Source organism: Meles meles, chromosome 8, assembly GCF_922984935.1.
Source record: "Meles meles chromosome 8, mMelMel3.1 paternal haplotype, whole genome shotgun sequence".
Classification (NCBI taxonomy): Eukaryota; Metazoa; Chordata; class Mammalia; order Carnivora; family Mustelidae; genus Meles; species Meles meles.
Window position 1 is genome coordinate 110,958,808 of NC_060073.1, and position 144,179 is coordinate 111,102,986.

General features: G+C 41.6%; 5 protein-coding genes across 8 annotated transcripts; 2 read left to right on the top strand and 3 right to left on the bottom strand.

Annotated features, from left to right (window-relative positions):
* Positions 1-14,744: 14,744 nt before the first annotated feature.
* Positions 14,745-27,193, top strand: PLET1 (placenta expressed transcript 1). The gene is made up of 4 exons (XM_046016325.1): positions 14,745-15,645; positions 21,144-21,345; positions 23,715-23,776; positions 26,023-27,193. The coding sequence occupies exons 1-4, from the start codon at positions 15,465-15,467 to the stop codon at positions 26,313-26,315; spliced, it is 738 nt and encodes a 245-aa protein (XP_045872281.1). The 5' UTR covers positions 14,745-15,464; the 3' UTR covers positions 26,316-27,193.
* PTS (6-pyruvoyltetrahydropterin synthase) lies at positions 27,092-48,828 on the bottom strand. Of its 2 annotated transcripts, none has more exons than XM_046016327.1 (6): positions 46,090-48,828; positions 44,300-44,379; positions 43,008-43,030; positions 42,571-42,627; positions 39,751-39,821; positions 27,092-28,874 (listed from the first exon to the last, which is right to left on the bottom strand). In XM_046016327.1, exons 1-6 carry the CDS (start codon positions 46,176-46,178, stop codon positions 28,694-28,696), a joined length of 501 nt encoding a protein of 166 aa, XP_045872283.1. In that variant the 5' UTR covers positions 46,179-48,828; the 3' UTR covers positions 27,092-28,693. The 2 variants fall into 2 exon arrangements, with proteins under 2 accessions (XP_045872283.1, XP_045872284.1); XM_046016328.1 differs by lacking the exon at positions 27,092-28,874 and adding an exon at positions 38,923-39,569 and having other exon boundaries at positions 46,090-48,824.
* A 7,293-nt stretch (positions 48,829-56,121) lies between these two features.
* Positions 56,122-91,728, bottom strand: BCO2 (beta-carotene oxygenase 2). 2 transcript variants are annotated; one of them, XM_046016324.1, is made up of 12 exons: positions 91,604-91,728; positions 87,125-87,329; positions 74,113-74,324; positions 73,803-73,918; positions 72,020-72,122; positions 67,251-67,379; positions 65,863-66,023; positions 64,777-64,944; positions 59,862-59,999; positions 58,170-58,352; positions 57,392-57,502; positions 56,122-56,341 (listed from the first exon to the last, which is right to left on the bottom strand). In XM_046016324.1, the coding sequence occupies exons 2-12, from the start codon at positions 87,313-87,315 to the stop codon at positions 56,228-56,230; spliced, it is 1,626 nt and encodes a 541-aa protein (XP_045872280.1). In that variant the 5' UTR covers positions 87,316-87,329; positions 91,604-91,728; the 3' UTR covers positions 56,122-56,227. The 2 variants fall into 2 exon arrangements, with proteins under 2 accessions (XP_045872280.1, XP_045872279.1); XM_046016323.1 differs by lacking the exon at positions 91,604-91,728 and adding an exon at positions 91,320-91,467.
* A 2,402-nt stretch (positions 91,729-94,130) lies between these two features.
* On the bottom strand, positions 94,131-98,444 carry TEX12 (testis expressed 12). Of its 2 annotated transcripts, XM_046016329.1 has the most exons (4): positions 96,354-97,439; positions 95,468-95,579; positions 95,328-95,379; positions 94,131-94,531 (listed from the first exon to the last, which is right to left on the bottom strand). In XM_046016329.1, the coding sequence occupies exons 1-4, from the start codon at positions 96,414-96,416 to the stop codon at positions 94,387-94,389; spliced, it is 372 nt and encodes a 123-aa protein (XP_045872285.1). In that variant the 5' UTR covers positions 96,417-97,439; the 3' UTR covers positions 94,131-94,386. The 2 variants fall into 2 exon arrangements, 1 of the variants encoding a protein (XP_045872285.1); XR_006820015.1 differs by lacking the exon at positions 94,131-94,531 and adding an exon at positions 97,991-98,444 and having other exon boundaries at positions 95,106-95,579; positions 96,354-96,432.
* Positions 98,445-100,768: 2,324 nt separating this feature from the next.
* IL18 (interleukin 18) lies at positions 100,769-119,437 on the top strand. The gene is made up of 6 exons (XM_046016326.1): positions 100,769-100,982; positions 110,354-110,440; positions 111,257-111,268; positions 115,490-115,624; positions 116,618-116,751; positions 119,108-119,437. Exons 2-6 carry the CDS (start codon positions 110,362-110,364, stop codon positions 119,327-119,329), a joined length of 582 nt encoding a protein of 193 aa, XP_045872282.1. The 5' UTR covers positions 100,769-100,982; positions 110,354-110,361; the 3' UTR covers positions 119,330-119,437.
* The last annotated feature ends 24,742 nt before the right edge of the window (positions 119,438-144,179 follow it).

The following is a 144,179-nucleotide window of genomic DNA, read 5'->3' on the forward strand; positions in this document are numbered from 1 at the left end:
TGAACGGACTAAGCCACCAGGCACCGCTCCTCCATCCGCGTGTAAGGAGGCTTCGGCAGTAGGGACAGGAGACGCAGACTGTCGGCAAAACAGACTTGAAGGAAGTGAAGGGAGGCCGTCAGCATGGCCTTTCTGTCCATCGTCCACACACCAGACACCAGGCCAGTGCTGACCCTTGGACACGGGGCAGGGCCCTGAGGGAGGGGCTGACAGGAAAGAATAAGAGGTCTGTGGAAGAGGAAAGGAGGAGACCAGGACGAGAAGGGGGGAGTTCCCTGAAGTTTGAAAGCTACTAGAAGGGAAAAGTGAAGCCACATTTACCTCTCGCCCCATGCTTATTGGCATGTGTATCAGCCAATAATAAAACTCTCGGTGCCCACACTCTCTGCCAAGAGGTCACCAAGAGAATCAAGGGGTCACAGTGCGTATAAGATCATTGACCGGACAGGCCCTGTGTTTGATGCCGAATCTGTAAGACATCATTGAGTGCCACCAGGCATTCTGCACCTAAGACCACCAAAACTCCCCACCAGGGGTTTTCAAACTGGAGGGAGCCGCAGAGAAACCATGAGCTGAGTGCAATGGCAGGAACATGCGTTTTTATGAGCGTCCTGCAACAGCTACACTGATGTCCAAGGACCACAGGAGCATATCCAGATGGCGGCACCGGGGAGCTCCAGGCTGGCCCTGGGAGGCTAGTGGCTTCCCTTTGGACACTTGGAGTCACCATCCATCAATGCCTCAGAGCCAGCCGCCCAGTCACTGTCCGCAGTGAAAGCCCTTCCAGTCATCCCTTCTCCTCAGCACCCCTCTGCACTCTACTGTCTCTCTCCCTGCTGTCTCCCTCTCTCAGCAACACTTCCTCTGTGCCATTTCCAAACCTCTACTCTTCTTCTTCCTGTAGAACCTCTTGCCATTTGAGACCCGGCCCCATGGTCATATTAGCCTCCAAACCCATCACTGAAGGCTGATAGCCTCCTTCTGTCCCTTACACCTACCACCTTGCTATGTAACTTGGATGTCCATGACTTGTCCCACACTAGAGTCTCACAGCTCACAAACCTCCTCATTTCTATTCCCCATGGATTCCCCACATCCAGGAACCTTGTCAGAACTGCCCGTCATCAGAAATCTCAAAATCTAGTAGTCCAGCCCCAAACAGCGATCCATTTCCTATGTGGCTCTTGCCTGTTCTCACTCCCACTCCATCTGTTCCTCAGCATCAGGACACCCTGGTCCCCTGAGTCCTTCATTTGCTGCCTGCCAGCTGAGACCTCATAGCTGACCACTTGAACCATACTCTCACAAACATCGACCTTCAATTTCATTTTCCTAGAAAAACCCATCCCTAATGAATCCCACAATCTACTTTCTGTCCTCCTCTGCCCAAGCCAAGTGCTGCTGAAGAAAAGCACACAATTCTACCCCAGCACCATGATCTCCAAACTCAGCTGGCTTCTGAGTGCTGCGGATTGAGGATACTTTAACTCGTGCTTTGTAGGCCATCTCTCCCTCTCTCCTCAGGAACTATTCTGATCTCTAGAGCCCTCTTCAAGTCCCTCCCATCCAACCCCAAAGTCCCTCTGTCGCCAAGACACCATCTCTTCTTATCTTGATGAGAAACTTGAGGTCATAAAATGGAGCTGCCTTAACTCTCCTGTCCCCACTACATTCTTAACAACCTCTGCACTCCTCTTTTCCTCCTCTCCAGTCTCCCAGGATGAAAGTCCTTCCTCCTGCCCCAGGCCAGGCCCTCCATCCGTGTTCCCCACCCTTGGCACCTGTCCCCCTCAGTTTTCACCCCTTAGCTTCCAAACCCTCCTTCTCTTGTGTTTCCTTCCTCTTAGCCTATAAATATGTTCCAGTTTTGCAATATTGAAAAACAAACAGAAACTTTCCTTCCCCTGGGTCTCCCAGCCCCATCTTATCTCCTTCCTGTCTTCTCTACCGAAACCTGTACTTGCTCTCTCCACCACCTCTCCTCCACGCCCCAACTCCTTCCATTGCGGCTTCTGATCCCCTATCTACCACCCTCCAGTAAAAAATCAATACCTTCCCATTGCCAACTCCAGGGGATAATTTCTATATTTTCTCACTGTTGCACTTGAACCTAGTGCTTACTCTTTCTTGAAACTGTCTACTCCCTTGTGACCGTAACACTGCTCTCCGTCAGCGTGGGTCTCCACCTTGGGTTCCTCTTCCACCCACCACTTACTCACTGGGATTCCCTGTCACTCAGTCCTTAAACAACTGCTTTTCGCACTCCACACAGCGCTCCTGAACAAAAGCTTCCCTTGCTGGAGTTTTGCTACCATCAGATATTCCGATAACTTGCAAGTCTCTACCATACGTAGGTTTTCTTCCTGAACGTCAGGAATACAAAGATGCTAAACATCTTCATTGAGATGCTCCAGAGGCATCTCAAATGAGACCTAACTCACCATCTCCGCCCTTGCCCCAAAACTGCTCCTCCCGTGATCCCCATCTTAGTCAACGGGACCGTCATCCTGCCATCCTGTAAAGCCAGACACCTGGAGTCATCCTAACTCCACTCTCTCCTCAGCAACTATCTCTAAATATGCCTTCTGTATTGCCTTAATATTTAAATTCTGTCCGTTCTACATCCTACACCCCATGATTCCTTTGTGATAGCTCATCACCACTCACCAGGGCAATTACAACAGCCTCCTAACTGACCTGATTCCAGATTGTTCAGCCTCATATGTACTCCCCACATACTCAGTGAAGTGACGGAACCAAACTCCGATCCGGTCCTGTCACTCTCCTGCGTTGAAACACTGTTGCCTGTAGGACAGAGTCTTCAATTCTTTTTTTTTTTTTTTAAAGATTTTTTTTTTAATTTATTTATTTTGACAGAGAGAGATCACAAGTAGATAGAGAGGAAGGCAGAGAGAGAGAGAGGGAAGCAGGCTCCCTGCTGAGCAGAGAGCCCGATCATGACCTGAGCCGAAGGCAGCGGCTTAACCCACTGAGCCACCCAGGCGCCCCCAGAGTCTTCAATTCTTGACACGACCTATAAGGCCTTGGTGACTCAGTTCGTGTTCACTCCCCAGCAGCAGCTGCTTGTCCTGAACACTATGTTTTAGTAATGCCCTGCTCCCGCCATGCTGTTTCCTACCTCCACATGCCTCTCAACCAGAAACAGCTGCTCCCAATCAACCCTCATCCTTCAAAACAGTTCATCCCCCATTTACTCCAAACGGCACTCTTGCCTTTCTTTGGTATTCCTAAGGCATACCTGAGTTTACCTCTGTCTTAGCATTTGCGCACTGTTTTAAAATCATCTGTTTATGGGCCTACCTGTCAACACAAAACCAAATTCAAAAACAGGGGTCACGTACTGGGTTGTGGTCTTTGCGCCCCCAATCCCCAGTACTGAGCACATTGCCTGACACATAGTCAGTTCTCAGAAAATAATCACTGAATTGACTGCCGCCATAGGGCACTGAGGCAGGCATTACAAGTGAAAAAACTCAGACGCAGCAAGTTACACAGTAGGAGACGGGGAGCACCAATTTCAAATCAACTCTAAGCACTATGCTCTTTGAAACACAACCTGGAAAACACAAGCTAAGCACAGAAACAGAAATGAGAATGACATGTCAGTGCATCACCCACGGGGGAGGGCGTATGCGAACAATCTCAGGAAATGAAGGCAGGCAGGATTTGGGGGCGCTGAAGAGTATGGACTTAGAGTCCTAGCATTGCTGGTTCTAAGCGGCATCCTGATACCATAAACTGCAGGCAGGGCCAGGCCTGAGCAGCCCACCAGCTAATCCTACATGTTGGGCCTGAGGCAGCTGATGTTTCCACAAATAGTCTCAATGATACTTTGTGACCATTTTCTCAGTCCTCTCTCAGAAATAAGCTCTACTCTTGGAAATGGCCTCCAGGAAGTTCCTAGTATAGATCAAGACATGGGATATCCAAAGGACATTAGAAGACCCATAAATATGGATCTGTGTGCCTCTACTATGAGGTCCCTAGTCCCTAGTCTCACCCACCTACTTTTCCAGCAGCCTTCTCCTTCAACCTGAAACACAGAAGGCAGCCAACAAAAGGAGTCAAGACAGACATGAGACAAACCAAGGAAAGCTCAGGCCCAGGCACCCACAGAATCACTCAACAGCAAAAGAGGGGGTCATTAGATGCAACTAATGGCCCCACACCTGCACACATCAAACAGGGCCGTCCCCACATACCTTCCTCTGGAACTCCTCATCTAGAAGATGATTGCCGGGGACCAGGAAGGCATGAGGACACAGGGTTGCAATGATAGCAGCAAAAGAAAACTAAAAATACCATCCTATGTTGACAAAACACAGGAAAAGGCAGCAAGGGTGTGGATAACAAGGGATAAAGATAGGGTGCCCTTCTCTGGTAAATCCCACGTCAAACCAAGGGGAAGAGCCAGGATGACCTCACTAGTAGAGAACCTGACAGGTGTCTGGGGCAAGAATTCTCCCACTCTCCATCTTCACCCTGATCTCTGGGGGCCAAGCCAAGGCCTCAGCTCTAAATCATAGTTTTCATTCACAAATGGAGACATTCACACACCTGCTCCCTACTCTGCTGCTCCTCTGCGGACTGCGAGACAAAGGCCTTCAGTTTGCAAAGTTTCACAAGAAAAAAGGATCTGTTGTCCTCCTTTCTTGCTTCCCCTTAGCCAACCAAGTCAAGCTCCATATCAGCTCAGAGGTGACGGACAGCTCACTACCAGCTGCATAGGCTTTGTCTGGAAGCCGGAGTGAAGCACTTGCAACCCTGACTCAACTTTCATTGCTCAAGGAGCGGGTAAAGCCCAGAGCCTTGGAATTCCCCTCTGGAGGAGGTGTGGGCAGCTTCAGGCACCACCTCAGTGGAGTTTCTCTAATAGAGAACGAGGACAACAGCAATTTCATGAGGGCTTCCTCTCTGCCAGACATTGTGCTTTACATGTACCATCTCATTAGAAGCTCCCAACCTTATGAATAAGTACTACCATTATCCCCATTTTAGAAACCAAAGAATAGAGCAGTTCAACATATTAGTTTGAGGTCACATGGATAGCCCATGGAGAAGCAGGTACACAACACAGATCTTTCGTCCTGACTTCGGAGATCCTGCTCTTACCCACCCACACAGAAGAGGCCATCTTCCCTGCCGCAGTGCATATCTCCTTCACATTGTATGCACTATGATTTTTCCCTTTAAAAAAAAAATTTTTTTAAAGTAGGCTCCTGCCCAGCGTGGGCTCAAACCCACAACCTTGAGATCAAGACCTAGGCTGAGATCAAGAGTTGGACGCCCAACTGACTGAGCCACCTTGGTGCCCCTGATTTTTCCCTTTTGTTAGAAGCTCAAATTCTCATAACTCTCTTGGTTTTCCATTGGTGTGAAAGTTTCCTGGGGTTGGAAATCATGTTAAATGTTCTTTTAGAAGTGATACCAAAAACATACATCGAAGAGTTCAGAACACATGGATGTTTTAATAAATAGCACTTGTTATTATTAAAACCATTAATATTCCACATTATCAGGTAATTCCTTTCCCCTAGAGCAGGGTTTCATGACCTCAGCACTACTGTATCTGGGGCTGGATGATTCTTTGTTGTGGGGGCTGTCTTGGGAATCACAGCACCCCGGCTTCTACTCACTAGAAGTCAGTAGCAATCCCACCACCACCAATCCTGACAACAAAAATGCCTCAGGGCATTTGGTCCCCCATGGAACTGTTCTGGAGTAATCAAATAAAAATGATAGTACTTACTCTCTCAGAGTAAAAGAGCAGGAAAACTTATTTCTACCTATAATAAGACAGCTCCCTTACTACTCATAGATAACAAATATAAGAGTTCCTGAGAATTACTTATAAAAGAAAAGCACCAGAGCCTCAGTTTTAGCAGATCAAGGTAATGTTCCTGTAACACCAGAACCAAATCACTTTCTGCTTATAGAATCTTTCATAGTGGGACATCATAGCCTGGAGGGAACCCCTAGCCACGAAAAGGCCTGGAGGTTCAAATCCAGGCTCATAGCCCCAAATCATTTTTTTTTGTAACAAGGTGGAGTAGATAAAAATATTTTTATATCTCAGCTGTTTACTTACTAGCTTCTGGTTAATTCTCATAATATTGCCAAATCTTAGTTCCTATAAAATGGAGGTAAAGTTTCCTCTCTCAGGATTGTTGTAAAGAGTAAGGATTCGATGCAACACCTAGAAAGCAACCATCTCACAAAGTCTGGCTCAAGAAGGTTCAATAATAGTCACTTCTGGGGTGCCCGGCTGGCTCCATTATTTAAGTGTCCAACTCCTGATTTCTGCTCAGGTCATGATCTCAGGGTCTTGGGATCAAACTCCCAGTGGGGCTCCACACTCAGCGGGAGTCTGAGTGTCTCTCCCTTTGCCCCTCCCCCTGCTCATATGTGTTTGTGTGGCTTGCATGTGTGCTCGCTCTCTAAAAATTAATAAATAAATCTTCTTAAAAAAAAAAGTCACTTCTTTTCTTGTCCCACTTGTCACCAGGCGCTGACGTCTGATTTACTTTGTTTTCTCCACACCACCCAGCAGAGCACTCTTCAACCCTACAGAGCTTTCAAATTCAGATGTCTGAACCTACTGTACACCAAGTAGATCAAAATCTCTGGCTTGAGAATATATATTGTGGGTATCCAAAAATGTATTCTTAAAAAAGGTAATGTACTACCTTTTATAAAGTTTTATTGATGAATGTAATAATACTTGTATCAGTTCTTAAAATATGATCTTATTAATTAATCAACACATTATAAATAATTTAAATAAATAAGTATATCTCTGAGTGGCATCTATTGTATTCTCAAGATCTACAAGTTCATTAGAATTTTTAGATTTTATGTGTCAATTTCAACGATCACTTAAAAATATTCTTTACATGTTGTTTAGAAAATCTTTGAAGTGTTAATTCTCAACTGAAAGACAGGTTTACTGAATAAGACTTTCATTTCTTAAGTTAGTGTTTCTCAAAGTTTCAAGGAACAAAGCTACAAAGAACTCTGAAATTAATACAAGTGACAAAATTGTGTGTGCCCAAGCCTAGAAATAGAGCCTATTTGTTATCAGGAGAGTCATCTGTTTGGTTTGTAGAAAAGATAAGGTGCCACAGTATACAGTCGTGATATTTAAATGCTAGTACATAGTATCAAATCAATACCAAAAAAATCACCATTCATGGTTAATGGCGGAAGTCAGTAGCATCGATGGGAATTAAATGAATTAAAGGATGTTTCTGTGACTCAACTAATGGGATGGTATTGAAAAGGGAAAGTTACGGGCTGGATTCAGGGCTGGTTAGTAGCCTTGCTGTATGCTGCATCAGGACATCATAAACTCCACAGGAGCGGGAGTTTCTTGTAGTCTCCTCTGCCTACAACAGTATCAAGTCCACAGAGACATGGGCAAACATTTCTGAAATAATGAACCCCACTTCCCTCTTATTATCTTGTTCTTTCTACCCTTATTTTCCCTATATCCTTCATTTCTTACTTTTTAAACCTTGTATTTCTGTAAGTTACCTTAAATCCTACATGAACAAGGTAGGATATTAGAAAATCAATACACTTTAAAAGAACTGGATGTAAGGGATTCCCATAAGTACCAAGTCTCCTTGACTTTGCCCCTGGAGACCTCCCTGTGCTGCATTCTGTCAGCTCACCAGCACACTGGCCCACCGCCCGTCCTGGGAGTTCAGTTCACATCCCACCAGTTAAACTGTCCTGTATGTTTTTACTATTGAATTGTCCAGTTAGACAGTTGAGACAACGCATTTGAATTTCTTGGTGAAACGTCACACCCTCCAAAGACGTGCCAAAGTATAGCTAAAAGGAACTAAGGAGCACCATTTCTCTCCAGAGGTAACTGACCTGGGCGGGGGGGGGGGGGGGGGGGGGGGTGCCACCCTGCAGGGCACTTCCTCTCAGGCACAGAGCTCCTGTCTTTCCAGGCAGGAAATCCCACTGGCTGGCCAGTGAAGGGGGTGTCCAAAACGGCCTCCTCCCTCTGCTGGGGATGCTTTTTCTACTTCCTCTTCTGTGTGGAGACTGGGAAGCTCTGAGCCCTGGCTTCTCTTGTCTCATTTCACTTCCTCACCCACTAACCCACTCTGACCAGATGCTGGGTGCCCTCAACACTAGTCTTTCTGCCAAAAAATGAATGAAACTAATTTCTGATTTGGGGGGGGGTGACTACAAATGCTAATGTGAGAAGGAGGAGCTTAAAAGGTTCAACTCCCCTATGAGCACTCAGTAATATACAGAACTGCTGAATCGTTATATTGTACACCTGAAATTAATATAACACTATGTTAATGGCACTTCAATGCAAGAAAGAAAAAAGAAAATACCTCCTAGTAACATTTAAAAGTGAACGGTGGGATGCCACGGTGGCTCAGCCAGTTAAGTGTCCGACTCTTAATTTCAGTTCAGGTCATGACCTCAGGTTCCTGGGACTAAGCCCCAGTCAGTCTCTGTGCTCAGCACAGAGTCTGCTTGTCCCTCTCCTTCTGCTCCTCCCTTCCCCTGCTCAAATAAATAAATAAAATCTTTTAAAAATAAATAAATAAAAGTTAATGGTAAATTGACACAGCCATTAAGAGAAACAATATGGGGATTTGTCAAAAACATTTAAAAAATATAGCTGTCATATGATCCAGCAATCCCACTTCTGGCTATATATCCCAAGGAAATAAAACCACTTTCTCACAGAGATATCTGCACTCCCATTTTCATTAGTCAGAGTCACCAAGACATGGAAACAACAAAAATGTCTGTTGACATATAAATGGATAAAGAAATTGTGATATACATATATACACACCTATGAATACATGGATTATATCTGTACACAAACGTTGAAATATTATTCAACCTTTAAAAAGGGAAGAAATCCTGCCATTTGTGACATGAATAAAACTGGAGGACATGCTAAAAAAAAAGTCACCCACAGAAAAACAAATACTGCATGATCTCACTTATATGTAGAATCTAAAAATAAAAGTTGAAATAACAGTAGCAGGTATTAGAATGGTGTTTCTCAGGGTCTCAGAGGTAGAGCGAAAAGGAAGATGGTGGTCAAAGGGTACAAACATTAAGGTATATGTAAGTTCTGGAAACTTAATTAGAGAATAGGAAAAAAAAAAGATTCAATCTCACACTTGTTGAGAAAGAGGTCTTTGAATATTTGAATATCCAAATATTCACTTGAATACCAGTAATCCCCACTTCTTGCCACAATAACACACGGCATTTCTGAATGTTACACACAAAGTAAATCTTTGTAGATACCCGGGCTCCAGATTTTGGATTTCAGGGACCTAGATAGGGTACCAATTTCTCATTTTGCCAAATAAGGACATTAAAAAACAAATAGATGAAAGGGGAGGATTTACTACCTACCATCTACAGTGACCATAATTTCACAACAGAAAGGACATTTTAATAATAAAATGTCAAAAGGCTATAATGTTTGAATAAAAAGCATGCCTTAAATTGAATACATTTTTACATACTCTTTCAAAATCTCACCATTTTTGTTCTCATTCCTCTTATTCCACAAAACCAAATGAACTGTCGCCAGCCAGGAGCCTCACAACAACGGCCTGGAAGGCAGGGGTATTTCCCCCTAAAGCTGTGTGACCACGAGCATCTTACTCGGTACAGCTCAACCCTAGTGCCTGACCGAAGAGCAAATGAGGCAACGTGGATAAAGCACTGTGTCAACCCAAATGTGCCACTGACACACAACTTAGGATTAAATGAAGCCAGGAATGTGACCAACAAAAGGTCTCAAGCAAAGATAACAATCTACTATTGCAAGAGTACATTTTTCTCCAAGTTCTGTAAAACGCAAATAGACTAGCAAGAGTCTCAAATGTACCACAAAGTACACACCCATATAAAATAAAATTAATTTAGTATTAAATTAGAATTGTAAAATTAAAATTAGGTAGTGCATTGAATTACTATAATGTATTGAATATTAAAATTGAAATGTATTATACCTTGACTTTGGCCCAGCTGAATCTCAGATGCTGAGGAGCAGACACTTATTTACTGGGTAGTAGAAGTGTACGGTGGAGAAAACATCTGGCTGGATGGAAGGAGGCGGGCAGTGTGGTCCGAGCCCTGACATTACCACTAAGTATGGCTATAGCTGTGTTCAGCTTTCTCAGACATGAATGAGGAAGTTTGATTAAATGATCTCTAAGAGCCAGTTCAACCTGAAAATTCTTAATGTCATCTACGATAGTGTGTTATCTCTCTGAGAATTTGTGAGCCTCAGAGAATGAGAAGAATGAACTCTATCTTCTGAACTTCTGACCACTAGATTATCCTCTAACGCCTAAGGATCCACACAGCGGGATCTTCAAAAACACAACACCCACTCGCCTGATCCAAAAAGCCAAAGGGTACAAGCCAAGTAGTCCCCAGTCAGCATGTAGGTGTAAGCATACACTGTGGGCAAACGAGAGAGAGGGCTGTAAACATTCTCCAGGCCCCTCGCTCTCCCTGGAGGCCCTTCCTCTTAGATTTGCACCCTGCCCTGCCATGGATGGCTAAGAACCACCGTTTACTGACGGAAGACTAAGAAAGGGACGTTCCCTGCATTCTCTCTTAAAACTTGACACAATCCTGCAAGGTTTGTGTTATTAACTCCATTACGTAACTTAAAGAATTCAGGATTCAAACTGGGGCCTCTATGACCCTAAGGCTTGTGCTCTGTTCCATTTGGTGGCGATGCTTCATCCCCCACACCTCTGACAGAAAAGATCAAAAGGAGACAAGATCAAAAAAAGATCAAAAGGAGCCAAGGTGCCTCAGGTTCATGATCCGTGCATTTGCCAGTGGTTGCTCCTGGGAATATCAGGGAACCTCTCTTTAGACTCTGACCTTAGGAAGACCAGCTGCTCTCTGCTGTCTGGAAGCTCTCCCTCCTAGAGAGATGAGGAGGTATGGATTGCCCACCACTTCCTGCAGCATGAAGTCTCAGCATATAAGCTCTAGGCCAACTGGACACTTTGGCGTACCCAGTACAGTCACAGAGCCCAGCTTTTCTGACTTTAACAACTAGTCTGACATTCAGTTCCAACCTGGTTTACTCAGATCAGCTTCTAAACCTTTGCTGTGCAAGGTGAGCTCCAGAGATCAGGAACATCTTAGCACCCTCTGGGAGCCTGTTATAAACAAGGAGTCTGGGGCCCCACACCAGTCCTACTGAATCAGAAACTGCATGTCAGCAAGATCCTCCATGTGACTCGAATGCACATTCGAGATTTAAAAGTACGGTTCTAGAATACCTATGGAGTTTTTAAAAAGCGTGAATTTCTAGGAACTAGAGTCCAAAATTACAGAGAAACGGGCAGAAGAATAGTGGGAAGCCCAAATACATGTATTTATCTTTCTAACTAGTTTTCTTGTGTCTCTTATTCCCAAGAAAACTCAAGTCCTTTCTGGAAGGAATCAAAGATCAACTTTGTTTGGTCAGTAGCTGTACCGGCAACCAACAGACGCTCCCTCCTCCCAGGAGCACTGTGCTGATTTCCTACTGGCCCTCTCTAGGGTGCGGCTCCACAGTGCAGTAAACGAATGGAATAATTCTGCTTATCATTCTTCCCTTCTGCCCCAATCTTCTGCCCCCAATTCACAGGGAGGTCTAGACCAATGTCTCCATACCAACAGCAGAACTCCTATATATTTTATTTTCTTCTGATCCACTGCCTTAATCTAGTATGAAGAAAGGAAGGAGGGAAAGTTGGGAAGGAACAAATCAACATGTCTTATACACCTACTGTATGCCAGACCCATCTCATCCCCCAAAACAGTTAACATATATTTCTCATTTAACATACATAAAAATATGTAAGATTGGTATTAATGTCCCAGTTTTCAGAAGTGGAAACTAAACTTCAGATAAGTTAAAATTCTCCCGAAGCCAGGTTTCTAAATAGGATCTAATATTAGAGTTTTGCTGCATTCTTTCTACTACCCCCAACTTGCTTACACATAATAGTATGTAAATAAACATTTTTACTGAGATACATTCCCATATCATAAAATTCAATTTGGTGGGTTTTAGTATATTCACACAATTACAAAACTGTCACAACCATCTAATTCCCAGGGCACTTCAATCACCCCAAAAAGAAAACCCAAACCAATAAGCAGTCACTTCACATTCTTCCTGTTCCCCCACAAACCCCGTACCCTCCCGCTGTCCCCCCAACCCCTGTCCTCGGAAAATACTTGGGTCTCTATTAGTTTCTCTTCTAGATATTTCATAGAAGTGCTTTCACACATTATGTGGTCTTTTGAGTCTGGCATCTTTCACTTAGCGTAATGTTTTCAAGACTCATCCATGTTGTAGCACTTACCAGTCCTTTTTTATAGCTGAATAGAATTCCAATGTTGGATATACCATACTTGGGTATCCATTCAAGAGTTAACACTTAGGTTGTCTCCATCCTTTGGCTTTAGAATAATGCCCCTATAAACATTCATGTACAAGTTTTTGTGTGGTCAAATGTTTTCAGTTCTCTTGAGTATATACCTAAGAATGGAGTTTCTGGGTCATAAAATAGTAATTGTGTTTAATTTTTTGAAGAATTGTCAAACTGTTTTCCAAATTGGTTACCTCTCCACTGGCAAAACATGAGGGTTACAATTTTTCCAAATCCTTGCCAACACTTGTTATCTGTCATTTAGCCATCCTCCTGGCTATAAAGTGTATCTCTTTGTAGTTTTATTTGCATTTTCCTAATAATAAGGATGAACATCTTTTCATGTGCTCTTTGGCCTTTGTACATCTTCTTTGGACAAAGAACTCATTGCCCATCTTTAAATTAGGATACTTGTCTTTTTATTGTTGAGTTTTAAGTGTTCTTTATATACTAGGCCCTTATTAGATACACACTTTGCAAATATTTTCTCCCATTATTGAGATAGTCTTTTTACTTTCTTGATTTGAATGCACCCACCTTAAGTTAATTTTCTAGACAGTATGAGTTAGGGGTTCAATTTCATTCTTCTGCATGAGAATATCCAGTGTTCCAGCATCATTTGTTGAAAAAATTATTCTTTCCCCATCGAACTGTCTTGGCACCACTGTCAAAAATCAGTTGATTATCAACTGATTTATTTCTGGACTCTCAACTCTATTCCATTGATCTATACATGTCTATCCTTATGCCAGTACAGTGCTATCTTACCATAGCTTAGTAGCAAGTTCTGAAATTGTAGTCAGCATGAGTCTTCCAAGTTTGTTGTTATTGTTTTTTCAAGACCGTTTGGCTATTCCGGGTCTTGTGTTATAGTATTCAATATATAAGTCTTACATTTCTTTTGTTAAATTTATTTGATATTTTTATTGAATATCTTCAAGTTACTGATACTTTCTCTTGCTAGTTAAAATCTGTTGGTAAGCCCTTCTACCAAAATTTTCATTTCAGTTATCATACTTTCCCACAGCAGAATTTCTTTTTTTTCAATCATTTTTATCTCCTTATTCATATTCTTTATTGGGTAAGACATTATTCTCATACTTTCATTTCACTCTTTAGACATGGTTTATTTTATTTCTTTGACTATATTTATAATACTTGAGACAACATCTCTAAGTCTAATATCTAGGCTTCCTCAAGGACAGTTTCTATTGGCTGGGAGGTGTGTTCCCGTGTACTGACCATACTTTCTTGTTCCTTTGCATGTCTTGTAATTTTTTGTTGAAAACTGGACTTTTAAAAAGTACAATGTGATCATTCTGGGTATACGATACCCCTCCCTCTTAGGGTTTGTTGTATTTTCCATGGGTTATTATTGTTCATTGCTGCTGCTGCTGGTGTCTGTTTAGTGACTTTTATAAATTAATTCTGTGAAGTCTATTTCTTTATCATGCGGCCACTGATGTCCCTGCTCAGTTCACTTGGTGGGGAGCTAATAAAATCTGAGAATTCAGATGTATAGGCAATTTCTAGACAAGTCACACAGTAACAGTTCTCTGGAAATGAAGCTTTTGGAAAGCTCTAAGCCTACTCTGTCCCCCTTCATTGGCTACTCTTTGCCAGTCTACATGGCTCCCACATTGGCAAGGCTGTTGATTTCTTTTTTTTTTCCTTCAAAGTTTATTGAGTAATAGTAAATTGATAGTACAAAGCTCCCGAAGAGAAAGGGACCCAAGGGGGTTGCCCAAGGCTGTTGGTTTCTAAGGCTAGTACAGAGGTATGGTGAAAGGGGTGTAAATAAGCCTAGTTAAAATGCCACAATGCTCTTTGTGCTCAAGGAGATCCAGCCATTTTTCTTAAACAAATGCTCCTCATATTTTTTTAAGCCTTTGGTTAATTTCAAGAGTTAAGAAAAAGTTGATTTTGACTGTTTTTTGCTAGTGTTCTCACTGCTTTTCTGGAGGATATTTTTCAGAGGTCCTAGCTCTACCAGTCTGTGAGTACTTCTCTTGAAAAAACATATATAAATATCATCTTGATTCGATTCTACTTTCTGGGGCACCTGGGTGGCTCAGTGGGTTAAGCCTCTGCCTTCAGCTCAGGTCATGATCTCAGGGTCCTGGGATCAAGCCCCACATCGGGCTCTCTGCTCAGCGGGGAGCCTGCTTCCTCCTCTCTCTCTGCCTGCCTCTCTGCTTACTCGCGATCTCTCTGTCAAATAAATAAATCTTTGAAAAAAAAAAAGAAAAAAGAAAAAACATATATAAGTATCATCTTGATTCGATTCTACTTTTTTCTGGTTTCCTTTCTACTTACATAGTATTCCTTCAGTGAATAAATCCTAACAATCATTAGAGAGATATAAGAAAACATTATTTTCTGATTTTTTAGTAGTTTCCTTGTGTTATAACACTATGTAGGAATGTGTCAGGAATAAGGTGGACCAAAGTTATTTCTTTCCAGAAAATAAATATAAATCCAAAAGCACAGTCTTCCTAGTTTTATGCTAATCACAAAAATAACTGGGATTGGAAACATGTTCAATAAAGGAGAGCTAGAAGATGATATGTACTATTCCAAGAAAACAGAGCTTTTATGCCTGAATTCCCTACAGAGAAGTGTGGAGCTCCTAAATGGGGCAGGTACGTCATGATTACTCAACTCTGAATTTTCCTTTGCCAGCGCTAAGCCTTTTCTCAACAGCTTTCTTCAAATAGCAGAGGCTGAGATGAATGAGATGCAAAATAGAACCATGATCAATACCTTCCCCTTCTTGAGCAAAACTGGACTTGGTAAAGGGTCATGCTGACGAGTACTGGGTGAGTCACCCCTACTGATATCCTGGGCCGAATTTCAGACACCAGTTCATGTTAGGGAGGAGTGGGAAGGAGATTTGCATGTGTGACCTCATCCAGGCCTGGAGCATAAAAACAGTTGAGTTGTAGGTATTACCCAGCACCGGGACCAGCAGTTTCCAAACAAGTCAAGACCATGGCAGTCCTCAGCTCCATGTTGCTGCCACTCAGGCTGTTTCTGTGCTTCGGACTGTTGTGTTCTTCGGCCAGCTCTGCAGATGACATTGACAACTGCATCCTCTTCAGTGAGGTCATCACCACTGGCCAAGGCATCATGGCCAATTCAGATGTCTATGAAAGCAACACAAACTACACAGGTGAGGAGAAGCCATTCTTTTTGTTGTCCTTTGTCTTCTGAGGGGAATTAACTAAATTTCAGAGCACACCCCTCCACTCCTGCTCTCAATCACACAAAACATATGTTTTTGACCCAGATGGAAAGTGGGGGTAGAAACAGAAAGAGAGTATGTGTGAGAGAGTTGGTTGGGTGGGACTGTTTCCTCCCTGTCCTTTGTGCAAACCTGAGCCAGGAGTCATTAAATCCTGACACCCAGGTTAACAGCCCCAGCAAGAGCACACCCGTGGCAAGTTCTCAGACTTAAATAAAGTGGGTGTTTTATTGTTTTCAGGGGTAATAAGTGCATCACAATGTGTGGTCTGTTCTCATTCATTTGATAAAACAATGCCACCGTGGATGATAGCATATTGCACAACACCGGGAGGCACTGTTTGCCTTTGGTGTGTGGGTGGAAACCCTAGTGAGCTAGGCAGGGAGAGTGCTACTCTCCCACCTTGTTTATGATAAGCAGCCTGTAGCTGAGAAAAGTTAGGTTACGGCTCAGGGCTCCCCTGCTATTAAGGGGCAGAACCGGCTCCTGAATCTTGGTCTTTCCTTCCCAGTCCAATGCTTTTCTTCAAGGTACATAGGAACATTTAACAAATATTCTGTTTTGGATCAGCCAAACCTATAAGTCAAGACAGGTACTTTCTGATTACTTTCATAAAAACAACATTTAATATGGCGGTTTACATGTATTCGTGCATTTAGATCTCACAACAACAATATGTAGATCATATCTACAACATGGTAGATAACATACCATGACCACTCCCGTTTCACAGATGAGAAAACAGAGGTAGAGGTGTTAGTCACTTCCTCAGGTCAGAGCTACTTACAGGATGGAGCCGGAATATGAATCTGAGCAGTCTAGCTTCAGACACCCAGTCCTTAACCACTGCGCTCTACGATCCTCACTTAAGTAATGAGAGCTAGGACTTCTTACTACATTCTGGGTGCTGTTCTAAGGGTAAATGCTATTATGTTCCCAGATGAGAACCACAGCATCGGGAAGTTAAAGTTTTACCCAAGGCCATAGTGGATAGCATTGCTAATATCTGAACCTAAGTAACAGCCAAGATTTTTCCAGCTCTGTTAAGCCAGGATGTCCAGCTTCAGAGCCTGCCGTCTCATTACTACGTCATCCTGCTCTCCTAGAACTCTAACCAAATTCTGCAGAGAGTACCGAGGTGATGTCCACACCCATGAGCCACAGATTCCAGACTTCAGCAGGAGAATGACGATGATCTGCCTTCACATGCTTGTCCCAGCTTGTCCTTTTCTCTTTTTTTCGTGGGGACTGTCACTAAGGGCCTCAGCTGTGACTCAGATCACTGTATCCCACTCCCTCAGTCCTCGTCCTCCCAAAACAGGGAGGATAATCTTACAATGCGAGATGAGGACAGGAAGGCGTATGTGTGACCCTCCATACGCGGATGGACCTGGGGGGTTGAGGGACTGCTACAAAAGAGATCAAGACTCCACACTTAAGATAACATATCACAAGGTGAGCGATTTTGCTGTTGACATAAAAGAAAAAGAAAACTATCTCATGAGAATGCTGGGTGGAGATATGTAGACTGGGGTTCTTCTGCAAGTAGCAAGGAAGGAGAACAAATAGTCAAGAGAGGATCCATAAGACCCCTTGAAAGGGAGTTTGCTGGGTGAGGGGGAAATCAAACATTTGCAGAGGTGTTGGGTAGCAGAGAGAGAAAGGGGAAGGAGGAGAGGAACTCTGGTTCATTGAACACCTATTTTGTGCCAGGCATTTCTCCAAACTTTACCCCACTTCATCTCAGAGCAGAAATGTGCTAAAATTCCGTGATAAACCAAATCACTATGTGAATTATTTAAGCTGAGGGTCAAAATCCTACGTTCAGGGAGATGTGAAGTGCCAGACTCCACACCCAGGATTACACAACAGGCTCCATGATTTCCTCATGAGAGTGTCTTTGCAGGATTGCACTGGGACTCAGGACTTTTGAGGAGACTCGGTAAAGACCAACAAAGGCCAACCACTTCTCCTTATTTTGATTTTAAAGTTTTTAAATTTCAGGGTTTGTGTCAACATTGGTGAGTCATGTCCAAACGGGTTGGGGTGTCCTACAGCACACATGCGGCTCAGGCAGGTGAACATTAGAAGAGGTTCTCTGGGTCTGTCCTGGCATCAGTGAAAGAAACCCAGGACACAGTGACATTTACCTTAAGACTGTGCTGGGTATGTATCTGCCTCCATGGGCAAGAGGGATAAAAGGCGCTTGCCTTTTTGCCTGAACCTTCATCTTTAAGGGCACTGTCCAGCACTGGGTGCACAACTATTTTTTAATTAACATATAATGTATTCTTTGCTTCAGGGGTACATGTCTGTGAATCCTCAGTCTTACACAATTTACAGCACTCACCATAGCACATGCCCTCTCCAATGTCCATAACCTAGTCCCCCTATCCTTCCCCCACCACCAAGCCCCAGCAACCCTCAGTTTGTTTCCTAAGTTTAAGAGTCTCTTATGCTTTGTCTCCCTCCTCGGTCCCACCTTATTTCATTTTTTCCCTCCCTACCCCACCATGACCCGCTGCCCTGCCTCCCAAATTCCTCATATCAGAGATATCATATGATAATTGTCTTTCTCTGATTGACTTATTTCACTTAGCATAATACCCTCTAGTTCCATCCACTTTGTTACAAATGGCAGGATTTGGGGTTTTGATGGCTGTATAGTATTCCTGTGTGTGTGTGTGTGTATGTGTGTGTGTATGTGTGTGTGTGTGTGTGTATATATATATATATATATATATATATATATATATATATCTCACATCTTCTTTATCCATTCATAAGTTGATGGACGTCTAGGTTCTTTCCATAGTTTGGCTATTGTGGACATTGCTGCTATAAACACTGGGGTACACGTGCTCCTTCAGATCACTACATTTGTATCTTTAAGGTAAATACCCAGTAGTGCAATTGAAGGATCATAGGGTAGCTCTATTTTCAACTTTTTGAGGAACCTCCATGCTGTTTTCCAGAGTGGCTGCACCAGCTTGCATTCCCACCAACAGTGTAGGAGGGGTCCCCTTTCTCCGCATCCTCACCAACATCTGTCATTTCCTGACATTAATTTTAGCCATTCTGACTGCTGTGAGGTGGTATCTCACTGCGGTTTTGATTTGTATTTCCCTGATACCAAGTGATGTGGAGCACTTTTTCATGTGTCTGTTGGCCATCTGGATGTCTTCTTTGCAGAAATGTCTGTTCATGTCCTCTGCCCATTTCTTGATTGGATTATTTGTTCTTTGGGTGTTGAGCTTGCTAAGTTCTTTATAGATTTTGGATACTAGCCCTTTATCCAATATGTCATTTGCAAATATCTTCTCCCATTGTGTCCATTGTCTTTTGGTTTTGTTGACTGTTTCCTTTGCTGCGCAAAAGCTTTTGATCTTAATGAGTCCCAATAGTTCATTTTTGAGTGCACAACTTTTTAAATCAATGAGTAGTTATTTAGGGCCCTCCAAGTCCCCAGCATTGGGCTGGCCAGATACTGACATGGAAAAAACCACAGTACAGAGAACAAGCCAGAATGTAATTAACTACTCAACTCTATAGGAACAAATGTAAATGTTTCAGGAGTGAGAGGAAGAGAGGGCTGGACTGGGCCAGAGGTGGAACATAGGTTAGGTCCTGGAGAGTTAGCAGGGATGGGATGTCTGATGAGAAGGCAGGGTTCCAGACAGGAACAAAGGCCAGGGGCAGGTATGGGCAGTTGCGCCTGCAGAAGCAGAGGCGGGTTGGCTGCGCCTAGAGCAGGAGTGCAAAAGCACAGTGAGCCAGGTTAGGAGGGTCATAAAAGCCATGTGGTGGGTACTGTAATCAACAGAAGTAAAAATGTAAAAGCAGAACTCTTTCGGTCCTCTAGAAAGATGGGCGCTTGAAAGGTTTGGGAGAATACTTTGTCCTCACAGAAGAGCTGTATGTGGAATGTGATCTGCCTGCAGCCTGAAGAGGGAAGGTGGAGGCCAGAAACCCAGGTTACAGATGTCTAGGAGGGAAGGAAGGAGGCGGGAAGCCAGTGTGAGAGAGGGAGAGCAGAAGAAACAGCAGAGACAAGAGCTTGCCCATGGGAGAACTGACAGACTTGGTACGATCTCAGGATACCATCGCTGAGCACCATCCCCCTCACCATTGTGCACACATCTACAAGGGTCAGGTTCTCAGTGCGCAAGTCAGGCCAGTGGGGTTTGGCTCAGCCTACCCTGATAGGCCAAAACAACAGAAACGAAATGTTTTGTGCTAAAAAAAAAAAAAAAATACATAAATAACAAACACAATTCATCCAACACCCATCATGGGTTGAAAGTCTTATACTTTTTGTGCTTTTCCCAAGAACCCTGTAGATAAGGTACCATGATCTCCATATCATGAGGGCTAATGTCCTCATCCTCAGACCCAGGACCAGACCTGGTGCAGAGTGGGCATTCCATGAGTATTTGCGGAGCGAGTGACGGACAGTAAGGAAACCGAGGCGGAGAGAGGAAATGACTCGCTCCTAAATGCGAGAGCTGGAATTCTTATCCAATAGGACTGTCTGATCCTATTGTGCCGCATGCTTGACTTTCTTTGCTTTGTACAGAGAAACCTCTGAAAGGATCTGGGGTGGCTGACAGGACCCTGGAGAATAACACTTTAGCACTTAGAAATTCTCCCAGAAGGGATCTCTTAAGGGAGGAAATGGACAGGCTGAAACGTCCTCTTGAAGTACGCTCCCTGTTACACATCAGAATGCTAGAATCGGCAAGTGTCAGTGCGGTCCCTGTGAGTGTATCCTATGCTAGGTCCACGGGGAAGACTTACCTGACTGGGGAAGGCCGGGAAACCCTAGCATTATTGGACAGGGGCTCAGAGACCACACCGCTTCCCTCACACTCACAACAGAGACCAAGGGCATCAGTGATTCTGGGACCAAGAACGGGCTCTGCTTTCACTTGGCACTAAGGGTGCCTAATGTCCTGACACACTGCCCAGTGGGCCCACTTGACCCCTTCCCCAGCATCAACCCCGCCTCTCCCCACCTTGCTCTCCCCCTGAGAGAAGGGCAGAACAGCCCATCCCCTTTATCTGGTGCACAGGAACATGGCTCTGGAGGTTAAGAGCCAGCCAGGATCTCACCTCTGTTCTACAGCAAAACCAGGGCCAGAGCACATGTCTTCTTTTGTTTACCATTGACTGGAGAACATGTGGAAAACAAAAACGCACGAGGAAGAAAATAAAAATATTGATAATCCCACTACCAAGAAATCACCGTAGTTAAAATCTTGTATTTCCTTCCAGACCTTTGTCTGCAACCTCATTTAAGATGGGATCATACCGTATGTACAACACTATTTGTAACTTCCTTTTTCCTGCTAAAGTTTGATTTCATGACCCTCATCCCCCTTCTGACTGCACAAATGGCTGACTGGTTCCCTACCCTTCCCTCCTAGTATGGGTTCCCGTGAATGCCAGTATTAGCTCTGTGGTCCTGCGAGCCGTGGATGCGAACAACAACTCACTGGGCCTCTGGGAGAAAGCAGACAAGGTTTGCCGCAACAGCGCCCTGTATCGCCTGGATAACCGGAGGGACCAGATCTTCATGGCAAACTGGGTATCTCCTAACTCGACGAACATAACCACAGTCGCGCTACAGTAAGCACCTACCTGTGTGTGATCTGCTTTGGGCTTGTACAAGTGCAGACGGGGTTTACACAGTCTCACACTGACCTTGGACGACTCAAAATGCACTCCAGACATGATGTGCACTCCTTTCTGCCTCACTACTCTGTCCTACCTGCAGGAGTTCCCATGCACCCAAACACACACACACTCCTTCCCTCTCCCCCCCACCCCCAGGCAGGCTCAACAGAGACAAAGATAGCTCTAGTGTTAAAGAAAACCATAGCTGCACAGTGGTTAAAACCAAACAAGCAAACAAATGAAAACACTTTATTCGGGACTGTTGCAGCAGGAGGAAAGAGACCTCAGAATAGAACCAAGTTCAGTTCTGAATACATCACGGGCAAGCGGGAATTTATAGCCAAGGAGCAGGGTGGGGATCACTGAGAGGAAACAATAAGGCCTGTGAGGGGGGCTTCTGGCTAAACTGACCTAATAGGATTCTTGCAGAAGGCAGGCCGGGGCCGTCAGATATTCCCCGGGGGTGGGAGAAGATGAAGAACTAGGTATCGGGGTAAATGATGGGAGGTACTTACTGAACTGACTTAGCAGGGTTCTCACTAAAACCGGATTTTACAAGGAAGTGCACAGACAGGCCTAGAAGAAGGTTCTGGAGCCTGACTAAAGTTGGTCAAACAAAGAATCGTTGTCACTGGGCATGCTGTTTGCTTCAAATTCCAGAGAATCATTTTTTAAAAGACACATTCATTTTGGAAATGCCACATGTGATGACTATGTCATAAAACTGGCTAATGTCACACAAAATGGACACCCTCAGACTGTGAGGTGAGGCCACAGGGGACTTGCATTACACTTTAACAGAAAGGCCTGCCTCTCAGCTAATGATGTTATCCAAGTTACCTCGGGAGCCCATGTTGAGAGACCCTCGCACTTTCAGACTGCCACTTGTATTGAAAAGCCATTCCCACGACCATCAGGCCGTGGACCCTGGTGGTGTCCCCTTGGTAGTGAACAGCCACCAAGTCTCTGTAGACACTGGTGGTTCTGATGCTATCCAGCCATCCTGCCTTCTCCTGCCATCTTGGGGCCTGGTCAGACTTAGCTGGCTCTGCAGAGGTGACTGTGCCCACCACGACTTCCCAGAGTGAAAATCCGAGGGAGCCGCTGCATTCCAGCCTCCCGAAGACAGCAGTCTCTTAGAAGTCGGCCAAAGCTAATCAGGGCAAAGACTTTGCTTTCCTCTCACCTCATTAAAGCCTCCACACTCCATGCAACAACAGATAGAAGGCCCAACAGTAACAACCTGCCACAGAAAAAGCACTTTCCCAAGGACAGTGTGGTCTGCAGACCCCTCCTACCCTGCACTGGCCTCTCTGCTTGTTCAGCCTCGGTACCCACTCCTGACACGGGGAGGGGAGCAGCACGTATGACGGGGGCACGGAGAGCGCTGGCTGGGGCACCGTGAGATGTGAAGAGGCCCCTGTCCACGGGGCTCCACAATGAGTTCTGGGGAGGCAAGGCCCCTACAGAAATAACTGCAGAAGCTGAGTGTCAGTTCCTCGAGAAAGCATTCCCTAAACCCCCAGGTCAGGCTCCAGCTCCCTGTTTGCACTCTCATAACTTCCACTGCTTTGTCACAACACGTCACAACTACGATCAATCATTTAACTTGTTTATTGTTCTGTTGCAAGTCGGTTTCTCTGAAGAGACTGTAAAGTGCCACAAGGGTAAGAACCACACCTGTCTCATTCACCACTGTCCCCTCAGCACCAAGCATGGCGACTGGCATGTGGCGCACGCTCATTAGTTAACTGTTGACCGCATGAACGGGAGACGGGGATAGTAACGGGACCATTGACAGGATAACACACCACGCTGTACAGACCACTTAATAAGCATTAAGCACCTACTACGTGTCAGGCCTTGCTGACGACAGAACCTGCCCTCAAGGAGCCCACTCGTGGCAGGACTGGTTCACAGCAAGGCCACGCAGTCGCGGGGCATGTCTCTCTAACGGGGCTCTGTCTGGGAATGATAACATGGAAAAATGACTTCACAGACGTTACTGTCGGGTATCTGGGCAGATGGGACTGGGATGGAGATCACAGGCAGGACTGGCTTTAACAAGAAGTGCATTCCAGCTTGTGGGGAGTTCAGGGTGCTGAAGTCGGTGGGGTGGGGGATGGACAAGAGCTTCACTGGAGCAAGACCATGGAGAATCTCAGTCAAGACAATATACACCAGATCAGTAATGATCGGCTGATGGTGCTGGAGAGAACACCAAGGTCAGGATCCCCCGGGAAGGCAGAAAAGGGAGCTAGACTTGTGAATTCCACAGCAGAGGGCCTCACCATTATCTCTCATTGATTTGCCCTCCACAGAGCCTTCACTATTAATTTCTATGATGCGGCTACATTTTCTTCTCTGCAACTAGGAAGAAAAGGTAAGTTCCTCTGTGGCCTATTTACACATCTGGCAGTGACTCGGTCAGCCTGGAAAGTTAGTTGGTGGGTGCCTTAGAAGAGTCCTCTAATCATGTGGTATTCAGACGTCAGTTGAGTGCCCCAACACCTGAGACCTACAGAAGACAGTGTGACCCCTTATCCTATGCCTCTGGAAAACAAAAGCCATTCCCAAGATTTTTGCCAACTCCCAGGGGCCTTTAATTCTCACAGCCACCTGTGGCTCCAGACTCCTGCTTCCTTGGAAGCCATTATGTCCAATGTCACACAGATGGATAGGAAAATCAGCTCTTTGTTTAATTTCCACAAAGCATTCCCACTTGCACAATGCCTTCCTAGGTATAGCAAACTCTAACCAAAGGGCTCAAGGAAAGGGGTCAAGATTTGCACAAAGAAGGCTTGAGAGTACAGAAATGCTCATACTGTCCTTAGTTCTTAGAGTGGCCTCTGGCTACCACCAAGGATTTCCGCTGACCTTTAATAGGCTGTTGTCCCCAACTTCTAGCCATCCTGAAGCTCCTCGTCCTTCTCTTGCCTTTTCTGTCCTCTTCCTTCTCTCTTACCTCCTTCTAGGGAGCTAAAACAAATTCAAGAAATTGAAGTGCAGGAAAGATAGGTAACTTGCTGGAAAACACACAGAAAGTAAATGGAGAAATTAGGACTCGTGGTCCACATCTTACACTTTTTCCACTTTTCTTAGAATTACATCAAAACTCTAAAGACAATCTTTCATTCTTAATGAAGTTTTTAAATACATATTTCAACCAAGAACAAGAAACATTAGTCCTTCTCAGTGTTTAGATAACAGGTCTTCCTTGGGGGCCCCACAACACTGTACGCTGCCCATCTTCCTGCTGGCCATACATTGCATATGTGGGCACAAGGGATATCTATTTACAACAACAAATTTTAAAGTGATTCTGTCTAAGGAAACTATTACATGAGTGCCTTCATGGCTTCCTTGGTAGTTCCCCTCTATGAAAAGACTGGGGTGTTATTTTCCTCCTGAAGGACATTTTCAAGATGAACACTCATGTAAATGCTAAGAAAAAAGTGTTTGCTTCTAATCAGGATTCCTTGGCTCCACATTAATAAAAATCCAGCTTAGAAGGAAAGAAGAAAAGAAAGAAAGAGAAGTGGGGAGGGAAGGAGGAAGAGAGGAAGGAAGGAAGCAAGCAAGCAAGCGGTTGTGTTCAGACCTTGTGGTTCAGTGGGATACTGGAAAAACATCTGCCCTGGGAAACACAGAGATAAAACACAGTGCCTTGTAATTGGAGGGCGCCCTCCCACCAGGGGAGAGTGACTGAGCCTGAGCAAATCACGGGACTTTGCCCTTTTTTTTCTTCTTCCACGTAGTCCTCTTTGATCCACAGACCCTTGGAGGCATCATTAAAAAGGCTCCAGTTTTTCCAAGATCAGACTACCCACAGGGCCTGGTTATCTCTGCTTCTCTGGAAGGCAACCTCAGAGAAGCAAAGGGTGGTCAGATCCCTGCACAGAAGAATGAGAAGTGCCTCTGAAATCACAGAAAGAGATTCCAGGGTTTGAACAGGGCTTCTGGGCACTTGCTTTAGAGCGGGGATAGCCCTCCTCAGGTTTCAGTTTGTTTTTTTTTTTAAGATTTTATTTATTCATTTGACAAAGAGAGAGCACAAGAAGGGGGAGTAGCATGTAGAGGGAGAGGGAGAAGCTGGTACCCCACTGAGCAGGGAGCCTGACACAGGGCTCGATCCCAGGACCCTGGGAGCATGACCTGAGTCAAAGGCAGACTCTTAACTAACTGAGTCACCCAGGCCAGGCACCCTGATATCTAATTCTCATAAGCATTACATGCAACCTTTGAAATTAGCAAGAAAAAAATATATAATTTTGCTATTCTGGGTCATTTTTGCACTGACTGATCTAATATAACTTTGAGGACATGAAGACATTTGAGGACAGAGTACCCACCCAACAACAAATTCAGTGGTTGTATAAACTCCTTCCCCTGTAGGATTGTGTAGATCTTAAGGGTAGAGAATGTTTCTTACTTATTTTTTCTTCCTTGACATTCTATATTCCCTGGTTTTCCTACTCCTCTACATACACTTAGCCACTAAAAAGTGTTGACAGAAGTTTGCTCATGAACTCTGTGTTCATGAGCTCTAGTGTTCCATCAGACTGGCCTCCTTTCTCCGGTGCCCCCCCAAAACCAGTTCTGATGCCATTGTTTTGTTTTGTTTTCCAGACACAACCACTTTGCACATCTCTACAACCAGGACAAACCCACACCCTACCTCAACAACAGGACACATCTCCACAACGAAAACAACTCCACACTCAACTGCAACAAGAAAACACCTCTCCACAACCACAACAACCCCACACCCAACCCCAATGACAAGACATTTCTTCACAACCAGGACAACCCCATACCCAAACCCAAGAACAACCAGCTTGGCCAACAGAACCTTCCTCTGCCCCATCACAAGTGCCATTCAGATCCTGCTAGTGTTTCTCACCAGCAAACTCCTCTCCTAGAAGGAAGCTGAAAAACAGTTGCTCCTGCCTCTACCATTTCCTCCTACGTTCAGTTCTAAGCCAGTGCTCTGACGGGCATGTGAATGAAGACTTTACATTCTCAAATGGGCAACTCTACGACCATTGCTTTGGACCAAAACAGAGACCTGGGTGTCACTTGGTGAAGGGTAGCTAGTCCATTCACTGGTGGACTTGGGGCACACAGATGTTCAACTGGTGAACATCAACAGATGTTCAATTGTGTCTCTCACGACACAAATTAGACTTTTTGTTGACTTAGACCTACTCTGGGTGTAACCTGGAATTCTGGCTCTCGGTTTCACATGCTGACAGCCAATTCCACAGCCAATGTAAACTTCTGTTCACTGCCAAATGATTCCTCCATACCTGAGTCTCTGTGGGAACAACCTTTCTTCACTTTCAAGATGACCTCAGAGCTCTGACCAAACCCACTCAGCTTACACAAGAGCTTCTGTGCCTCATGTCACCCAACAAGGAAAGGAAAAAGGAATAGCCCTGATATTACTGGTCACACCAGTAGCACGTGAAGGGCTAGAAAACAAGAATGTACCATGTCTGAGCAAACAACCGTAGGTAAATATGATGGTATAAAGACATTATTTCCTATGTCATACCAAATAAACTACACTTCAAACAAAAATAATGTGTTAAATTCAAATGTAAGTCTTCAATGAGTGATTGAAGTACAACATGCTAATTTTATTCATGTATATGAACATTAAAAAATTAATAGAATGGTGAGAGTGTGTATGCTTTCAAAGCCAGATCTAAAGGTAAAGTTTTCCCAATTTTACTTCTCAAGTACAAACTGGTCATTTCTTTCCTTAATGATAATTTCCATTAAGAAATGGGAAAAATATTTATAGCATTCATAATACAATGTAAAACCAACAGAAAGCATGGGATTTCCAGTAATACCCTGGTAATAAGCAGCAAAGGTCTAATAATTACCTAAATTCCAAGATGCCAATATCTAGTAACTAGCCTTCCTCTGGGACGGTTTCTGTCAATTTCTTCTTCCCTGTGAATAGGACACACTTTTCCTACTTGTAGGTCTTTGATTATTGTTGAAGGCTAAAACGTGGTGACTCTGGAAATCAGCCTCTGCCTCCCCTCCAGGGCAGGCTGCTGCTTGTTGAGGGCCACCGTCCATTTGCTTAGGGACTTTTCCCAACTATCATGTGCAGACCGCATTCCTTACTGAGTGTGGTCACTGACTGCTCTCTCCTGTTATCTCAGAGCTCAATCAGCGACCTGAGAGATTTTCTTAAATGTCGAAATTTAGCAGCCGCTTTCCTCATTAAGCATTCCTCTAATAGCTGGAAGGTGTTTTTTGTTTTTTTGTTTTTTTAGATCCTAGAGTATGAGAAAGTTCACTCTGACAGTCTTTGCCAGTTTAATGGTTGCTGCAGTGAACAGACGGATTCCTGGAGCTCCTCATCCTGCCATTTTCTGTGCCATGGCTCGGTAGCCACCACTAGTAACTGCCGGGTGCCGGGCTAAGCGCTTTAAGTGCGTCTTCCCATTTAATTGTCACAACACTAGGAGATACAGCTGTTATATAGACACGGACACTAAGGCAGAGAGAGAGAAATCATTTGCCCAGAGTCGTTCAGTAAGTCGTGAGGCTGGGTTTCGGCTACTACAGAACCTGCCCCATTAACCAGGACACCGTAAGAGCCCCCTGCGTGGCTCCTGCATCCCCTGGCATCCCCCAGGACAGCGGGCTCCCCAGGGCCCAATGACAAGAAGGTATGGGGGTCTCTCACAGGCTGCGTGCTCCAGCAGCGCTCCTCCACGCCCCACTCGGCTGCCACCTCTGAGAAAAACTGCAGTGAGCCCTGACCCCAAAGCTAAGAACAGGCTCGTATTTATCCGTCATGGCCCAGCCTGGCCGCATCTCAGGCTCCGTATAGAAGGGGGGACAACTGTTGGAGCCTCAGTAAAAGCACTCTCTCAAGCTGGAAAAGTTTTAGACTCGGAGAAGTCTCGGGGGCTGAATTCAGACACGCAGCCCAGAGGCAGCTCGACAAGGGCACTGGATTGGGAGGCAGGGAACCTGTTAAATTCCAGTTCTGCTATGAAGAAAGGAGGTGAACTTCTGCCTTGATTTTCATCTGTTCCATTCAGGCTTGGTTGGCCCAGGTATCTGAGCACTCTTGCAGGTGGGTCTCCATTTTGACTTCCCCGTCATATCCACACCTTCGTTCTCAGGGTCTAGTCAGAAATGGGAAGTCAGCGTTGCTCTGTGCTCTGATCAGGAGCACTGTGGAGGATTCAGAAGCAAAAGCCAGGTTCAGACACAGAGTGTCCTATTCGACAAGGGTCACCTTCCCTGGGCTCAGGAGGCTTCCGGGTTATCTGCCATGCATGGTCTCTCCAGCGAGTCCAGTGAGCCCCCAGCAGAGCAAGAGTAAAGAGATAAACAAGTATGCTTGTTCACAGTCTAGGAAAAAGCTAATCCTGATGGGAGGGTGACCAACCACGAGGAAAACAAAGGCATTCAGGACCTTCGGGGAAGCCCCCAGGCTGCACCTCCTGCACAGAAAAGAGGTGAACAAAAGATGGACTGTTTCCACTCCCACGCTCCCTTGCCCAACCTCATTCTTCCACTTCCAGGTTTTCTTCTTTGTGACTTCCTGTTTTGTGAATTCGATGCATACTTACCCTCTGTTAGAAACAGCAACTGCCCACCCCTTTATGACGGGAAGGGAGTGCGGAGGGAGTAGGAGAGAAAACTGCAGGCTTCCGAATCCCATCACCTCAAAGATCCTCACACCAGAAAGATTACCAAGCCTGGTCAGTGGTCACTATCCCACTGACTGTTCAGAGCAGCAAAACATTCAGAACAGGCAGAACATGCAGACATTATCGTATGATCTATCAACCTCCACATTACCTTTGAAAATAAACATTGAAAAATACTAATAATTAAGTAAAAAAAACTTTATTATTTCACCCGAGAGGTAGTTTGGCAATTGTCTTAAGGCATAAACTCTGAGGTCAGACTACATGCGTTCAATCTTGTTTGATTTTACCCCTCGATAGTTGTGGGACCCTGTACGAGTTACTTAGCATCTGTGTGACTCGATTTCTTCATCTGTAGAAGAGGGAGAAATATAGTAGCTACCCATAGGCCGTTGTGGAGATTAAACCAGTTAATATATAAAGCATGTGGAATAGTAACTGGCACAAAATAAGTACTGTATAATTATTTAATGGCTAAAAAAGGCATCACGACTGATATATTGATATACAAGAAAGCCAAGTATTGTACCCATAGAAATATGTGCAGATAAAATGGTGCCCATAACAAGGACTTAAAGTACTAACTTGTAACTCTTTTTTTTTTTTTTAAGATTTTATTTATTTCACAGAGAGAGATCACAAGTGGGCAGAGAGGCAGGCAGAGAGAGAGCGGGAAGCAGGCTCCCCGCTGAGCAGAAAGCCTGATGCAGGGCTGGATCCAAGGACCCTGGGATCATGAACTGAGCTAAAGGCAGAGGCTCAACCCACTGAGCCACCCAGGTGCCCCCTAACTTGTAACTCTTATGAGAAATGGTGAGTGTCTGACTTTCCACAGCCTTTCTCCCCCTTAGTCCCACCTTCACCACCCTTCGAGCTTCTAAGTAAAAGGTCTCCTTGCATGCTGGGTCAGCCCCTCTTACAGAGAAGCTAAACTGTGGGTGAGAGGTTGACAGTCCACATAACAAAGAGTTACTGGGGAAGGTGGAGAAGAAAGAGCAAGCAAAGTCTGGGATTGGTATTGTGGGGCCTGAGAAAAGAGGAGCCTCTGTGGAGTGTGTGGAGAGGCTAAGAAATTTCCTAAGAGCTGCCCTCAGTTACTAACTGGTTGTCTCTTAATGTCCTTCAAGACATACAAGTGAAAATAAGAATTATTTTCCTTCTGATCGCTGGACTGTATTTCTTTGACTATGGTTCAGCAGCGAAACTGGGACATATGGACCACCCCTACCCTGCTTTTATGTAAGTTATGCCCATGCATATAGATAGAACGAAGTTAAATATATATACCTGATAGAAGTGGGAAATTATTTAACATACGCAAAAAAACTACACATTCATCTATGCATATGCATATAACCTGTATGTAAAAATAACTTTAGACTCAGACACTTGAGTCTAACAAACTCAAAAAGCCTTTGGGTAAACGAACAAAATATGTAGACAGCATATTCAAAGAGCTTGGGAAAACTGTTGAATAGTTATTTTAACTGAGTCTGTTTTCCTTCCTTCCTTCCTTCCTTTCACCTTTCCACCCTCCCTCCCTTTCTTTTATTTTTTTGTTTTTAAGGTTTTATTTTTAAGTAATTTCTACACCCAGTGAGGGGCTCAAACTCACCACCCCGAGATCAAGAGTCCCAGGCCCCTCCGACAGAGCCAGCAGAGCGGCCCCCCTCCCTTTCTTTTAAAGCCAAACAAACTTAGGTTCAAATCCCAGCTTTTCCACATAACGAATGACTTTGAATAAGACCCTTCATTTCCTCCGACCCCAGATTTCCTACAGTGAACTGGAGCTGACTGACTCCACCTCAAGGAGCCACAGTGACTGAGATGCTGGACACACAGTGGAGAGCGTAATGTTAATTCGCAACAAGCCAACCAATGCCAACAACTTTGCTCAGTTAACTACACAATCTCAAATAAGAGTGGAAAACATACCCCACAGTCTGGTTAGGCTGCATTTTCCCCCCTTTTCTAAATACAGTTTCCTCCTCCAAGAATGGAGCCTCAACATTCCCCCTAATACTTTGGGAGTTACTGAAAGTTATTATGGCAACAAAACTAGGCGTGTTTGCTGAAAAACATGTTATTGCCTCAGTGTTGCCACAGATCTATTCAGTTCATGCTCTATGAAAAATCCTGCTCTTGGGGGCCAAACAGATGGAATGATAAAAGGCATTCTTTGCAATACCAGCTGAGGCTCTCTCTGCCTTCGCCATACCTCCTCTCCACAAGCTGGTGGTGGGTTATCAAGGAGGGAACATATTGCGTGGAGCACTGGGTGTGGTACATAAACAATGAATCTCGGAACACTGAAAAAATAAAAAATAAAAAAAAAAAGAACTACCCACCAATCTCGACTGTTTATCCTGTTATTAAGGGAGTACCTTGTCAGTGAACACGTGTAAGGGTGGCTACCAATGATGGTGTGGCCATGAGGACAGCAATTTCCCAAAAGATCCTTGACGCAGAATCCTTGATTCTGACTTATTTTTCGATAAAGTAGTAGTTGAAAATTTAAAAAAATTTTATTCACAAGCAGGAATGGAAAATTTCCAGGAAGATAAAATTAGCCATATAACCAGGTTTGGAGATGTACTTAGAGGATTTTATTTTACTTTGTGGTGGTTGTTCCCTAAGTGGAAACACATAAAGAATAACACCTACGTGAAGCATACTTGAAAAATTTGGTATTAAATCTCAAAATTTTTACCAAACCAGGATCAACCAGTTCTTTAGAGATGGCAGGCACTTTCATTCAATCAATAACTAATTATTCAGCACCTGCTGGGTAGTGGGCCCTAGGCGAGGTCCTGGTGAAAGAAAAGTAAAAAGACAACAGGGCTCTGGCCTGTATGTGATCAGGAAAGACAGTCAACTAGCAAGCAAATAAATAAGACAAAAGGAAATGTAGATAAAAGTTTTGAGACTTGAGAAAGTGGAGTGTATGGGTATTATAACGGAAAATAACGGGATTTCTACCTACACAGGTGAGCAAGGAGGGCTTCGGCTAGAGGGGAACCTTTAGGCTGGGATCTACAGAATGACCGGTTTTACGAAGAAGTGAGAGGTGGGGGTAGAGGGTATTCCAGGCACAAACGCAGAAAATACAAAGATCTTGAGGCAGGAATGAGAGTGGTGTGCTTTAGGACCCGAGAAAGGCCAATGTGACCAGCTCCCCAGCTCGACGCTAGGAAAAGGCAGTGACTGGGTCATATGGATCATAAAGTTTGGTTTCTATTTTAAAATCAAGAGGAAGCTTTCAAGGAGTAACAGGGGAGAGGAGAGAACTAAAGAAGTATGGAAGAGAACCAAACTGCAAGCAGGAGACCAGCAAGAAGGCCATGTCAATAATCCAGGCAAGAAATGGTGGCAGTTTGGCCTGGGGCAGTGGCCTTGGAAATGGAGAGAGAGATAAAGATCACTGCGTAGTTCAGAGGTAGAACTGGCAAAACTTTCTGAGATTAGCAGTGGTAGGAATCCAGGACAAGTCCCAGATTTCTGGCTTGGAAAAATGAATGGATGGTTGCAGCATTTGGGGGGAAGCTGGTGGAAGAATGAAGTCTGAAGGAGGACTTGGAAATTCACTTTCGGTGATGTTAATTTTGACGCCCGTGCCACACCTCGCTACCCATCTATGGTTCTTCCTGCAGGCAAATTAAACCTTTAACACTAGCCCTTCTATTTCTTCAGGTTGTCACCAGCCACAGTGTTTGTATTTATTAAGATACTTGTGAAAAGTGAAAAAGGTCTTAAAACTGAGTTCATACTTTTACTAATATTGGGACTTTTCACTGATAAACTGGCTGCCTGACGGTGAACTTGGGCTGATGTACTGAGGACTTGTTTCTTGGGCATCTTGAAGAATATAACCTTGGGATGTTGTTTCTTTAACCAAGAAGGAAGGTAGGTAGGTAGGTATGAAGGAAGGAAGGAAAGAAGGAAGGAAGGGAGGGAGGGAGGGAAGGGGAGGGTAAGGGAAGGGACAGAAGGGGAGGGTAAAGAGGGAGGGGAGGAAGGTAGGAATAGAGAGAGAGAGGGAGAAGAAGGAGAGGAGAGGAAAGGAGAGAAGAGGAGAGGAAGAAGAAAGAGAGGGAGGAAAGGAGAGAGAGAGAAGGAAAGGAAAGGGAAGGGAAGGGAGAGGAGGAAGGAAGGAGAGAGAGTAAGGAAGAGAGCGGGAGAGGAAAGGGAAGGGGAGGGAATGGAAGGAATGGGAAGGAAGGAGGGAGCACAGGAGGGAGGAAAGAAGGAAGGACGGTGGAAGGGAGGGAGGAGGAAAGGCCAGTGCTTTAATTCTTCTTTTTAATGATTAACACTCTTGTCTCAATGGTGATAAAATACCAGTGGGACTGGGTGGATGGATTCTGAAGGAAGCAAACCGACTGATGAGCTACTTGAAAGCCTAACTGCAGCTTTGAAAATCCTTCCAGCGCACAAACCACCCTCCCTGACTTTTCTTTTGTTGTGACAGCAGTTCTCTCTGCAGCTATGCGAAGAGAGTGTTTATCTGGGACAGTTTCCAAACGTGTCTTGCAACAGAATCTTGCTATAAAGTTAAATTGTGTGAAACTAACAATGATTTTTCTACATGCAAGGGAGGCTAGAAATATCCCAGACAAAACAGAAGTGAAATGAGCACAATCTGTTTCCCATCTTTAAAATAATTCTATTTCCAAGAGGAAAGTAAAAGTTTAGAGTTTAAAAAAAAAAAAAAAAAGGGACACTGACCATAGATCTAGGCTGAGTGGCTGTATGTACTCAACTGATCATATTCTGGCCATTTTTATAACCCACTGGCAATACTACATCAATTCAGGCTATATAATGACCGCTGAGTTCTGGTCATTCTGTTCATAGTGATACAGTCAGTATAATTTTTCTCAACTTCTTAGAGTTGGTGTGGACTTCAAGAATCATGCTTTAAAGACCTGCGTACGTCTACCCACAAAACCCACCACGCCCACTGGAAACAACCACTGCTGCTTAAATATTTCACTCCTGCAGGGGCACCTGGGTGGCTCAGCGGGTTAAGCCTCTGCCTTCGGCTCAGGTCATGATCCCAGGGTCCTGGGATCGAGCCCCACATCGGGCTCTCTGCTCTGCAGGGAGCCTGCTTCCTCCTCTCTCTCTGTCTGCCTCTCTGCCTAGTTGTGATCTCTCTCTGTCAAATAAATAAAATATTAAAAAAAAAAATTTCACTCCTGCAAAAGGAAATGCATTTTATTCTGAGCATCAAAAAGGGGATGACGGGCCTCCCCTACCCCCGTTGACCTCCGCAGCCTCCTTTCCTGCTGTTCACCTCGTCACACTTTGCACACTAGAAAATATGTGCAATCCCCTCCCTCGAGTGTGGGTGGCTTTTAGTGACTTGCTTCTAAGGAACAAAATCTAGAAATGTGGTCAGGTCCTAAGACAGACCTCCACCGTGCTGGGGCGCATGCTCACTTGCTGGCACTCCCTCGCCCTGCCCTCTCTCCTGCCCATGCTGAGGAAGCAAGCTCCCCTGTCTGAAGCTGCTCTACACAGGGGACCCCATGGCAAGAAAGGGAGGGACAAACTGAGGACTCAAACCAATAACCCCATGAGTGAGCCGGAAGCTGACCCTTTCTAATCTAGCCTTGAGATGACTGCAACCTGTCAGTGACCCTGGGCCAGGGGTCCCAGCAAAGATACATCCAGACTTCCTGCACATCCAAGCTGTGACAATGATGATAAACGTGCAGTCCTGAGCCACTATTTTGGGATAATTTGTTATAAAGCAGTAGATAACCAGCCCACTCCCCTTACAGGGTGGTCGCAGGGATAACATGAGGTAACATAAAAAGTCCTGAGCAAAACGCCTGAGGCCACAGCAGCCACACCATGTTAGCCCTGCCCTCCTCCCCGCTGCTCCACCGCCCTGCTCCACCAGCTCCTGGCCACCATCACCTCACATCTGGATCCCCACAATGGCTTTGCAACCGGTCTCCTTCCTTCCCTGCATCCGGCTGGTGATCCTCCTCAAAAAGCAAACATAAAAACTTCAACAGCTCCCTATTTCTCAAAGGATAAAAACCAAACTCATATTCCAGGCCCCCAGGCTGTGCCCATCCTATTTCCAAGCTAGCTCCCCATTCCACACTCACATCTCAGCACCATTCTATCAAGATTAATCTATTCGCTCTATCCCAGATACACTTGGTCCATTCCCACCAGCATCCTCACTAAAGGACGCATACCTATTCAGTACATATTCCTCCTTTCTCCTGAATTCCAAATGCCACCCTATCAGGTCACTTCAAGGACCATTCAGGACCAACTTCCTCTGCTAAGCTTTTCCAAACCCTACCACCCCATGATAATCTTCTCCCTTGCCTAATTTAATATGTACTACTTTGATATTTAAAATCAGACATGGGGGGCACCTGGGTGGCTCAGTGGGTTAAAGCCTCTGCCTTCGGCTCAGGTCATGATCCTAGGGTCCTGGGATGGAGCCCCGCATCGGGCTCTCTGCTCGGCAAGGAGCCTGCTTCCTCCTCTCTCTCTGCCTGCCTCTCTGCCTACTTGTGATCTGTCTGTCAAGTAAATAAATTAAAAAAAAATAATAAATTAAATAAAATAAAATCAGACATGGGGGGCCTGTGTGGCTCAGTTGGTTAAGTGTCTGCCTTCGGCCCTGGTCACAGTCCCAGGGTCCTGGGATCGAGCCCCACATTGGGCTCTCTGCTCAGCGGGGAGTCTGCTTCTCCCTCTGCCTGCCACTCCCCCTGCTCATGCATGTGTCCTGTCAAATAAATAAAAATCTTTTTTTTTTTTTAAAGATTTTATTTATTTGACAGAGATCACAAGTCGGCAGAGAGAGAAAGAGAAGGAAGCAGGCTCCCTGACGAGCAGAGAGCCCGATGCGGGTCTCAATCCTAGGACCCTGAGATCATGACCTGAGCCGAAGGCAGAGGCTTTAATCCACTGAGCCACCCAGGCATCCCAATAAAAATCTTTTTTAAAATAATAAAATAAAATCATAGAGATATATAATCTGAAAATAGGCAGAAGCAACTTCAGAAAGCATTCATTTTATGGGTAAAGAAACCCAGGCTCTGAGAGGAGAGGGACACCTGAATAATAACAGGACGAGGACCGGAGAGGGACACCTGAATAACAGGATGAGGACCGGAATTCAAGCTTTGAAACTCTCACCGTTATTTGATTCTAGAAACATTCACCAAGTGACCATTATGTATAGGGCACTACAAAATTTCAAGTTTCTACCAATATGTCATTCATACATTAAATCAGTAAAAAAAAAAAAAAAAAAAATGACTGAATGCTATTTACCAGATACTCTGCTTAGAATGAAGACGTTGCCCACAAGGAATTCAGGGTAGTAAGAACACAAAAGGCTAAAGCAACAATTACAATACAGCTCAACAGGGTGTCTGACCGCAGGTTCTGGGAAGACATAAGAAAATCACCTACATACTCTCTTTGGTCCTGCCCTCCTTTACTCACCCATTCAGTTTTATAGACAGAGAGACAGACTTCTCACTTTTCTAAGGAGAGCAAGTTAAAAAAAAAAAAAGTTCTCTCAAAGTAACTCACAGCGAACACCCGGAGTACCCATGCTACCATGAAAAACAACATTTTTCTAATGTGGTATCAGATCTGCAAGATTAGATCTATTTTAAAAAATCCTCAAATATACATAATCTCATTACCCTTTTTTTAGAGTCGGTGTTTAGAAGTCAGACAGATCCTGAGAGTCAAACCCTCAGTTTTCTGTTTATTTGCTGAGTGCTCGAATTTTAATTTTCTCATCTGCAAAATGGGAGAAATACCCACCTTGCATGGTATCTGTGGGAATTAAAAATCCTGTCTTTCCTCTTAACGTCACAAAACAAACTGAGGGTGGCCGGGGGGAGGGGGGTAGGGAGAGGGTGGTGGGATTATGGACATTGGGGAGGGTATGTGCTATGGTGAGTGCTGTGAAGTGTGTAATACCTGGAGATTCACAGACCTGTACCCCTGGGGCTAATAATACATTATATGTTTTTTTTTTAAATTATTAAAAAAAAAATCCTGTCTTTGACTTTTCCAATGAAGACAAATGGCTAACAGACACATGAAAAAATGTTCATCATCACTAGCCATCAGGGAGATTCAAATTAAAACCACATTGAGATACCACCTTAATTAAACCAGTTAGAATAGCCAAAATTAGCAAGACAGGAAACAATGTGTGTTGGAGAGAATGTGGAGAAAGGGGAACCCTCTTACACTGTTGGTGGAGCCACTTTGGAGAACAGTGTGGAGATTCCTGAAGAAATTAAAATTAGAGCTTCCCTATGACCCTGCAATTGCACTACTGGGTATTTACCCCAAAGATACAGATGTAGTGCAAAGAAGGGCCATCTGTACTCCAATGTTTATAGCAGCAATGGCCACGGTCGCCAAATTGTGCAAAGAACCAAGATGCCCCTCAACGGACGAATGGATAAGGAAGATGTGGTCCATATACACTATGGAGTATTATGCCTCCACCAAAAGGATGAATACCCAACTTTTATATCAACATGGACGGGACTGGAAGAGATTATGCTGAGCGAAATAAGTCAAGCAGAGAGAGTCAATTATCATATGGTTTCACTTATTTGTGAAGCATAAGAATAATATGGAGGACATGGGGAGATGGAGAGGAGAAGGGAGTTGAGGGAAATTGGAAGGGGAGATGAACCATGAGAGACTATGGACTCTGAAAAACAACCTGAGGGTTTTGAAGGGGCGGGGATGGGAGGTTGGGGGAGCCAGGTGGTGGGTATTAAGGAGGGCACATATTGCATGGAGCACTGGGTGTGGTGCAAAAACAATGAATTCTGTTATACTGAAAAGAAATTTTTTAAAAATCCTGTCTTTCAAGTAATCAATACAGAATACACCGCATACATAACAAAAATTGTTTCTGATAACTAAAACACATTCAAATTTAATTAAGTGGGCACTGATTATCAAAATTTATCATAAAATCCCTGTGGTTACTAACTCTCCAGAATAAAAGTGTACTTTCAAAAATTTTTCTAGTATTGTAATCACTGCACAATCTTTTTACTATTTTTGGCATCAACATTCTGAGGATCCGTTGTGTACTAGCTGCTACGTGGAGAGAAAAATGAAAAATAAAATCCTACATTTAGGAAGTTTAGGATACAAATGAGAAAACGAGAGAACAGGTCTTTGTTCAAAGCAAGCAAATACCTTCTTGCAGATTTAGTCATGAAGATACCAGATGCCAGAATATAGTTCAGCTTAAGGAGGTGTAAGCTTAATGATCAGAACAAAATGGGATCGATTAGGAAAAACTGTATATAACAGACACATTACAGTATAATATATTCCTTTTCAGGTTAATTTAACAGGACTTCATATTATGTGATTATTCTTCAGTTTTCTGAATTAAAACTGTTCAGGTGGCCATAAGGTCTGGAAACACAGACAAATGTACATAATAAATAGTTTAATGATACTCCAACAAATGCTCAAAGAACACGCTGTTCCTCACTAGCAATTCCTGGTTCAACAAGACGTGCCAAACTGCACTGAACAACGTGCACTAAAGCGGTATTTTCACCAATCCTGGTACATCCACCAACAATGCATCACCAAGGTGATTTGTTGTCTCATTTTCACTGAATAAATTTGTGTCCCTACGTACCCAAGAAGCAATCAAGGAAGAAGTATATGTTCTTGGTTTCTGGACTCTGTGGTCACCTATATTTCTTTTTTAAGTTTCACCTCCTAGAAGTCTTGCAAACATTTTTGCCATTCATATTATACCAAGAAAAAAATGAATACTAAAAATGAGATAACGGAAAAATAAAATTGATTTATTTTACTTTTAAACTTCACACAGCATTTTACTGAAAATGAAGTGCTTTTTAATCTATGAATAAAAGACTCTCTAAATGACACTCAGGATGTTTTACAAGTTTGGGTTTTGTTTTTTTTTTAAGATTTTTTATTTATTTGACAGAGATCACAAGTAGGCAGAGAGACAGGCAGAGAGGCAGGCAGAGAGAGAGGAGGAAGCAGGCTTCCTGCCGAGCAGAGAGCCCGATGCGGGGCTCGATCCCAGGACCCTGGGATCATGACCTGAGCTGAAGGCAGAGGTTTTAACCCACTGAGCCACCCAGGTGCCCCTACAAGTTTGGTTTTAAGATAGATTTGAATTCACAACAGGTCTTATGCACAATGATTTCAATCAGTCAGGCACTCCAAACACAATGTGGAGGTGTAACAAGCATGTGATGAGTTCGTAATAGTCCAAGGGTATATAAAGACCTTTTTCAAATATGGAAAGAAATTAGTCTTTCTATAGTATTAACCCCTAAAAGCTATTCTCCTTTATAGACAACAATATTATTGTCAGTTTCATACACTTTTACTTTATAAAGAACTCCCAGAGGAAGAAATTTCTGGAGGTTTTCCCAGATATATACAGCCACATTTTCTGTCGTGCTGTAGAAAAAAAAAGGAAAGAAGATCAAAGGCAAATAAATAAAATTTCATTTTTGATATTTATAGAGAACAGAAATTCTAGATTTAAAAGATAATATTAAACAAAACTTCAGAAATCACACAGCATTTGACAGCAATTATTCTTTCTTACTATCTACTAAGGAAAGCTGGTCACACTCACCTTACAACATCTGCAAAGTATGGCACATCCAGATCCAGATTCTTATGATCGAGGGGCTTCATAATTGCCTCCTACATACAAGACGAAGGAAAAACATCACTCGTTCCATTTAGGGCTCAAATTCTGAAGTGTTCTATCTTTGCCCCTAAACCTTACCTCATCAGTGAGCCACTAACTCAGTACTTCTAAGTACTCTGTCTGTGTCTCACTAAGCAACACTTAAAGTTGAAAAATAAAGCAAGGCCCGGATCTCCATAAGGACTGGTTCTCCTCATTACTAAATGCAAAGATGTAAGAAATCAAAAAGTACAGGAGAATTCACTGGAGCTTTCTTGTAACCAGCCATTGCGGTTCAGAACTGAGTTAAACGCTTCTTGAATTCTGTCCAAAAACTTACCAAAAATACTAACTGCTAAAAATACTTCACCACACAGTCTTCTCTTCAGCCCAATGCCACAACGTCATTAGGACAAGGATCCAGTGAGTACCACTTTACAAAGCAGACTAAGAGTTAAACTATGTAAGTAGTTCTAAATTTCCACTATGAGGAGTAATTTAAGAAAGATCTTGGACTCTTAGGAGAAAAAAATATAAAAGTATGTGAAGACTGTTGCTTCCTAATACGTGTATATATTAACATAATGTTTTCCTTTGTCAGTGGCAAGAACAGTAATTGCCTTATTTTTCTCACTTTTTACTTTCAGCTATTGTACAAAATCTAAGCATTTGTGAAACAATCTAATTTCCCAATGGTGTGTTTCTCAGAAGGGTACATTAATAATAATAGTAATCATTTTTTGAGTAAAGCCAGAACCATATGAAAAGAGTCAAGCCTCAAACCAAATAGCCTTTAAAACAGATCAGATGAAGGGCAGTTCCAACATGGATACCAAGAAAATACCTGTTTTCCTCTTTGATTCCAATTCATGTCCCAACTTTTCTTTCTTTTTTTTTTTTTTTTTTAAAGATTATTTATTTATTTGATAGAGAGAGATCACAAGTAGATAGAGAGGCAGGCAGAGAGAGGAGGAAGCAGGCTCCCCACCGAGCAGAGAGCCCGATGTGGGGCTCGATCCCAGGACCCCGAGATCATGACCCGAGCCGAAGGCAGCGGCTTAACCCACTGAGCCACCCAGGCGCCCCCCAACTTTTCTTTTGAAGCTTCTTCCAAAGGCCCCTTCTGAATTTATAAGCCACGATGAGCCACTCTTACTGATGGGATTGCATGGTATCCCTCAGGTACAAAAAGTGGGGAAGAGCTCTCTACAAAGAACCTCTCCTCCAGCACGCGGTCATATGTTTGCATGGGACGCCTCATATTTCCTACACTATTGTCGTGTATTGCACAGCACTCTGTGCATATATATTTAATGTCCCCAGTAAATGCAAAAACTCTGTCTTTATAGCTTTCCTAAAGTACCTGAAAAACACTGCTGTCTGTTCATTCACAGATTATTCTTTTTTTTTTTTCTGAAGATTTATTTATTTATGAGAGACAGGGAGCATGCACGCACATGTATGGTCGGAAAGGCAGAGGGAGAAAGAGAATTCTGAAGCAGACTCCCCCCTAAGTGCAGAGTCTGATTTGGGGCTGATCCCAGGACCCCAAGACCATGAACTGAGCTGAAATCAAAAGTTGGTTGCCCAAGTGACTGAGCAACCCAGGCGCCCCTCTGATTTATTTATTCGACTAAAACTTACCGAGCGCTTATTATTGTTTGCCTCCTACAAAGGTAACATGAGCACTCTGTGGACAAGGGCTATGTCACAGTCACCTCTGTACTTGGTACTTAGCTCAAAAACACGCAGAGCAGGCAAAGTTGCTGAATATATGGATGATAAGTACCATAGAAGCAGTAATGATCATTAACAGCCTTTTTATGAGACAAATGTCAGATTTTAGAACAAGAGTAAGGAGCAAAGTGGGCACATGGGTGGCTCAGTCAGTTAAGCATCTGCCTTCGGCTAAGGTCATGATCCTAGGGTCCTGGGATCGAGTCCCGAGTCAGACTCCCTGCTCTGCGGGGAGCCTGCTTCTTCCTCTCTCTCTGCCTGCCTCACCCCCTGCTTGTGCTCTCTCTTTTAAATAAAATAAAATCTTTAAAAAAAAAAAAGAGTAAGGAGCAGAGTTTAAGAGAAGAACCAAACAAAGAGGTAAAATGATGGAACAATAAGAATAAAGCTGGATAGGAGGAAGTCCGTTCCCAACTTTGTAAAAGACTAACCCCACGACCTAAGGCATGTCAGTGAACTGTTTGGCATTCTCAATCTTAATCTATGGAATGAAGAAGTTGGTTTGGATAATCTCTAAAGTCTCTGACAATGCAGGATTTCTAAAATGATATGGTCAACAAGTCACTAATTGAACTCCTTCTTCTGTGTTACCCCTATGGTAAACTGCCTCAGTGAGTTTATCATAAAACTAGAGTGAGTAACACAGGGTAGTGTTAAAAGCTATGATCAAAAGCGTAAGGAAAATCCAGAGAAGGAAAGGAAAGCTTCAAGGAAAAAGCCTTATCTTGAAGGAAAGGCAGAATTTGTTAAACGGAGGGAATGAGGATACACCAGCAAGACATACAAGATGAGCCTGTCACTGTTATTCCCATCATTGCAATATAACTGTAACTTATTTCCTTTAAATCACCCAAGCAACTTTAGAAAAACATGAGAGTAATTCCTCCAACTACTTCCCTACTCCCACACCCAAATCCATTCACAAGGTCATGGAACCTCTGGAGATACTTGGTTGGGGAGGTAATGGGGGGGGGTATCAAATATACCTAGAGGACAGTACATAATAAGCAACCAATATGTCATTACCTCCATATACTCTTTGAGGTCGGTCAAATTCATAACCATTCCTGTAACAGGATCAATCTAAAGAGTAAACAAAGGTGAATGTTAGTATAATACGCTCTTCGTATTTAAACCTCTGTGAAATTATTAAAGGCTGTACAATGTGCAAAACTTGTCCCCACATCTGCCTTCATCCCCAGGACATTCATCGATCTCAGTAAGGAAACACCAGGTGCTCCAGGAACCCCTTTCATAGTCCTGCTCTTCTACCTGTCCACATAGAGCAGATTAAAGATAACCCTTTGGGAGAGGAAAGGCCTAGAACAGTAGCAGCTCACCATACACAAAGGACAACAATGAAGCAATACTGATTTGAACAGAATTTTTCAACACAGAATCCATCACGGTGGCTGAGAGGGCCCACAATCTGCACAAATCACACAGATCTTTTCAGCACGTACCTCTCCATGCACTGTCACCACAACTATGGGAAAGAAAACAGAATACCAAAAAACCACATGACTTTCAACAGGTAACACCCAAGCGCAAGTTAACAGTATAACTTAAGTGTTAGATTTCTGCCCTGCAAAGCTCTATTTATATTTTTCCCTCAAACAGCTGTTCTGTTAGTTAAGATCTTTTTATCAACCAAAGCAAGATCAGCCAAGACAGAGAAGCTCAGCAGGAGCTTTGGCTAAGCAGAACAGCCCAGCCAAGGCCAGAAAGGGTGTACATTCGGCTTATGATGTCAATGCACTAGGTAGGAATGTCCACTAGGTAGGATTGAGATGCTGCTCGATCACTGCCTGCAAAAGTAGAAAATGTACAGAAAGACATCCAGCTACCCACCAAGCTGGACCAACACTGGGCAGGACCTTTCTCAGCAAGCAAAACCACTACTGGGCCTAACATTCTGATCCCTTCACTCACACAAACATATATAGTTTATGGTAATGTTCTGTAAGTTAACAAAGTGCTTGTATGAACCATTTGAAAAATGATGATCAGAGTGTTTTACAAACTAGTGACCTGTATATGTATTTTTCAGCTCCACATAAACACCATTAGGTATTACGTGATAAGTGAGCAAACTAAAAATGACAAATATCATAGATCAACTATGATATTTATATCATAGTTGTAGCAGTAACTAAACTAGAAATTCTGATCTTCTGACATCTTTTGGATCTTTTTACTCTACCGAACTATATGCTGCTGATACTCCATCGCTTACAGAACTGTTTTTTGAGATACCAGCTTTATCTCAAAGAATTAAGTCTTGAACACTCACATAAATGATTTTCTTGGAACACTGCAGGCAGTTTTAGACTCAACATGTTTTTCTGCCATACAGCATATTCGTAGCCAATATCTCCCTTTTGTCAATCATTATTTACTCAAGGAATACAATCTAATGTTTTTAATACAATCTAATTTTAACATTAGCCTGAGCAATACCTAATGAGAAGGAAGTAGGTGCCAAAAGAATCCATTATGCACACAAACACCAAGGGGGGGGGGCAGATTGTTTAAACCATTCATTATCTCTAACAGAGCAGATACTTGCAAGGTAAAACTTAAGACACATCCAACCAAGGCAACAGATTTTTTTCATTCTGAGCTTCCATGTAACTTCTCATTCAAGGCTCAAAGATGCTTTGTCCATAACGTTTCTTACTCAGTAAGACTCTATTTGCTGATCACACTTTCATCCTTATTGAAAGGGCCAAAATTTCATCAGTTTCTCTCTCACCTTTATAATTGTGCCCATGGCCATTTGGATTGTTGCATTTCCCAAACAGCTTCAAATTTTCTTCATTACTCAGAGATTTGCTGACCCAAAAAAAAAAAAAAATTTTTAACATGACACAAGTTCAGACACTTTCCCTGTTCCCTACATTTACTATTTGCTCTAGCCTTTGAAAAGCTTCACAGTTTATTACTTTAGCTCACCAAATGGAGAGTCATAAATCAACTTGATTTCCTTAGTCCACTTTCTGGCAGGAACCAGTGTATGTCCCCTCATTGGGCTACCGTAATACAAATGAGTGTAAACGAAGTCCACAGCCTTGTTCCACAGCAAGATTCCGACTGATCTGCTCAAGGCCTTAAATTTTTCAACTCAACAAACATTTACTGGGTACCCATTACGTAGTAGACATGGACTGAACAAAGCAAGGACACACAATGATAAAAGATGCTTGTCTTCAAGTGGCTTAGAGTGAAGGAGAGGGGAAGTGAGTTGGGGAAAATGGGAGGCAGAGACCAACCATGAGACTGTGGACTCTGAGAAACAAACTGAGGGTGATGGAAGGGAGGGGCGTGGGGGGTTGGGTGAGCCTGGTGGTGGGTACTAAGGAGGGCACGTATTGCATGGAGCACTGGATGTGATCCATAAACAATGAATCTTGGAACACTGAAAAAATAATTTAAAAAATAAATCCCATTTCTTCTTAAAAATGATTACATGATCTACTACATCTCCTCTTTAACAATCTTGCATTATTATGCCTGAATTACTGCCCACTGACTTCATCAATCCATAGAGCAGTATTCAAATTAGGTAAAAACTTAAAATTACAATACTCAACTCTAGTTCTGTCCAGAAAAAAAAATTTTAATTTTTATGTCTATAACTGTCCAGTCAACCCTGCATCTTCAATGAGTCCTTCTATGTGTGAACGTACTATTACCCCACCCCTTCCTTTCTGAGTCTCCCCCCCTCCTTTCTCCTGCCCATCCACTTACACTTAGAATGCTACGGTTCACAAAGCCATAGCACAAAATTATCTCACTGCGCCCTCAACAAAACTGGGCAGATGGTGCACTCCGCACAGAAGGCGGGGTCAGGTGCTCCTTGATCGCTGCTGCATCCCTGTCACCTAGCACAGGACCTGACACGCTCGCCACAAACACCTGCCCAGTGAATGAATGGATGGCCCTTGTTAGAAATTACTGTCCTCGTTCTACAGACAGACGTATGCTGAGGGCGGAGCTTGCTAACGAGAGGCACAACTCCCCCACATCGACTCCTCAGTGCAGTCAAGCAGTCCACGCTCCGGGTCCAAACCCCGGCAGTGCTCCTTGCTCTCCGGGCTGCCTTCGGGAAGGGGACGCCTGGGTTCATGACACCTGTGGTAAGAAGGGTATACACCTGGGTTGCTGTAGTGGTACTGGTGACGATGACTGGCGCTCCTGGCACCTCACACTTGCCGAAATGTTCCCTGACACTGTGTCACCCGGGCTAGGCGAACTGCTCTGGGAGCTACTGCAACCCTTCGCGATCCACTAGGGAACGTGAGCGACTCCGGAGCTGCTCCAGGGCACCGAGCCAGCGGGGGAGCCTTCGGGTTCCGCACGCAGGGCCGTACCCTCGGCGGTCCGCTCTGTTTGCCACCGCACCCCCACGGCCTCCTCTGGTCGACTCCGGCTGTCACCGTCACGGTGGCGCCAGGGCGGCCGGGGGCGCGCGTCGGTTCTCACACCTGCGCTCCCGCACCCGGGCCCCGCCCTCCACCGTGGGCATTGTGGGCGCACCCCCACCTGTGGAGTCGGTGGGTCGCGCTGAAGGTAACGAGGCGAGACACTCGCGCCCGGGGGTGCCCTCCCTCGCCGGCGCCCGCCATGCTCATCGCCTTGTCGCCTCCTTCGGCTGGCGGCGGGGCTCAACGGCAGCGCGGCCGGCGGCTGCGCAGTGCGGCCGGCGTCCTGGGACGCACTCTCGACTCCGCGCTGCGACTGGCTCCCTCTGCTGGTCTGGAGGCAGTAAAGCGTCCGGTACTGTGAGCCTCTTGGATAGGCGGAGTTGGGATAAGGCAAGCCTCCCAGCGGCCGGTCGGAAAAGGTGGGTGGGACCTTAGTGTCTTTCATTATACTGACTGCTGAGCCTTAGGCCACGTAGGCCTGAGCACACTTTGGGTATTGATTGCTCCTGCCACTCCCTTCCAGAAAGCCCTAGTTACAATAACCAACACTGACTGAGCCCAGGGCCAATCTACTTATAACCTAAAGGGAGCGGGAATTTCAGAGCACGGGTGGGAGCACTTGGCTACAATACTACTTTTGCACGGTTGTAAAGATTCTTCCTACTGAGGAAAATTCTCAAGCTTTATCATCCACATACGTGAAGCCATTTATCACAGGGTGAACACATGCAGTCGTGAACACACACACATTAGCGATTCTCTGTCCTATGTTGACACCTCTGGAGTGAACCAATCCTGTCTCCTCACACCTATTTGTAAGGACTATCCAAACTACTTGTAGTTCCAGTATTATGCACCTCTTTTCTCCCTTTACTAGCTCACTAAATACTTAATAGCTAACCATGAGGCTGGCGGTGTTCCAGATACTGGGAAGGATAGATTTAATCATGAGAGTGGCAGGCATATGGTCCCCAAATGGTGATTTCTCTCAAATGTCTCCTGTCTCCAGCTACATACTCTGTTCTGCATGAAATTATGGTCATGAAGCAAACATTCTTAACACATTTTCAAATATTTTTATTCTCTCCCCCGTTGGGCTGTGAAGAACTTCAAAGAAGATAAACTTGGGAGATACCTGAGATAGACACTATCTAGTTCAGTCCTCTCACAGACAGGAAAACATGGGCCCAGATAAGTGAATTATTCATCCAAGATAACTTACAATAAAACAGTATTTCCGGAGCACTGACCACATCAGGGATAAAATACTTGACTCATTCCAAATGAAGGCTTAAGAATCAAAATACAAACCAAAGGAATTTCTGAGAAATTGCTATAGTTATTTCAGTAAAATATGGCATGACATTTGCAGAGCTCTCTAAATGTTTTTATTAAGGATATTTACCTAATTTACCCTCAGTGATCCTTTATGGATTCAACCATGTCCCCCAAAATCAATGTGTTGAGCCACCCAGTACCTCAAAATATGACTCTATTTGGAATAGGGTTTTTGCAGATGTAATTAGTTAAGAGAAAGTCACAAGAAGCCCTAGTCCCTTTCCCCTTTCCTTATGCACCACATACTCCCTTTCCTTAAGTCTCTGGACACTGATGAGTTACCAGTTGGGCTTAGGGACAGGAAGAGGCCCTGCCTAGGGTTTGAAACTTAGTCATATGCTCACTCAATTTTACCAGAACTCTCTGCACTGGATTACCAGGCACAGGCCTACTACAAAATACCATGGATTCTTTTTTGTCTTCTCCTTCAAGAACCTCAGCAGAATTTGGGCATCCTTGGGCCAAAATTTTTAATTATACCGCTTACCTTTATATGTTTGAACTTCACTCCCCGTGATTAGGATGGAATTTATAGAGGAAAGACGTTATCAGCTCTGCATACTTCACAGAAGTCAGCTAGAATCTCCTCCACCCTTTAGATCCAGATAAGATCTTAAACAATCTTCCATGTCTGGTCTGGGGGAGTACAATGCCTTTTTGAGGATTTCTGTGAGATATATTTACGTTCTCTTACAATGACTTCAGCCTCGAAGCTCCCACATCTGGTGTATTAGCTGTATTTAGGCATCTTCCCGCCATTCTGGTACCTGCTGCTTTTGCTCTCTGTTTCATCAAGCCAGACACAAAACTTAGAACTTTCACTTTATTGCCACAATATAAGCCATTACCTGTGGCATTTTTGTACCTGTGGGAACACTTCACTGGAAAGGACAGGGTTTATGATGTCTGTAATAACTCTGAAGATACTGGGAAGAAACTGGCTATGCTGGTCTGGGGCTGTGCACAAGCCTAACCGTGAGTTCACAGATGCCCCAAACTAGGCATCTAGGAGGCTTAACTGGCCCCAGGCTGGAGTTAAGCAGAGGGAGGAAGTATAACTGAAGGAAAAGGGAACACGAGATCTTGAAGTTGTTGGCAAGAGTGTGGTTTAAGTGACAGATGTAGGGGGATTTGGGCTGTTGGTACAACTGGGCATGGGGCGGTTAGAAATGGGGAGATTATATGGCCTCTGGTGCCACCTGTTGCCCAACTGAATGAAGAACTACTACTTACCAGTTTCTGGAGAACTATATATGGAGATTAGAAGAAATGCCTGATTTTAGTGACGTTCCACAAAACACCTTCCTAAGGCTTAGCTAGGGGCAGGGCAAAAGGTGGCAGTCGGTGGTTCAACTACTGCGGTGTCTGTGGACAGCAGAAAACCAGTTTGGAAGAAAGCCTCTGTTAGGGCCAATTTAATGTTAAAACCTGTTTAACTACTAGGGCCTGCTTAGCCAGAGCGACTCCATATTGCCTAGGTAGCCATATTGTCGTTTACATCCACGGACTTCATTCTGGGAATAAACGCCCCAGTAGTTCCTGGTATGATTCCGGGTATCGATTCCGGGAGTAAATGCCTTAACAATAGAAGTCACCTACCTTGGGTCTGCGGTTACGCCCTATACAACCAGCCTGTGAGATCGGGAGGGGGTCGCTCTCTTCGGAGGGGGCCCTGGCCGGTCAGTCTGATTTCCAATGCTTGGCATAGAATAAAGCTTCACATAACTTTCACTTTGTCTCCGTCTCGTTCCCCTGGCCGGCCAGTCTAACGTCTAATGCTTGGCATAGGATAAGGCTTTGCATAACTTTCACTTTGTCTCAGTCTCATTCCTTTGATAATGGACCCCAACATTCTGGGGGCTCGTCCGCGATTAAAGGACGAGAACTGAATCAGCATCAGAATTTCTGTGAAAAGCCTCCGGAGGTAAGATCTTGAGATTTTATCCTGCAGGATCTGGTCTGTCTGGTTGTGGAGCTCCAGGGTATAGCCACTGGGGAGAAGCTGGATGCAGCATTGCTCCCCAGGGCTGGAGTGGACGTGGGGACGCCCCATCCCTCCACTGGGAGATTGCCAGGGGGTTCGAGTCCCCCAGGCTGTCAGGGGACCTGTCAGGGGGTTCAAGTCCCCCTTAGGCAGTCAGCGGACCTGCCAGGGCGTTCACGTCACTCTAGGTGGTCAGGGGGTTTGAGTCCCCCAGGTGGTCAGGGGACCAAAAGAAAAAAAAAATCCCCACCAGTGGCAGGTTATGTTTTTGAGTTGGGATTATATCTTGCACACCCTTAGACTTGATATCTGGTTGAGGAAGGGCTGCTGGGTCTGTTCTGCAGTTGTCCTTGTTTTGTCTTTTGTTGTCTGTTGTGTTGTTTGTTATGGTTAAAAAAATGGGACAAGTGGAGAGTAAGGGACCTATGACATCCCTAAATCTTGTTCTCCAGCATTTCAAGGATTTTCAAGGTAAAACCACCCAGTTGGGTGACAAGGTTTACCCAGGAAAACTCTCTAAAACTGGGAATCCTTTCTCTGCCTTCTGGCAGCACTCCCCCTTCTGTTTCTGCACCAACTTGGGTGTGGCCTGCATAACTGGCCTCTAGACCATCCTCGGTGCTTCCTGCACCATGGATCCTTCCCTCTTCACTGTCAAGGAGCAAGAAGAGCAGCCCCTGGAGCTAACACCTCCCACTCCAGATCTTCCCACCCGTGTCTCAGGTAAACATTAAAAGTGGAGTGGGTCCAGGTGAAACGTAAATCAATATTTGAACTAAGTTAAGTTTGTTGGTTTAATTAAGATAGACATGTCTTTAAAGTTAACAGCAATAAACGTGAAACTTCAATCAAAGTTTACTGAAGGTCAAATAAGCTCATGCTATTTCTTAAAATCTGTTAACAAAGAAATAACTGAACTCTGATGGTTAATTGTCTGTCTCAAAGTTTTAATGGGTAATTGTCAAAGTAACTTTCAAAGTCTTTGGTAACCTGAAACTTTAAAGTTTTGGTTGGATGACAAATGGAATTAAATTATGGACATCTAGGTCTTAACCAAATGGGATAAAATGCTAAAGCATTGGTTGCTGGAACTAGGTTTGTGCTTTTGGAATCTGTTGTTAAACATGTTTTGTGCTTAACTGATTCATAAATTTGCCTTCTAAGAATTCTGCTGTAACTATTCACAATTGGTTAATACTTAACCATCACTAGAAACTGAAATGTTTCTAAGAATAGAAAATTCTGCTAACTGTAACTAAGACTGATGAAAGTAAGGGAAATAACCCTATATGTAAAAAAGTAGGAGATACATAAGGAAGATAAGGAATGGGAATACATTTTGTTAAAGAAAAAGGTAATTTTGTCCTAAATGAGATGGTTGTTTAAAAGAAAATGGCTTTAATTTGACCATATTAGATCAGTTTTGATGGATTTGTTCACAAGAAGGAAAAAAAAAAGGCTAATAAATCTTTTCCTGTAAAATGTTTCTGTTCAAATGAGGCATAGTATTTAAGGAGGAAAGACTAAAGCCCTGTGTCAGGGCAAATCTATATTGGTGATCCATTCACGTAAATGTTAAAATCAGAGGGAGTAAATCTTGCCTTGCCAGTCAGTCAGCCCCAGATATAAGGAAGAAACTTCAGAAGATTTAAGGATTTGAAGGGAAGAATCTGACTGAGTTAGTGGGAATAGCAGAAAAGGTGTTTAACAACACAAATACACAAGAAGATGAAAAACAGACCAAAAAAAAATAGTTAAAGTTTTGGGCATTACATGAGGTGGGAAGGAGACCAAAAAAAAAAAAAAAAAAAAAAGGGTCAATGAAAAAGAAAAAGGCAGGTAGGAGATGGTCAATGGAAAGAAAAGCCTAAACATAGAGAAAGCAGGTGGGAAGGCTTAGATTCAGATCAGTGTGCTTACTGCAAGGAAAAAGGACCCTGAGCTGGAGAGTGCCCTAAGAAGAAAACGGCAATGCTGGCCCCCAAAGACTGAAGGGGCCATGGTTCGGAGCCCCTCCCCGAACCTCGGGTTAAAATTGAGGTGGAGGGGAAATCAGTTGATTTTTTGGTGGACACGGGAGCCCAATTTTCATCATTACTAAAGCCTCTGGGAAAACTATCTGGAGAGAAAGTCTGGGTACAAGGGGCAAATGGCACAGAAAGACAGAAATGGACAACAGAAAGGACTTTAAATTTGGCCTCGGGAGTAGTCAAACAACAATTCTTGGTCCTCCCTAATGCCCCGTATAACTTGATGGGACGAGATCTCCTCCACAATCTACAGGCTGGCATTCAGTTCTCAGAAGGGGACATGACTGTGACTTTGGGACAACCCACTGTGCAGGTGCTTGTGGCAGCAGTAGATGAACATCTCCTTTCGGAGCCAGTCTCAAAACCAGAGGAGATAAGGGAGGGAAGCCTTCTCCAAACCCTACAGGTCAAGTTTCCTGAAGTCTGGGCAGAAGGGAGGCCTCCTGGCCCGGCCAAGGGACAGCCTCCAGTAGTGGTACAGTTAAAAGCAACAGCTATGGCTGTTCGAGTCTGGCAGTACTGCCTCACCTGGGAAGCAAAGGAAGGGATCAGAAAACACATTAACTGCCTCTGAGGAGACAGGATCCTAGTTCCTTGCAAGTCTCCATGGAACACACCTTCGCTGCCGGTCAAAAAGGCTGAAACTGGGGAGTACCAACCCGTTCAGGACTTGTGGGAAGTTAACAAATGGGTTGAAGATATCCACCCGACGGTGCCCAACCCCTATATCCTACTCTCCCTCCTAGGCCCCAAAAGGACTGTGTATACCGTCTTAGATCTCAAGGATGCATTTTTCTGCATACCTTTGGTAAGGGAGTCTCAATGTCTCTTTGCTTTTGAGTGGTCTGACCCACAGGAAGGGTTCCAGGGCCAGATCACCTGGACAAGACTTCCCCAAGGATTCAAAAATTCACCCACCATCTTCGACGAGACCCTATACGAGGATTTGCGCGAGTACAGAACCTCCAACCCAGGAGTCACTCTGTTACAGTATGTTGATGACTTGCTAATAGCCGCTGAGGACTATAAGTCATGCTTGCGGCGGAGGGGGGGGGGGCGGGGGATGAAAACTCAAGAGAGGGAGTTTCTTGGGACAGTGGGCTACTGCAGACTGTGGATGCCGCGGTTCACGGACACTGCCCAACCCCTCTACGAACTGATTAAGGGAGGACTCACTACGGTAGAGTGGACAGCTGAGGCAGAAGGAGATTTTGAAAATTACAAACAGCCTTACTGCGTGCCCCAGCACTGGCCATCCCAGATGTTACCAAGCCCTTCCACTTGTATGTGGATGGGAAGGCAGGGGTGGCCAAAGGGGTTCTGACTCAGACTCTGGGGCCTTAGCAAAGGCCAGTAGCCTATCTTAGCAAAAAACTAGATCCAGTAGCAGCTGGGTCCCCCCCTTGCCTCCGCATAATTGCTGCCATGGCCCACATGGTGAAGGATGCAGTAAATTAACTTTGGGTCAAAATCTCACCTTGACCACTACTCACGCTATCGAAGGCCTCCTCCGGACCCCACCAGACAGGTGGATGACAAATGCCCGAGTGACAGGGTATCAAGCCCTCCTCCTCAATGAACTGAAAGTGATTTTCAGGCCCCCAGCAGTGCTAAATCCAGTCACGTTGCTGCCAGAAAAGTTGGCTAACCACCCACACGACTGCGGGGAGGTCCTAACCCAGATCACGGGAATAAGGCCTGACCTCAGAGACACTCCCCTCCCAGATGCGGAGATGACTCTGTTCACAGATGGGAGTAGCTACATGATCGGTGGAAAGAGGTAAGAGGGGGCTGCGGTGGTTCCTCCTGAACAGGAGCTGTGGAAGACGGCCCTGCCACAGGGAACCTGGGTGCAAAAAGTGGAGGTGATTGCACTTACTAAGGCACTGCAGATGGCCAAGGGTAAGACCGCCAACATCAATATGGACAGCAGGTGCGCCTTTGCTACTCTCCATATATGTGGGGCTATTTATAAAGAAAGGGGCCTATTAATAGCAGAAGGAAAAGAAATTAAAAACAGAAAAGAAATATTGGCTCTCCTCCAGGCTATTTGGGACCCAAAAGAGGTGGTCATTATGCATTGCCCAGGACACCGAAAGGGGACTGATCTGGTTTCAAAAGGAAACCAATTAGCAGATTGAACAGCAAAGCAAGCAGCCAGGGAAACAGCTCAAGAACTCCTGGCTCCAGCCCTACCAGAAAAACCAGATTATTCAGAGAAAGGTTTAAAACATTTATAAAAATGGACTAAATTAGACTATAAAGGGGATTGGGCTAAGGGTAAAGCAGGAGAGTTAATTCTTCCTCCAAGACTAGGGGAAAAAAAAAATCAGTAAGCCAAATACATCAGGGCACTCATGTAGGGACATACAAGCTTAAGGAGCTCATGGGTAAACAGTTCCAGGTTTCTAAATTAGGGCGTATGGCTCAGGATATGGTTGATAGATGTGCTCAATGTCAGGCGGTAAATGCAGGAGGAACTAGGATGGGAAGAGAAAAAAGAGAAAGAGAAACCAGGAATTTATTGGGAAGTAGATTTTACAGAGATGAAACAGGGAAAGTATGGACACAACTATATGTTAGTTTTTGTGGATACCTTTTCAGGCTGGGTAGAGGCTTTTTCTGACAAACATGAAACGGCAGGAATGGTAGCCAAAAAGCTACTAGAGGAAATAATCCTAGGTTTGGGCTGCCTCTCGCAATTGGGTCAAACAACGGCCCTGCATTTGTGAATTCAGTCTCACAGGCATTGGTCAAGGCCATGGGCGCTAATTGGAAACTACATTGTGCCTACAGGCCCCAGAGCTCCGGACAAATAGAAAGAATGAACCGGACTCTTAAAGAGACCTTGACAAAGTTAATTCTGGAAACTGGTGGTGGATGGGTGGATCTCCTTCCCTTAGCCCTCCTTAGGGCACAATGCACACCCTACTTAAACAAGGTAAATAATGTTCAGAAGACCCCACTCCACTCTGCCCACGGCTATAAGAGGTTGCCCTAACAGAAATGACTGATCAGTCTGTACTCCAGTCACTGCAGGCGCTACAGTCTGTCTTAAAAAGAACCCACACAGGGATCTGAGCTGCCTGCACTGAGACGGAGATGGAAATAAGACCGCATCCTTACCAACTCGGAGACTTGGTTTGGATACATTGCCACTGAATGAAAAACTTTGAACCTCGCTGAAAGGGACCATTCACTGTCATCCTGACCACCCCCACGGCAGTAAAAGTAGAAGGCGTCAGGGCCTGGATTCATGCATGTCATGTCAAACGAGCCAAAAACAAGGACACCCCCCAGAAATGGGAGTCACTGCTGGAGGACCCCCACTAACTGTGGACTAAAGCTAAGACTCAAAAGGGTTTTATAACTTGGTCACTTTTAACCCTGTTCCTACCTAGCAGCAGCCAGGGGACACCTCATTGGCCCAAAACAGTCCAATAGAAAATCAGAAAAACAGCGGATGAAACAACACTCAAGGTTAACGACACCTCAGGTCAGCCTGTTTTCATCCTCAAGAACTGGCTGAAGAGTCAAAGAATTGACTAATCTCCGAAGAAAAGGGGGGAATGTTAGGGCCAATTTAATGTTAAAACCTGTTTAACTACTAGGGCCTGCTTAGCCAGAGCGACTCCGTATTGCCTAGGTAGCTATATTGTTGTTTACACCCATGGACTTCATTCCGGGAATAAACGCCCCAGTAGTTCCTGGTATGGTTCCGGGTATCGATTCCGGGAGTAAATGCCTTAACAATAGAAGTCACCTACCTTGGGTCTGCGGTTACGCCCTATACAACCAGCCTGTGAGATCGGGAGGGGGTCGCTCTCTTCGGAGGGGGCCCTGGCCTGTCAGTCTGACTTCCAATGCTTGGCATAGAATAAAGCTTCACACAACTTTCACTTTGTCTCCGTCTCGTTCCCCTGGCCGGCCAGTCTAACGTCTAATGCTTGGCATAGGATAAGGCTTTGCATAACTTTCACTTTGTCTCAGTCTCATTCCTTTGATAATGGACCCCAACAGCCTCTAAGCCTGACACAGCTGGCTTCCCCTCCTCTGTGAGCCCTAGAACCCGTGCTAACAGGCAGGCTGTGACACACAAAATGAGGTGCTTTTTAGAGCTCATATTTTATTATCTATGATTATTTGTATTTTTTCCTCTCAAGTGTGAGGACCTCTGTCACCCACGCTATCTGGTGGTAGTAAGGACAAAGCTCTACTTTTCCTTTCATGTACTCTTATTATCTAGTGGAAGAGATATCTAGTAAATACAAATTTAAAACTCTCTTCAAAAGGTTGTATCAACACTTGCTTAAATGTTTTTAAGAAAGAGCTCTAAGAAACTATAAAATCATTATTATCTCGATAATTCTGTTTTTGATTTGTTTTTAAAGATTTTTATTTATTTGACACAGAGAGAGAGATCACAAGTAGGCAGAAAGGCAGGCAGAGAGAGAGGGGGAAGCAGGCTCCCTGCTGAGCAGAGAGCCTGACTCGGGGCTCCATCCCAGGACCTTGAGATCATGACCCGAGCCGAAGGTAGAGGCTCGACCCACTGAGCCACCCAGGCGCCCCACAAGAATTCTGTTTTTTGTTTTGTTTTGTTTTTTGTTTTTTTTTTTAAGATTTTATTTATTTATTTGACAGAGAGAGAGATCACAAGTAGGCAGAGAGGCAGGCAGAGAGAGAGGAGGAAGCAGGCCCCCTGCGGAGCAGAGAGCTGGATGCGGGGCTTGATCCCAGGACCCTGAGATCATGACCTGAGCTGAAGGCAGCGGCTTAATCCACTGAGCCACCCAGGCGCCCCAAGAATTCTGTTTTTAATAGAAATTTTAAAACCAGGTGTCTATGGTTTGGAAGGGAAGGTGCCCTTTAAAGCTAGTTTCCAGGTGTTTCGAGTTGTTCCATCAGTCTGTTACAAAGGTACCATGGAACCCATAAGGCATTTGCACAGGAACTTCTGCTCGGCCCAGTTCTTCAAAGTTCTTGGCATCCAAGACTAGGAGAAAATTGTTTTCATTCTAGAACAGAAAGACAATACTGAAAATTCTTTTGATCGTGTCTTATGCCTTTTCCTCTGTATCCTCAGCACCTAACACTGTGACTTGACTATCCATTCATTCACTAAATGTTTGCTGAATGGCCAGACAAGCCTGAGAAGGACATTATGGCTGAAGAAGTTCATACTTAGAGTGAAGAAATTAAGTTGTTTATATTAATTACCTTCCTAGAATCTCTTGGAGTTTAAGGATCTTGTTACCTGCCCCTTTTCAATCTCCTAAGAGACACAGAAATTTTTTCTTCCAAATTAGAAATGCTACCATTTTGTGTTACTTTGGAGCTGTACAAAGGGTAGCATTACAAGGCAGACTGATATTTGCCCTGGTGTAATTATAGGAGTGGCAAGTACATTGTATGAGGACAAAGTCCTCCTAAGCCCATGACAGATACTAGTAATCAATCATGGCACTTTTCTCATCAAACCCTTAAAAAGCCTCAGAATCCTACACCCCAGGCAGCTGCTAATAACTGGTACTCAACCAGCCACAAAGCTGGTACTCAACCTATTTGCCACAAGACTGCTTTGGACAAGAAGTTAAGACATCAACGACTGAGACACCAGGGCTCACCACATAGACTTTCGGGGCACTCGGATGAAACTGGCAGCACAGACGGTGGCATGAACATCAGACTAGATGGCAGAAGACTGAGATTTCAACACAGGCTTTACCATTGTGAGATCTGACACCAGCTCTCCCAACTTCTCTAAGTTACAATTCCACATCCATAAAATGGTATCTAACAAAGCTGTTCTGATGAGTAAATAAGGTGATGTGTGTGAAAGTCGTCTGTAAATGAAATTCTATGCAAATGTATATTATGAGGATGATTCTATAAATAGAACCTTAAATAATAAGGCACAGATTATAATAAAAGAGCATGTATATATGAGGAGAGGAAGAAAAGGGAAAACGTGCTGCATTGGAATCAAAAACTGACAGCATCACTGAATAAAATCCTCAGAAGGCTCATTGCTACCTCTTTGACTAGTGATGGGGAAACACATCTACCTGGCCGGGGGTGATCACCACAGAGAGAATAACCCCACCATCTTCTTCACTGGTTCCTGGTGCAGGAACAAACACGGGTTCCGACGGGTAAAAGCCATCTTCTCTCCAAATCTAGAAGTCCCCCCAAAAAAGTATTTGATAGAAAGCTAGTTATGAGCAGGAAGTTTTCTAGGCTTTCGTCACTTCCAGCATGAATATGGGTCAGTATAATATTCTAACACTTAGAGAATCAGGCTCACTGAGTTGGGGTGGGGGTGCTTTTGCAGCTGCAGACTCCATCACCACCAAACACAACTTGTGCGATTATAATTTCCCATAGACCTGAAATATAAGTGTCCCAATAACCTGAACCCCATGATTTCTCTAAAAATAACACCAAGCATAGACTTGTTTTTCTGGGCTTGTGATTCATTTAAGATTCCCAAGACAGCATATACCCCTTGCCTAGGTGATTCCATGGTTCTCAAACTTAGTAAAAGTAAATGGCTGAGCTGCCTAAATATTAAAGAATCTCAAGAGCTACTTTAACAAAACAGAAACTAATTCAAAGGCAGAACAGGTCTTTTAAAAATTCAGAAAGGAAGGGGTACCTGGGGGGCTCAGTTGGTTAAGCATCTACCTTTAGCTCAGGTCATGATCTCAGGGTCCTGGGTAGGACTCTCTGCTCAGCAGGAGTCTGCTTCTCCCTCTCCCTCTCCCCCTCCCCAGCCCACTCATGCTCTCTCAAATAAGTATTTTTTTTTTTAAGAGTTCAGAAAGGGAAAAAGATTTTCATTACCATCAGTGTCTTATTCACCACATCAAGCTTGATCAGAGAATCCCCCACTAAATGCTGAAAGCCGCAGCCATAGAAGAAACGATACTTTTTGCCACTGAATTGGCCATAGTTGATCTGGGGAAATTCAACACCTCCTTCCTCCTCTAGATCCTCAGGATGTAGATTTTCATAAGAGCACCAAATCTAAAAGGGGACCCAAAAAGATTTGGAGTACTTGCTTACTTTCTCACTTATTTTATGCAGGGTAGGTCAGTGAAGGTGCTGAGAGTTTGTGACAGGACTTGGGAACTCAGACTTTAAGTCATTTTTTTCCCACTATTCCTCTTTCCATCATATGTATGAATGCATAAAAGATTATCAGGTTTTGGGGCACCTGGGTAGCTCAGTCAGTTAAGCACCCAAATCTTGATTTTGTCTCAGGTCATGATCTCAGGGTTGTGAGATCGAGCAACACGTCAGGTTCCACAATGAGTGTGGAGCCTGCTTAAGATTCTCTCCAAGGGGAACCCTCTTACACTGTTGGTGGAATGCAACCTGCTGCAACCACTCTAAGAAACAGTATGGCGGTTCCTCAAAAAGTTAAAAATAGAGCTTACACTATAACCCAGCAACTGTACTACTACGTATTTATCCAAAGGATACAAACATAGTGATTCAAAGGGGCACATGCACTGCAATGTTTATAGCAACAATGTCCACAAGAGCCAAACTATGGAAAGAGCCAAGATTTCCCTCAACAGGTGAATGGATAAAGAAGATAAAGAAGAATGTGGTAACTATGTGTGTGTGTGTACACACACACACACACACATAAACACACATGGTGGAATATTACTTAACCATCAAAAAGAATGAAATCTTGCCATTTACAATGATGCGGATGGAACTAGAGGGTATTAGGCTAAATGAAATAAGTCAGTCAGGGAAAAACAAATACTATATGATTTCACTCATATGTGAAATTTAAGAAACAAAATAGAGAATCATAGGGGAAGGGAAGGAAAAATAAGATAAGATTAAATCAGAGAGGTAGACCAGCCATATGAGACTCTTAACTCTAGGGAACAAACTAAGGGTTGCTGGTGGGGAGGTGAGTTGGAGGGATAGAGTAACTGGGAGATGGACATGAAGCGGGGCACATGATGTAATGAGCACTGGGTGTTACATGCAATTGATAAACCACTTACCTTTATCTTTGAAACTAATATAGTATGTGTTAACTAAAAAAAAAAAAAAAGATTTCTATCCCTCTGCATCCCCCATTTGCCCACATGCACTCTCTTTCTCAAAAAAAAAAAAAAGATCATCAGGTTTTGTGACTAAGCTGTCAGATGGCATACAAGGGGGACGTGGACTTTTTATTCTAATAAAGCTGAAACACTGAGAGCCACACAGTAACATGTGTATGGTAAGTGCAAATTACCTAAAAGGTGAAGATAATCAATATACTTCGACATGCCACAACATTAGAAAACTGCACCTATCTGTTTGAAAACACAAGAAGGAAAGGTAAACACAGTGCTCCCTCCCACTGTGACCTTAGCCCGTTCTTACCCTGCAGTTCTTGTGACCTTACCCTGCTCAGCTGAATGTTTTCAGATTTACTGGGCACTAAACATTGTGGAGAACAGCCAAGGAGTGAAGTAACATGACTAAAATTCAAAGTCCATCTAATGTCCTGTCAAAGCATACCTTTCCGTCAGCTTGCTTCACAGCACTAGCTGAAGAATAGGACAATGGGCTGAGGTTCTCTCCTTCAGGGTCACTCAAACTGACATGTAAGGGCAAAACAAACCGCCGAGGGAAAGATCTGCCTACTGAATTATAGACCTGTTCAGGAGAGACAAAGAAATAGATAAGAAAATGTCATTCATGGGATAACAGCATGTCCCAATAATTTATACCCAGTCAACTTTATTGGCATTCCTAAGTAATTGCATAAGTGATAATTTTCATTTATTCATTTATTCCACAAATATCTGTTGAGTACCTACAATAGGCAAAGCACCATTTTAGACTCTGGGAATGCAACAGTGAACAAAGTCTTTGGCTTCATGGAACTCACATTCTAGTGGAGAACGGATGATAATAAATAAGAATTAAAACACATATTATTAAATTAGTGTCAAATAAACAAATGATTACATAGCCCGAGGTCTGATAGTAATAAGTACCGGTAAGAAACATACTGCAGGGTGAGAGCCTACAGAGTAACAGAGTGCTTCCCTCTTCATGTTTAGTCATAATATATCTCTGCATGGAAAAGCATTACCTTAGTAGGACTGGGTTGCTAAAATGTGGCACGTTCTCAAGAAAGGTCTGTTTTCACGATTGATCCTTGGCTGGCACCTGAGAACTGAGCCCTTGGAATGCTCTGTCTCCCAAGAGTGGTTTTGCATGCCTGAGATCTTGAGTCATACTGTACTAGTTTGTCCAGACAGTTTACAATAATAGTGTGATTTATAAGGAACACTGCTGCCCTGTGGGCGTATGGAGCTTTGCTAACTGAGGGTGTGTAGAGGCTTTGTGCCCATACGCTGATCCCCAACAAAACCCTGGACAATCAGCTTCCCTGGCACGCAATATTTCACACAGGTTATCACAAGTAGGTAGAGAAATTAGGCGTGTCCTCTGTGACTCCACTGGAAAGGACTTGGAAGGGTGTAATAGGCGGTTTTCTCTAGACTTCATCCAGTGCACATTTTCATTTGCTGATTTTTCTAAGTCTGTGAACCAACCTAGTGAATCCCCAAACCAAAGGTGGCTCTGAGGACCCCCAACACAACCTCCCTGCAGAGGTCATGTTTAAGCAGGAGACTCTAACAAAATAAGTGTATTTTTTTTTCTGACAATAAGAATGCTTTACACATGTTTTCCTCTCTTGAAATACTTTAAGATGAGGGCAAACAATGCCATTTCCTATCATGCACCTGGTCCATATCATCTCCATCTCACACAGAAGTATTACTACTGAGTAAAGATTTTGTGCTATTTTTAAGCTTCACAAAGAGTTAGAGTTTTTAAAATTAATTTTAAATTTATTTAAAAAATTTTTCCTTTTGTACAACCATAGCTGAACAAAAAGAGACGGCCAGTAATGGTGAGTTAGGTAATGTGGATCAACTATCCCACTGAGAATAGCTAAAGAAGCTGAACAAATGTTTAGAACAGCTGTGCAAAGGCACTAGTGAGCTAAAAAAGGCAGTGAAGATCATCAGTAGAGCAGAGATTTGGAGGGAGAAGGAAACCCACAGGTAAACAAGATACTGGGGGAAATTTGTTCCCTCAGGATATCGGCTGCTTCCAGGAAAAGGCAGCTGAAAGGTTGAGAAAATGAAAGAATTTTTTAATTAAACTTTTTAATCTTCAGATCACTGCAGATTGGCATGAAATAATACAGAAAAATAAACAATTGATTAAAAAATGGGCAAGAAACTAGAAGAAACATTTCACCAAAAATATACAAATGGCCAATAGGTACATGAAAAGAGGCTAAACATCATTAGTCCTTAAAGAAATACAAATCAAAACTACAACGAGGGCACCTGGGTGGCTTAGTTGGTTAAGTGACTGCCTTTGGCTCAGGTCATGATCCTGGAGTCCTGGGATCGAGTCCCGCATCGGGCTCCCTGCTCGGCAGGGAGTCTGCTTCTCCCACTGACCTTTCTCCACTCATGCTCTCTTTCTCTCTCAAATAAATAAATAAATAAATAATCTTAAATAAATAAATAAATAAATAACCACAAGATACTACTTCACACTCACTAGGGCGGCTATTGTCAAAAACAAAACAAAAACAGAATCAAAAACAAAAATGACAAGTGCTGGTAAGACTGTGAAGAAACTGGACCCCGGTTCAAGGCATAGCTGCTGTGGACAATAGTCTGCAGTTCCTCAAAACAGTTAGATATAGAATTATCATAGAATCCAGCAACTCTACTTCAGGTATACAAAAATAATTCAAAACAGGGACTCGAATAGATATTTGTATGCCAACGTTCGTAACAGCACTATTCACAATAGTCAAAAGGTAAAAAACACCCAAATGTCGACTTACAGATGAATAAATAAAGAAAATGTAATACAGATATACAAGGAAATACTTAACTTTTAACAGGAATGAGATTCTGATACATATAACAACATGGATGACCCTCGAAAGGATTACACTAAATAAAATAAGCCAACACACAAAAAATAAATCTTGTCTGATTCCATTCATATTAGGTACCCAGAATAGGCAAATGCATAGAAACAGAAAGTAGAATAGAGGTTCCCAAAGTCTGGAGAGAGGAAGGAATAGGGACTTGTTATTTAATGGGTAGAGTTTCTGTTAGGGATGATGAAAAAGTCTGGAAATGGACAGTGGGTACGGGTGCACAATACTGTTCATGTACAAATGCCACTGAACACCTAAAAATGGTTGAAATGGTATTTTTTATGTTATGTATATTTTGTCACATAAAAAAGAAATAATGGGACGCCTGGGTGGCTCAGTGGGTTAAAGCCTCTGCTTTCGGCTCGGGTCATGATCTCAGGGTCCTGGGATTGAGCCCCGCATCGGGCTCTCTGCTCACGGGGAGCCTGCTTCCCCCCCTCTCTCTGCCTGCCTCTCTGCCTACTTGTGATCTCTGTCTGTCAAATAAATAAATAAATAAAATAAAAAAAAAAAAGAAAACAGAAATAATGCAGAGGGATCACATGTATCCTTCATCCAGATTCACCAATGATAATATCTTGCATAACTACAGTGCAATATCACAACTGGAAAATTTACATTGATATAATCCACCAATTTTATTCAGATTTCACCAGTTCAACACACACTCATGTGTGTGTGTGTATTTAGTTCCATGCAATTTTATCATGTAAATGCACGTGATCGCCACCACACTCAAGATATAAAATCACCACCAAGATCCTTCATGCTAACCTATTTTTAAAGATTATTTTTAAAGATAACTCCCCCACCACTTGACCCCAGCGGGTAGAGATTTTGACACTTTTGGTGAACTAGAGGGACAAAAGGAGGAGTTCAATGACTGCCAAAAAGGAGAAGCCCTGATAAACCCCTAGTTCTTTGGGTCAGGACCCCTTAAGTCAGCACCTAAGAGTAAGAATAAACAAGGAATAGTCTATCTCTTTCAGGGACTATACCCTGCTTCAAAATATTTCAATCCCTACATTGAAGACTATCTGGAACTGATCATATACTCTAGCAATCTGCCAGAAGCAAATAAAATTTTCTCTGGAGGAACATAATATCATCCTGGATCTCAAAATATCTCTACAATTTTTCAAACACAATATTCTGTATGCAATAAAAATAAGCGAGCACATGAAAAGACGAGAGAGCATGATAAAAAACAAAACAAAACAAGATAACAAACAACAGAAACAAAGCCACAAAGGATCCAGATAAAAGAAGCTATCAGACTTTAAGTATTCTGAATATGTTGGAGGAAATCCTCTTAAACTGAGCATGTAGCAGAGAACTGAAATTATAAAAGAGAACCAAATTAAAATTCTAGAACTGAAAAATGCAAAGTGTTTAAGAACTTAGTAGCAGGATTTAGTAGCAGGAAAAACAAAGCTGAAGAAAGAATGAACTGTAAGATAGATAAGAAAATATCCAAAACGAGATGCCTAGAGAGACACGAGGATGGTAAATACTAACCAGAACATAAGCAACAGATGGACAGAGTGAAAAGGAGTGACATATGTATACTGCAGTCCCAGGCAGAAGAGAAAGGATTTCCCAAATTTAATATTTAAAGAAGTAATAGGTGACATTTTTTCAAAACGAATGAAGGACATCAAACCATTGATTCAAGTATTCCTAAAAACACCCACATAAAATAAGCAAAAAGAAAGCCATATTGAGAGATACCATAGCACTAACAACAGAAAATCAAAGAGAAGATTTTAAAATCAGAGGAGGAAAAATGATCAACTTCAAAGGAGCAAGGCTTAGACTGACTACTAATTTCTCAACAGGAATCAGAATATAATCAAATATCTTTAAGTGCCAAAAGAAAATAACAACTTAAAATTCTTTATCCAATGAAAACATCCTTCAAGAAAGAAGGTAAAATAAAGACATTTTTTTAACAGGCAAAAATATAGATTTCATCAGCAGCATATCTGAACTAAAGGAAATACTAAAAAATATTCTTCTGTCAGGAAGAAAAGGATTCCACATGGAAGCTCACAAGACAGGGAAGAATTAAGAGCAATTGAAAGGTACAGATGTGGGTAAATGGGTAGTATGGGGAACCATGATCACATAAAGCAATACTGCCTTGTAGGGTTTAATAGAGAGAAAATTAAAATATACAAGAACAGTAGTGTATAAATTGGGAATATGGTAGAGGTACAGGGTCCAGAGTTCTTGGATTGTCTGCAATCCATCTCTTGGTTTTCTTTACTATAATTTTTTATTTATTAGGTATTAAGTAAGTACTTCAAATTATTTTTAAATATTAAATAAGTAAACGACAAAGCTGTGTCTTCAATGCTTCAAAACTATTCTCCTTATCTGCCAAAGAAGGAAGAGAAACAGCTAATTCCAAAGCCAACCAGAACCTGACAAATCAGAGATGTTTACCTGATCAAGCCCTGCCCCAGCTTTCCTGAGATTCTGAAGTTGGTAAGCTTCCAGGCTTCTTCCATCATCTTGACAGCACAAATCAAGTACCACACAGCCCTGGTCCTCAAAGGCATTGATTTGATGAAAAGTAACAAAAGGTTTACTGTAGTACATTCCTGGAAGAAGCTGCAGGGGGAAATACAAACAGTGAAAAAGATATATTTTGTTTTTTCTTTCCCTTTTTTTTTTTTTTTAGGGGACAGATCCACAAAGTTTAAATTAAAAAGGTTCCCTCCCCTTTAAATGACAGGCCTAGTAAGTGTAAAAAGTAGAATTTGGAATGTAGAAAGACATTTTGATTTAAGCATCCTTGTTTAGCTGTCACGTCGCATATTAAACAATGAACTGGGCTATCTGATACAAACCAATCAACGGTTACAACAAACTTAAAAGTCCTGATAAAGTATGGCCCAATGTTTTGAGGGATAAATAAATCCTGGAGTCTATCTTATATGATTAAATAGAAAATACTGCTACTAATTAGCTTATGATGAACGCTTTGAAAAAATGCACTCATTACCAAAAATAGGACTGTTGTAAAGAAATTAGGGTATAGTAAATTTAGGATATCATCTCTTTAAAGAGACTAAAAGAAGACAAATACAATAGAACTACTAACCAGGAGTATAGAAAGGCGTCTTGGACTTTGGTAGGATTATCACATTTACATATCAAGAAGCCACAGAAGTAAGCAATTAAAGTAACAGTGCAAAAGTTACAGGACCTCTGCATGAACAACATTCTCCTTAGCAAATACTACGATATGGAAAAATCCATACTAAAATGCGAAGGTTTCCTACATGCCACTTTAGTTAAGGCAGATAATTAAAAGTGTAAAACCATTTCTTACAACTTTCTAATATGCAGAACTCACTGTACTAACTAATAAGTGAGCCAGCCATATTGACTCTACAGAAAAAGGTAATATCCTTGATTAAGAGAGTCTTGAGCAAGCAATGCCCAGGGAAGGTAAAAAATCAACCACAGGAAAATGTGTCTTTATGTCCAATCATTTTCATGATGAATATACTCGAAATACTCCACCTGTCCAGTGTTCTTATCCACCACATGAAACCGTGTGTTATATTGGGGTTCCCAGCTTATTCCATCTGAAAAGGCCTTTCCCCGAATTCTAGAAGTGATCATTTTCCACAGATTCATCTTTAGAGGTTGTTCAATGAAGATTATATAGTTCCTTGTCATCCCTAAAAGGTTCCAGCAAATAATAAAACGTTATCCGGCAAATAAGAGTTCTCTGAAATGTGACAGTTACGGGGACTTACCTGAATGTCTGGACATAGTACTGCTGACCTAAGCAAAAGCCAGCCAGAAATAATCCTTCACTATTTCCCAGCTTTGCTTTACATATTTCCTGTTCCTACCTAAAAAAGGGAACTGCTTAGAACAGCTTGGGGTGAATGCCCTCAGCTTTTTATCTTTCTTAATTTTCTTTTCAAATTATTTTGGAACAAAGTAAAGAAGCATAATATTAAAGCGTCATTTGTGATTGAGGTGTTTATTCTGTATTCCATTTGCTATTTATACTGAAGGTAAGGATTCAGGAGGAGATTGGCTATAAAAGTTTAGAATGTAGAAAATAAATATTCCAAGAAAGAGCTGAAGCAATGAAACAGAATAAAAATTTCTCCCAAGAAATATAATCAAGACTTTTTCATGTATGATTCTTACCTGTGGCTTAAAGTTACCTAAAATTTTGAATTCTGTCAAATTTTTCACAAATGATTTTTTTAAATTAAGACTTTACTTTTTTTAGAGCAGTTTTAGTTTTGTAACAAAATTAAAGGGAAGGTACAGAGGCTTGTTATATACCCTCTGTCCCTAGACATGCAGGGCCTCCCTACTATCGACAGCCCCACCAGAGTGGTTGGTACATTTGCTACACCTGATGAACCTGTAAGGCTACATCAGAAGCACTCAAAGTCCATAATTTACATTACGGTTCACTCTTTTTTTTTTTTTTAAATATTTTATTTATTTGACAGAGAGAAATCACAACTAGGCAGAGAGGCAGGCAGAGAGAGAGGAGGAAGCAGGCACCCCGCGGAGCAGAGAGCCCGATGTGGGGCTCGATCCCAGGACCCTGAGATCATGACCTGAGCCAAAGGCAGAGGCTTTAACCCACTGAGCCACCCAGGCACCCCATTATGGTTCACTCTTGACGTTGTCAATTTTTAAATAACTGCTAGTACTAAAATAAATATGTCTTTTTAAGCAGTCGTTTGCCCAGGATAAGAAGTATGCGAGTATGCAACTAAGCAGAATAAACTTCACTGGTATTAAAATGCAGCCTTGGTCTCATTATCAGCATACTTTGAGGAGCTGTATAGACAGAGTATTTGCCCCAAACAGTTCTTCTGCTACACCGACATTAAGGCAGATGCCACTGTAATTTACCTTATCTCTGGCCTTACCGAAGCTATGATAGTAAGAAGGTTTCATCCTCTCTGCAGAGGCTATAGAGCATATCACCTGGGCTCCGTGGATTGTCTCCCCAAGATCCACCTTCTCTGGAGGAACCCGAATAACATTATAGCACGAACCTGGAAAACAGAGTCCTGTCTTGTTTTACACACATTCTAGAATAAAAGACAACCCTCGCGCTCATGGACTACACAAAAGCAGTTAAGAGATTTATACAATATATGCCTGATAGCCATATTTCATAAAAGGTTATTTCAAACAAAGTCTTGGATAAAAAAATACTAATTTTATGAAAGTCACATCAGGGAATGTTTTAAACCAATACACACAAAGTAATCAACCAACAGTTCATTGCATTTTTTTCATGATTAGTAGGTATGTTTATTGCATTTTAATGCTCTCAAAAGGTTATTACCCTCTCACTCCCTGAAGATGAGCTCATTCTCTACAGGAAAAGATTAGGTACCAGCCAGGAATATCCTCAAATTCTACTTGTCCCCTCCCCATTCCCCTATCTCTATAACTACAGTCTCCATTCGCCCCCACACCCCCTTCTTCTCTCCAGTCCTCTGGATCCCTGGGGTCTCTCTGAGTCCTGTCTCATCTTTTCTTATCAATGCATTCATGCAATCACCTTCATTCATGTAATCGTTCATCTTACTGCTTCATCAAGAATCAGCTCAGGCAACCACTCCTCAACCAGCACTCCCTGAGTCTTCCCCACCCCAAAGTTATTTGGTGCCCCTCCTCTATGCCCTGATTATATCCTATACAGTTACAATACTTATCTTACTGAACTATAATTTTGTGCTTGTTTATCTCCTTTCCAGTACACTGGTGAGTTCTTCAAGGGCAGAAACTGATTCCTCTTTGCAACCTCAGTACCAAGCAAGGACTTAGCATTCAATAGGCACAGTACAAATAGCTATTGACAGGTTAACTAACAACATTTTTTAAAGTAATTCAATGAATAAACAAATATTGAGATCACCTCAAATTATATTTCTGGTATTAAAATTGCCAATGCTGGTCCTGAAAAACTGGATCAATAGCCTACAGAATTTTGCAATCACTGAGCTTCTTTTGGAACAAAATAATCATATAGTTCTCTACTCATTTGTTCAGCAACAACTTATTGAGTGCCAACTATATTCCAGGCACTCTTCTGAGTGTCCTAAGTTTATCTTCCAGACAGTTCTATATAGCAGTGTGCAAATATACAAAAGGATCTTCTCTGATAAAGCCCAAATAAAGCATTCATAAGTAAAAATATAAAGTATGAGATGATGATAAGAACTACAAAGAAAAATAAAACAGGGAACTGGAATCAGGAGTAAGATGGAGGCCACTCTTTGCAATTTTCGATATGGTGATCTGAGAAGGTTTCACTAAGAAGGTGACATTTGAGGAAAGACCAGGAGGAGGTGACAAAGAGAGCCTTGAGAACACCTGGAGAATCACATTCCAGGCAGAGAGAAGAGTAAATGCAAAGATTCTTAGCCAAGAGTACGTCTGGAGAGTTCAAATTAACAGTCAGGAGGCCAGTGTGGCCCTGTTAAAGTAAACAAGGAGAATCCAAGGAGACAAGGTGGGTGGGTTAAAAGGGTAACTAGCTGATATGCTGAGCGTGAGCTGACATGGGACAGAAGCACGGAGACCCGTTAAGAAGCTATTACAACAATTCACATGAGAGAGGATGGTGGGCTCACACCAGAGTGCCAGCAGCAGAGGTCATATGAAGTGGCTGGATTTTTTATTTATTTTGAAGGCACTGCTGCAATTGCTTTTTGACCAACTAGATACGGATGTGCGAGCGACAGGTGGGAAGGATGATTCCAAAATTATCCTGAGCAACTGGAAGGATGAAGAATCAACTGAGATGGGGAGTACTTTAAGCAGAAAAAATCTAGGGAACAATTTCGAAGTTTGGTTTTTAGGTAAATTAATTTTGTAATGTCTATTAGACATCTTGTTAAAAACACCGAGTAAGCAACTGGCTATAAAATACTGGAGAGGTGTGAGTTGGGGATATAGATGTGTTCTGAGCGCTCATGATATATAAACAATGATGAGTTATAAAAGTGATAAAAGACAGGCTCTACAGTTCAAGAGTATCATATTACCATCTAACTGATTACATATATTTAATTAGTACTAAAAACTAGCTGGATTGATTAATGTTTAGAGGATTTTTGTTCATTTTTAAAAGTCTTTTTAAAATATATGGAAAGGCTAAAACAATTAAAAGCTTTTAACTTCTTAACCATAGAAATTACTGGCAAGCACTTTACTATGAGAATAACTACATTTCCTCCAAATACAACTTAGGTATTCAAGTTCCCTGCAGGTACATGTACATTTGAGTTCCAGTTCAAAAACTCCTCACTGGACTAAATCATCAAGTAAAAAAGAGGAGGAGGAGAGGGAAGAGGAAAGAAAATTCAGGTTCAGTTGAGGTTAGGAGATGATAAAGAGAAGAGCTGCCCATCTCAGAAGCTGGATTAAGTGACAAGACACAATTCACTAAATTTAACCACTCTTAGTTAATGAACTGTTCTAACCACAAGTTGTGAAGCCCTAAGCAAGGCAGACACATACCTAGGAAACACCCCGCAGAGGAAAGCCCAGAAGAATAACCTCCCCAATACCGTGAGTCTAATTCTGGAAGACTCTTCAGGACTTTGTGTAATAGCAAATTGAGGCAAAGTAACAAGACAGTCTCTGATGACTGGGGGCAGGGTTTCTCAAAGATCCAGGAGTCACTTACACCAAAATCACCAGAGACCTTGTTCACAGGCGCCAAGATTAGGCATAAGGGGGTGGTTAAAATGCAGATTCTTGGCCACATTTCAGATCTACTGAACCAAAATCTCTGAAGATAAAGCCCAGTAATCTATATTGCTAGAAGTGTTCCAGAACATTCTTAGCCCCACTAAAGGCTAAGAACCACTGGTCTCATGACTACTTTAGAATATGTAATTCAGAATGGCCAGTTTTTATCATATTAAGAACTAGTTACAAAGTTATCTACTTGATTAATACAGTCAATTTATTATGAAATATATTTTTTTGTCAATCATATTAACAAGTAAATAGTTTTTAAAAAGATAGGTACACCTACTTAGGAGAATTCTATGCAGCCGGTTCGGCAAAATGTTTCTTGACACAAGAAATAATTAAATATAATTTCTTAATATGTTGCTAAAGGAAGAAAAAAAAACAGACCAAAAAAGTATATAGAGCAGAAACCATTTTAAAAAGGAATCTTTTTTTAATGATCAAAATAGATTGAGGGACCAAAAATTACTGCTGAGTCAGTTTACCCATTTGCTGAAATATTTTGCCTAAAAGGGTGTTTGCTGTGTTCTATAACAGCTTTGAAGGATAAAACCCTATCCTAGATCAGGTAAGAAAGATGAGAGAGAAACCTTAGTGATGAAGTTTCAGGGTAGCTTGAGCCAGTAAAAAACAAACCTGCAGTATTCATTATAACATTCGTCACGTGTGTAAATATGAGAGGTAGAGACCAACAACCTGCAGAAAGCCAATACTCACTCACCAAAACTATAAAGTAACCTACACAAAAGTTAAACTCTATGGAGGTTTCACAGGTTATAGATGATAGATTGACAGCTAAGATAGATAGAAATATCTAACACCTACCCGTTTCTTTTTTGTTTTTTCAAGATTTTATTTATTTATTTGAGAGAGAGAGTGAGAGCGAGCATAGGAGGGGAGAGGGTCAGAGGGAGAAGCAGACTTCTCACTGAGCAGGGAGCTTGATGCAGGACTCAATCCTAAGACTCCGGGATCATGATCTCTGAGCCGAAGGTGATTGCTCAGCCAACTGAGCCACCCAGGCACCTGTCCCATGTCTTTTCAAACAGAGAGACATGTACTCAGGTTACAGGAACATGAATTCGCATGCTCTGAGAGTCTAACGTACTCATTAATGAATAATTACTAAGATGGTCTATCAAAGTGACTTTGGGTGTGATTCAGGCTCAAGACTCATCTTACACACTTAGAAGCTTGCCTAAGCAAGTATCCTAAAACTTCTCAAGGTTTACTGCCATTGTCTATACAATGGGGGCGATAATAGTACCTTTCTCAGAGAGCTGTTTTAAGGATTAAATGACAAGATATACGGAAAAACGCTTAACACCAACATACACTAGATATTCACACTCTGTAATAAATTTTAGCTATCATTATTAGCTATTAGAACTTTCTGGGGCAGATTGATAGGCAGCTGGAAAATATGTGGATGATGAGGAAAGAGATGTGATATAAACAGTTGGAAATGCAACCACACTATAACCTTAACCTACTCCATAGTGTGTTACTCTCATGATAAAAATTCCTTCCCATGTAATAAACAATGTACCTTCCCCATATCTCTTTGCTGCAGCATTCTATATTTTTTTGTACTTACAATATGATTCTTTTAAGAAATTCAAGTTTGAGAAATACATACTGAAAATTCCTACAATGCCTGTGAGATGAAAAGCAAAATAGAACATATAAAAGTAAGTCATGCTGAAAAGGTCAAACAGCAAATCAGTTGCTAAGCTTATGTGCACAAGGACCACAGAACACAGTAAATTATAGACTTTAAGCTTAGTTATACCAGTTTGGAGATTTCTTTCTGAACCTTTCAAACTAAGTTCCAATAGGCTTACAAATTTAACTATAATGAAACCCTGGAAAGATAGTTGACTTCTAATTATTTTTAAAAAGGCCTTTGTTCCAACTTTACCATGTAGCCCATACGAGTTCCCCATGTTGTATGTTGTTCCATCTGGGTCATAATGAGGATGTGCAGTTGCTCCATTCACAGCAATAAATTTGCTCCAGTCTACCTGCAAATTTAAGACCATCAGGACTTTTAAATGTTACATAAGCAAGCTCTACTTAGACCCATAGGCAATAGGAATGTGCCAAATATTTTAAAAATGGAATAAGAAAACTATAATATAATCCCTAATATCTCACCTCTACGAAATCAAAATTATTTTTCCTACTAAAGAAACTAATAAACAAAAAAACTCCACCACCAACAACAAATGGACAAAAATGATTATCCAATATGGATTTTTTTCCCCAAGATCATAGGAAAGTATAAAAAATAAGAATTAGGGGCACCTGGGTGGCTCAGTGGGTTAAAGCCTCTGCTTTCGGCTCAGGTCATGATCCCAGAGTCCTGGGATGGAGGCCCGCATCAGGCTCTCTGCTCCGTGGAGAGCCTGCTTCCTCCTCTCTCTCCCTGCCTGCCTCTCTTGCCTACTTGTAATCTGTGTTTGTCAAATAAATAAATAAAATCTTAAAAAAAATAAAAAAATAAGAACTAACACAGACCTGTACCCCTGGGGCTAATAATACATTATATGTTTATAAACAAAAATAAAAAATATATATACAAAATGAAAAAAATGAAGATCTTTATGAACCAGGAAAAAAAAAGAATTAACATTAAAATTCTGGTCCAAAATTTTATTTGCCTTTTTTTTTTTTTTTAAAGATTTTATTTGACAGACAGAAATCACAAGTAGGCAGAGAGAGAGGAGGAAGCAGGCTTCCTGCCAAGCAAAAGCCCAATGTGGGGCCCGATCCCAGGACCCTGGACCCTGGACCCATGGACCCTGGGACCATGATCTGAGCCAAAGGCAGAGGCTTTAACCCACTGAGCCACCCAGGCGCCCCTTACCTTTTTTTTTTTTTAAAGATTTTATTTATTTATTTGTCAGAGAGCAAGAGAGAGAGAGCACAAGCAGGCAGAGTGGCAGGCAGAGACAGAGAGAGAAGCAGGCTTCCCGCTGAGCAAGGAACCCGATTCAGGACTTGATCCCAGGATCCTGGGACCATGATCTGAGCCGCCAGGACCCTGGGACCATGATCTGAGCCGAAGGCAGCGGCTTAATCAACTGAGCCACCCAGGTGTCCCCGAAATTTTATTTACTTTTAATTAAAGTGTTAAGTGAACGCAGCATGGGTCTAGACAATCTCTAGTCCACTTCTACCTATAGCTAGCAAGAACATGAAATGGCCAGAGTAAATATATACTATTCTATCTCTCCTTTACCATAGCCTTCAGATATTAGGACTAAGGAAGTAGTAGTCTAGAATTCTCTCTTTTTTTTTTTAAAGATTTTATTTATTTATTTGACAGAGAGAGATCACAAGTAGACAGAGAGGCAGGCAGAGAGAGAGAGAGAGGGAAGCAGGCTCCCCGCCGAGCGGAGAGCCCGATGCGGGACTCGATCCCAGGACCCCGAGATCACGACCCGAGCCGAAGGCAGCGGCCCAACCCAAGAATTTATTTATTTTGGGGGGAGGCAGAGGGAGAAAAAGAGAATCCTGAAGCAGACTCCCTACTAAGCAGGAAGGCATGACACAGGGCACGAAGAGCCAGCCACTTAACTGCCTGAGCCACCCAGGCACCCCTTCAATTTCTTCTTCAGATATATACTATTCTAAAAAGTGTTCTGAAAGAAAAAAAATTTTAGGGTCTATTTTATTCATTTTTTTAGCCTTTATTTTACCTTTTCTGTTTTTTCCAGAGTTTTAATGTCCACTTTATTCATAAAGTTGGTCTCAGTGCTAACATAGTAGTCACCCTTGTACCGCACATAGTTGACACTGGTATTGTCAGTTAACTCTGAAACCAAACCCCAGAGTTAAACACCACAAGGCACTGTGGCACACAATCAGAGCAACAACACAGTTTAAACATCCTCTTGTACAAAAAAAAAAATCTATTTCAATGTATGTATTTATATAGATTGACGCATGTCATAACTAAATAATCATCACTATCACCCACGAATTCTGGGTATAGTAAAGACTGCTTACCAGGCAGCTCAAACTTTGACAGGAAACGTTCAAAAATATTCTTGCACGGATCAGGGAGAGCCAACGTGCCAAATTCTGAGATCACAATTCGGTCATGAACACTATTGGTCTTATATGTATCACTCTGCAGGAACTTGCTTCTGTAGGTTACCATGCCCTTCTCCATCTTGAACTGGTGAAGCAAAGCCATTCCATCAAACCAGTGATTGTACCTTCAAACAGGAGCAAAAAGAGAAAAACAAATATCAGTAAGAAAAACACAGGGAGGGGCGCCTCGATGTCTCAGTGGGTTAAAGCCTCTGCCTTCGGCTCAGGTCATGATCCCAGGGTCCTGGGATCGAGCCCCGCATCGGGCTCTCTGCTCAGCGGGGAGCCTGCATCCCCCTCTCTCTGCCTGCCTCTCTATCTACTTGTGATCTCTATCTCTGTGTCCAATAAATAAATAAAATCTTTTTTTAAAAAAACCCTCCAAATTGGTGATACTTAAGATAATTCTGATTTTTTTTAAAGATTTTATTTATTTATTTGACAGAGAGAGAGATCACAAGTAGGCAGAGAGGCAGGCAGAGAGAGAGGAGGAAGCAGGCTCCCCGCAGAGCAGAGAGCCCGATGCTGGGCTCGATCCCAGGACCCTGAGATCATGACCTGAGCCGAAGGCAGTGGCTTAATCCACTGAGCCACCCAGGCGCCCCAAGATAATTCTGATTTTTACCCTATAGCCAAGAGAATAATGTGCAAGGATATGGAATATTTGACATTTTCTCAATTCAAATGGGTCCTAAGCTTTTAGAAATAGTTATCTTCATATCTTATATTTTCCCTTTAAAATTTTTCAATTTATCAGAATTATGCTAAAGTAAACAAGATGACTGTCCTTATAGGATAATCATTTTTATACATAGGATTACAGTAAAAATGATCTACTTAAACCCAGAATATCAAAAACTACAAGGAAAAGTTGGTGGCTTTGCTTTTTAAAGGGTTTCACATCATACAGTCTTTTCATTCATGTGCCTGACACACTTCAGCACAGATAAACAGGGCTAACAACACTGCCTCAAGGCAATGGTCCCGAAAGCAGGGAATCAGAGAAATTCATATACACCCTGTTTATAGCACCATTATTTACAATAACCAAAAAATAAGCAATCCAGTGTCCATTAAAAAAGGAGGGAAATTCTGTCACATGTTACAACAGAAAAATTTTGAGGACGTTTTTATAAATGAAATAATCTAGTCTCTGTGTATCTGTGTGTGTGTGTGTCTCTCTCACACACACACACACACACAAACACACAGGTACAGTTTTGGTTTTGCAGGAAGAAAAAGTTCTGAAGATCTTTTTCACAATGTGAATAAACTTAACACTAATCTTTACCCCTAAAAATGGCTAAGATGGTAAATTTTGTGTTATATGGTTTTTTAAAAAGATTTTATTTATGTATTTGAGAGAGAGAGAGGGACAGCATGAGTGGTGTGACGAGCAGAGGGAGAGAAAGAAGCAGGCTGCACTGAACACAGAGCCCAAAGCAGGGCTCGGGACCAGAGCCCTGAGATCATGACCTGAACCAAAACCAGATGCTTAACTGACTGAAAAAAACTGTTATGTTTTTTGGTTTTTTTTTTCCATTTTATTTATTTTTTCAGCGTAACAGTATTCATTGTTTTTGCACAACACCCAGTGCTCCATGCAAAACGTGCCCTCCCCATTACCCACCACCTGTTCCCCCAACCTCCCACCCCTGACCCTTCAAAACCCTCAGGTTGTTTTTCAGAGTCCATAGTCTCTTATGGTTCGCCTCCCCTTCCAAATTTTTTTTTTTAATAAACATATAATGTAAACCTGGCGATTCACAGACCTGTACCCCTGGGGAAAACTGTTATGTTTTTATCACAATTAAAAAAAATGCAGGAAATAAAGTATATTTTTTAAAAAAGACTTCTTATCCAGTGATTTGAGATGCCATCTTTATTACTGACCTAATTTCCATTCGTTCTTGGGTTTCTTCCATGGCTTTCTATTCTATTTCACTTATTTACTCATGCACTGAATAATGTGTTAATCATCTTTTTAAGATTTATGTATTTATTTGAGAGAGAGAAAGAGAGAGAGCATGAACAGGAGGGGCAGAGGGAGAGTGAGATCTCAAGCAGGATCCGTGGTGGGAATGGAGCCTAATGCAAGGCTTGATCTCATTACCCTGAGATCATGACCTGAGCCGAAATCAAGAGTCAGGTACGTAACTGACTGTGCCACCCAGGCACTATAGTACATTTTAATGTCTGGAAGGGCTAGTCCTGTCCAGAAAAATCTTTTTTAGTGTTTTCTTGACTATTCTTGCGTATTTATGTAAACGCATGTAAACTTTATATTGATTTGTCTAACTTCCTGTAAAAACTTGTTAGAATTATTATTAAGATCATATCAAATTTTAAAATTACTTAGGGAGTACTGATTTCTTTCTGTTGTTGAATTATCCTACCCAAGAACAGAGGATGACTTTTCATTTGTTTAATCATGTCTTTCAGGAGTGTTTTAAAGTTTGCACATTTCTTGTTTAGTTCCTAAATATTTAACTTCTTTGTTGCTACTGTAAAGGGTTTTTTCCACCATTATGTTCCCTAACTGGCTATTGTTGGTGTATATGAAGGCTATTGATTTCGGTAGGTTAATTTTACACCCTATTACCTTAACTTTTATTGTCTGAGTTAGTCATGTCATCGATTCTGTGTGGTTTTCCAGGTTTACTAAGATACCATCTGCAAACCGAGATAGTTTTACTCTACTAATCCTTGTGCCTCTAATCAATCCCTTTAGTCTAACTGTATGGTTACATCAGTGGGTTAAGCTTCTGCCTTCGGCTCAGGTCATGATCTCAGGGTCCTGGGATCGAGACCCGCACTGGGCTCTCTGCTTGGCAGGGAGCCTGCTTCCTCCTCTCTCTCTGCCTGCCTCTCTGCCTACTTGTGATCTCACTCTCTGTCAAATAAATAAATAAAATCTTTAAAAAAAATAAAGAAAGAAAATACTTGTAGTCTTTCCCAATATTACTGGTTTTAAGACTAAGATGAAAATACATTACGTGTATAGCTATACATAAAAACACATGTATATATATATACATATATATACATGTACACACATATTTTATATACATACATCGTATATACATATGTTATATATACATATATTTATGTGTATATATATAAATAAAATCATGTTAAGAAAGTATCCATCAAGTCCTATTTTCTTGAATATTGTCACAAAGACTGGATGTTGAATTCTGACAAAAGTTTTGTCAGCATTTATGGAGATAATCCTATGATTATTTATTCTAAACTCTACTAATATGGTATATGATATTAATGGATTTCCAAATAATGCACTTACTTTGACTTATCATATGAATTATATTTTTACATAGTGTTGGATTCTATTTGTTAATAAAATATTTATTTGTCTTATATTAGCACTATATATTTTATATTTTTTCATGGATATTTATAAACATTATGAATAAGTAATAGTTTTCTGTACTGTATCATGTGGAGATAGTCAATATTATACCTGTTTCATAAAAAGAAGTGGAAAGTTTCCCTTCATTTTCAACTCTCTTTAATAATATATAGAGCACTGGGACTATTTGATATTGGAAGGCTTGGTAGCATTTCTCTGTGAAGAAATCTGGGCCTGATGCTTTTTTTGAGAGATGGATACTTACTAAGTATCTCCTTTTCCTCTACGGAAATTGTTCTGTTCACACCTGCTATCTCTATCAATTGTGGTTATCTTTGTTTTCCCAGGAAACCATGCATTTCACAAAGCTCTCAAATGTATTTGCTGGAAGGAAGGCCTAAAGTGTCCTGTACATTTTTGTCTGTTTCGATGATTTCCTTTCCCCTGCCATTTCTTATTTTGTATTTTTGTGCTTCTTCCCTTTTTCTTCTTGATTGTGTTAGCCAGTGGTTTCTCTATTTGGGTATTTTTTTTTTTCAAAAAACACTAAAAAAAATAATTTCAATAATTGTTGCTATTCTAATATAAATACCTCTAAAACCACAAAACACAGTCACAAACATGATACTCCAGGTGTAACAGCGGACACTCAGTTTCTTCATTTAAGAAACTTCATATTCTTTTCTTTCCATTTTTTTTTTTTTTTTTTTGGTTACCACCTAATATTGTTGGCTCAGAGTTGTCAACCAAAACCCCTAAGTGATTTTAACACATTTTGCTGTTAAACCACATTACTTTCATCCTTGTGCGTGTAGAATTTCTCTACCTCTACATGTACCTTTAATGATCTTCAACTTGTTAGATTCCATCTCATAAGATCCTTCTAGACCCTAAAATTTCAGGCATTCATTGACTCAAACCTATCAACTTTTCTTGAGCCCCTATTATTCTCCTGGCTTGTGCCAAGACCAGTGCTTACAGGCACATAACTATGTCATAAAGTTGTTCTCTGAGACAACAGGCAAACATTAAAAAATACTATCTGTGCACAGAAGGAGCAACATGATGGAAGGATGTGGGGATCAGGGAAGGGTCTAGAGGAAGGGAGACATTTGTCTGGTTCCCTAAGGATGTCTGCCAGTTGGAGAAGGGGAAAAAGGCATCCTAGGGAGAGGTGGTGAAGAAAGAACGAAGAGAAAGAAAGAAAGAGGGAAAGGAGAGAAAGAAAGGCAAACAGAGAAAGAAGTAAACAGAGAAAGGGAGGGAGGGAGAGAGAAGTGAGGGAGGGAGGGAAGGAAGGCAATGAAGGAAGGGAGGGAGGGAAAGAAAAGAAAAAAATGAAACAAAACAAAACAAAGAAGGAGGAAGGGAGGAAGGCAAGGAGGGAGGAAGGGAGGGAGAGAAGAGTGAGCAGTGAAGGCATATGGTATCCTGGAGGAACAGCCAGCTACAAATTCGTGTGTGGGCTGAGCTTTCAGTTGCCGGTGATGATGGTGGAGAAATAGGTCAGCACAAGACCTACCCATACCTAGACTTAAAGCTCAAAGACCTTCAGTGGCAATGTGTGGCCTTTTGAAACAGGAGGGTACAACAGTGAGACCTGCATCCTAGAAAGGTCACTCTGGACACACAGTAGAACACGGGATAGAATGAGGAGCATTCAGATTCAGAGAACCAATGAGGAGACCAGGCAATAATTCAAGTGAGAGATTATAAGGACCTGAACTGAAGCAGTATAATCAGAAAAGGACAAATTCCAGAAACAAGTCAGGTGGCTGATGGGATAAAAGCAGTGACAAAAAGAGAAGAAACAAAAAGTTGTATGAGGGAAAAACTTGCTTTCACTGAGATAGAGAATATGTGACGAGCACATAGTTCAGTTTTTTTTTCAAATATTTTATTTATTTATTTGAGAAGCAAAGAGAGACAATGAAAGAGAGAGAGCATGAGAGGAGAGAAGTCAGCGGGAGAAGCAGACTTCCTGCTGAGCAGGGAGTCTGATGTGGGACTCCAGGATCATGACCTGAGCCAAGGCAGTCGCTTAACCAACTGAGCCACAGGCGCTCCCCGCATACTTCAGTTTTGAACAAGAGTCTGAGCTATCAGACTCTTTACTCTTTACACCAGAGTGAAGATGTTCTACAGCCATTTGGCAAAATACAGGGGCTAGAGCGCAAGAGATGGGGGCTGGGTGGGAGATGCCTGTTTGAGGGTACCTGTGGGTGACAGGCGTAGGTCAGCTGCAAATAAGACAGGAACTACTATCTACTGAGGCTTACTACCTGCCAGGACTGTGCTAAACACTTCACCATATCCTTTCCTAGGTATAAAAAATATATATAATGATATTTTAATTTATATATATGCAATATATTTTTAATATTTACTTATTTATACCCCCCCTCAATGCACACACACACTGATCCTGTAAGGAACTACTATTCCCATTTTATAGATGTGAAAACCAAGTTTTGAGAGCAACAACATGCCCAGGGTCACGGGGCTGGTAAAGAGGTAGGAAAGGGATTTGAATTCAGTGCTGAGTCCCAAATCCTGGGATCTTACAACACCCCAAAAAGTAAGGTGAACTAAAAAAGTAATTTGGCAGAAAAGGGAGTTGGGAGAGAGGTCACTGAAGGAAAAGAAGAAAATGAAAATGTCCAGACTACTAATTCTTTTTTTTTAAGATTTTATTTATTTATTTGACAGAGAGAGATCACAAGCAGGCAGAGAGGCAGGCAGAGAGATAGGGAGAAGCAGGCCCCCCACTGAGCAGAACCCCCCCCCCGCCCCGCAATGCAGGGCTCGATCACAGGACCCTGACATCATGACCTGAGCTGAAGGCAGAGGCTTTAACCCACTGAGCCACCGAGGTGCTCCTCGATTGCTATTTTTGTCAGCCATTGAATGAGGCAGTTTTAATGCATTATCTGCTTTAATTCTCATACCCAATCATTAAATCTGTATTATTAGCCGCATTTCTTATGGAAAAATTGCTGAAGGCCACAGCATTGATAAATGGCAAAAAAAGGGACTCGAAACCATTCCATCTTAGTCTAAATATAGTGAGATCAGCAAAAAATAAACTTATTGGGGCATCTGGCCAGCTCAGTCAGAAGAGCATGCAACTCTTGATCTCGGGGACGTGAGCTTAAGCCCCACACTGGGCACAGAGATTCCTTAGAAAGTAAATAAATAATTTAAAAATAATTAGAATGGGCAATTGGATGGATAGAAAAAGAATCAGGAGAAAGTGTGGGAATCCAAGGATGACAGAATTTTAGACGAGTGGTCAGTAAAGTCAAACACTGTCAAAAAGTCAGGCTAAGTACTGGAAAGCCCATTTCATTTAATAATTAACAGGTTTTGGTGACCATTTTGAGAACAGATACTGTAGAGTGATGAATTAAAAGTCAGAGGGCAGCTAACCCAGAAGACACCAGGAAGCAGGTAAACAGAGGCCGTGAGAGGAGAATGGATATTAGCTGGAGAGCAAGGTGAAATAGGGAGCCAGGTTTTCTAGGAAGAGAGGACATCTGAGGCCGAGCTGAGGGGCAGGTGAAGGAGAAACAGACACAAGGGGAGGGTGTGAATGATGTGGCAAGTTTCAGAGGGGAGGAAAAGGGCCACTTCCTCCTCTGATCATGAGGAGGCAGGAGAAGGCAATTTTTTTTTTTTTTAAAGATTTCATTTATTTATTTGACGGAGAGATGGCGAGAGAGGAGCGGGAAAAGGAAAAGCAGGCTTCCTGCTGAGCAGGGAGCCCAACCAGGCGCCAGAGAAGGTCCATTTGTGGAGAAGTTTGGAGGTGGGGAAAAGGTGCAAGTGAACTAACATCATTTGCTCCTTGGTGAGTCACATACAGAAACTACACCAGGTCGAACTGTCATACAAAGAAAACTTTATTTGTAGCAGACAAGGAGATCACAGGGAGCAATTTCCAAAGCAGGATGTGTTCTTTTTATTTAGGGTTAGGATGAGTAGTCAGAAACAGGAGTCCAGGGCGCCTGGGTGGCTCAGTCATTAAGGGTCTGCCTTCAGCTCGGGTCACGATCATGGGTCTCAGGTGGAGCCCCGCATCAAGCTCCCTGCGCAGTGGGAAACCTACTTCTCCCTCTGCCACCCCCCACTGCTTGTGTTCCCTGTCTGGCTGTCTCTCTGTCAAATAAATGAATAAAAATCTTAAAAAAAAAAGAAAGAAAGAAAGAAAAGAAAGAGGAGCCCTGCCATGGTGTGTGTGTTGGGGGGCATAAGTTCACACATGCACCTTAAGGTAATGTGCCTAGGCGTGTGTTGTGCTCTTCCCTGGGCAGAGATTTTAGCACTATAATGCGGTGAAGGTGACTTTCAGTCGTTCCACGGGTCACTCCATGGTCCATCTGTGCAGGAAGGAGTCAGGGGTTAAACTCAAACTGGCCTGGGCAGTCTGGGCAGTTATTGCTCCAGGGGTAGAGTTTCGGTTTATACCCACAGGGTCTTGTCTGAGTTAAGAGACAAACTGGAAAGAAGAGTTCCAGGAACAATGGAGAACAAACTGTTCTGCTTATACCCACAAAAATCAGTGGATATAAGCAGAACAGTAAAGGTCAGGTCCTGGGATCTAGCTGCTAACCAGGGCAGTGGCAAGGAGCCCACATCCAATCCCCCCTCTTCACTACTGAAGTCGTCCAGCTTGCCTGTTGACAATGAGAGGGACAGACAGAATGATGGAGGCTTCGGGAAGGGACACTGCAGGATGCTGGAAGCACAGGGAATGCGAAATAAATATGCCCTGGTGACATCAAGGACTCAGCCAGGGCTGCAAACCATGATTTGTCTCTGAATCCACGAGCGAGGCTGCGGGTCTCCTCTGGAACTGCGGGGCAGGGAAGCAGGGATGGACTCGTGCAGGACCGGCAGCGGTCAGAGGGGGCCAGCGATCCACTGGGCACAGGAGGCGGGGAAGGCGGTGAGAGTGTGTTTGAAGTGACTGACGGTGGAATCTGCACCCGCGACAAGAAGTCAAAGGAGCGCTGATAAGCTGAGAGGACAGAGAAGACAGAGGAGGGGAGAGCCTGAGGAGGTTCGTAAGTTTGATGGGAATGGAGGAGTGTGGACATGGGGGTTTTGAGCAGAGAGCAGAGTCTCAGAGTTCAAGATGTCAAGGGCAGGATGATTCTGTGGCATAAGTTCCAGAATGTGGCCTTGCTGTAGAGGGGATAGGAGGGGATGGGAGGCTAGACCACCTCCCTCATGGATCCTGAAGTCAGTCTGGTAGGTATTAAAATGGTGAGGACAGGGGCGCCTTGGTGGCTCAGTTGTTAAGTGTCTGCCTTTGGCTCAGGTCATGATCTCAGGGTCGTGGGATTGAGCCCCGCATCAGGCTCCCTGCTCAGCAGGAGGCCTGCTTCTTCCTCTCCCACTCCCCTGCTTGTGTTCTCCCTCTCATTATGTCTCCCTGTCAAATAAATAAAATCTTTAAAATAAAGTAAAATAAAATAAAACAAAATAAAATGCTGAGGACAGCCCCTATTCTACCCAGATTTATGTCATTTAAAAAAACCGATAAACACGCAATCACTGATATCATGGATGAAATCACTGATAAAATATTTTTGATTGAAGAAGGGCCTTTGTCATGTTGCTGCTATGTCTGCAGGAGACAGAGACTCCTGAATGGCATCTCACTAAGGGACCAGAGACTCAGGACTGAGGGGGGCTACTCTCATTCGCAGGTTGGGGTGCCCTGGCTTTAGGACCCCACCCACCCAAGAAGTCTGATCTGGGGAGCCCAGCACTAAACCAGACCCCCTCTCTGACCTGAAGGCCCCTGTACCTCACACCCAAGGGAATGGCCAGACCCTGTTCCTGCTGTAAATGCCTACTGCTGGCTCAGAAGAAATGGATTTAAAGTACAAAACAGACATTCACAGGGACCAGCCACATCACCACTTCTCCCACGAAGATGTTTATCTTTTTTTTTTTTTTTTTTATTTGACAGAGAGAGATCATGAGTAGGCAGAGGGGCAGGCAGAGAGAGAGGAAGGGAAGCAGGCTCCCCACTGAGCAGAGAGCCCGATGTGGGGCTCGATCCAAGGACCCTGAGATCATGACCTGGGCTGAAGGCAGAGGCTTAACCCACTGAGCCACCCAGGCACCCCGAAGATGTTTATCTTTAAAGAGGCCTATAGTGCAAGCCTAGGCCCTGAGTAGCTCTGCTGCTTGGTTTAAAATTTACTAGAGCTACTTCAGCAGCAGATGAAAGACCATATGCTTTTGCAAGAGGCTATTACTCTCTCAGGGCTGGATGGGTAGTTTCATTTTTCTCTTCCTCCTCCCCCATCTTTTTGCCTTAGAATCTTTTTTCAAATTTTAACTTGCATCGAATACAGATACCTAAGTAGAAAAAAGCACAACTCTGCTGATTAGGGCCAGGGGGATCTATAGGCCAGCTCATTCACCTTCTTTTTCTCTGCCTTCAAACCACCTTCCCATTCAGTCATTAAAAATTAAAAATGATGGTCATTCAGATTTCATAGCAACATGGATTAAAAGGCTTTTGATAGTGTGAAAGTTTAAAAATCAGAGCAAAAAGAAAATCAGTTAATATCCAAAACATAAAGAAAGTGTACAATTCAACAGCAAAAACAAACCCAAAAAACAGTCTGGGTCACCTGGGTGGCTCAGTCAGTTAAGCTTCTGCCTTTGGCTCAGGTCATGATACCAGGGTCCTGGGATCAAATCCCACATCTGGTTCCTTGCTCAGCGGAGAGTCTGCTCTCCCTCTGCACGCCATTCCCCCTGCTATGCACGCCATTCTCCCTGCTGTGCTCTCGTTCCCTATCCCCCTCTCTATCAAATAAATAAATAAATAAAATCTTTTAAAAATAAAAAATAAAATAAACACTCTAATTGAAAAATGGGCAGAAGATGTGAATAGACATTTTCCCAAAGAAGACCTCCAGATGTCTAAGAGGCACATGTAAAGATATTCAACGTCACTAATCACGATGGAAATGCAAATCAAAACCACAATGAGATAGCACCTCACAGTTAGATAGGATGAGTGGTATCAAAGAAATGAAAAATAACAAAAGGTGGTGAGGATGTTGAGAAAAGGGAACTCTCATGCACTGTCAGTGGGAATGCAACGTGGTGCAGCCACATGGAAAACAGTATTGGAGGTTCCTCAAAAAATTAAAAACAGAATTATCACATGATCCAGTAATTCTACTTCTGGGTATTGATCTGAAGAAAATAGAAACATCAACTCCAAAAGCATGTCATCTCATTTAGATACAGAATCTTCAAAAAACAAAACAAAACCAAACAAAAAACAAAAAAGCCCAAGCTCACAGATACACAGAACAGATTGGTGGTTGCAAATGGGAGGAGGGGAAGGTAAGGGTAGCTGAAATGAGTGAAAGACATCAAAAGGTACAAATATAAATATAAGTAATGGGAATGTAATATACAGCATGGTGACTATAGTCAATAATACTATATTGCATATTTGAAAGTTATTTAGAGAATAAATCTTAAAAGTCCTCATCACAAGAAAAATTTTTTTGTAACTATCTGTGGTGACAGGTGTTAACTAGACTTACTGTGGTAACCTTTTCACAACACATACAAACATCAAATCAGTATGTTGTACACCTGAAACTAATATAATGTTATGTCAATTATACTTGAATTTAAAATCTCTACATACAATATGATTGCAATTATTTAAAACCAATCTATAAAATGGGGCAAAGACTGGCAGGAAATACACCAAAGTGCTAACAGAGGATGTGGTCCACATTTCCCTCCGCTCCGTTCTGTATATCAGAAAGTTTTATACAAGAAAAAAAACTTCTAAAATGAGAAAAAGTTTTAATATTCAAAAATGTTTAAAACAAAGATGATTCCTTCCCTACCATAGGGGTTTCTTTACATCACTTCATGTCCCTAACTAAATGTACAGAGAAATAATATACTTAAGAGTTATTGGTGTTGGGGCGCCTGGGTGGCTCAGTGGATTAAGCCTCTGCATTCGGCTCGGGTCATGATCTCAGGGTTCTGGGATCGAGCCCCACATTGGGCTCTCTGCTCCGCAGGGAGCCTGCTTCCTCCTCTCTCTCTGCCTGCCTCTCTGCCTACTTGTGATCTCTCTCTGTCAAATAAATAAATAAAACCTTAAAAAAAAAAAAGAGTTATTGGTGTTTTCATTTATTTACATGTATTTATTGAGAGCTATTTAAGAGTAGGTCACACCCTGGATATTAGGGATTTAGGGTGAACAAGAAAAATTCTCTGCTTACATGGAACTTATATTCTACTGGAGGAACACGGTCAATAAACAAACAAACAAACAAATAGTAGGCATTTGATAGTGCTAAGCAGAGAATTAAAATAGGTAATACCATTTTTTAAAAAGATTTTATTTATTTATTTGAGAGAGATAGCACACGAGCAAGGGGAGGAGCAGAGGGAGAGGGACAAACAGGCTCTGAGCTGAGTGCCAAGCCCATCAATGGGTTCAGTCTCAGGATCCTGAAATCATGGCCTGAGCCGAAACCAAGAAACCAGGAGTCAGATGCTCAACTGACTGAGCCATTATATACTATATATAATGTATATATATAATTATATATATATATATGTATATGTATATATGTATATATGTATAATTATATACATTATATATACTATATATAATATATATATTATATTATATATATATTATATAATATTATATATATATATATTATATTGGCCTGAGCCGAAACCAAGAAACCAGGAGTCAGATGCTCAACTGACTGAGCCATTATATACTATATATAATGTATATATATAATTATATATATATATATGTATATGTACATATGTATATATGTATAATTATATACATTATATATACTATATATAATATATATAGTATATTATATATATTATATAATATTATATATATAATATATATATAATATATATATTATATATACTATATATATACTATAGTTAATAATATATACTATATATATATAGTGCCCCAATATATACTATAGTTAATAATAGCATTTTTAGATTTGAGGATCAGGGACGGCTCAAAGGACGTGAGACTTGAGCTGATATCTGAATGACAAAAATCAGACTTGGGAAGATAGAGGAGAGCCGATGCCAAGATCCTGAGCGAAAACAAATGTGTCCAGTTTGAGGAACTGAAAGAGCCACTGTGTCTGGGGAGCACTGGGTAGGGGAGGTGTATGAGGTGAAGACATTGCTTCTTCCTTCAGGAACTTGTGGTGAAACAGAGCTTGGTAGTCATACGGACAGTTCCTGACACTTCTCTTTTGGCATAAGCCCTCAGAGGATGACAAATTCATAATATTCTGCAAAGCAGAAAAGTCAGGACTTTTTTTCCCTCAGAATTAAGTCTCTCTCTTTTTTTTTTTCCTATAAACTATAATTTTTTCACCTGTAATCAAAGGGACCGCATAACAATGTTAGCCTTAGAGAAAACAGATTTAATGCCTATTCCATAGAACCAGCCATGCCAAAAAATCCAAATCGTTCTCCAAAATCAAGACTTACTTGTCCTTCCCAAACTCGAATTTCCCAGGCCCAATTCGAAGTAGACAGCCGTTGAGCCACTTGGGAAAATGTCCTCGGACTTGAGCAGATACCACCTGTGGCGTCTCTTCCACCGTGGTTAGCAGCGGTGTAATACACGGAAGCCCCTGGCGCTTACCGACCTCTGCCTTCTTCTGATCAGTACCCTCCATGTATTTTTTCAAAACTGTGAAGAGGAAATCAAGAGCACAAAAAAAATTGTATAAGATATCTGTTTCTCCATACACAATACTCTTACCTACTGGTAAGGGAAAAGTAAACCCAACACCAAATATAGTCTCCAAATTTCTCTCCTTCCTCATTCTCAAACTGTCACCTCTCTGGTTCTCCATTTTTGAACTACAACAATCCCATTTTTTGTATTCTTGCTGTTCAAATCTGCCTAAGAACTAACTCAGGCATGTATTATTATCATTTCTCCTGGTTGAACAATGCTCCTCTTTTCAAAAGACTGAATCTGCGTATTAACCTTAGCTGTGCTAAAAGCAACCTCATTATAATGATAAAAAATGACCACTATTCATCACTATCCTAATTATATTAACCAGAATGGGATGCCAAAGATTTCACAGCAACTTATATGAGAATTTAGTAGGATGTAATTCAATTTCTTTCATTTTAATAACATATGCATGAACTTGCATGGCATTTTTAGAAGGGTGTCATGAACTGAATTATGCAGTGATACCTGATCTGAAATTACCTGAAGTTCAAAAAGCCACAGGAAGAAAAAAATCATTATTATATAAGAAGATGAAAATTAACCTTTTTATTTCATATTTATTTGGTGTTTACAAGGCATGTTGCCTAACACAGAGGGGTGGTCAGATATGAAGTTAATTAGACAGTGCTTTATTTTATTTCATAAAATTTTAACAGTAATATAGAGTCTAAACTAGAAAAACTAACACACAGAGAGATACTTCCTCTGAAGAAGTGAGATTTGCAATATTTTAGCAAAATATTTTACAATGTTATATCTATTATCTCATTTCTTTCAAATCTTTATAAAATTTAGTTTAGAGTACATGATTCCTTCTACTTTCCTATACGTAACAATTCAGTCAAACCCAACTATTTCCTGCTTTCCCAAATAAAATTGACTAATCTATCCCTAAGGAATGCTACTATTGTTCAAATTCTATCTTAAATGCTACCTCCTTTATGAGGAAATGTAGTGTAATATTTAATAAGAGTACTGTCCCTGGTTCTGCCGGAGGCCAAACTGCTTGGTTTCAAATCCTGATATGCCATTTTTCAAATAAATAGCCTTGAACAAGGCAACCTCTCTGTGCTCTGTTTCCTCCTTTCTAAGGTGAGGATAATAATAATTCTTATTACTTCTAAGGTTACAAATAACAAATAAGTTAGGTTATGTAAGGTTTTTAGAACATAGTAAATGCTCAAAATGTTAGTTATCATTATTTACATAGCTTTTAATGACCAACAAGATGTAGTATCATCTTCCTTCAAATTACTTATTCAGGGATAAAAAGTATTCAAACCTGACGTAAATGAACAAACAGACCATTTATAACTGTAATCAATGTCTTGTTTGAGCAATGTTTCTCTAAGTACGGTCTGAGGACTACTTGGAACAAAAATACGTAGCATTACTGTTAAAATGCAGATTTATGGACTTCACCTTGGACCTAATCAGAATTTTTGGGATAAAGCAAGCAAGTATTCTTAGGCATATGAAAATTTGAGAACCACAATATTAGAGGTATAAAGAGGATGCTTTGAAACCCTTATCTTACTACTTTTATTTATATTATGCATATTCATCTCACTCTCCTTTTACATTAAAATAAACGTCCTGAGGTCAGTTATTCTAGTCCTCTCACTTTAGTAGAATTAAATTGAATACCCTGATTGGACATTTGTCTGAATGGAGATTCATGAATTTAAAACACTTAACATTTTAGAAAAAAACTTACATGTCTATATGTACTGTACTTCATAGCATGTTATTGGCAGTTTTTCATATATTCTTCAAAATTTCCACAGTACTTGATATTGTGATCTATACCTCCTTAAACCCCTTTCTATTCTTGGTTCCTGAAAACACTGCACTTGTCTAACTTCCTTGCTCCCACTTTCTTTGCTTCACTTATTAGCTGACAACCTTGGTAAGTTACTAATCACTCTGAGCCTCGAGTTTTTCCATGATAATGGGGGTAATGGGGATGAAAGAAGGATATTTCCCATTTATGTTTGTTGTCATAACTAAATATGGTAGCAGATAATTTCTAAATGTTAACTCCCTTAATTGGCTCCTCTTCCCCTTATCACCTCCTGAGTCTGACCTTGAACCTGGACTCTTTATAATCTCAGCACACCCTCCTTGGTAGTCTCATCTAGTCCCTTAATTTCACCAAGTACTTCTTGCAAGTGACTCTCAACATGTCAAATGAGAATTGTTCATTTTCACCTATCCAAATCCATTTTTCCCACCAGCTAAATCACCTAGCTTCAAAATCTCTGTGGGCCTTGAATTCCTCCTCTTCACTATCCCCTCACATTCACTAAGTGGTTAAATTCTGACTCTATCTAGACAGGGCCAGGAAGAGTATATGTGCTGCCGAAGCGAGCACTACACAGGGCCAGGAAGAGAATGCTAAAGGGATGATATAGGGGGGCCAGTATAAATTACTAAGGCTCAGAAGTTTACAAGAGTGCCTTGGGCAAATCCTTTGTAAAGATTTGTGCTAGTCCACACCACCTGGGCAGCTCCCCCAATTTTTCTTCCAGCCCGAACCTGTCCTCCTCAACATCGGGGCTTCAAATTCTCTTACCCATCAGTCATGCCCTTTCTACTGACCTAATTAAGGCCCGCACAACCTCTTAGATGATATTATCAAAATCTCTTAATTGGAAGGAGAAAACAGGGAAGTTATCTACTATGGGAGCCTCCAAATGGTTAGGCCTCTTGATTCCTTTATCCCTTGAGATGGCTAGAGGCCACAAGCCAATTGCTTCCAGCCCTAAACAGCACATGGGGCTCCAGATCCCATGGAGGTAAAAATATTATCATTTTCTATGTGTGCTATGATGTGAAAAAAGTTGGGAAGCACTGCGACTAAATTAATCTTCCTAAGTACAGATCTGATTGTATCAAATAATCCTCCAAAAGCCTTCACAAATGACTTCTCATTGTCTACCAGGTAAAGTCTAAACTGCTTAGCCAGGCACTCAAGACACTGTACAATCTCACGCCAGCTTACCTGTCCAGGTCTCCCCTCACTAAGGCCTTCCACTCCAGCCAAACTAAACCACTCCCCATTCTTTCCTCTTCATCATAATTATATCCTTCTCTTCATCTGAGATATTTCCCATCTCCTCCAGGTGAAATTCACTTACCCTACTCATCCTTCAAGATCACTCAAGATCCAGTGCCCCATATCACCCACTTCTTAAACACAACACTCCCATTTCCTATAGCAAGAACTGATTCTCCTTAGTCTGAACTCACACATCACCTATTTCAGCTCTGTTATGGCACTCATCTTACTCTCTCTTGTGCAATAAAGATGAATACAATTTATAACCTCTACTACTGGTATTCCTTGAGTAAAGGGTCACTTGTTTCTATTCCCATTCCAGTACCTAAAACACTGCCTTGCATACTGCAAGCACTACATTATTGAATTATAGAATTTTAAAGTTTATAGTGCATATTAGTAGGATTTTTGATAGCTCAACATCAGCCAATTTCAAGAAATAAAATCATGTAACAATAGTAGCTGTAATAGAAAGCTATAAAACCCCAAAACCCCAGAATTTAAGAATTTAAGGCAGTCCCCCAGAATGCAAACAGAAGAACCAAACATTTACATTAGGACATGTAGCAGTGATTTTCAATTGAGAAGGATCTAAATGGTGACTATTCTTCCTATTGCAGATTCTAGAGAATCCCTACACCCTGAATCCTGCCCCATATGTTATACAAAATATATAAATACAAGACTGCTTCCCTGACAGGTAAACAAATCTTGACTCATTCTTCCTTAACTCCCAGCTCTGTGGTGTTGCTGCCTGTATCTGCTGTGGTGAAAAGCTTAGAAGCCCCCAGTACTCTTCAGAAAGAGGCACAGAATTAAAAGCCTGAGCTGCTAAGAGGAGGAAGGTGAGGGGGAGGGGGCAAATCCCCTACCTGGGATCCAGTGTACTACCACAGAAAGCAAGCCCACTGCAATGGTAGAAAGGTTGCTGACAAAATGGAGAAAGGTCTGAAAAAACATTCTGGTATTGAATTAAGTAGCAGCAGATCCTGTGATTTCCAATACCTCCCACTTACTTCCTGGGCTGTCCTTGGCTCACTGACAGAATAGGAGGGAATGGGGGAGGAAGCCAGGGAGGGCAGACAAGGGACAGGGCTTCCAGAACTTGCAATCTCTCCTGGTTGGTCGCATTTCCAGAAGTATCCCAATTACCCACCTATGATAAGTAGCTGCTTGAAATTCTGAAATTGGACCACCAATAGTGGCCTCCCTTCCTAAGCTTTCTTCTTTCAGACCTCTTCTCACATTACAGTTAAGCACCTTGATCCATGGCTCAGTTTCATTATGCCACCTCTCGCCTCTGAAAGATTCACATCTCTTTTCTTACAGAATAAAGTCCAGCTGTAGTCTATCAACAAAGGACTCTACAATCTGGCCACACCTACCTTTCCATATTTTGCCCCTCTGCTTTCTAGCATTTCATCCCTCCTTTTCTTTTCCATTTATATAATTTACAAAACAGTTTCTGACAATCTAGTATGAATAAGGCTCTGTGAAGGTATGCCCTGAATAAACATATAATCATGTATATTTTTATTCATTTAACGAACACTTTTGAGCACCAATACATCAAATACTGTGCTACAAATTAAGAATTTAAGGAAACAAGATTCAGTCCCTGCTCTCCAGCAGTTTAGATGATGCACTATGGCCCTTTGTGAATTCTCAGCTCAGGAAAAAGCTTAGCTAACATACCACGTATTTTTGTTCTTCAGTGCCATTTTAATTAACTTTCTCCTGTCTGAAATATCCTCCCTCTTTCCTTATCAAAAACCCATTTCACTACCTCTCTGACCCCTTTGCAAACATCTTCTAGTAACTTCCACCAAAAGGAGTTAACTAACACTGCCCAGACACACTTTTAATGCTTACCTATCATGTATTCCTATCAAAGACATGTAAGTATATTTTGAGAAAGGAGTGTTGACAAAGGGAGAACAAAGAGTACCTTAAACTATTCTGTATTCCCCATAGTGCCTAGCAGCTATTGATGTACGAAGACATTCAATATCCATTTTTATTGGTAAACAGTGAGAAATAATTTATAAACTTGTGAAATTTTATTGAAATGAGTATTAGAAGTGTAAATTAAAGGGCAATAGCGTATCTGCAGTTGTTAATTATTCAGAGATAATTATTGTTTATGTGGATGGTACCAGAGACATCAAAATTTGATAAAAAATCAGTCTTATCGGCTTTCAATAACTTTTATCCTAGGATGTAGCTGTTCTGACCAGTAAACATATTGTGACTAAAAATCAGTTCCCTAGTCTTAATCATACCAAATGAAATGATCAAACCAATTCTCTGAACCAGCATAGGAAAGAACATATTGAACAATGGTGACACCATCAAGATATAACAAGCACATTATGAAAAGCACTCTGAAATAATGTTAGCCTTGTCTTTCTCATTAGTAAGTGTTTAGAAAAAAATAACTCAGGAACATTTAATTATGATGTGTCAGTAGAGACATCTTTGTATTTAGAACACTAAAAAATTCTGTAAGTTAACAGAATAACTCAAACTCCAGGTGACATGTCATATCAACGCAAATATAGTCTTCTGTTTACATTTAGTATTTTAAAATTCCAATACTAATAGTTAGTTACTTCATTGACCTCCAACCTACCCTGCACCATTAGCATATCCCTCTACAAACCTAATTTTTTCCACTTAACCAGTATTTTTAGTTAATATTTTATTTTAATGTTTTCAGTCTTTTCTTGTATGAGTATTTATGTAATGTGGTATATATGCTTTAAAATAGTAATCTGATTGCTGTTTTATTTATCAAATGAGATTTTAACATTTAGAAGGTAGCAAGGCAAATATGCTATACACCAAAGGAATACCAAATTCCCTGTGGTGCCATTTGTAAATATGTATAAATTTGTGATTGTTATATTGGTAAAATATACATAAAATAGATTGAATTATCTATATGATTGAAAAATGTGTGCTGTGATTTTTAAAAACCTAATTAATATAGTTATCACATCTAATAGTTATCATATAGAATTATATAACATATTTAAAGTCTTCAATAAAATCATAGCAGTACCTTCCAACTTTTTTAGAGGATTTTTTTTTTTAAGCTAGATGAGTTTTAGAGATCCTCTAATTGAAATTCAATTTATTCAATTTAGAATAGGTTTGAAATGACTCACCAAGGTTACCTTGTTGTTAAGGCAATCTTTTTACTTCTGGATCACTAATTTTTGTCCCATGCCACACAGATGCTAAGGCTCTAAATATAATTTATTAATTGCATCACTGATACGGTTGATACGTAAAAAAGCCAACTCATGTAAGGTTCTGGTTAGTAATTTCTCATTTTTATTTTATCACTTTTACCACAAGAAAATAATTTTAAACCAAGAATTTTTATTAGTCATGTATAATAACTAATAGTGAAAATAATCAAATGGTAACATTAAATAGCAATACCTTAGTCATATTTTATTACATATTGTGAAACTGGACAAATTACCTTGAGGTTTTAGGTTTTTTATAATACTGACATGAAAAACATTTTAAAACTATCTCCATAGCTATCTGCTATTTAGACAGAGTATTCTAAAAGAAAAAGTGCAATACTGTTAAATATTATCAAATTAACTCACTGAGTCTTCTTTTAGGATTTTAAGAAAGGCTAGGAAGTTTAAGGAAAAAAAAGAATCTATATGTAATTAAAATACTTTACACTTTTATGAAATAGGCCAAATATTTAACCCTCAAAAAAAAAAGTGACATACTTCATATTAATGTCCAGTCTAAAGCCCCTTTTAAATCTAGAAAAGATATTCAAGGACTCTCCCCTTCTATGTTTAAGGCACACATTTTCTTTAACAACTAGAGAGCTTTCAGAGCATAAATGTCATTCTTTTAATACAACAACAATGGGCTTAATTCTCGGCTTATTTTAAGTATACAATTTTATCTGTGCAGTGTGTTTGCAATCACTGTAAACCTCTGTCTCAGGAGCTCTCTTTTTTGTATTAGAAAGTTTTCAATAGTATTGGCTTCTTTGAAGAGTCCATCTAGCTCGTCAATATAAGATGCATCTACTGCTGCTCTCTCACTAATGAGGAAAAAAAAGTTTTACATTAAACTAAATAGTTAGAATGTCTAGTGATACTATCACAGCGATTTTCTTTATTATGTTACACTTGTTAGCTACTTCATTTAAATAGCTTTGCACATCAAAAAGCTTCATTAATTAAGAAAGTCTTCAGTAAAAGTTAAATTAGTCATGTAAATATTTTTTGACTATTCAGTCTCCTGACACTACAGACTATGTATAATACATTATAATTCTAATATTAAACTATATACATTATTTTAACAACCACATAAACCATCATCCAAACACAATGATTGTCCAGTAGTTTAAAAAAAAAAACTTTAAAAAACAAAACAACAACAAAAAAAGAACATCTTATAAACATGATAATCTCAGGCCAATAAAATATTAAATTCAGCCTTCAAATATAGACATAATATTTAAACATTTCATAAATATATTTATCTTTAATATCACTCTTATTAGCATTAACTTCAATAAATGGCATTTTTCTCAAATAAGTTTTTTCATAAAATGTTAAATGCTATATCATCTAATTAGAGACCAAAATATATGCAGCCTAGTCTTTAGCTCTGGTAATAACAAAACAAAGGATGTTTCGTGTAAAAGTTGGGGTTATTCTTTGAAAATAACCAACTAATTTATTATAAAAAACTAAGGTAGAATAAAAAACTCTGAAATTACAATTACTGGGTAGGTTTGCAGCCACTGAACTAAACTTCTCATTATGGAGTTTCCAGAAAAAAATTATTTCTAAGAGAAAGACTCAAGAGTATATGCTATAAGTACTTGCCTTAAGATCTTTGCATATGTAGACAACATTAGATTAATTTCCTTGCTCATATCTGTTCAAAAAAAATTACTAAGTTATGAACTATAAACTTTCTGTATTATAAAATCAATATTTAGAAATGTATGCATTTTATATATCACCATTCAAATCTTTCTCCAGGGATTCATCTTTATAAAATAGTCCAGAGCTTTCCAAGAAAGAGGAATCTGATTTTCCAAGAGAAGACAGTTGTGGACTACGTGGCATTTGAGGCTAATAGAAGAAAGTAAAGAAAACAGATAAATAGTCAACAAGGCCCTTAGGAAATATGTATTCTGTCCCCCAAAAAGACAAATAAAACGTCTTTCAGGAAAAAAGCAAACATGCTAAAATTTATATGCATTCATGTCCTAATGAGTCATTTGAAATCTTATTATCAAGAAAACTCTTAGGCCTAACAAGCACCTTGTTGAACATACTAAATTTTGCTTCAGTTTTACATTAGACTTCGAATATATTAATTCTTGATGAAAAAGTTTGCTGTATCTTGAACCAGTAGACGTTTCCACAGCAATATAGTAAACCTTTCATTTAGACAATAGCCAAATGCTTGCAAAACTTTGCAAGATAACATAATCTTTAAAAGGAAGCAAATAATGTCCCAAATACAAACAGATGGAGTAGTGAAGAAGGGCAGAATACAGCGCTCTTAATTTTAAAATATCAGCACTATAGTACGTAGGTATCCTACTTTTTAGAGCAAAACAATTACTTAAAATCCTATGTTTCATATAGGCATGAAGCCATTTCTGTTTCTCCAACATGAATTACAACAAAGAAATTTCATCTCCCAATAGTTTCTTGAAGGCCTATACTATTTAGTGAAAAAACAGATGGAGTCAACATAGTTCCTATAGGGACAATCCCACTTCGGGAATATGAAAACATTAAATTTCATTCATCAACAGAATTTTCTTAAGTAGAAAAAAATTTGAGAAGTATAAAAAATAAAACCAAAGATTAAGGCTCCAGGAGCATATGGATTACCTCCAGTTCTCTTTGTCTCTTGCAATTTCTAGTATCAGGTTTTAAAATGTGACTTGTCATCATATTCTGGAGGCAAGAGCTGCAAGGTTTAGAGGAATGCCAAATATAAGTACAAACTCCATGCTACAGCTTTTTTGAGTCTTTCCCGTTCTTTCCAGTCCCACCAATTTATTTCAGGCTCTCATTGTTCTTTTAGGCTCTCATTATCTGTCACTTATCTGAACTACTCACTTTCTCCCTGCCTTATTCCATCCTATCAACTGCTGTTTAGGCAATCTTTCAAAATTGATTACCATATTCCCTTAACTTTCCACTATTCATTACTCCACAAAGAGTTCAATATCCATGGTATGGCCACCCAAAGTCCTACATCACCTGGGGCCAACCTACTGTTCCTATCATTTTCATCTACTCCCTCAGCCAAACTAGTCTCTTGGGCACTTGTGCCTGTTTCAGAATTTAAGATTCCTCTACTTTCAAAAAATATAATGTTAAAATATATCTTATAGTTTATCTAATTCAATGTCATTTTTCACAGATGTGAAAACAGAGGTAGAGATCGTTGATCAGGTTCAAACAAGTAAAACTGAGCCAGACTAGAACCAAGATTTCATGTCTGAGTTTCCACTGCCCTATCTTACCTTAATATAGCATCGAATTTTGCTCTTAAATTACTCTCCCATCAACTCTGAAAATCATTTCCCTAGGAATCTGAAAGATTACGTTTAAACAAAGAAAAAACGTAGAAACCTACAAGGGGCTAGTCCTTATGTCTTAAACGACGAGGAGCCCAATCTATACTCAATTATTAATTTACTTTGTTTTTTGGTTTTGTTTTGTTTGTTTGTTTTGCAGAAACTCTGACGACCTGGATAACTGTAGTGAATCTGATTAGTCATACGTTCATATAAATAAGACAGAAAGATAGCAACAACAAATCGCAAATGAGAAATTCCCCGTAGTGCTCCTACATTGCTGTCAGTACGTTTCCAGCACGTAAGTGCTGTAATAGCAGCATGCAGAAAAACACTATACACACACCGTCTGCTCACTTGGCCTTGGGAAGTTCCAAAAGAGAAGCAAGCCAACGTGAGGGCTGTTCTCTCCTCCCTTCCCCTTTTTCTCTTCCGTTTTCCTTCTACACCTCTTCTCTCTTCTCTCAGAGTAACAGAATGTGCGTGTATAGCAAATGAAAACTTCTACTACAGTTAGGGAACTCTTTCTGCAAAAATAAACTCATTTTTTTCCTGTCATAAAATAAGGCCCCCCGCTGAACCCAGGCTCGGTCAAGAGGCTGGGGCTCCTCCTGGGACACCCCATTCGCAGACGCTGACCTCGGCCATGCAATCCAATGCTCTGGTGACCTAGACTTTACAAAGCAATGACCCTGCACCTTACGCAACTTCTTTCGCCTAGTCTTCTCTTTCTTCTCAACGCCTAGTGGGCCCCTGGGGCCATCTCACCTACCTTTTTTCTCACTTCCCTTCCCGCTGTCTTTTCCTCCCTACTTGTATTTCATCCCCCACTAACATCCCTGAGAGGAAGCGTCCATCCTCTCACTGCCCGGTTTCTCACTCCAAAGTGCGCGTATCCCTCCAGCCCCACCCCAAGCCCAGTCTACTACATGGCGTCGTGACCTTCCTCCTCAGCGAAAGCGCGGGAATGAAGATACCGCGTTCCCGCACTCGAGTGCGCAGTCTCCACGGACTCCCAGCAGTCAGCGCGTGAGTCACGTGAATCACGTGAGGGGCTGCGCAGGCTCCCCGGCGCCCGGCCAAGAGCCCTCTGGCGTTTCACAGAGGGGTGGCATTCTTCCTTTCGTCTCCCGCTGTTCCCCTGGACTTGTTACCTCTGACACAAACATCTTTCCTTGCCTCCAAGTGTGTGGAGAAGAGGGGAAAAATCTGAGACTAGTCTCTCAGGAAAAAATAAGAATTGCCTCAACGAGGCTGGGTGGGGTGAGTCCCACCCGCTTGCAACGTCAGTAAAGGAACACAAAACGGGACACCCGACACTACGACTCAAATAAAACTTTAAATATTCCAGATGGCTTGTTTGATGGCTTGTTTGAAGGAAGTTTGAAGGAAGCCAGAGTTCTCCTGGCTCACAACTTCCAGACCCAGACCTCCATTCCTTCGCCTCTTTCTTCACTGATGCAATCACACTTTAAGAATCACACCCTTCTGGAAGGTTCCTTTCCTGATGCCAATAGGTTTAGTCACCTTAATTGGCAGCTTTTAAAAAATACTTTCTAACATACATGGCTCACATACTTCGCAGTGCTTTCATGTGGCGACTTTGACCTGCAATTTCAGATATTCTAAGGTTATGCACAGTTAGTTGATGTGGAAGGAAAAAAATATCACCTCATAAAACAAAGGTCAATAACCTCGTCCATAAATTTCAGGTACACACTCTTGCACCTTAGCAAACTACAGTCAACAAGGTTTTTTCCCTTTGGTTTATCTCAATGTTAGTTGACATAAAGACTTCTGGGTGTATGTTTATTTTTTGGCTCCTTGTGAGGAAGTCACTCGTTTTAAGTAAGTTCCCAGAAAATAGGTACTCAGTTTAACTTGATTTGCTAATATTGTGATATATAAATCACTTAATAAGACTAGACTAAATAATTAGGGAATGATTATTGACAGTCTTTATAGGATCCCAGTCACTACTTGAGGACTGATAACAATCTGTGTTGAAATTTTTATGATGTATGTAAAATGAGGGGGAAAAGTAATGAGTTTTTCATAAAGCCATACCATCTGCTTGAAAGAATTGTCCTTTACTCTGGTATTATGCACTTCTTGATTTTTTTTTTTTTTTGGTATTAAAGTGGTCATTCATGAAATAAAAATATAAGTATTTTTAAGATATTTAATGCTCTTACTTGGCAAAATATAAAGTTGCCCACTCCGTGTTTATCTCTTCTGCACTATTACTCTTTATAGTCCATTAAACCCAAAAGTCTGGGAAATACTGATCTATTCCTCTTCTATTCACATTGTATGATATCTAATGAGATAGTTATCTAGTTAGTAAAATATTTCAAGGAAAAATGATTCCCCCTAATACATAAATGTTTACACCAGATTAAGAGAACACCAGAGACATTTTATTTTATTTTTAAAATGTCATCTCCATTGCATAAGCTAAATGAGTAAGAATAAGTGAGAGTGTGTGGAGAATTATAGTTGTCTAGTACTTTAAAATATTCAAAGGGTTATCTTCATCTCATTTAATCTTCACAAATAATCCTGTGAAGTAGGCAGGACATGAAGTCATCTGAGTTGCTCTGTATCAAAAAAAATGCTCATCCCCAAACTAAGAAATGGGTAACTTGTGCACTCTACATCTTTACAGTTGGGGAGAAATAAAGGGGAAGGGGCCATTTAAAGTTAATTTGTCTGGTGCTCTGCTTCTGATCACTGTTGGACTCCCATCTCATGCTTTCATACGCTATAGTTGGAGGATGGAAATCTGTTAGTTCAGTTTCAATCGTGTGTATTCTTATCATATACTTCTTAAATGTGTGATTTTTCTTCTTCCGGTAGTCTCTGCACCAAGCACCTCTGACCATCCCACAACAGGCTTCCTTTGTAATCACTGCTGCGGATGTGATGTATTTATGACCTTTTAAAATGAAAACCCTATTTTGTTAAAAAAACAAAACACCCAACTAGCTACTTATGGAAGCATTTTGCTTCCTAATTCTGGAACCCCTCTGTTTCTATACAGGCTCTATACTGGCCAAAAAAAAAAAAAAAAAAAAAGAGGCAAAAACATAAAGTCATGTTGCTAATTTCCTTGCTAGCAAGGTAATACAATTTAATACATGTTCAAGAAAAAATTGTCCAAGGAACTTTGTTTCTGCTAATTATTTTCAAGGCTGTAATATTTTACTCTGCTTTTTTGAAGTTACATTTTAAGTGCTATTATTACATTATAAGGGTCATTCTAAAAGGGCTGATTATTCAGCACTGCAAGATAAGGAAGAACTTTTGTGCTGAAGTATAAATATAAAGTCTCAAAACAGGGTGCCTCCACCCCTGTTGGGCTCCCTGCTCAGTGGGGAGTTTGCTTGAGATTCTCTCCCTCTATTCCACCCATGCTCTCTCTCTCTAAAATGAGTAATTCTAAACAACAACAACACGCACAAAACTTTAAAAAAGGAGGAAGCTTGGAAGTGCAGTACTTCTGAAAGAGGCACAAGCTTTGGGGGGGCCAGAACTCTAACTTTCACAGAAAAAATTATTTCATTAAAATAGTGATTTTACATTAAAAGAAGTACCCATATTCTCTGACATTACTGCAAGCTCTATTGCCCTAGGCAAGAGCCCACATTTGAAGGCGGGTTCAAGGCGTGCCAGAACAGTCTCCTCCCTCCACCTTCTTCCTCCTTTCTCTCAGTCGTTTGGTCTCCTCCCCCAGAGGCTTGGTCTCCTCCTAGATGGCTATTAGAAGTGACAACCAGCTCGCTCTGCTTTCCAAAGCAGATTTCTGCATTCCCAGCTGCCAGCTTCAGCTGCTGAAGGGACTGCCACCTTTCCCATCTCCACAGCCTCAAGAAAAGAAAGAGACCTCAAACTTTCCAGATCCCTTCCTCTCGTAGGAAACTGTCAAGCACAGGTAAGAAATATCATTCCTCTTTATTTGGAAATGAGGCATGGTTTAGAAGTAAGTAAGCTTAGAAAAGCGTTTAAGAGCAGGGCAGGGAGTAACAATGTAGGGAACATACCCAAGTCAGAGTGGAAACTTTTTCTCTTTTAACCAACATTGGAGTGTATCATTTTTGAGCAAGTGTTCTCAAACTGGTCTTGTGACCTCTTTCCACTCCTAAAAATTACTCAAGACCCTGAAAAAGTTTTGTTTCTCTAGGTTATTTAGTGTATTACTGTCATTTACTGTATTAGAAATTAAAAATAAAAAAATTTTAAATAGCGACCTTTTCATTTATTTTAAAATAACAGTAAGCACATCATGGGTTAGCATAAATAGCATGTTAAATTATAGATAACTATATATTTTTAAAAATCTACTCTGAAGAGTGACATTGTTTTTCATTTTCATGAATCGCTTTATTATCTAGCTTAATAGAAGACAGCTGCATTTCTATCTGCTTTTGCATTCAATCTATGCGATATCATACAGAATGTAGCCTCTGGTAAACTGTACTGTACACTCCTAAGACAATGAAGTGAAAAAGAAAAATTATATCTTGGAATTATTATGAAAATAGTTTTGACTTCATGAGCCCCTTACGAATCACTGCTTTAAAAAAGTAGGGGTGCCTCGGTGGCTCTGTAAAGCATCTGCCTTCAGCTCAGCTCATGATCTCAGGGTTCTAGAATCCAGTCCTGCATCAGGCTCCCTGCCCAGTGCGGGGGCTCCCTGCTCAACTGGGAGTCTGCTTTTCCATCTCCCTCTGCCCCTTCCCCTTGAGGGGAATATAAATAAATAAAATATAAAATATAAATAAATAAAATCATAAACTAAAATAAAACAAAACAATAAAATAAGCAAGCTCCTCTTCAAAGGGAGTCTTCACTCTGAATCCATGATTCTAAAAGCAAACAAAAAATCCTGCCAGAGATTGATAATCTTAATGGAATCTGCATCAACACCCTTAGCCGGGCTATAGTTGTACAAAATTAGAGCATTCCCCAGGAGAATTTTATTTCATAAGAAGGAAAGGGTTAGGGGGCACCTGGGTGGCTCAGTGGGTTAAAGCCTCTGCCTTCGGCTCAGGTCATGATCCCAGGGTCCTGGGATCGAGCCCCACATCGGGCTCTCTGCTCCACAGGGAGCCTGCTTCCTCCTCTCTCTCTGCCTGCCTCTCTGCCTAGTTGTGATTTCTCTCTGTCAAATAAATAAAAAAAAAAAAAAGAAGGAAAGGGTTGAATAAATATCTCTATTTTGAAGTACAAATAACAAAAATTAGGACCTCCTTAAACTCCTCTTTTCTTTTTGCCTACATCCAGCTTTTTCAAGTTCTATTAAATCTTCCTCCACAATATCTTTTTTAACCTGGCTTATTCATAATATCCCTACACGAATATTAGGAATTCTTATGTGAATTCCTACATGAATTCTTACAGTAGTGTCATAGCCTGTCTCTATCTTTTTCATAATGCACTTGCCCACTCAGTAATCTGTGTTCCTATTGTCTGCGAGATTAAATTCACATTCTTCAGGGATGCCTGGCTGGCTCAGTCAGAAAAACATGCAACTCTTGGTCTGGGGGTCCTGAGTTTGAGCCCCATATTGGGTGTAGAGATTTCTAAGAAAAATAAATGTGCTTTAAATAGATAGATAAATAAATAAATTCACATTCTTCTAGTGCCTTCCTAAGCCCTCTTTAACCCCACCCTACACTGAGTTCACTGCAGTCCAAAAAATAGCTCCACTCAGTCCATCCTTCACCACAACATTGTTTTAATGGTCACATAAATGTTCTTCCATCTCCTTTTCTTAAACATTCTTTGAGGTTAAATTCAATTCTCATTTTCACACAAGGCCATTCCACCTACATCAGTTCCCTTTTGGCTGTTGGCTCTGAGTCTGTATTTAGCCATTGATTATGTATACACCTTTTATCGTTAACTGCCTAAATTTTTTTTAAGATTGTATTTATTTATTTGATAGACAGAGATTGCAAGTAGGCAGAGAGGCAGGCAGAGAGGGAGAGAGAGGCAGAAGTAGGCTCCCTGCTGAGCAGAGAGCCCAATGCAGGGCTCGATCCCAGGACCCTAGGATCATGACCTGAGCAGAAGGCAGAGGCTTTAACCCACTGAGCCATCCAGGCGCCCCTATTAACTGCCTGAATTTTTGCCTAGGTCTTCTTCCATCCTACCTCTGCCACACGCACATGCATATATTCATAAAATGGCAACATTTTCTCTCTTTTTTTAAATGACAACATTTTCAAGAATAAAATGATTTCTAGAACTGAATAGTTAGGTTTTGCTCTTACTGCTATCAAGATGACTATGGGAGTGCCTGGGTGGTTTAGTTGGGTAAGCATCTGCCTTCAGCTCAGGTCATGATGCCGGAGTCCTGGAGCCCTGCATCCAGCCAGTGCTACTCGGGCTCCTTGCTCAGCAAGGAGTCTGCTTCTCCCTCTGCCTCTCACCCTGCTCGTGCTCCCTCTCTCTCTCAAAATAAATAAATTAAACCTTTAAAAAAAAAAAAAGATGACTACATACCTGATTTTAGGGAATTAGGTAATATGCTTTCTCATTACATCCCATGCCTATGCCACAGAATTGTAATTCCACAGCAAGGATAAACATGATTGCTTTTCAAATTTAAGACAATTTTACTTTCAATCTAATTGTATGGTTTTTAACTCCTACAACTTAACAATGCTGGCTATATAATAAATATTCAATCAATATATGTTGTGTTAGAATTAGGAGGGGGGCACCTGGGTGGCTCAGTGGGTTAAAGCCTCTGCCTTCAGCTCAGGTCATGATCTCAGGGTCCTGGGATCAAGCCCCACGTCGGGCTCTCTGTTCCGTAGAGAGCCGCTTCCTCCTCTCTCTCTGCCTGCCTCTCCGCCTACTTTTCATCTCTGTCAAATTAAAAAAAAAAAAAAAAAAAAAGAATTAGGAGGAAGTGGTTACGAGGTTATTTGCCACATATAAATGGTTCTATCCCTGCAGCCTTATCTAGAATCTAGAATTACAGAATGCTGGAGCTGGTTAAGACCTGAAAAATTAACCATCCAACTTCTTCTGTTGAAATGAGGAAACTGAGATCCTCAAAATTAAGTAACTTGCCCCAGGCAAGATTGCAAACCCTGTGTCCTAATTTCCATCGTGATTTTCTATCATTCACTAGCCTTTGGCTAGTTTTCCAGGTCTTGTATAACTAAAATGGTTTTTGTTTCAAAGAACCAATTGCCACTGCATATTCCTGGGAGGATGGTTCTGAGGTGGTTTGTAACTTTAAAAGAAGAAAAACTCAATAATCTGAGAATTTTAGATGAACTATTCAAAGCATCCTTATCTAATAAGATGAGAACTATAATTTTCATCTACCAGAGTTAAGAAAGCAAAGGAACATGGATGATAAAACAAGAGGAAAATTAAGGGGAGGAATGAAAAGAGGCACAACCCTTGTAATCATAGAGTATTGAGATCTAACAAAAAGCGTGGTAAGAAAATAAACACATGAAATAAGAAAGCACTAGAGGAAAAAAAAAAGAGGGAGCTTATTGGAGAAGTTACTCTATTTTTTTAAATATTGGAGAAGTTACTCTAATTTTAAAATATGTTTCAGGGGCACCTGGGTGGCTCAGTGGGTTAAGCATCTGACTCTTCTTTTTGGTTCAGGTCATGATCTCAAGGTTGTGAGATCCAGCCCCGTATGTGGTTCCTCCCTCAGCTTGAGGTCTGCTTGGGATTCTCTCCCTTTCCCTCTCCCTCCTCCTCTGCCCCTCTCCCCACGCCCTCTCTGTCCCTATCTTTTTGTCTCTCTCTCCAATAAATAAATAAAATCTTTTAAAAAATAAAATATGTTTCAGAGTTTCCTCATTTTCCTTCTCCTACTCATTGGCTTTCAGATGGAGTGCAGGTTTTTTGTTTTTTTTTAAGATTTTATTTATTTATTTGACAGAGAGAGAGATCACAAGTAGGCAGAGAGGCAGGCAGAGAGAGAGGAAGGGAAGCGGGCTCCCCGCTGAGCAGAGAGCCCGATGTGGGGCTCGATCCCAGGACCCTGAGATCATGACCTGAGCCGAAGGCAGCGGCTTAATCCACTGAGCCACCCAGGCGCCCCTGGAGTGAAGGTTTTAAGACAGAAAAAATTCTACCAGTCCCTTTACACACTGTTGTCATGGCAACAGAGTTTATCATAGCAAACATTTATTCATTTAACATTTATTGAGCTTTTCATGTGCATAAACTTCTTCCGGGTGTTGAAGATTTAAGGGAAAAAGGACAGTTCATCATAAAGAAACTCAGATGGAAGCTGGGCAGACTTATTTGTAATCAAAATAATCTTATTCAGCATAGTAAAAGCTATTTGAGAAGAGGTAGGTGGGGGGGGGCACTGAGGAGAGAATGATTAGGTAGAAATAGAGGAGTCAGGGAGGCTTCCCTAGAGAAAATGTTGAGTGGGGACTTAAAAGATGAAGAATGAAGGGTTTGGCAGGCAGCAAAAGCAGAAAAGTTATGGTCTGGCAGGAGAAATGACACTGACAACAGTATGTAGTCCGGAAGAGTCTGGAAGCAAGAAAACCAAGTCAAGGAGTATTAAAATAGAAGATACTGGAAGTGATGAGGACTGGATTTAAAACAGTGCTGGTGGGCAGTCAGAATGGCTAAAATTAACAAGTCAGGAAACAACAGATGTTCTGCAAGGATGCAGAAAAAAAGGGAACCCTTTCATACAGCTGGTGGGAATGCAAGCTGCTACGGTCATTCTGGAAACAGTATGGAGGTTCCTCAAGTTAAAAATAGAGCTACCGTAGGACCCAGCAATTGTAGTACTGGTTATTTACCCCAAAGATACAAATGTAGTGATCCAAAGGGGCACCTGCACCCCAATGTTTATAGCAGCAATGACCACAATAGCCAAAGTATGGAAAGGGCTGAGATGTCCATTGACAGATGAATGGATAAAGAAGATGTGGTTCATATATACAATGGAATATTACTCAGCCATCAAAAAAGAAAGAAATTTTACCATTTGTAATGACACAGATGGAACTAGAGGGTATTATACTAAGTGAAATAAATTAATCAAAGAAAGACAATTATCATACGATTTCATTCATATGCAAAATTTAAGAAACAAAACAGGATCACAGGGGAAGGAAGGAAAAATAAAATAAGACGAAATCAGAGAGAGAAAAACCACAAGAGACTTATCTCTAGGAAACAACTGAGGGATGCTGGAGGGGAGGTGGTTGGGGGGATGGGGTAACTGGGTGATGGGCTTTAAGGACAGCACATGAGTAAGGAGCACTGGGTGTCTTGTGCAACTGATGAGTCACTAAACTCAACCTCTGAAACTAATACTATATGTTAATTAATTGAATTTAAATTTTAAAAAACTTGATTAGTTAGTAAAACTAATTAATTTTTTTAAAAAAACAGTGCTGGTGGAGGAGAGAAGATATCAAATTCTAAGGATATTTCTGAGTTATAATCTATAATATTTATGAGGTAGTTTAGACAAAGGAATGGAGGATTCGTGGGTTTCCATTTGGGACAGGTTACTTGGGCATGTTTTGGAAAGTAATTCATTAATATATCCTGCACTTGGACTGTGGGTCTGGAGCCAGAAACTGAAATTTGCAAGTTATATACACCTCCCCCCCAACTAGCTACCTCCCTCTCTGTATGCTTCAGAGCCAGACTCCCTAAAAGAATACTTTGTATTTGCTGTCTTACCTCACACCCCATCCTGCCCCACCCCTTCTGCCCTAGATCTTTGTCAGCGGCCTCTGCTCCCTCCACATTCCCCACTTCTACTCCTTAACTTCTTAACAGCCAAATTCAGTGAGCAAGTTTGAGCCCATCAGCTTCTGATCTCAAGCAGTTCTTCTTTAAAGCTCCTTTCTCCCTTGCCTTCTATGACACTTCTCTCCGATATTTGCAAAACTGAACACATTTTCTACTCAAGCCTGTCAGTCTCTTTTTTCTTAGTTATAATGAGGTAACCACTCAACAAACTACCCAAGCCAACAACTTTGAAGTCATCCGCAGTTCCTCCTTCCATCTGACCTACAACCAATCAGCTAAAAAATCCTGAGGGTAAATATCCTTTCATCTCCACAGAAACTACCTTAGTTTACAGCTTCATCAACTGGTAATTTAACTGTCAAAATTACTTCTGAGGTGGTTTTCTGGCTTCTGTCCAGTCTTGCCCATAATATCGATCCTCTACACTGCTGCCAAGGAGAGCTTTTTAAAACATAAATCTGACCATGTCTTTCTCCTACTTAAAGAAAGTCAGTATTTTTTTTTTCCAGAAAAGCACTTCAAATTCTTTAGCTTACTTAAGCAAGGCCTTTATTTTTTTTTTAAGATTATTTATTTATTTATTTACTTATTTGACAGACAGAGATCATAAGTAGGCAGAGAGGCAGGCAGAGAGAGAGGAAGGGAAGCAGGCTCCCTGCCAAGCAGAGAGCCTGATACAGGGCCCTGGGATTATGACCTGAGCAGAAAGCAGAGGCTTTAACCCACTGAGCTACCCAGGCGCTCCAAGCAAGGCCTTTATAATCTGACTCTTCTTTGGGAGCTTTTGTCAAACTGAACTACACAGCAAGTTGCATTTTATTTTATTTTTAAAGATTTTATTTATTTATTTGAGAGAGAGAGAGACAGAGTGAGAGAGCATGAGAGGGGAGGTCAGAGGGAGAAGCAGACTCCCCATGGAGCTGGGAGCCTGACGTGGGGCTCGATCCCAGGACTCCGGGATCATGACCTGAGCAGAAGGCAGTCGCTTAACCAACTGAGCCACTCAAGTGCCCGCAAGTTGCATTTTAATGTGAATTGAACTAGGCGTAATCAACTCATACAATATAAAAATAATACTCTTACTTTACAGGCAAAATGAAAATATGTCAAGTCCTCCAAATTAGTTTATCTAGAATGACAGGATTTCAGAGCTGGTCGCTTCTCGGCCTTTTGGCTAAGATCAAGTGTGGTAGGTTGAGTTGTGAACTGTTAACACTCTTGACACACCTAAGTGTCTCTTATACCAGACAGAATTAGCTACTTCCATGTCAATATTATGTAAGCTAGGCTATTCTTTAAATATCTCAGAAGTTCTTGAGACGTACTGGTTACTGTGACACTTTTTTTAAATGTTCGCCATTCCTGGGGTGCCTGGGTGGCTCAGTCGGTTAAGTGTCTGCCTGTGGCTCGGGTCATGGTCCCATGGACCTGGGATGGATCCCCACGTCAGCCTCCCTGCTCAGCCGGGAGCCTGCTGCTCTCTCTGCCCCTCTTCCCAACTTGTGCTTTCCTTCTCTCTCTCTCTCTCTCAAATAAATAAATAAAATCTTTAAAAAAAAATGTTCACTACTCTCATAATTTTAAATATTTTTATATCTGATAGTAATGCTATCAAAGTGCTGAGGGGCATTGTTACTGCTTGTGCTGAGAAGCACCTCCAGATAAGTAAGTTGGAAAAAAACAGGTGCAAGAAAACAATGGTAAAAGGCCAAAGTACAATCATGATAGAATGTGTGGAGAAAGCACTATGCAAAGCATTATTTATAATGCTGAGAAAGTTGAAACAAAGAAAGAAAGCAAGAATACACCTTGGTTGTTGTAGATTTGTGTACTCCAAGGATATCCTTTACATATATTTCTTTTTTTTTTAGGTTTTTTTTTTTTTTTTAATTTATTTGACAGAGATCACAAGTAGGCGGAGAGGCAGGCAGAGAGAGAGGAGGAAGCAGGCTCCCCGCTGAGCAGAGAGCCCGATGCGGGGCTCGATCCCAGGACCCTGGGATCATGACCTGAGCCTGAGGCAGAGGCTTTCACCCACTGAGCCACCCAGGTGCCCCTCTTTACATATATTTCTATTTATTCCCAGGGAAAAGTTCATCTTGAACTTTGTGAGATCTTCAGAAATGCTTTTCTTCCTGTAAAATGGGGCTGCATTTGCATTAACTACAGTAAAAGGCTCCAAATAAGCTATGTTCTCTCAGAATTCCCTGTTTGCTGGCTTTTGCTTACATCGTTCCTTCTTTGTGAAAGCTCTTCCCCTGGCCTTGAAAATGCCTGTCTCTCTTATGAGCCAGCACAATTATCACGTCCCCTAAGAAGTCTTCCTCAACATTGCCAGGCAGACAGAGGATCTCTTATAAATCCAGCTCTTATAGCATTCATACTGTTTTGCAGTTGTTTATATATTTGTCTTTCACCAGACTCTGCGTAACTGGAGGGTAGGTATTATGTTTTGGCAGCTTTCTAGCCCCATTACTGCCACACAGTGCATGCTCGATAATTATCTGATGATTTCAAATATTGTGTAATATTATTTTTAAGGTAACAGTGTCCTTTAAATCTATTCACTCTTTGACTGAATACTGCCTGTAGTAAACATAAGTAATTTCATCCAATTCCTGCATGTACTACTTAGTAGTTCTCAGGTAAATCATTTTCCAAAAATATGAGGGCATTGCATAATATTAAAGTTTGCAGAGAAGATCACCTAGCCATTATTTCATATGCTTGTATATTATATATCTGTATAACCCAAACTCCAGGTCGAAAGCTACCGCTGCATAGGGAAAAAGAGGGCCACCAGATGCCAAGCCCTTCAGCCTCCTCCCACCACGACCCCCACCACCCTGCCCTCACTGCCAGGAGAAAACACCATTTTTATCATTGTCTCACCTTTAGCACTTTGACAGTGAAGTCACAAACCTTCAATCTCCCATGCATATGAACCCATTGGTCGAAAGACTGAGATAGAGCCAATCCACAGTTAAATGATAGGCATCCTGTGTTTATATTGATAATATATCCCCCCAAGATACTAGGACAGTTTTTCAGTTCAGTAGTGGACCACTTATCTACCCTTTATAACTCTGTCTTTATAAGAAGATGCTTTCTGGATTCCAAATATCCTGATGGTTTGCAAGAGAACATCTGAACATGTGGGGGCTCCTGGGAGGCTCAGTCGGTTGAGCCTCTGCCTTCCGCTCAGGTCATGATCTCAGGATCTCTGCTCAGCAGGGAGCCTGCCCCCCCCCCCCGCCCCACTGCCTGCCTCTCTGCCTACTTGAGATCTCTCTCTGTCAAATAAATAAATTTTTTTTAAAAATCTTAAAAAAAAAAGAACATCTGAACATGTGTATTCATAAGCCAAAGACCCAAGCATTTATTAAATGTCCAAAGTGTTCATCGGCATACTAGGTGATACACTGATTTTGAGTTTGGAGTAGTACGAGGCAGTAAGTAGTAAAGGGTTCTTTTTGTGTAAATGGAACAACCACTACCTTTTCACAGATGATGCTTTGCTTTCATTAGGAATAAAGATGGCTACTAACCCAGTAGAAGACAACTGCATCAACTTTGTGGGAATGAAATTCATTGACAATACACTTTACTTTGTAGGTAAGCCTAAAGCCATAGGCCAAATAAGGGTTCAGATAAATGTATGCAGCTAAAAAAGGTGTGTGAGGTGAACTATTAAGTGCTTCTTTTTCTGTCACCAAATTCCATTGTAATACTAATGACACTCTTCTCTGGAAAGAAAAAAAATGGGCTTCTAGAAATTAGCCACAATATGTCCCACATTCTAGCACCTCATCCTACCACATGTCCTGACTCTTTAGTTAATAGTAGCCAACTCATAAGGTGGCTTCAGGAGCACATCATGAAAATCCCACAAAATTGGGCACATTCAGGGAATATAATTTCCCAAAACAAACTGGCAAATCATATAAGACATACCTTACATCTAGAGTTCTGTGAGTGAGTTATACCATTTTATGTAAATATATTTGAAATATAAAAACAGATTCTAATGATTAATCTTTGATGGGCAGTTTGGCTTCACTTGAAAGGCTGGCTTCATTTGAAAGCTTCATAGAAAGTTCCTAGGTGACTTTCCACTTAAACAATAAACTTAAGAGTAAATCTATCATTTTATAAAACTTCCTTTTAACTGAAAATTTGAATTTATAAACCCGGGATATAGGTCTTATATCTAATTTACCTGAGAACACATTAAGTCTAATGAGCTTCATTTTACTGGACCTTTGGGATGATTGTATAATATTACTTGTGGAGGCCTACAAAAGCCATCACTGGTAAAATAGTGGTTAAATATTGGGGAGCGACAGGAGAGTAATGAAATGGTAGGGTAAGAGATATTCTGAATTGAAATATAGAATTTAATATATTTTGTTTCTCTTTTTTCCCCTTTAGCTGAAAATGATGGTAAAGTATAAATTTGTTTCTCTATCTTTGTAAAATAAGTACCTACTTTAGAAAGCATCTCTCAGACACATTCATATCATCACTCTCAGCTGAGAGAAACTGGTACAGTTTCAGTATATTTGAGAAGCGAATCTTCCCACAGAGGAATGGGGGCTCCATAGCATTGCCTTGGAATAAAGATGACCATCAGGGATACTAAGAACCTCCACCAAAATATTCTTCTTTCTACATCTTGGGAAATTCTCTAGCTCTTAGAATCTACAAAGTAGACTTCACCTGTTACACAGATCCTGAGATTAGTAGCAGGAAGTTATGAATTTTCTGGAGGAAAAGGGGATTGAAGAGAATTGTCCAAAATCATGAGAATCCTCCTTCTTCAACCCTCTTTCTCAGAAATGCTTTGGGAAGAAATCTTGGAGGCTCCCAGGGGGCAGAGAATTCTGGAAATAGAGGAGATGGGGAAGGGTAGAGCAAGCAGAGCTGTGAGGCTGGGTCATTGAGTCTTAGTAAGATGTGGATGCACCCACTCCTTGTCCTGGCATTCAGGTAAGATCATACCCATGTCTGGCTTGTGATCCTCTAACATACTCCCAGATTATTAAAGCCCTTTAGTTTCTCATGCTTTTCCTTAAAAATATCACTTTTCCCATTCTTAAGGTGACCCTTACTGGACAAGAAATAGAAGACAGCTTCTTTTTTGCAAAAAAAAAAAAAAAAAGCAAGCTATTTTTTTCATGTTTCTTTTATTCCCCCAGCTTTATTGAGATATAATTGACATATAACTCGTCGTGTTTCTTAAAGACTCCCCTACTCTCCTTTTATTTAATTCAATACATATTAGCATCTGTATCCCAGACACTAGGTTAAGCAGTAGGATACAATGGTGAACAAAACATGGTTCCTATGGAAAGAAGCAGGCACATCACAAAGGCAATTGGAATATGGTATATCATATCAAGTTTACAAAGGCATAGGATGCTATGGGAACACATAGAAGGGGCACCTAATTCAGTCCAATAGATTCTGGGAGGGACATTTTGAAGGAGGGGCAGATTTGAAGAGTGAGTCGGAGTTAGCCAGAGAAAGTATCTGAGACAGGAAGAAGACCACATGCAAAGGCCAAGATATGGAAGGAAGCATGGCACCTATGGGGAATAAAAGCAACTTAGAATGGGAGTAGGGGAATGGAGTAAGAAGAATGATAAATAGGGTGCAGATAAAGAAGATTCTCTCATTCCAAGATAGGGAATCTGGATCTTATCTTTGGGATAATGGGGACTCATTAAGCACAATTTATATGATCTGGAATACAGAGTAGTTTGCCATTAAAAAAGATCCAAAAATACAGTAACTGAATAAGATAGAAAATGCTTCTGTCAAACACAAGTCCAAGTAGGTAGTTCAGGATTAGTATGGCTAGATAACATCTGATGATGTTGAGATCTCAAGTTTCTTCTCTCGTTATTCCGGCATCCCTAAGCTGTTGAACTCACTCACATACTTGAAAGGCATTATCACACTTCCTGGGTCCATATCCCAGCTGGCAAGAAAAGGTTCAAAGTAGGAGGAAGACAGCCCCATTTCCTTGAAAGGCTCTACTTGGAAGTCATACACTCAATTGTACTCATTCCATCCATTAGAATCTAGTCGTGTGGCCACACCAACTTCGAGGAAATCTGAAAATATGATCTTTATTCTGGAAACGGCTATGTGCCTCATTAAAATTCAGAGGTATCGGGATCATCTCTCTGAATTTTAACTCTATTTAAAAGTGAATTATAATTGCCTCTGGCTTCAGTATAAAGAACTGAGGTGTGGACCGAAAGGGGGGATGCCAATTACGAGGCTCCTGTTGCAGTCTCTGTAAAGAAATGATGGTGACATGAATTAAGGTCGGCACAGTGGGTCAGTGAAGAGCTGTGGAGAGATTTTAGAAATACCTGGAAGAATCGACAGGACATGATTAGGGCTAGATTTAGGAGATGGAGAGAAAGACAGAAGAAATGCTGGCTCCATTTTCTCACTTAGGCAATTTGTACCATTCCACTAAATAGGAAACACAAAAGGAAGAGCAGGGTACAGAGGTATATGGAGCAAAGAGGAAGATATAAATTTAGTTTTGGATCTTATCTGCGGGACATCCTAGTGGAAATGTCCAGGAGACCCTTGGACATATGGTTCAGAGCTCAGAATGAAAATCTGGGCTGGTTATATAGAGGTAGGAGGCTTATGCATAGAAATGGCATCTGGAGCTACAGGAATAAAAAGACAAATCAGAGGAAATGTGTAGAGGGAAAAAGTAAAAGCCAAGGACTAGACTCTGAGGAAATACCTAAACTTAAAAGATGCGGTAGAAAAAAAAAAAATAGTAATAATCTGGGAGTATGTTAGAGGATCACAGGCCAGACATAGGTATGATCCTACCTGAATGCCAGGTAAAGTAAAGAACAGAACAGAGTAACCAAAGAGGAAGGAAAAAAAACAAGAGAATGCCACAGAATCCCAGGAGAGCCTTCAAGCTAGAGGTCATGGGCACCCTGCTGGATTTTGTAGCCTTGAAAACCAATGGCTGGAAAGTATTACATTCAGCAATAGGGAATTAGGCGACCTCCTCGAAAGCAGTTTGATGGAGAAATGGAGGCAGAGGGGAGAAATGGGTGGCTCAGTGGGTTAAGTGTCGGACTTCGGCTCAGGTCATGATCCCAGAGTCCTGGGATGGAGCCCCATGTGGGGCTCCCTGCTCAGTCACGAGTCTACCTCTCCCTCTCCATCTGCCTCTCACCCAGCTCATGTTCTCTCTTGCTCTATCTCAAATAAATAAATAAAATCTTAAAAAAAAAAAAAGAAAAAGAAATGGAAGCAGACTGCAATTAGAGGAAGAGCAAATGGCAAGGAAGTGATACAGACAACTCTTGCCGGAAGCATGACTATTAAAAGGAGAGAGATGCGTGGCCAGCTACAGAGGGAATATTGTTGATAGAGAAATTTTAAATCCCAAAGTGAAAAGAGCTTTATGCTTTTCTTATTATAAAAATAATATACTTATTACAAATAATTTTTAGGCAATGAAGCAAAGAATAAGAAAAATAAAAATATGAAAATAACCCAGAAATAATCATTGCTACCATTCTGATCCAATAGTCTCATACAGTTTTCAGTACATGTTATACTATACCTAAGCTGCTTTTTCTAATTTAAACAGACACGCACATCTTTCCATGGCAATGAATAATTACAGTTAGATTCAATTCGTGATCTTCCATAGTAAGTGCCTCTCAAAATGTTTTTGATTAATCCCCAACTGGCGGCAATTAAATTGTTTCCAGTTTGTTGCTATTATTAACAATGCTTCTACAAGCATTTGGGTACTGAAATATTAACGCATTTGCCTGATTGTTTCTTTAGAATAAGATCCAGGAAGTCAAATGGCTAGAAGAGAGAGGATGATTGGTAAATCAAGGTTTCAGTAGAAGACACGTACGGAGCACAGAAGGGGCACTTTTTCCGTATTTTCTCTTGGGACAAGAAGGGTAGTGGAAATAACTGGGGGTCCACAGTTACACTTGTAAGTGGAGTGGCGGGAAATCATCTGCTGAAGTGAAAGCAGAGGTGACAGTGTAGAGTCGTAGGAGACAGGAGAAGATTTGGAATGGCAGGTCCGCACTACAGAAGGGTACTGAACTGGAACAGAAAGGAAGTATTGACAACCGGTGAATTTGTGACGACACCAATCTGTACATGTGTATAATTGCTCACTGCCAAAACTTGGCAGCCAGGTTTGGGGTTTTGTAGTTGGAGGACAAATAAATTCTGGATTTAAGATACTGGCAAAAGGGTTGATAAAATGATGAGCCATGAGGTCCAGGCTGCATAGAGAAGAAAGGGAAGTCAGGAAGAGGTTAGACAAGGAGAAAATGTTAGAGGCAGGGGGACTCTGAAGTAGAGGAAAAGCTTAAGAAAGCTAAAAGGATGGGAGATTGTGGTTAGAAAATAGGATTTTTGACTATAAGACTGTAGAGGAAGAGTAGTTTTGGGTGATAACAAGAAGTGGGGTGTGCTCTTGGAAGTGGGTTAGAAAACACCGGGCAACGTTGCCCTAGCTGCTTCCGTACCAGAAGGTTACGATTAGTAGCTATTGAAAACTGAAACATATAGTATGCTTATTTGTAAATTTAGAGGGGAAAAAACATATTTTTAAATGAAATTTAATGTGCATTGTAGACAACCTGGAATCAGATTACTTTGGCAAGCTTGAACCTAGACTCTCTATCATACGAAATTTGAACGACCAAGTTCTCTTCGTTAACGAGGGCAATCAACCAGTGTTTGAGGATATGCCTGATTCTGACTGTACAGGTATTATTTTTTTAATACATATTTGTAACATAAAAGTGATAAGCTACTTCTTCCCATTCCATTTAACTACCTCTGTTTTTCTATGATAGTCCTAATCCTCAGATGAAAAGTCCTAGGAGCAGTAACAATTTCATTCACAGGAAACTTAATAGGGTATTCCACATTTTTCTTGGCTGGGGTGAAAAACTGATCCAATAAAGATATTGTTAAGGTCATGCTGTGAGCCTACATGTGGATCACCAATCCCGTCACTGTAATTGCATTAACTATATAGGATCTCTACATGGACCCTTGGTACCTGCTGCTTATAGCTGAAATTGCTAAGGGCATTTTCAAAACTCAAAATTAAAAATAAATACACAAGGGGCGCCTGGGTGGCTCAGTGGGTTAAAGCCTCTGCCTTAGGCTCAGGTCATGATCTCAGGGTCCTGGGATCGAGCCCCGCATCGGGCTCTCTACTCCGCGGGGAGCCTGCTTCCTCCTCTCTCTCTCTGCCTGCCTCTCTGCCTACTTGTGATTTCTCTCTGTCAAATTAATAAAATATTAATAAATAAATAAATAAATAAATAAATACACAAGCGTTTCAAGTTCAGTCTGTCTTACACCAGAAATTCAGAGTGCTTACAAAGGGAATCAGTTCACTGGGCCTTCCAAGGTCTGAATTCCAAATATCAGAGTTGAGGCAGAGTTGAAACAGTGGAGGTGTACTTTTGAAAAAAACTAAATTTTTACCTTAACGTATTTTTTTAAATGTTCTATTTAGCATTTGAAAGTTAAAAACAATCTTTTAATGAACTCAAAGTATCTGTACGACCCTCCAAAAGTTGCATTTTTGTTATAATACATACTGTGAATGTGTTTTAAAGTTAACTGGCTGAATCTCAGAGTAATGATAAAGGGTCTGTTAAGGTTTTGCCTTAGGCTAACTTCCATAAATACTGATTTGCAAAACTTCTTCTAACTAGTGTTCTCATTTATTAATGTTTGTTTCAGAAAACGCATCCCATACCATGTTTATCATATGTATGTATAAAGATAGCCTCACCCGAGGTCTGGCGGTAACCATCTCTGTGAAGTGTGAGAGAATGTCTACTCTGTCCTGTAAGAACAAAACTATTTCCTTTAAGGTAAGACTGACTTGTTTGAGTCATATTTGTGTGCAAAATTTAAAAACCCCAATACCCTCAGTCCAAACTTTTATCTAGAACAAGAATAGCAAGAAGCAGAGAAGCCTTAAAATGGATAGTTACTAATAACTGTCAGACTCTCTAACTTACTGCAATTACATCATGGTTTTTCTGAGCCTGCTGTATGGAAGAACGGGCACAAGACTTGTTTCAGAACACAGGTCTTCTGAAAAATCAACCTATAGATAAAGTAAGAATATAGAGTACAAACACAAATTATCAATGTATATTAAAGAATGGCTTGGGGCACCTGGGTGGCTCAGTGGGTTAAGCCTCTGCCTTTGGCTCAGGTCATGATCTCAGGGTTCTGGGATCGAGCCCCACACTGGGCTCTCTGCTCAGCGGGGAGCCTGCTTCCCCCTCTCTCTCTGCCTGCCTCTCTGCCTACTTGTGATATCTCTCTGTGACAAATAAATAAAATCTTTAAACCCATTCTCTTAAAAAAAAAAAAAAAAGAACTGCTTGTGGGGTGCCTGGGTGACTCAGTTGTTAAGTGTCTGCCTTTGGCTCAGGTCATGATCCCAGCGTCCTGGGATACAGCCTGCATCAGGATCCCTGCTCAGTGGGAAGCCTGCCTCTCCCTCTCTACTCCCCCTGCTTGTGTTCCTTCTTTCACTGTCTCTCTCTCTCTCTGTGAAATAAATAAATAAAATCTTTAAAAAAAAAAAAAAAAAGAAGAAAGAAAGAATTTCATCTTAAAAAAAAAAAAAGAATGGCTTGTGACTTTCCACAATGAGTCCTGCCACACAGAATGAAGCTAACTGTCCTTCTGTAAGCCTTTTACTTTGTAAATTATGATGATATTTTAATCCTTAATTATTTTGTTCCTGCTTTTTAGCCTAAATCTTGGCTATATCCTTCAGCTTTCAATCGATATATGTTATTTTCTTATTTATTTTTAAGTAAATAAAAAATTTTTAACATGGGACTTGAACTCACAACCCTGAGATCAAGACTCAAGCAGAGATCAAGAGTCAGATGCTTAAACGACTGAGTCACCCAGGCGCCCCATTTATGCATGTTATTTTTAAGTTCTCTCAGACTTACTGGTGCACTTGGGAGAGGATCAAACTAACAGATGTTACGTCAAGCTTACCTTCCCCTGGGTTCAGATTCAACTCCTCCTGATATAAAGAATACCTTAGGCCCTTGGAGTACTCAAGTTTCACCAGGTAGGGCTTTCCAAATTGAGAGTTCCCCAAGGTCACTGGGATTGTTTCCACATTTATTGTGCATCTTCCCTATGAGAGCTGTGAGGAGTCAACACTAAAGCCAAGGAGAGCTCCTGCCCCAAGATTTCCTTGCCTCTGTTCTGGAATAGGGCACTTAAGAACTAGTTAGAGTTCACCTAGTGTACCTATCCATCCCTCCACCTTCAACTATAGTTTCAAGTAATCTAGCTATCATCGAGAAAACCCTCTGTTGTTACTGAAGGACACAGGAATCAGCATTTGGTTCAGGGCAAAGCCCAGCCAATTTCAGGATAGAAATTCAGGACTACCGCAGGACTAGAGTACTTGGCAGAGAGAAAGGGCTGTCTAAGCCAATAAGCAGGGTTAGACTGGAACACAGGACGTAACCCTAGTACAATTCAGTCTCAGGCTCCACGGAAGAAAGGAAGCTGAGATGCCTGCCACTTTCTGCCTCTCTCACGTTTGGCTCAGGAACAAGAGCTAGCCTATGCCTAGGGGCGGAGGTCATCAATGTCTTTAGCTGTGAATGGTGGAAGAAGACAGGAACTCACCATAGCCCAAACAGCTGGTCTCTGCTGGAATTCTACTTCCTCTTGACCAGATATGGACTCCACTGGGGGAAAGGAGAAAAAGAAGCTCTCTGATGGGTAAATTGGGAGAAACCTCAGGAGAAACCTGAATGTGCATTCCATGGTGGGAAAAGCCAGAGTAAACAGGAAGAATAGATAGATTAGGAATTAAGAGGAAACGAGATCAGTATTCTTACACTGAAAGGTTTGTTTAACTTTTGAGAATAAAGACTTCTTTAGTTCTGTGCAGTAATATACTTCAAAATAAACCACACATATTCAAATTGTTCATGTCCTTTAAAAATTAAATAATATTTTTGGGGCGCCTGGGTGGCTCAGTGGGTTAAGCCTCTGCCTTCCACTCAGGACATGATCTCAGGGTCCTGGGATCCAGCCCCACATCGGGCTCTCTGCTCGGCAGGGAGCCTGCATCCCCCCCACCCCTCCTGCTTTTCTGCCTACTTGTGATCTCTCTCTGTCAAATAAATAAATAAAATCTTTTTAAAAAATTAAATATATATTTTTTCTCTACAGGAAATGAGACCTCCAGACAGTATCAGCGATGAAGGGAATGACATCATATTCTTTCAGAGAAGTGTTCCAGGACATGACGATAAGATACAATTTGAGTCTTCACTGTACCAAGGACACTTTCTAGCTTGTAAAAGAGAGAAAGAGCTTTTCAAACTCATTTTGAAAGAAAAGGATGGAAGTGGGGACAAATCCATTATGTTCACTGTTCAAAACCCATGCTAGATATTAAAATCGCAGTTTGAATTTTCTGACTTTTTGTCTTTCAGAAAGGTTGTAAGACTTTGAGCCTGTACTTGTAGTAATGAAATAAAGGGAATAATGGTCTCAAGACATACCACTAAGAAATGAATAAGAAGGGGCACTGGGTAGCTCAGTTGGGTGAGTGCCCGGCCCTTGATCTCCGGGCAAGATCTGTTGTGGGATGGAGTCCCCCTTGCATCTGGCTGCACACTCAGCACGGGGTCTGCTTGAGAATTTTCTCTCTCCCTCTGCCTCTGCCCCTCCCACTGCTCGCACACTTTCTCCCTCCCTCCCTCTTTCTCTCAAATAAATAAAATCTTTTAAAAAATCAGTAAGATTTCACAAAATTGAATTAACTCCTCCTTGTCCAGGTTAATAAAATATTTGCATAATGTTAAAAGAATGCGTAGTTTCAAAATATCCTACATCGTTAGGTGCAGCACAGATGACGCTCAACGGAAGTGCTTTCCACCTTCCGGTCACTGTCCTAACGATAAATAGATCGTTAGGCGCAGCACAGATGACGCTCAACGGAAGTGCTTTGCACCTTCCGGTCACTGTCCTAACGATAAATAGATCGTTAGGCGCAGCACAGATGACGCTCAACGGAAGTGCTTTCCACCTTCCGGTCACTGTCCTAACGATAAATAGATCGTTAGGTGCAGCATAGATGACGCTCAACGGAAGTGCTTTCAACCTTCCGGTCACTGTCCTAATGATAAACAGATGCTGAGAGTTGAACTTTCTAATGTTTGAAGAATATCATTAAAACCAACAAGACTTTGTAGAGACCACGTCACTTGACTAATTTCTGCATTTCTTCCAAAGTCAGATTGATCCTGAATCCAGCCACAGATACAAAGGATTATACACTCTGATTCAGTGGCATTCAGCCCAGGGATGTAAAGATCATTTAATATCATAAAATGAACTATTGTAATATACCATATTAATAGAATAAAGGAGGGGCACCTGGGTGGCTCAGTTGGTTAAATGTCTGCCTTCAGCTCAGGTCATGATCAGGGTCCTGGGATTGAGTCCCACATCGGGCTCCCTACTCAGTGAGGAGCTTGCTTCTCCTTCTCCCTTTGCCACTCCCCCTGCTTCTGTTATCTCTGTCTCTCTCATTCTGTCAAGTGTAAAATCTTTTTTAAAAATAGAATAAAGGATAAAACCACACAGTCATCTCAATAAATGCAGAAAAAGCATTTGACAAAATCCAATTTATAAAAATTCTCAATAAACTTAAAAAAGAAGATAACTTCTTCAATGTGAAAAAGGACATCTCTGAGGGATGCCTGGGTGGCTCAATCAGTTAAGTGTCTCCTTCAGCTGGGTCATGATCCCAGGACCCTGGGATTAAGGCCCACGTTGGGGTCCCTGCTCAGTAGGAAGCTGCTTCTCTCTCTCCCCCTTGCTCATGCTCTCTCTCACTATCTCTCTCTCAAATAAATAAATAAAATCTTTAAGATAAAAAAAAGCACATCTATGAAAAATCTACAGCTGACATCATACTTTTTAAAAATTTCTATATAATTAACATACAGTGTTATATTAGTTTCAGGTATACAACATATGCTTCAACAATTCCACATACTACTCAGTGCTCTTCATTCTAAGTGTATTTGTCTTTGACTGGCTTATTTCACTTAGCATTATACCCTCTAGATCCATCCATCCATGTTGCAAATGACAAGACTTCATTCTTTTCATGGCTGAGTAATATTCCATTGTGTATATATACTACATCTTCTTTATCCACTCATGTATCACTGGACACTTAGGTTGCTTCTATGTTTGGGGTGTCGGAAAGAATACTACAACAAACATAGGGGGGCGTATCTCTTTTTGAATTAGTGTTAACATCATCCTTAATGGTGAAAAAATAATACAAGAATGTCAGCTCTTGCAACTTCTATTCAACATTCTACTGGAGGTTCTAGCCTGTACAATCACAAGAAAAAGAAAGAAAAGGAAGAAGTAAAACTGTCCTTATTTGCACATAACATGATTCTGTATGTGGAAGATTCTAAGGGATAGAAACAAATGCACACAAACCCCTATTAAAATTCATAAGGAAGCTGAGCAAGGTTGGAGAATACAAGGTTAATATATGAAAAGAAATTGTATTTCTACATATGAGAATGAATAATCTCAAAATAAAAATAAAAAAATTCCACTCAGAGTATTAAGAAGAATAAAATAGTTATGAATAAATTTAGCAAAAGAAGTACAAGACTTGTACCCCGGAAATTTCAAAGTAATGCTGAGGGAAATAAATATGATTTAAATAAATGGAGAAACATTCCATGTTCAATGATTGGAAGACTCAATATTGTTCAGATGGCAGCTCCCCTGATGTTGATCTATAGATTCAACTCAATTTCCATCAAAGTTCCAGCAGGCTTTTTTGCAGAAATTGGCAAGCTATATCCAAAATGTATATGGAAATCCAAAAGACAGAATTGCCAAACAATTTTGAAAAAGAACAAAGTTGGAGAGTTTTCATTTCCTAATTGTAAAATTTAATATAAGCTCCAGTTATCAGATAGTTTGATACTAACATGAGGGTAAACACAGATCAATAGAAGAGATTTGAGAATTCAGAAATAAACCCTTAGATTTATAACCAATTGATTTTTGACAAAGGCAGTTTGAGAGAATCAGTTTGAGAGAAAAAGAGTCTTCAACAAATGGTACTGGGACAATTGGATATCAACATGCAAAATGATGAATGTAGACCCTTACCTCACACTATATACACAAATTAATTCAGAGACATCAGTATAAGAGCTAACGCTGGGGCACCTGGCTGACTCAGTCAATAGAACATGCAACTCTTGATCTCAGGGTCCTAAGTTTAAGCCCCATGTTGGGCTCAGAGATTACTTTTTTTTTTTCAAGATTTTATTTATTTATTTGAGAGAGAAAGAGCACAGCATGGGGAGGGGCAGAGGGAGAGGGAGAAGCAGCAGGGAGCCTGAGGCAGGACTCTATCCCAGAACCCTGGAATGGTGACCTAAGCCGAAGGCAGACCCTTAACCAACTGAGCTACCCAGGTGCCCCCAGAGATTACGAAGGAAGGAAGGAAGGAAGCAAGGAAAGAAAGAAAGAAAGAAAGAAAGAAAGAAAGAAAGAAAGAAAGAAAGCAAGCTAAGGCTATAAACCTTGGGTTTATGTCAAAACCTTGGGTTATGCAAAGATTTTTTAGACACAATCCAAGAAGCATGAGCCAATTTAAAAAAAAGTAAATTGGACTTAATCAAAATTCCAAATTTGGGAGTGAAACTGGGTGAAGGATAATGGGACTACTCTGCACTACCTTTGTAACTTGCTGTGAATCTTAAATTATTTCAAAATCTAAAATAAATATAAAAAACTTTCACTCAAAACACATCATTAAGAAAATGAAAAAATGAGCCACAGAATGGGAAAAAATGTTTGTAAATCACACATATGGCAAAAACTTATATCCCAAATATACAAAGAACTTCTACAATCTAATGAGAAAACAATCCAATTTTTAAATGGGCAAAATATTTGAATAGATATATCTCCAAAGATGTACAAAGGCTCATAAGCACATGAAAAGATGCTTAATATCATTAGTCATTAGGGAAATGCACATTAAAACCACAATGAGAAACCACTTCCCATCTACTAGGATGGCTACGGTCAGAAAGTGTCAAGTGTCAGCAAGGATGTGAAGAAAGAGAAATTTTCATACACTGCTGGTGGGAATATGAAGTGGTACAGCCACTTTGAAAAACAGTTTTGCAGTTTCTTTAAAAGTTAAATATAGATTTTTCATATAGAAATTCCATTCCTACATATGAACTCTAGAGAAATAAAACATGTTCACAGAAAGATACATACATTAACGTTCGTAGCACCATTATTCATAATAGTCAAAACTAGGAAAAGCCCAGATGTCTATCAACTGGCGAAGGACTAAAGAAAATGTGGTATATCCACAATGGAATACCAACACTAATAAAAAAGGAAAATACAGACACATGCTACCACACGAACGAATTTCAAAAACACTACGCTAAATAAAAGAAGCCAAACACAAAAGACTAAGTGATATTTACATGGAATGTCCAGAAAAGGCAAATCCATAAAGACAGAAAAGTAAATTCATGTTTGCCTTAGGGTTAAGGGGGGAAATGGGGTTCAGCAGTCAACACATACGAAGGATCTTATTAGAGAGAAGAAAATGTCCTAAAACTGGATATGGTGATAGGTATACATGCTGGGGAGGAAACCTCAATTTTTTTCTAGCCGGTCTAAGAATTAAACTGACCTGAGACAGTGGGACGCCTGGGGGGCTCAGTCAGTTAAGCGTCTGCCTTGGCTCAGGTCATGATCCCAGGGTCCTTGCTCAGTGAGGGTCTTGCTTCTCCCTCTGCCTGCCACTCCTCCTGCTTGTGCTCTCTCTGTCTCTCTCTGACAAATAAATAAATTAAATCTTTAAAATAAAAATAAATAGATAAATAAACTGACATGAGACATTAAGAGGAGAAAATCAAATTTCCTTGCATCTGTATGAGGAATCCACACAGACATAACATACCAAAGACAGTCAGAAAAAACGAGGTATATATGTCATCTGGAACTAAGGAGAAAGGTGTAGGGGTCTGGGACTTCAAGGAGAAGGAAAGCAATTCACAGGCAGATGAAAAAAGTAAATATTTGGTAAACAAATGTTTGCTGGGCCATTCAGAAACAATGGGACATAGAGAGGAATTTTAATAGGCTGCTGAATCCCTCCCTGTGTACCACCCCTAGTTCATATTATATTGTAGTTACCATGGCGAAAGGTCCCCTGCTGGAGCAGGTCCTCTATCTAAACTCCTTTTAGATAATTGGAGGAAAGTCAAAATTTCTTCTTGAGTGTTTTGAGTCTTGACTGTTTTTGACTTAAAATAATCTGCAGCCAAAGTGGTACATTTTGGGGTGGCCTGCCTTTGGTCCCTACCCAACTTGCTAAATCTAAATCTAAATAAAAATCATTGAATCGTATAATTAAAATGGGTGAATGTGTAGCATGCATATTATAACCTCAACAAAGTTTTTTTTAAGGAAAAAAGTCAGTTTGATCAAATTTGTATATTTACAAATTACTATAAAATCAAGACTTATTCAGTATAGAAATTTTAGAAAATATTAAGGAACAAAAAGAAAAAAACTTAAACCACCCATCCTTCCACCTTCAGAAAACCACTGCTGTTGTAGCATAGATCCTAAGTTTCTTCTTTCTATAGGAATGTAAGCCGGAAAAAAAAACAAAAACCCAAAAACAGAAAACAAAAAACCCCTACTCCTTGCTCTGGACAGAATCTGGTAACCTTTTATACAATCCTTTCAAAAAGATGCAGTTGAAATGCCAGACATGTGAAAGTAGAATGCGTGCTCGGTCTGGAGGCAGGAATGGAAAGAGCTGAACGGCTCCTGTGCAGGTAATTTATTTGAGGGGCGGGGGGGAATCCCAGGGAACAGGACTGAGAAAAGGAAGGTCCAAATGCTAGTGTAAGGTGTATTGTCCCTGTGGGCCTGATTTGTCCAGAAAATCCAGGACACCTTACAGAATGCCTCCCTAATTATTTCCATGGAGGAAGGGAAGCAGGGGCGTTTCCCCACCAGCTCCGCACGCCCACTATTTGAAGGTTGCCCCTGGGGATGCTGATGCCCACACTTTGGAGCTGTGCTCGGGCCAGCCAGATTTATCTGCAGCAGAAAGTGGAAAGACCCGCAGTACGCTCAAGGCAAAATTGTTAGTAAGAGCTACGTGGAAATGTCTGTTGCAATTATTGCTGAAATCAGAAGTGGGATGAAGAAATGTGATTTGGGGCACCAGACTGAATCCAAGCACCATGGAAGGAGGTAGAACTCCTCATATAAATAGTAGGAATCACCAGAGGCCTTATTTTTAAAACAGAGAAATAGAACTCCTTTTTTTTTTAAATCTAAGATTGCCACTGAATGTAAAATGCACCATTATTTTATGTACCGTTGTGAAAGAAAAGACCCTGCCAATTAAGTTATGACATGCCTTCAGTGGTAAGGCGCATTCTTATTTCAGAGATATGAAAATGTAAAAAGCTGCACATTTTAGGATTGACAAATTACAGACACAACTTAATACTATTTGCATTATTCTAATGTATATGCCTCCTGCTCCATATGCCTTTAACAGAGTCTGCTAAACAAAGAACACCTTGTGCAGCCTCTTTTTTTGTGGAAATTAGGGGAAACTGCTGAATTTCATATCTGAATCAGTATGAACAGAAGAGTGACAGGCTTTGGATACCAAGATAAGCACCACGGGAGGAAGCAAGAGCTTAGAACGAGAGGGGGACTCTGAATTTCAGGAATCTGAAGAAGCATTGAGAGTGACAGGGAGCAGAAGGCTAGCTGAGGACAAAGCACGAGCTCACACCCTGCGACCTCTGCGCACACACACACGCACACACACATGCACACACACGCACACACACATGCACACACACATGCGTGTATACACACACACACACACACACTCACTCTCTCTCTCTCTCCTGGGTAGGATAAGCAGGACACAACATTCTTTCTGGAAGTTCCCAACAGTCTTAACGGTTTACTAGAGGGAAAAACAACCTGAACTTGACAATGGCAAGGCCTCCAGTATCTTGTAGGTCCTCTTTAGCAGGTGAAAGTTCTTTTGAAAACCTCCATTTTCCTTACCTCCCCCAACCCCAACTCTTTTAATCAGCCACCCCTCACAAGCCCAGGGCAGCAGCTCTTTCTGCCCACGGGTTCTGTCCCCATGCTTTAAAAAGAAAAACCAGGATGCCTGGGTGGCTCAGTTGGTTAAGCAACTGCCTTCAGCTCCGGTCATGATCCCGGAGTCCCGGAATTGAGTCCCGCATCAGGCTCCCAGCTCCGTGGGGAGTCTGCTTCTCCCTCTGACCTTCTCCTCTCTCACGCTCTCTCTCACTCTCTCTCTCTCTCAAATAAATAAATAAAATCTTTTTTTTAAAATTTTTAAAAAAGAAAAAGAAAAACCACCATTTGGCACCAAAGATATTTCAAGGATTTTTCTTGGTTGTCGGCTCTGGACCTTACCCCACCAAATCTCACCCATATTCCAAAACTACTTCAAGAGAGCACTGGAGGGGCGCCTGGGTGGCTCAGTGGATTAAGCCGCTGCCTTCGGCTCGGGTCATGACCTCAGGGTCCTGGGATCGAGCCCCGCATCAGGCTCTCTGCTCCATGGGGAGCCTGCTTCCTCCTCTCTCTCTGCCTGCCTCTCTGCCTACTTGTGATCTCTCTCTGTCAAATAAATAAATAAAATCTTAAAAAAAAAAAAAAGAGAGCACTGGATTTTCCTCAGTTCACTGAATGAGAGTTTGAGCCAATCTTAACCAGATCTTAATAGACATTTTGTATTTTAAAACAAATTACAAAACTGAGATAATATTAAAAAGATATTTTATGTTCTTTTCCTCTTAATTACAGCATTGTTTTTCTTTTTTCTTTTCTTGGGGGGTTGGCAGAAGGTGAGAGAGAGAGAATCCTAAGCAGGCTCCACATCTAGCACAGTGCCTGATGGCGGAGGGGGAGCTCCAGCTCTCCATCGCGTGACCCTGAGATCATGACCTGAGCCGAAATCAGGAGTCGGTCATTTAACCAACTGAGCCACCCAGTGCCCCCTTAATTACATTACTGGGTCACATTTTTAATTGGGTAGAATCTGAAGTCAGTGTGCTACAGACTTGAATCTTGGAAAAATAAATCTGATCACACATTCATTATCTTATATGTAAACCTTCTTTCAATAAAGTTGACATTCTTAAATTTTGTTATAATAAAAAAAATAATAATGATTGGGGCGCCTGGATGGCTCAGTGGGTTAAGCCTCTGCCTTCGGCTCAGGTCACGATCTCAGGGTCCTAGGATCGAGTCCTGCATCGGGCTCTCTGCTTGGCAGGGAGCCTGCTTCCTCCTCCTCTCTCTCTCTCTGCTTGCCTCTCTGCCTACTTGTGATCTCTCTCTGTCAAAGAAAGAAAGAAAATCTTTAAAAAACAATAATAATAATGATTAAGAAAGTATGTGATAGAGAATCTGAGAACAGTTTGTTTTACAATCCCTGACCAGTTGTTTCTGGCCTTGTCAGGTTTAAGAACGAAATGGTCCCCTTTTGTTTAAACTCCCTTGCTCGTATTTATCTTTTGACCCCTGATAATACATTGTGGATATTTAGAAAGGTAGTAGGAAAGGATGAAATGAGAATGGGTGGAGATGTGCAACATTATTTTGAGTCTTGTCCCATAACCCAAGACGTTCTCCATAACCAAAGTACACAAGAAATATATGCTTTGGACACATCTTTCTGAGGCTCAGTTTCCACATAAACTGGAAATGAAAAGAAATGCCCACCTCATCGGGCATTTGTACAGATTAAATGAGATAAAAAGCTCTTAGTGGTATGTGACCCTGGAATTGCCTGCTGTGATTATCACTGAAGTCAGAAGCAGGAGGAAGAAATGGGACACAGACACAGACTTTTCCATGTACCTCCATCCACTTCCACCTGAGCTCACACGTGGGCACACACACGCCTGTCAGAGAGAAACAGGGCCTTTTTTTCCCACTAAACCCAGCCTGCTTTAGGTCCTTTTTCTCGCCCCTGCGGTGTATAAACTTTATCATTCACTTTAAAGGAATTAAAACATCACTGCTTTCCCACCATTCTCTCTGGCTCTTAGACACATGTTGCTTTTTCCCTATCTTTTCTCAACACATGGACTTTATAATTAAATGAGGAAACAGGTCATAAAAGTCTGTTGTATTTTGCTTGTTTGTTTTCCAAATTTTAAACCCTTGATTTTGTTGCACGAAAGAAATCCAATTTAACCTGGTCAACAGAAAATAACAACTCACAGTTTGCAATTTTGGTAAATCTACTTATGATTGTTTCTGGACCCAAAAAACCCATATCGTAAAACAAAATCTCTATTCATGTCTGAAGGCATACTCAAAATTCAGTCTTTGATTATTTTTCCCCCCAATTGATAATGTTTGCTCATGAATGGGCCCTCCCATGAGTGTGCCCTGTCTTTTATCTAGGACCTAATTTAAGCACATCTCACAGAGCTCAGTTCAGGAAACTAGAACATAAAAGCAGTCAAAGGTAGAGGAAATGATCAAATTTGAGGCAGGATGCCATGAGACTCCACCCACCCCAAAAGAGCTCCCCGCCTGACCTATAAAGGAAGAACTTTCTCTTTCTGGCTCTTAGACTCCAAGACGGTCTTCAAGATATTTTTTAGAATCATTGACTCATGTTTTGTTAAGCTCCTGGGCAAAAACGAAAACAACAAGCGGAGACATTTCCAGAAAGTTCTCAAACACATATTCTGAATACAGTGCCTTTTAAGACCAGAGCCACACATCAGGCAGAGCCTTGGGCCTTCAAAGATGCCCTGCAAACATGAAGGATAGAAAGAAAACAAAGAAGGAGAGGAGGACGTCTGGTTGGCTGGTTGGTGGAAGCCTTCATAGAAAAAAGTGCAACTTAAGCTAAGCTTTGAAAGGCAAGAATTTTAAAAGATAAATGTGAGGAAGAACTCTTTCATCCTAGCATGTGAACCTGGATTTGCTGGAAGTTGTCTCTGAAGGTCAGAGCGCTAACAGAGTAGCAGGTATGAGTCTTGGTCTGTAAACTGTGCTGGGTAAGAAATGCAACCTCATTCTCTATATTTTAATTCTTCTCCCAAGTTCTCACTGTGCTGCAGCAGCAGGAAATTACTTTCAGTAATTGGTGAATGCCCCTTTTACTCCACAGTTGTATCTAAGTTCCATAGGGTAAATAATACCAAGGTGTCAGCGATGGGATGGGTATGGAATCTAGTCCTTGATCATTATCAAAAAATTCTGACATCTGCCAAGATGTCCATCATCCTCTCAGTCCACAGAGTTGCTAGAGAGCAGGCCCTCACTCCTGTCCACAAATCCCTTTTAGGAGTATGCTTTCTCCAACTCCATGGTTGGCTTTGCTGGTTGCCGCTCCAGGATCCACACGATCCCTTTCCCTTATGAAGCAGACAGGTGACTGTGGTGGGATTGACATAAACCACCACCTCTCCCGACAAGTTCCCCTGGTGGACCCTGATTGCCTCTGGCATAATCTCATCTTTCTTGTCTTGACGGCAAATCCTTAGTCACAGTGGCTCTTTTCAGGGGTAAGCACATGACTGAGGTTGGTCCAGGCAGAAGCCCAGTTCTATTTCTTTATGACTGGGAAAAGACAAGTTCCCCTTCTGCACAGGCAGATGTGAGGCCTGAAGCTGATACACACATTTTACTCTTAGGCGGGGAGCCAGCCTGAGGGCACAGCACCCGTAAGAGAATAGCAAGGAAGCTAGTGCCTAATCAAATCACTCCTACCTCTAAGCTTTATCACTGAACCAATAAAATCTTATTATTTAAATCAGTTTGAACTGGATTTGTTATTACTTCCATACAAAAGCATTCTAATGAATCCAGGCTATGTTGGTGACACTCCTGGGTGCACTGAAAACATTCCAGGTTTCCTGGACGCACTGCGCTCAGAAAACTTTGAGAGGTTGTTCAGGTCTTACCTACGAGATATACCATATAACCATGTCCATTTTACTGTCTTTCTAACTCCTAGGGCTCTACCCAGAAGAGAAGGAGGCATAGATCCTCTCTATTTCATATCTCATAAAGACATCTGTGTGCAGATGGGCTTGGGGGTGTCAACTTGTACCCCTCCCTAAAACCCAGCCTGATGGGAAGTCAAGTTTCCATGATCTACTCAACAAGAAACTCTCACTAATTCCCCTCCCTTCTTTACCTCCTCCACTGCCCTAGGCCTCCTTTCCTAGTTGGGGAGGGAGAAGGAGGACTGGCTGTAGGAGGGTAACCTGCTCATCCTGTTCTCTAAACCAATTGTCCTTCTTCTGGATCCTCTTCCTTTTCTCAGTTGAATTGTTGGTGGGGTGGAAAGTGAAGGCCAAGGGATAATAGGACAAACCAGAAAGGAAAAGCGGAATCATCACAAGACAGTGCTTTCTGGCCAGAGGAAGGTCTGGGTCATAAATCAATATCATATAAATGTTAACTTCCAAATTTACATTTCAAACCCAGAACTCTCTCCTGAACCACAGACTCATATCTTCAGCTCTCTACTCACCATTTCTACTCGGATGCCCATCAGACTTCTCACCCTTGTCTAAAATGGAAAACATCCCTATCAGCTTCCTCCTTTCATATTTGCCCCATAGCCCTGAACGTCCTCCAGGCCACCATGTATGGCTGAAGACCTTGAGAGGCACCTTCTGTGGCATGGCCAAGGAAGACTCCTCCTAGAAACTGACCTTGTATCCTGCCCTCAGGCATCTCTGCTGTTCTGTCACCACTAAGCCCTGCCTTCCTACCAACCTTCTCATTGCCCTTGTCCCCTTGGAACTCTGCCTACAGGGTCCTCGTGTCTAAGAGTGGCCTCTAAATCCACCTTCTGCAAGTGAACTTGCATACAACCACTGACTGATCAGGGTGCGGTCCCTAGCAAAAGAGAAATACAGGCCAATAGTGAATCTCTATCTGTTCAGCGTTGTCCAGTCTGATGTCTGTTTCAGCCCTACAGAGGTAGATCCTGATTTTGTGGGGGCCTGAGGCCTAGTCAATTGAACAGCCTCTTTAAAAACGATACAACAGGGGTGCCTAGGTGGCTCCGTCAGTTACGTGCCTGCCTTCAGCTCCAGTCATGATCCCAGGGTCCTGGGATCCAGCCCCACATCGGCCTCCTTGCTCAGCGGGGAGCCTGCTTCTCCCTCTGCCTGCTGCTCCCCCTGCTTGCGATCTCCCTCTCGCCGAAAAACAAATAAAATCTTTAAAATAAAATAAAATAAAATAAATACAACATTATGAACAAAAATCAAGTGCAAAGTGAATATTTATTTAGAATAAGAGACAAAAGCAAATAGTAATTTTTTAAAAGCCAAAAAATCCACAAATATATACAAATAAATATTAATTTTCTGAAACCTCTACATAATATTTTTAAATATTTTAGTACTTGTTAGGTTTTTTTTTTTAAGATTTTATTTATTTTTGACAGAGAGGGATGGCGAGAGAGGGAACACAAGCATGGGGTAGCTGCAGAGGGAGAAGCCGGAGCCCGACATGGGGCTCGATCTCAGGATGTTGGGACCATAAACCGAGCTGAAGGCAGACTCTTAACGACTAAGGGCACGCCGTATTTGTTAGTTTTTAAATTGACATACTGTACAATTAACTTTGCTTTGGTGTGCCATTTATGAATTTTAACAAATACAGATTGATGAAACTGCTAACAAAATTAAAATGTAAAACAGTTCATGACAACGACATTCCCTCATACTGCCCCTCTGTAGTTAAATCTAACTCTCAGCCTCCATCCCCTGGAAAATACTGACTTGTTCTTCTTCCATACAGTTTTATCTTCTCCAAAATATCATATGAATGGAATCAGACACCATATAAAATTTTTAAACGGGGTTTTTCCATTCAACAAAATGCCTTTGTGATTCAACCAAGTTTTTGCATGTATCCATAGTTCAAATCTTTTTACTGAATTCTCCCCAAAATTCTAATTCCCATCATAGTTGATGGCAACTCTGTCCTTCTAGTTGTTCAAGCCAAAAACCTTTAAGTATCCCTTGAGTCTTCTTTTTCTCTCAACCCCACACCTCACCCATCGAGAAAATCAGGTTAACTTCTTAAAATATACTGCAAATCCAATCCCGTCTCAGCACGTCCACTGTTACGACCATGATCTGACCCTCACATCATCTCTCAACTGAGTAACTGCAACAATCAACCTACCACCTGCTCCCGGGCTCCCTGCCCTTGGATTCCTTGTAATCTACTCCCAGTGTAACAGCTGCAGTGGTCCTTCTGAGAACATAAGTCAAATCATGAGACATCTATGCTCAAAATTCTGCCCAGGCTTCCCATCCCATCAAAATGAAAGTCAATGTCCTTGTAATGACTTACAAGGCCCATGCCATCCGGCTCCCCCTTATCTCTCTGATTTTGTCTCCTCCTTCTCTCCTCCATATTTAACTGCTCCAGCCACACTGGCCATTCTGCTCCTCAAACGAGCAGGCTTCTGCCTTAGGATCTCATTCTTTCATTTGCCTGGAACTCTTTCCCCACAAACGTCTAGTGACTAATGCCCCACCTCCTTTAAGGCTTTGGTGAAATCTCTTTTTCTCAATGAGGCTTACCCTCAATGACTCTTTGTTATACCATAACCTACCCTATCTCTCCTCCAGCCACTACTGATTCCCCTTATGCTGCATTACTTTTCATCTAGAGGCCCGTCACCTTTTAATATACTATATAATTAACTTACACACTATGCAACTGTTGATTATGAGATCCCCCCACAGAATGTCGGCTCCACAAAACCAGGGACCTGTGTCTGTATCATTCACCAATACATGCCAAGCACCTCGTGCAAAACTTAGAACATAGCAAGCACTCACTATATGACTATAAAGGAGTAAATGAAAAAGGTAAAATATAGATCCTGGGACTTAATACTTTCTTACAAACAGAGCGAGTCTGTTAATAAAATACATAAACAAGTTCTCTGAGGTCTTGAGGACCCTAGACAATAGCCTAGCTCTGAGCTAAGCAGCAGAGGACAACACTTGAAACTTTTGATTTTGCCCATCATGTAGCAGTGGCTGGTAGTCTCGGCATCCTTCACGGTTAAATACTTACTATAGAAGAGAGACCACCAACACCTGCTGGACCCTGGGCCACTGAGGAGAGCTGTGCAGGTGGTACGTGATGTCAAAACCTAACAGAGTGGCCCTGGCTAGTCAGCATTCCTTTCCCACCTGTTGACACCTCATATGCTCCCCTTCCGGGATCCAGAAAAGCTACACCTTTCTCTCCCACACCCTAATAGCAATAGTTAAACCCAGGCTGGCAGTAATAGAATCCTTCCCTATTTTTGTATTATTATGTGCTGGACATTATTTATTTGACTGCACAGATACCCACAAACTGAGTTCCCAATGCAGAGGTTCCAAAAGCTAGTATCGTCTATAGCAGGTGCTCAAGCAATGTTTGAGGAAGCAGTAACAACCTGAACTATTGCACAGTAAGGCAGAGTCTCCCCACTCTGCCAAGTAGTGATTAAGTCTAGGCTGGCAGCCCAAGTCACAAGCTTTGTCAGTCAGTGTTTTCAAAAAGGTAAGAGCCTCGTTTCCTGGTCCCTTTGCATCTCCATAGTCTGTCAGTCTTTGGTCTGCTACCTCACCTCTTCATCTCACCATGTTCCAGCCAGCTCATGAAGGTTGGAAGCCACGTGTTGTATCCCTGTAGCTCATAATGTGAGTTTTGCCGCAGATAGAGGAAGACAAACCAACCTAACAAGAATTACTTGAGTGAAAGACAACTGACAGAATGGGAGAAGATATTTGCAAACGACATATCAGACAGAGGGCTAGTGTCCAAAATCTATAAAGAGCTTAGCAAACTCAACACCCAAAGAACAAATAATCCAATCAAGAAATGGGCAGAGGACATGAACAGACATTTCTGCAACGAAGACATCCAGATGGCCAACAGACACATGAAAAAGTGCTCCACATCACTCGGCATCAGGGAAATACAAATCAAAACCACAGTGCGATACCACCTATGCCAGTCAGAATGGCTAAAATTAACAAGTCAGGAAATGACAGATGCTGGCGAGGATGTGGAGAAAGGGGAACCCTCCTACACTGTTGGTGGGAATGCAAGCTGGTGCAACCACTCTGGAAAACAGTATGAAGTTTCCTCAAAAAGTTGAAAATAGAGCTACCCTATGACCCAGCAATTGCATTACTGGGTATTTACCCTAAAGATACAAATGTACTGATCTGAAGGGGCACGTGCACCCGAATGTTTATAGCAGCAATGTCCACAGTACCCAAACTATGGAAAGAACCTAGATGTCCATTAATAGACGAATGGAAAAGAAGATGTGGGGTATATATACAATGGAATACTGTGCAGCCATCAAAAGAAATGAAATCTTGCCATTTGCGACGACGTGGATGGAACTAGAGGGTATTATGCTTAGCAAAATAAGTCAATCGGAGAAAGACAACTATCATATGATCTCCCTGATATGAGGAAGTGGAGATGCAACCTGGGGGGCTTGGGGGGTAGGAAAAGAATAAATGAAACAAGATAGGATCGGGAGGGAGACAAATCATAAGAGACTCTTAAACTCACAAAACAAACTGAGGGTTTCTGGGGGAAGGGGGTAGGGACAGGGTGGCTGGGTTATGGGCATTGGGGAGAGTATGTGCTATGGTGAGTGCTGTGAAGTGTGTAAACCTGGCGATTCACAGACCTGTACCCTTGGAGCTAATAATACATTATATGTTAATAAAAAAAATTTTTTTAAAGAATTATGAGTGCCTTTCATGCATCCAACAAATATTTATTATTGAGTGCTCACTGAGCCAAGCTCTTTTATAAGCACTATGATTCAGCAAATAAGAGAAAGAGATTCTTGTTCGGAAGGGCTAACATTTTAGCAAAGGGGAAATGAGACTAGACACATTTTTTAAAAAGATTTTATTTATTTATTTGACACAGAGAGACACAGAGAGAGAGAACACAAGCAGGGGGAGTAGGAGAGGGAGAAGCAGGCTTCCTGCTCAGCACTCTGGGATCATGACCTGAGCCAAAGGCAGACGCTTAATGATTGAGCCAACCAGGCACCCCTAGACACATTTTTTTTTTAAAGATCAAAATGTCAGATAGCAGAAAATGCTATGTGGAGAATTAAGTACCTTTATGAAGAGGTAGCAGTTAAAATAGGAACTGAAGGCCAACACAGAGGTTCCCATGCCAAAATTAAGAGGAAGTACAATACAGGCAAACAAAAGAGCTGGCGCAAAGGTCCGGAGCAAAGGAATGAGCTTGGAGTGTGTGAGGCAGAGAAAGAGGCTCTTGGGGCCGGAGGAGAGCTGGCAGAAAGGAGAATGGCCATGGATGGGGTGGGAGAGGTGACTGGGGCTTGGTCAGAGGCTACGTGGACTAGGGTAAGAAGTGTGGGTTTTATCCAAATGCTAATGGAGGACCTGCAGCGGGGAGATGGTACAACGTGATTTATGACTCTAAAAGATCATTCTGGTCACTGGAAGGAGAATGGAGTTCATGGGTAAAGACTGAAGCAGGTAGAGAGCTGGGAGGCAATGCACTAGCCCAGGTGAGGGATAATGAGAGCGGCTGAGGATAGGGCTCTGGAGGAGGACAGAACTCTCAGATTCTCCTGTGTTTTGAGGAGGAGTTGGTGGGAATTGCCAGGAGACTGGACGTGAAGGTAAGAGTAAGGAGGAATCCAGGAGGACCCCCAGGTTTTGTTCTGATGTCACTGTGCTCACAGACACCTGGCCTGGCTAACCTTACCTCTCAAGCGAACTGAGTCCCTACAGGGGACAGCTCATTGACTATCTGCCTTCTTTACAAAGACTTGTCCCACTACATTTACAATGGGTTTTCCATGTGCACAATCACATACAGACAGACATCTTCAAAAAGGCCTCCAGACAGGCCTAATGCTGATTATTGACATGCTCTGTTTGAAATGACTACAAAGAAGTGTGTCTGCAACTCCTAAAGCGACTGGAGGATAAACCTACTGTATATGTATTCATAATAACATATACAACCAACATACATACTTGTCGCTTAAAAATTATCAGATCAAAAATTAAATGGAAGCCCATATTCTTCCAGCTCTTTTAATTGCTTCTATAGAATTCAACATACAGAATAAATCCTGTTTATAATCACAATGCCCCAAGTTAAAAAAAAAAAAAAAAAAAAGAAGGTAGAGGCCGTTATCCCCATTGCACAGAAGAGTAAACTGAGGTGCAGAGGAAATAAAAAATGAAAGATCAGGAAGAGAAATAGTTTGCCTTAAGATCACGAACTATTCCCTGGTAGTGCCAGGCCTCCCTGCCCCTTGTTCCATCCAGTGCTCTTTCCACAATGCTATAAGGTTTCTGCATAAACCACTACACTACTTACTAAACACCTCTGAGCTCCAAGGAAAAGAGAAAAATGAAGTTCAAGATAAAGAAACTAACTGAGCCCTTAGCAGAGGCACACAAGCCAACATCCACTGTGCTCACCAGAAAGACAGATGGCAGGCCCCATCCCTGCCCTCAAGAAATTAAGAAGCGGAGGGTTAGTCATGAGGCACCAACAATGTGGCAGGCATTGTACTAGGTGCTTGAGATACAAAGATGAACCAGACACAATAACCACTTTTAAGAAACTGGCTATCGGGAGCCTGGGTGGCTCAGTCAGTTAAGCGGCCCCCTTCAGCTCAGGTCGTGATCCCAGGGTCCTGGGATTAAGTCCTGCATCAGGATCCTTGCTCAGTGGGGAGCCTGTTTCTCCTCTGCCTCTGTCTGCTGCTCCCCATGCTTGTGCTCCCTCTGTGTCAAATAAATCAATAAAATAAAATAAAAGGAACGGAGGGAGAGAGGAAAGAGGAAAGAAAGAAAGAGAGAAAGAGAGAAAGAAAGAAAGAAAGAAAGAAAGAAAGAAAGAAAGAAAGACAGACTCCACTATTTATAAGAGAAAAAAAATAGGGGCTCCAGGTGACTCAGTCAGTTAAGCATCTGCCTTAGCTTAGGTCATGATCCCAGGGTCCCGCGATGGAGCCACATCAGGCTCCCTGCTCTGTGCGGAGCCTGCTTCTCCCTCTGCCTCTGCCATTCCCCCTACTCATGCTCTCTCAAATAAATAAATAAAATATTTTTTTAAAAGGGAAAAATAATTTAAAAATTATATATATATGTATATATGTATACACACACATATACATACATATTTGAAAAATGTTAAAAGCAAACAAAAGAGACACTGTATACTGGGTCTATACTATACCAAAATCATCCATCAATTCTGTAAGTTCAGCTTTTAAAATCAGTTTATTTGGGTTTTTTAAATAGGCAGGTTATTTGGCATCTTGCAATTGATTAAAAGCATTTGCTTAATTTTTCTTTACTTTTATGAGTTACCCTAATTTACTAGTGATCCTATAATGTGATGTTATATATTATTATATGTCATATCATATTGTACTGTCTTTGCAGTTACTCAAGTTATACCTTTCAGAGTTAAAATTATTTGTTCTGACAATCAGTGTCAGACATAACAACAGCAAACACACAAAATGCTTCCTGATGATAACGGTAATAACAGGGGAGGCAGCCGGCTAAGGCTAAACAGGGAACTCTTCCTGGAATTGGTGATTTTTAACCAGACATAAGATAAGAGACTTGTTTTGGAAAGGAAAAAGGGGAAACAATTACTACATACTGTCCACTTCTCAAAAGTGTTATCACATGTGCTCTGTTTTGTTTACAGTAAGAAGAATACAACTGGAGGGGAAAATTTGTGCTCAGTGAAAAACTGCATTGTCTTTTTTTTTTTAAAGATTGATTTTATTTATTTATTAATTTATTTCTTTATCTATTTATGAGAGAGAGAGAGCACAAACAGGCAGAGTGGCAGGCAGAGGCAGAGAGAGAAGCAGACTTCCTGCTGAGCAAGGAGCTCGATGTGGGGCTCGATCCCACGGCTCTTGGATCGCGATCTGAGCCAAAGGCACCAGCTTAACCGACTGAGTCACGCAAACGTCCCTGCATTGTCTTTTGATTGCTGTATAAATTCTATTATTTCCCGGTGTACAACACAATGATTTGATACATAATAAATAATATACTGTGAAACGATCGCCACGATATGTCTAACATTTGTCACCATACATAGTTACAGAATTTTTTTTGCTTGTGATGCGAACTTCTAAGATCTACTCTCTGAGCAACTTCCAAATATGCAAAACAGAATTAATAACGAGGGTGGTCATGACGTACATTACATCCCCAGGACTTATTTATAACTGGAAATTTGTATCTTTCCACTCTCTTCGCTCATCTCACCGTCACACACACACACCTCATTGCCCCTGCGGGCAATCCCTAGCCTATTCTCTGTACCTATCAGCCTGGTTGGTTTTGTTTTTTTTAGGTTCTACACATAAGTGAGATCATATGATATCTGCCTTTCTCTGACTTATTTTCCTTAGCATAATGCCCACGAGGTCCATCCATGTTGCAAAGGCAAGATTTCATTCTTTTTTATGGCTGAGTAACTGTATGGACAGACCACTTTTTCTTTATCCACTCATCCATTGATGGACACTTAGGTTGCTTCCATATCAAACTGCACTGTCTTGGTTGTTTCTTTTTGTAAAGATTTTATCTATTTATTTGACAGAGAGAGAGAGAAAGAGAACATAAGTTGGGGGAGCAGCAGACACAGGGAGAAGTAGGCTCCCTGCTGAGCAAGGAGCCCGATGTGGGACTCAATCTGAGGACCCTGGGATCATGACCTGAGCTGAAGACAGATGCTTAACCTACTGAGCCACCCAGGCGCCGCTCAAACTGCACGGTCTTAAAGAGATTCCTCCAGTTATCTGACTCCAGTTCCAAGGGAGCTATTTTACCACTCTGTAATGACTTGTACATAACTGATAGCAACACACAATAATTCTTTTTTTTTTTTAATTTATTTATTTGACAGACAGAGATGACAAGTAGGCAGAGAGGCAGACAGAGAGAGAGGGGGAAGCAGGCTCCCCACCGAGCATGGAGTCTGATGTGGGGCTCGATCCCAGGACGCTGGGATCATGACCTGAGCTGAAGGCAGAGGCTTTAACCCACTGAGCCACCCAGGTGCCCCAACACACAATAATTCTTATCTGGCACCAGTTCCATCCTGTCCAGTAGAAAAGAAATGGATTTCCCTTCTCCCTTCTAGAAAAACCAATTTTGCTACGAGTTGCACACTTATTTCAATATTCTTGATCTAAAAATGGCCTGTTCTTTGGATTCTCTTTTTTTTTTTTTTTTTTCTCATTTTATTTATTTTTTCAGCGTAACAGTATTCATTCTTTTTGCACAACACCCAGTGCTCCATGCAAAACGTGCCTTCTCCATTACCCACCACCTGTTCCCCCAACCTCCCACCCCTGACCCTTCAAAACCCTCAGGTTGCCCCAACCTCCCACCCCTGACCCTTCAAAACCCTCAGGTTGTTTTTCGGAGTCCATAGTCTCTTATGGTTCGCTTCCCCTCCCCAATTCTCTTTTGAAACAGCTGTAATCTCTGCTTTGGAGATTCCCTGGTTCCCCAATCAATGAATAGAATAAAATCTTTAATGGGTGATTGCCTTGATATCTGTATAAAAGTCCTGACTTTACCTTACTTAGAAAGTGATCTTTTGGGGTGCCTGGGTGGTTCAGAGGGTTAAGCCTCTGCCTTCGGCTCAGGTCATGATCACAGGGTCCTGGGATCAAGTCCTGCATCGGGCTCTCTGTTCAGCAAGGAGCCTGCTTCCCCCTCTCTCTCCGCCTGCCTCTCTGCCTACTTGTGATCTCTGTCTGTCAAATAAATAAAATTTAAAAAAGAAAGAAAGAAAGTGATCTTTTAAGACTATGAAAGGGAGACAGGCAACAGAAGAAGGTGAAAGAAACTCAGCAAAAGTGGAAGAGATAAAAGGAAAAAGATAAGGCAGCTTCCCTGCAAAGTCTGAGGAAATAAAGTAGAAGTCAGGTCTTCTGAGGGAGTCAATCTGATCCAAACCTTTCTTTTTTCACATCTGTTGTTCTCTTGAGTTGGGGCATTACTGTGTGCTGGGAGTATATAATTAAGAACAAAATCCCCCAATCCAGAAAATCTCTGCACAAAGGAAGAGAAAGAAAACAATTTTATACTGAATAAGCATTAAACCAGAATGGGATAAATGTCCCAAGCAACCCACTAAGAGACTGCAAAAATGGAACGAAATTCCAACCCCTTCTATAGCCAAGCAGGTACAACCCATCACATACACATTCTCCAGAGAAACAATAGGGAGTCCTCAAGTTCGAGGATGAGATGGCACCCTTTATTACACATAGTTCATCTGAAATTCACCGGATAACTGGGGTGACCATCTGTGGCAGTTAACTGGTTTTATACAAAGAAAAAAATAACTTCATGGGGCGCCTGGGTGGCTCAGCGGGTTAAAAGCCTCTGCCTTTGGCTCAGGTCATGATCCCAGGGTCCTGGGATGGAGCCCCGCATCGGGCTCTCTGCTTGGCTGGGAGCCTGCTTCCTCCTCTCTCTCTGTCTGCCTGCCTCTCTGCCTACTTGCCTACTTGTAATCTCTTCCTGTCAAATAAATAAATCTTTAAAAAGAAAAAAATAACTTCCATTCTTATGACAGGAAGTAGTTTTGCAACAGGTAGCTGAACCCAGGCTCCTCCTGGTCCAAAGACACTGGGAGATAGGGGCACTATTCCAAAGGGGGCCCAGGTCCTTCAGAAAGTCATACTGGGGTCATAAAACCGGCCAAAGGTTAACTTAGTTTTAAGACACTTTGCATATGCTTCAAAGAGACAAAGAATTTACAAGTCTCTTAAAGTAGATGCTCTAAGAAAAGGAAGGATGGAGAATGTCTCTTCCCCTATTTTTAACAGGGAGAAAAAAGCCTTTGATTCTAAATGTGTCTCTGTCCTTCCATGTGTAAATCATGACTCAGGGTAGCCGCAGTATCCAACGGCACGGTTCCCCCCAAACATGCAATGCCCAGCCCCCAAAGGACAAGCCCAGTTCAGTCTCCTCAAGGCCCTCTGCTCTGCTTAAGTGTACAGGAATGCTGTGTGCGTGTAATGTCCAGAGAGAAAGAGAGACTCCAGCCCCCTTGGCATTTATAGCTGAAGGATGCCTCCATCCCCACCATGTTTGTGGCTCCTGGAAGGGTCACCATGGGAGTTCGTGTCATGGATGCCCTGAGGAAAGTCTGAGAGACTCTTGGTTTGCTGCTACAGTCTAAAGGAGAGCATTCCTGGAGAAAGGACAAGTTCGTGCGTCACTGTGACGTTCAGTCAGCAGTTCTGAGATGACAGCTCCTTCCCAGAATGCACGTCTGCCCCAGTAAGACCGAATGGGGGGGCACCCAGGTGGCTCAGTCGTTTGAGCATCTGTCTGACTCTCGGTTTCCGCTGGGGTCATGATCTTGGGTTCATGATCTCGGAGTCTGGGATCCAACGCCCCCGTCAGGCTTTGTCCTGAGCGCAGAATCTGCCTGAGATCCTCTCCCCTCCCTTTCCCCACCCCTTCCCCCCTCTTGCCCTCTCTTTCTCAAATAAAAAAATCTTTTAAAAAGGGGATATTTGGGTGGCACAGTTGGTTAAGTAGCTGCCTTTGGCTCAAGTCATGGTCCCAGGGTCCTGGGATTGAGTCTTGCATCGGGCTCTCCGCTCAGCAGGGAGTCTGCTTCCTCCTCTCTCTGCTGCTTCCCTGCTTGTGCTCTCTTGCTCATGTTCTCTCTCTCAAATAAGTAAAATCTCTAAAAAGTTTTTTTTATTTAAAAAAAAACTTAATAAAGAGAGAGGAAGAAAGGGAGGGAGGGAGGGAGGAAGGGAGGGAGGGAGGGAATGGAGTGAGGCCGGGTTCCAGCACTCGGCACCGCACAAACTGAGACGTGTGCCCTTCTCCTGCTCGCTTTACCAGCACAGAGGCCAGCTCACTGGTTTCCTCTCCAGCCATCGCAGTTATTCTACAGCAGAGAACTGGAACTCCCAGTCTCCCCTGCCACCATGTCTTAGGCTGGGCCATACCCTTTCCCTCCTGCTAGACTCCCTACCTGTGAATGTTGGGAGAGAGAGATTGGACTATTAAAGGAAGAGGTTCCTGAGGTCCTCAGATTTTCTACCTGCTCCTCAAAACGTGCACATTATGAAATTGCTAAGAGGGGTGGGAGTTGGGGAATACAGTTCCACTGTTTTCCTTGGACAACAGAGAAACTGAGTCACAATCCTGTAGTCATGAAAGGCCAATCCAGTGGTTTTTTCCAGTAATTTCTGCTGCAGGTGATTCACAGCCTCCACTTACACGTCACGAAGCAGCGTGATCTTGAAGTGTTGCCTCACCAGGTGTCCAGCTGCACTCAGAATTAACTGGCTTACAGGTCATGATCTCAGGATCCTGGGATCCAGCCCCGCACCGGGCTCTCTGCTCAGTGGGGAGCCTGCTTCCTCCCTCTCCCTCTGCCTGCCTCTCTGCCTACTTGTGATCTCTGTCTGTCAAATAAATAAATAAAAATATTTTAAAAAAAAAAAGAATTAACTGGCTTAGAGCTGGAGAAGTAAGTTTTCTGTGTTCTCAGCACAAATTCAGGCTTGAAATTCAAGTCTACTTTTCCTTGGCAAGGAGGAAAAGAAATGGGGTAACTTTTAGAAAAAGACTCTGAAAGCCTGAGACCGGTAATCAGATGAGTAACTGGTCCTAGCGACACACTGTCTCCCCCTCCCACCCTCCCTTTCTTAAGAACTCAAGACCACTTCATCCAAAATAGACCAAATTAGAATTCCAATAGCGTTTAGTTGTTGTAGGGTTCTGAATCCTTTTCTTAATCATCTTCCCTTGTCGCAGGATATTACGAGATTCCTAACAGTTCCTACTTTCTTAAAGGATAAAGGAAAAGTTCAAACTCAGATGGTAAGTACTGGGATTCTTCAGCCGGCCGCAGCCATGTGAGTGCACCAGAGGACAACTGCCTTCGCTTTGAGGTGCTAAGTTGAGCAAGGGGTGTGGGGATTTCCACTCAGTTTCACAGGAAATGACCTGAAGAGAAAGTTCTATTTGGATTCAGCAGCTCCACTGCCCGTGACCCATCTTGGTTCATAAGTTTCATGGGCTCTGCTGACTCACTTCTCTATTTAAGATGTTTATGACCCAGGAAACATCTTACGCCATCAGAATCCATTTCCAGTTTGAAGGATGCCAAAGTTACAGAGCAACAGGGGGAAAGCTTAACCCCGTATGTGTGAGTTACAACACGAACGCCAGCAAAGCAGAGACAAGTTTCACCTTTTACAGGAATCCTTTCCTTCTCTGGCATTACCGACCACAGTTCCAAACTGAAGAGGGGACAGCTGACTGAGCGGACCGGGCTGCTCTGCTTGTCTGGGCCTTGGTGGGATTAGCAGGGGTCATGGAGATGGGCTTCAAGTTTAAGGATCACATCCTTCGATCTGTCCAGTTACCAGCAGAGACTGAGTTCTGGCTGTGCTCTTCAGACTCTACTTTATAAACCAAAATGTCCATCTATTCATGGGTACACACAGAGACACAATAAAACTGTCAAAATTCCAGGGTCCACTAGTCAATATATTCACTTCCGAGTTTTTTTTAAAAATCTATTTAAAAACCAAACCAGGGGCAATTGGGTGGCCTAGTAGATTAAGTGTCTGCCTTTGGCTCAGGTCATGATCCTAGGGTCCTGGATGGAGCCCCGCATCAGGCTCCCTGCTCAGCGGGGAGTCTGCTTCTCCCTCTCCCTCTGCCCCTGCCCTCTCCCCACCACCCCCTTGTGCTCTCTTGAGTGCAGTCTCTAGCAAATAAATAAATAACATCTTTAAAAAATAAAATAAAATAATAAATAAATAAACACAACACAAGCCATTATAGGCAGTTTACTTCTGAGTTTTGTGCCCTGTCTATTGTCTTCTGTGCCTTCTCACTGAGCTTGTAAGCTCCTGGAGATCGGGACGTGTCCCTTTCATCTTTATATTCCCAGGGTCCAGCACAGTGCCTGGTACTTGGTAGACACTTAAATTATTTTTAAATGTATGAGTAAATGAACAGAAATGATGTATGTAAAATCTCTTTGCAAAGTATAAGGTACTGCATGAACAATTACAATT

What these genes read in the sequence shown, in the direction of transcription:
- IL18 (XM_046016326.1), top strand. Translation starts at nt 110,362, where the DNA reads ATGGCTACTAACCCAGTAGAAGACAACTGCATCAACTTTGTGGGAATG. An exon ending in GCCTGATTCTGACTGTACAG is followed by an intron (nt 115,625 to 116,617) that starts GTATTATTTTTT and finishes TGTTTGTTTCAG; the next exon opens with AAAACGCATCCCATACCATG. An exon ending in ACAAAACTATTTCCTTTAAG is followed by an intron (nt 116,752 to 119,107) that starts GTAAGACTGACT and finishes TTTTCTCTACAG; the next exon opens with GAAATGAGACCTCCAGACAG.
- PLET1 (XM_046016325.1), top strand. Translation starts at nt 15,465, where the DNA reads ATGGCAGTCCTCAGCTCCATGTTGCTGCCACTCAGGCTGTTTCTGTGC. An exon ending in AAGCAACACAAACTACACAG is followed by an intron (nt 15,646 to 21,143) that starts GTGAGGAGAAGC and finishes CTTCCCTCCTAG; the next exon opens with TATGGGTTCCCGTGAATGCC. An exon ending in TCTGCAACTAGGAAGAAAAG is followed by an intron (nt 23,777 to 26,022) that starts GTAAGTTCCTCT and finishes TTTGTTTTCCAG; the next exon opens with ACACAACCACTTTGCACATC.
- BCO2 (XM_046016323.1), bottom strand. Translation starts at nt 91,407, where the DNA reads ATGTTTTTTCAGACCTTTCTCCATTTTGTCAGCAACCTTTCTACCATT. An exon ending in GAACTCGTATGGGCTACATG is followed by an intron (nt 67,380 to 72,019) that starts GTAAAGTTGGAA and finishes TCTGTTTTCCAG; the next exon opens with GTTCGTGCTATAATGTTATT. An exon ending in TGGTGAATAAGACACTGATG is followed by an intron (nt 57,503 to 58,169) that starts GTAATGAAAATC and finishes GGGGACTTCTAG; the next exon opens with ATTTGGAGAGAAGATGGCTT.
- TEX12 (XM_046016329.1), bottom strand. Translation starts at nt 96,416, where the DNA reads ATGATGACAAGTCACATTTTAAAACCTGATACTAGAAATTGCAAGAGA. An exon ending in AGAGACAAAGAGAACTGGAG is followed by an intron (nt 95,580 to 96,353) that starts GTAATCCATATG and finishes TTCTTCTATTAG; the next exon opens with CCTCAAATGCCACGTAGTCC. An exon ending in CCTGGAGAAAGATTTGAATG is followed by an intron (nt 95,380 to 95,467) that starts GTGATATATAAA and finishes TTTTTTGAACAG; the next exon opens with ATATGAGCAAGGAAATTAAT.
- PTS (XM_046016327.1), bottom strand. Translation starts at nt 46,178, where the DNA reads ATGAGCATGGCGGGCGCCGGCGAGGGAGGGCACCCCCGGGCGCGAGTG. An exon ending in TGGTGACAGTGCATGGAGAG is followed by an intron (nt 42,628 to 43,007) that starts GTACGTGCTGAA and finishes TTTACTCTTTAG; the next exon opens with ATTGATCCTGTTACAGGAAT. An exon ending in ACCTCAAAGAGTATATGGAG is followed by an intron (nt 39,822 to 42,570) that starts GTAATGACATAT and finishes TCTTGTATGTAG; the next exon opens with GAGGCAATTATGAAGCCCCT.